The sequence below is a fragment of the Lytechinus pictus genome, chromosome 19 (genome assembly GCF_037042905.1).
Source record: "Lytechinus pictus isolate F3 Inbred chromosome 19, Lp3.0, whole genome shotgun sequence".
In the NCBI taxonomy this organism is placed as follows: domain Eukaryota; kingdom Metazoa; phylum Echinodermata; class Echinoidea; order Temnopleuroida; family Toxopneustidae; genus Lytechinus; species Lytechinus pictus.
This window is the reverse complement of record NC_087263.1, coordinates 14,095,763-14,201,547: the sequence shown is the minus strand read 5'-3', so window position 1 is coordinate 14,201,547 and position 105,785 is coordinate 14,095,763. Positions and strand designations below refer to the sequence as shown.

General features: G+C 37.6%; 2 protein-coding genes and 1 long non-coding RNA gene across 3 annotated transcripts; 2 read left to right on the top strand and 1 right to left on the bottom strand.

Moving 5' to 3' along the window:
* Window positions 1-11,938: 11,938 nt before the first annotated feature.
* Window positions 11,939-23,420, top strand: LOC129282383 (galactosylceramide sulfotransferase-like). Its single transcript, XM_064113657.1, has one exon. It carries the CDS (start codon window positions 12,003-12,005, stop codon window positions 13,386-13,388), a length of 1,386 nt encoding a protein of 461 aa, XP_063969727.1. The 5' UTR covers window positions 11,939-12,002; the 3' UTR covers window positions 13,389-23,420.
* Window positions 23,421-31,238: 7,818 nt separating this feature from the next.
* LOC129283208 (ubiquitin carboxyl-terminal hydrolase 47-like) lies at window positions 31,239-73,192 on the bottom strand. The gene is made up of 27 exons (XM_064113893.1): window positions 72,982-73,192; window positions 68,682-68,888; window positions 63,079-63,192; window positions 62,132-62,300; window positions 60,984-61,080; window positions 60,098-60,243; window positions 59,059-59,198; window positions 58,158-58,247; window positions 56,964-57,157; window positions 55,872-55,971; window positions 54,850-55,097; window positions 54,024-54,211; window positions 52,342-52,454; window positions 51,040-51,144; window positions 50,426-50,633; window positions 49,752-49,867; window positions 47,678-47,797; window positions 46,718-46,844; window positions 45,446-46,318; window positions 44,923-45,014; window positions 43,550-43,714; window positions 42,496-42,611; window positions 40,589-40,707; window positions 39,580-39,710; window positions 38,539-38,717; window positions 37,536-37,607; window positions 31,239-35,384 (listed from the first exon to the last, which is right to left on the bottom strand). The coding sequence occupies exons 1-27, from the start codon at window positions 73,018-73,020 to the stop codon at window positions 35,285-35,287; spliced, it is 4,368 nt and encodes a 1,455-aa protein (XP_063969963.1). The 5' UTR covers window positions 73,021-73,192; the 3' UTR covers window positions 31,239-35,284.
* A 4,910-nt stretch (window positions 73,193-78,102) lies between these two features.
* Window positions 78,103-86,136, top strand: LOC129283010 (uncharacterized). Its single transcript, XR_010296575.1, has 3 exons — window positions 78,103-78,620; window positions 80,217-80,289; window positions 83,195-86,136. It is a non-coding gene; the product is annotated as an uncharacterized LOC129283010 (long non-coding RNA).
* Window positions 86,137-105,785: the final 19,649 nt, after the last annotated feature.

Genomic DNA, 105,785 nt, shown 5'->3' with positions numbered 1-105,785 from the left:
TTTCTTTTTTCTGTCTTAAGCTGTATAATGTATTTAAAAACAATGTTTTCTGCATACTCTGTTTTATATGATACCTGTATGTTTTATCATGTACTTTGCTCATTGTTTCATACACACTTATATGTTTGTCATGTATTCAAACTCAAAGTTGGAAGACAAATAAAATGAACTAAATGAACGTATCTAACATTAACCATGACCATGCTGTTATTGTTAACAATTTATTTAAAAAAAAATTTTCTTGCCAATCATCATGGCCATGCCCATGGCCGTGCCCATATGATGGCAGGACTATTTTTGCTCTTGACTTCGACTAGTTCTAATGACTAATGTTATTCTTGTTTTTTCATTGTTTATAATTCTTATTTTGCACCTCATTTTGATTTCATCATTAAATCCAACTGCATTTGGTTTTGGAATTTGGTGGATTCAGCATGAATCCATAATTATAAAGGAAAATAAGGAAATATTCTCAGACTCAGACCTCAGTAGAACTTCCTAATTCAATCTATTTATTTATTAATTTTTTTGGGGGTGGTCTACTCTAATTTGTTTTTAGATTAGAGAGAATAGAGGGGCAAGGGGCATGACCCGTTGCTTTGTCTGATTCAGTTAATGAATTCCCCTGTTCAATAAACTTTGGAATCAAACATGTTTTGCTATTAACAACAATAAAAAAATACACAGTAAATTATATGTATGAGAACTTGTTATCAGCTCTTAAAATACCCAATATTTGTTTCCCACATTCACTCTTGCCTGTATACTGTAGACCAGAGAAAGTTCTTGGAATTAACAAGCCAGCAACAAGATGCTCACTCACACGAATGCGAGGTTAGCTATACTCAACTTCGTACACCCAACAGTGTTTGGGTGTTGCTTAAAAAAAAAATTGGCAAACATCACTTCATTACAGAAGTAAATATATTCCAAATCTCCTTTTCGCTACTCACCAGGGCTCTTTCTGGTGAGTAGCTATACAATTGTATATTTTTGAAAATTTTTATATATTGAAATCACAAAAAATAGCAAAATTGCTTACATGTACCTCTGCCAGGAAAGTGGTTTCACATAGTGTATGTATATTCTCTTCCATGGAAATAAAAGGAAGCTCGATGATGGCGCTAATAAATTTCACAACCTTAATTCAGCTCTTCAGTAGTTTTATAACTGTGTCTAAATTCTTTGTATGCGCAATTCTTATGATTATATAAATATGGGCACCAATATTAATGCAATACCTTGGAAAACATACTTTATAAGATTATTATTGGTGATGATAACACTTTTTTGGAAATCAATTAAAGTTGCGACAAATAAAAAAAAAATTCTATGTGCCTTGAATAAAACCAGCAGTACAATCCTTTGTTCGTTTGTCAACAAATAGTAAACCAAAGTCTATGCAATATAAACACTTTTGCATGTAAAATAGTTTGCCTAGTCTTTCCCATGTGTCTTTGATATGAATATAAATCGCGCGCCCTCTTTAGTAGAAGAAAAATTTCTATATCACTTCTTCAATACGGCCCTCGTGAACATCAAAAAATTTTTTCCTAGATTCAAACGGAAGGATAAAAAAGTGCTAAAAGTGGATTAATACGGTTCGGATAGTTTGTCGATAGAATAATAAAAAGTATACCGTTATGATGCGTTATCCCATGGAAGTGTTGCATGCGTGCGTTGTGTCTTTGATTTTTTGTGTGCGGCGTATGAAATGTTTCCATGGGTGCAAGAAGCTATCCTTAATATTAGGAGTGGGCTATAAATGGGTGATTTTTGGTTTTACTATGGCAACAGTTTTTTTGTGTTCCTTTTACCTTATCTCAGCATGAAATGACAATATTTTTTGTCTCGGGTCCGAGAAAAAAGTGTGCCGGGCCAAAATCCAAAATGGCCGCCAAAACCCCCCAAAATCACAGTTTTGGCCACAACTTTTTTATTTGGTGGTCAATTTCTCTGGTTTTGGTGTCTATTCATATGTTTTGGGGGGCAGGCAATTTGTTTTTCCTATAATTAGTACTTTTAAACCATTATTTGTAGAGTTAAAAGGTAATTATACCCATTTTTGTAGCCCTTTTTCAGCCAAAAAGTAGGTTTTATCATCCTGGGGTTCTGGGATATTAGATGGTACGAGGTCAACAATAGCAAGCAGCTTCATATAGCTATATTGCTTTTATTCCTCCACTTTGGGTTTGACGGATATTTGTGATGTCATTTATCCATAGGGGCTATACGGTGTACAATGCACTGTACATACTACACTGCATATATCCATGCATTGACCACCATGGCATAATTATGACAAGGCCTGTACATAAACTATAGTGTCATAGAAATGAGCTTCAAAGGTTTAGAATTAGATTGTGAATTTGATTCCTTGTCAGCTGATGTACATGGTGAAACCAGCAACGTAAATTACACATACATACATATATACGTACATCACATTTTAGCCATATCTTCTTCATTTGGAGGCTTTTTTTAAAACCTGGTTCTGGTGTCTAACTGGCCTATGTTTATGGGGTCAGGTAACTACTAGTATCATGGTAACGCTGATCAACAGCCAATCAGAATAAAGGATTGCATGCAAGTTACCATTAAGTTAAGTTAACATAATGGTAAATTTTTATGCAACGGGGCCCAGAATAGCTATAGTGTAAATTACCTCTCTCCGCCCCCTGAATTAGCATATTTGACAAAACATGTCCTCAATTTCTGAGACAAAACATATCTTCAATTTCTGAGGCATCTAATTCTAAACCTGAGAGCTCATTTCTATGACACTATAGTTTATACAAGCCTTGTTATCTGTCATGGTGGCCAATGCATTTATGCAGTGCAGTATGTATGTACAGTACATTGTACATATGTATACTGTATAGCCCCAATGGATAATTGACATTGTTTTATTTAATAAGATATATTTCACAAATATCCGTCAAACCCAAAGTGGAGGAATAAAAGCAATATAGCTATATGAAGCTGCTTGCTATTGTTGACCTCGTACCATCTAATATCCCAGAACCCCAGGATGATAAAACCTACTTTTTGGCTGAAAAAAGGCTACAAAAATGGGAAAATTTAGGTATAATTACCTTTTAACTCTACAAATAATGGTTTAAAAGTACTAATTATAGGAAAAACAAATTGCCTGCCCCCCAAAACATATGAATAGACACCAAAACCAGAGAAATTGACCACCAAATAAAAAAGTTGTGGCCAAAACTGTGATTTTGGGGGGTTTTGGCGGCCATTTTGGATTTTGGCCCGGCACACTTTTTTCTCGGACCCGAGACAAAAAATATTGTCATTTCATGTTGAGATACATTACAAGGAATGAAAAAAAACTGTTGTCATATTGAAATTACAAAAAAAGTATTTTTGACCCATGTATAGCCCACTCCTATTAATATGCCTGACATAAGTACATGTACATACCTGTAAACAGCTCCCATGTACATGTAGTCTGTTTTGCACTACAGATCGCTGTGTCCGTGCAAGAACGCCCTTAGAAAAACATTTTCACGCACCCCATCAGTGCAATGCCCTTATGTGTGCTAATATCTGGGCATTTTTGCACGCATGCGATGCGCGGAAGTGGTGTCAAGGGCGTTCTTTCAGCGACACAAAATATTCTTGCTACCACCTCGAAGAAAGCCCTGTGAATGATCTTGTAATTTTGTAAAAACCTGCTCTACAAAATACGTTTTGTGTGTGCGGTGTGCTTGTCTTTCAAGCTAAATGCGGAGCAAATTGCAATGCAATATCAGGAAAGTTATTCCTTGCAGACTTATTTTCTGAAATCTTGGGAATTGTATATTATAAGATCAAAATTTAAACTACATGTAGCATAACAGGGAATTATGCTGGGGTTTCTGATCTAGATTATCAGGGAAGGTTATCAGGGCTTACTTTAAGCCTTGGAGAGCCTTCTTTTAAAGGGTTTATTTCCAATTCGTCCAATTGCCAACTCGTCCACTACCATTTGGTCTATCATCAGTTCGTCTACTCACCACATGGTCTACTAATAGTCTAATGCCATTCCGTCTAATAACCAGTTGGTCCAATAGCCATTTAGTCCATATACCATTTGGTCTAATTAAACTGAAGTTTTAATTGTGCAAACTGAATGAAGAGAAAATGGGTATTTCTAGAACAACTGGTTAATAGACGAAATTGTAATAGACGAAATGGTGATTAGACAAAGTGATGATTAGACCAAATGGTTGTTAGACAAAATGTTGGTGGACGGAATGGCATTAGATTAAATGAAGGTAGACCATGTGGTGAGTGGACGAGTTGGCAGTGGACGAATTGGCAATTTACCTTTCTAAAGGAGGGTTCCTTGCAAAAGCAGGAAAAACATTGCTTTCCGTTTCCCTGATAATATTTTTTCTTCACAAAAGTCATATGTATGCCATTCTACATGTACATGTATGTCTCTTCAAAAGTGGAGGAATCAGCTATTGAGAGATTAGACCTGTATTAAAGTCTGTAACAGTTCCCAAAACTTCAGAAAAGTACTAATCCCGGGTATGAAACATTGAAGAAAAATCCCTCTAGCACTAGCAGTTCCAAAGCTTTCTTGGGATGAAAAACCTAAGTACGTATACATTGTACAAGGTATGTAGAGGGAGGTGCCACGGTGAAGTATAAAAATGAATTGTTATACTATGACATATTATTATGATTTGTGCAATTGAAAACTGTGTAGCACCTTGCAAGAGAGAGAGAGAGAGAAAAAAAATGAAGTTGAATATGTGGAAAAAAACATCATTTGTCTGATTTTGCTCAAACAGGAAGAAATGGTTAGAATGAAAAGGAAATGTACTTGCCATATCCCCCTTTTTTTGACATCGTATTGCTTTTAATGTCAATTTGTACAGTTTTTAAGAAGCAGTTGTGCCTGTTTTGAATTTACAATGTTTGTTAGAATGTGACAGGTGGTAGATGCATGAATAGAAAATAACATTTTATAAAGGTTGTCTCCCTCTTTTCCTTTTCCCTTGGCTATCTTTGATAGTGCGGTCATCTGGCTTTTTTTTTTTTTGGGGGGGGAGGGCTACTTTTTCTCAATTTACATGTACTGTACTGCTTTATCTGAGACATGCATGTATTTTGCACTAAACATAGAATGACATTCCTATTGACATATTTAATCTCTTTCTGTAGCCTTATATCCAATCCATATTTGTGCAGTATTAAAGGGATGGCCCGGGCTGAAAATATATCTATATGTAAAATAAATAGAGTAAAATTCACAGAGCAAAATGCTGAAAAAATCATCAAAATCGCATAAGAAATAATGAAGTTATTGAATTTTAAAGTTTATCAATATTTTGTGAAAAAAGTTATATGCACATCGTCATGAATATTCATTAGGTGTGCCGATGATGTCATATCCCCACTTTCCTTTTTTCTTATGTTATTACATGAAATCATAATCGTTTCATTTGTACATGTATGTATGTGTAAATGATGTGTCTCCATTATAATGAAATAAGTTGCGGCAATAAATAAATAATGCACTAAATCAGTTGTCAATCCAATTGTTTTTAATAGTTCTTGGTAGGAAAATTTGAATAAACTTCATTTAATACAAAAGAACAAGTGGGGACATGATATCATCAGCCCACCTAATGAATATTCATGAAGACATGCCTAGAACTGTTTCACCGAAATAATGCAAAATCCTTAAAAAATTCAATATTAAACCTTGTTATTTGTTTTCTGATTTTGATCAAATTTTCAGCATTTTGCTCTGTGAAATTTACTCTATTTGTTGAGATATACATGTAAATATCTCCAGCCTGGACCATCCCTTTAAAGTACTCAAAGGACTATTTACAAATAAAAATAAAAACACCCCAGGAAGACTGTGCTACTGTTACATGTACAGTACATGTATGTCAAGCGACTGAAGCCTATACAAATATTCCAAATTTAAATATTTTTAACAATTGGAAAAAATAAACAATTCAATCACCACTACACTCTTTAGAATGTTACATTCATATTTTTTACCCTTAAATATTTAATCAGGCTTTAAGGGAAAGGTCTATTTGTAAGAGAGAAATAGAAAAATCTCTGACCCTCTGACGGCAATGAATCACCGTAAATTCCTTCAAATTGCAGTGTTGTCAAGGAATACGAGAAGCCTTCCCTAATACCCAGTATCAAGTTTTGTGAAATATAAATTGTATGTTATATAGTTTTACATGTATACATGTATGTGTGTACATCATGTACATGTATAAAGTATATATACACAGTATAGTTTAAGACAAATTGTCTAGAATGGATTGATTAAGCCCAACGTTCTCGCCAGGTTCATTCTGACGCTTGGCGACGCGAAGCGACGCAAGCCGCGCAGCAGCCTCGGTGCGTGCAAAGCACGCACGGGGGGAGGGTTCGGGAGGGGGTGTCCCCCCTCCCTCGCGAAGCGCGGTAGCTATCGAAAATATAAATATCGACGAGCTTAGATTGCTGCTTAATGCACCACATTTTATGTCTATTTAATGCTTCTCCGGCCACACAGCCGTAACGGTTGCGCGAATTGCGATTGAAGCAGAAAGGCAAGTACTGATGAAAAAGGTCAAAGGAAATGATTTAAATTCAATGTCATTTTATACTTACAGACTTAATTTAAGCCTATGGTTTGTGTAGGTCTATAAAACTTTGTGCCCTGTAAGACTTTATCTTGCTGAGTGATATTGCTTTTAAATTTAATAAACCAACTCCCTGAATAAACCCTCTGCAAATATAATAGAAGACCATCATATAACACTGGTTCTTTAAAATAATTGAACAAAATCTTTTTATCACAAAAATCATTAATGTGTACAAGAATAAACTTATTTTCAAATAAACCTACTGCAAAACTTGTGAAGGCCCTAATGTGATCTCACAATTTTTTTTATAGGAAAGCAGCTCTTTTGGACAGATGGGTATTCAATGAAATAATGATTTGCAACATTTATATAGCGCTTAATACAAATGTTTCTATTAAAGCGCTGCATACGATAACCCAGGCTTGATCCACTTCTGTAAAAACTCAATCCCACATACTGTATATACTTGTGGGTCTCAGACTATGTAGTTGTAATACAAAAAGCTTTTGGTTACGGGGCTATACATACGTATGTAGGTGTGTACATCTGTGGACTGTTGAAGAGGAAAGGGTGAAGTTGACCTGAGATGACCAGATAATTATTAAACTCAAGGCTGGCCATATCATGGATTAGCCCAATTCTTTGAGAGCTCTCTTGACCTTCTACTACATGTACATGTACATCATATACTTCAATCCTAGAGTGGGTGTCATCTTCCCTCTTTCTAAGCAAGGAGGTTCCATTTAAGATTTGAAACTCATTCTACAATCTGAGGCCCCGAGGAAATACACATGTTTGTATTTATTTTTGAGTTGGTCAGGTCGGGTGTACATTTAAAATGTATGCTGCGTGTTATCCATATTCCTCGTTATCAAAATCATGTGTTCGTTTTATTATGCACAGCTTGGGGCAAATATTTTTGTAACCCCATTTTGAATACATATATGGGCTATTCCATGGTTACCCACGTTACATTTGGAGACACCTTAACTCATACTTGGAGCTGTAACTCCATTATTATTGATAGGAACTAAACATCTCTTTATCACAACATACATGTAGTACGCAGTCTGACTATCCTTTGTATAAAAACAAAACTTGGGAAAATTGATTATGCTCCTGGCAAATCTTTGAAATGTGTCGGTTACTCATGTTACATGATTTGGACATGCATAAAATGAAAAGTGGACATAAGTGAAAAGTGTCCTTTTACAAGGCTTTTATGAAAGTTGATTATATCCATTTCAAAGAAGTATATTAGGGAGACAAATTATTAAATAATAATAAAAAAAAAGAACACATGGTTTTTACGAGGGGTGCAGATAAAGTGGTTACTCATGTTACGGTTCAGATGGGCTATACAGTACAAAGACACATTGAGCTCATGTCCACCAACCTATGGAATTGCCCATATGGTATACATTCATATTAAAGGAAATAACATGAACATTCAGACAGATGATATCATGAGAAAGCCTGTTAAATGAAGGTTGATTGTCCTGGACCCCATTCTCACTACAGTCCTAAAACTAGGAGGCGCGATAGCTCAGTCGGTAGAGCGGGGGTTTCGGATTCCGGTGACCCGGGTTCGATTTCCAAATGGTGCGCTAGTGCCCTTTGGTAAGGCATTTATCCTCATTACCAGGTCCCTCGGAGAGGACCTTAAGCCGTTGGTCCCCTGGTTGCTTGCTCACAGGCATTCGTGCTTTCTTAGCAGTCAGGTAAAAAACCTCGGTAAACCTAGTTTATATTGGAAACCGGGTTAAGTGGAAACTAATGGGAACGCTCGAAGCAGTCTTGGAAGTGATCTCCAAACTACATGTAGTTTGGAAAACTACCTGGCAATGTGGTTTACAAGACCATTCACACAAACGAGAGCGTTTCCATGGCCACGAGACTGCTTTATGTGAAGTGGTTCTGAAAACCAGTTCAGGGATCCGTTAAACTTACAAATTTGCAATAACAGTTAAAAAGCTACATACATGTATGTGTACTGAAATTCTTCAATCTGATTGGCTGATAGTAATTTTTTTATAGACTTTATGCAAATTTTTCCAAAGTTTAATGAGGCCTAGGAGATGGTGATAAAAGCAATAAACTGGTTTCCTAAACTGGTTAATGAAGAAAGAATACGGTACTGAGAACATTGTCAGTGTCTATTCCAGCTCTGGTACAGTTGAAGTAAACTGAACTTTGTTATTCATCATGAAATCTATCATTAACAAAAAAACAACTCTGAAAATCACCAGCACAGATAAGCACTTGTGGGACAGTGCATTATTGCCCAGAAAAAAGACCCCAAACTTGCTGAAACACCATGCTTACAGTGTTTGATGGTAAAAAATTTCCAACTAAATTTCTGGTACAGTAGTTCCAGAATCCTTCGGCACATTTTTTTTTTACAGACACATTGGTGGCCATTTTTTTTCTGTGAGAACTCATTTTGACGTTGTTACCAAACTGGCATTTATCTTTAATCACAAAAAAAGTTCATTCCTTATTTAGAAATGTACATGTAGACTGCAAAATAAACATGTACAGTGTATGTACAAATTTACAAACAGAAACTTGATAAAATTTGATATTGATCATGAACGCCAGCCCACAGATCAATGAGTAAATATTTGCTTGGCTTACTTTGATTGTGACTTCAATATTAAAGTTAAATGTGATTAAATTTCATTGATTTCTACTTGATCAACACCATTTCCATAGAGCTTTCTGTTTATACAGATGCAATATAGAGCTGTAGTTTCGATCAAGTACATGCCAGATCTTGTACTGTGTCTGACATTACTTTCATGTAGGGAAGATCGGGGTTACATGTAGTTGGAGAATCAAAATATTTTGTGTGTAGGGGAGATCAGGGTTAGTTGGAACACGGGGTAAGTTGAAACATTGTAATTTTCCTTAAAGCCTGTAAAATAAATTTAATATGCAGTACTGCCCTCAATTTATTGCTATTAATAATACAACAGTGTTGTATTATTAATAGCAATAAATTTATGGCAGTATTGCATAAATTTATTTTACAGGCCTGCGTTAAAGAAAATTACAATGTTTCAACTTACCCCGCGTTCCAACTAACCCCGATCTCCCCTACACACAAAATATTTTGATTCTCAAACATAATGCCAGTTGTAATTTTTCAAAATGAGTTTGAATCCAATGAAATGATGTCACCATCAAGTGTCCATTATGAATTAATGTGCAAAATGAATCTGGAAGAAATTGCTGAGAAATAAGCATGCATTTCAACAGAATGTGTGGTCTTTTTTCCAAAACTCTCCAACATGTACATATTTATGTTGCAGATCCAATAGTGTGATCGTTTTTGTCTCACCTGCATAGCAGAGTGAGACTATAGGCGCCGCTTTTCCGACGGCGACGGCGGCGGCGGCGTCAACACCAAATCTTAACCTGAGGTTAAGTTTTTGAAATGACAGCATAACTTAGAAAGTATATGGACCTAGTTCATGAAACTTGGCCATAAGGTTAATCAAGTATTACTGAACATCCTGCCTGAGTTTCATGTCACATGACCAAGGTCAAAGGTCATTTAGGGTCAATGAACTTAGACCATGTTGGGGGAATCAACATCAAAATCTTAACCTAAGGTTAAGTTTTTGAAATGTCATCATAACTTAGAAAATATATGGACCTAGTTCATGAAACTTATACATAAGGTTAATCAAGTATCACTGAACATCCTGCCTGAGTTTCACATCACATGACCAAGGTCAAAGGTCATTTAGGGTCAATGAACTTTGGCCGAATTGGGGGTATCTGTTGAATTACCATCATAACTTTGAAAGTTTATGGATCTGATTCATGAAACTTGGACATAATAGTAATCAAGTATCACTGAACATCCTGTGCGAGTTTCAGGTCACATGATCAAGGTCAAAGGTCATGTAAGGTCAAAGAACTTTGGCCACGTTGGGGGTATTTGTTGAATTGCCATCATATCTCTATAAGTGTATTGGTCTAGTTCATAAAACGTGGAAATAAGAGTAACCAAGTATCACTGAACATCTTGTGCGAGTTATAGTAGTTTTCAAAATCAGCACTGCTGCTATATTGAATCGCGTGATGCAGGTGAGACGGCCAGAGGCATTCCACTTGTTCATCTTAGATTTCAGGAATTCTTAAAGTTCATTATCTGGGGCATGTTTCATATATAGGACTTGCAGCTGTTGTAACTTTGCCATTATGGCAACTACCATGGAAACCTTGATTCTGATTGGCTGCTGAGCCCTGTTACCATGGTAGTTGCCATTATGGCAAAGTTACAACAGTTGCAAGTCCTTTATTAAACAGGTCCCAGATCTAGTTCAAGAAGAAGATATGGTGGCAATTTTCCTTCATGGTCTAATCGACTTTCTCAGTCATGAAATCAATGCTTTACTGCATCTACTTTTATTTATCTTCAATATGGACTGTGGTGGAAAAGATTTCAACAAACCTGTGTACATATACAGTGCAATACAAAAGTTGCATTGGTACATTAATATTTCGTACATGAAAAACAAAAGATAATAATAATAATAATAATACAGGTATATTTACCCAGGGAAGCCGCTTCAGTTCCGAAAACTGTTCTCCCAGCGGGCCCTGCTATTATTATTATTATTAGATGCACAGCAAATTACAATCATGAGATTTTAGGGAAATTTTCCCAGGCAGGGAAGATTGAATTACATTGTGCTTAAATTACATGTATAGCTAGTAGCATATTCCAATAAAGGTTTAATTACATGTGCATGCCCAAGCAGGATTCATTTCTGCACCAATTGATTATAAATGACTTTTGCAATTATTTTGCAATCATCAAATTACAAGTCATAAATGTATATGTACAGTACGTGGAGGTCTCAAGTTTTCAGTTCAAATGGCCATATGGCACCAATCTCCCAGATATATTATCATTCATGTAGCTGTCCATCTGTGATTTTTTAATTCAATTTCAATATTGATTTGAATGTTTTCATTAATTCTTCCAGGTTGGAGTACCGCTTTGAATCAATTCAGCAATCGCGGTGTTGATATTGGGCAATTCTATAAAATATGTTCGTCCGACCCCCTATATGTGGGACCTTCATGAAATTTTCTGTCTCTGATTTCTTGTTCTTTTGACAGTCTTTAATGCTGTCAAATGGCCATGACTTGGTCAGTTAATGAAGTGGAGTAAAACTTGAGAAAAATGGGGATTGGATGTACAAAAAGGTTGATCATTTTATGGAATTGCCTTATTGTATCATTATTGTATGGTGAATGAAGTGATAGTTTGAACTTGTGTTCTTTTGTTTCTCTCTCCTGTCCAGGAAACCAGCCTATGTTAAGAATGGAAGACAGGACCACATCTACCACAGGAGACAAGAAAATGACCCGATGGACAACCAAGGTCTGGAGGTTGAATATGACCGAGACAACGCAGACAAAGAAGATGTAGGAGGTGACGAAGAAAGCAACCAACCCTCGGACGAAGGAGACGAGAAGGGTGAAGCTGCAGGGGATACACTACCAAGACCAGACACCGTTCTAGATGATGGTCCAAAGGAGGAGAAGGTGGAGGATCGCCGTAGGACAGAATCGAAGGGGAAGCTGACTTTCAAAGGAGTGGCTCCTGATGGTGATCCAATTGCACGATTCCATTGGAACCGCAAGAACCCTGGAGCTGAGCAGGTGGTGCCTCCGGTTGGTTTGGCTCCAGGGAAGTGCACACCGAAGACTAACATCACCTTCCTCAAGGTCCATAAGACGGGTAGCAGTACGGTGCAGAATATATTCCTTCGGTACGGTGACCAACACTCCTTGAGCTTTGTTCTCCCGGTGCAGGGCCATCACCTCGGGTATCCAAATTTCTTTGAGAAAAAGCACATGCTCAAGGTTAAGAATGATGTCTACAACATCTACTGTCATCATTCCCGCTTCAGCAACGATGTCCGTGAGGTCATGCCGCCAAATTCCGTCTTCATCAGCATCCTTCGCGACCCGGTCAAGGTTTTTGAGAGTGCTTTCACCTACTTCAAGCTCGACATGCGGATGAAGATGGCTGGCAACAAGGATGCGATGAAACTCTTCATGGACAACCCGAACAAGTTCTACAACGACTTTCCCAACAAGATACACTCACGGAACGGGATGCTCTATGACTTTGGTGTTCAGCTGTCGCAATTTGATGACCTAACGTTTATCAGTCGTGCAATATCCATGATAAACGATCAGTTCCATTTGATCATGATTGCGGAGTATTTTGACGAGTCTTTGATCCTCCTGAAAGAGCTTCTTTGTTGGAAGATGGAAGATGTGATAGTTTTCAGCCAAAACGCAAGAAACGTTGATTCGGTGCAGTCTGTCGACATTGACATGCGCACTAAAATCCAGTCATGGAACTCTGGCGATATGCTCCTTTATAACTACTTCAACAAAACGCTGTGGGAAAAAATTGAGAGGTATGGTCATGAGCGGATGAAGCGGGACAAAGCAGAGTTAGAAAGGAAAACCAAGTCTCTTTTTGATCATTGTATTTCAACAAGTACTGCCCCAAGAGAAAAGGGGGATTTTAAGGTTTGGCAGCCTCCGGGCGTCAACATCAATGCCTTTGTCTTGCGCCCCGAGGCCAAGGGAAATAAACTATGTGAGATTATGATTAAACCTGAAATACAATATACCATGGAGCTGAAAGTGAAACAGTTCCCGGAAATGAACTTTAATACTAGGGTTAAGAATAAACGAGTCCCGTCCAACATGATGGGGGGATTCAAAAGATCTTGATAGAATTGTACATTGTGCTCTCCTTTTGCGCATATTGTGTGAGACAACCAAAAACAAAAAAACACCAAGAACAATGTAAAGGCACTTTGTCAAAACTAAGAGCCACTTTTTTTCCTGCAGGAATTCAGCAAGCAGCTTCTCATTTTAATATCAATCATCGCATTTCATTATATAGACAATGAAATGGGGAATGGATGAAAGCTGCAGTGAAAAAAAAATGCATAGGGGGATTCCTGCTATTAATGACGTGGCACAGTCTTGACAATGTGTCTCATGGTACAAGCTACATGTACATGTATGTACACTGTATTTGTATGATGGGGTGACTGTAATTTGCACACATTAAAAAAATTATGAAGTTGATTTTCAATCAAAAATTTCTCACAGTTCACACAAAATTAATCAAAATCATTAATACCAGACAGAAGGTAAGATCCCAAAGTTAAATTCGCTTGACGGAATTATAAAGTAGGTCAGGGTTCTCGCTGGTATCACAATCTCAAAATTCCTTGGCAATCCACTATTGCGCTCGGCTAAAAAAGTGTCATTAAAAAGTGTGGCCTTATTTTGCGCACGATCGTTTTGCAAAGCTTTAGAAATGAAATCAAGCAGACAAAGGTACATGTAAGATAACTATATCAGATTGAGGTTAAAATGCCATAAATTCGGTTGGTATCACATTTTACTCATTTGGAGACCTCAGCTTGCACACTGGCGATTTCTTGATGCTTTCCGAGAAGATTGGATCTTCTCGGAGCGGACACAAAAAGGTAACAAAATTTGCTGATGTTTTGCCAATATTTTTACAAATTGAGTCCTTACCTTTTAGAAAATTACCATACTGAGTAAGTTTGGGTCGCTTTTTCTGTTGGTGATATCAGTTTTCAAGATATTAATTAGATAAAGAGATATTTGACCATGCGTAAAATTAGGTAATGCACAAATTAAGGTCACACCACCCATACATTAGATTGTTCATTCCGAATTCACTGTTAACCAAGCAAGAACTTTATACCCACATCATTATTCACATAACATTATTTTGCTCTCTTCTAGTACTTTGTGTCATACATGTACTTTGGTTTGTGTCCAAACAATATCAACTGGAATATATTGTGGGTGCGTCGTGGTCTAGTGGTTCTGGCTCTCGCTTTTCAAACAGAGGGTCTTGGGTTCGAATCCTAGCCATGACGTGTTTTCCTTCAGCAAGAAATTTATCCACACTGTGCTGCACTCGACCCACGTGAGGTGAATGGGTACCCGGCAGGATTAATTCCTTGAATGCATTAGATCTGAAATGCAGCTCAAGCGAAGGCCGAGGTGATGATAATAATAATGACAGTGCGCCTTGAAATAGATTTTTTTCTAGATAGATGGCACTATACAAATGCCTATTATAATTATTATTATTGTTATTAATATATTCACTTAATAATGGGAGCACTTTTAATATGTAAAAGTGCTCCCATTAATCATCCATCCTGCAATTTTACAAATCAATCAGGGAAAAAAAATCAGGATAAAAATGTCCTGTGTTGAATAATGAATGTTTCAATATTTTATATGAATTATTATTTCTTTATGTGCTTCACCCTAATAGCGCAGGGTTGCAGAGCGTGATCGGTTCATCACGGACGGACATTTGATAGATTTTGAAAACTTTGAAGGCTTGTAACAAATTAGGAATAAGATGAACATGGTTCCTTTGTGTTTTATAGTGAAGGGTAGGACAAAGTATGCAGAATGATGAAAAAAGTTTGTTGCCATGGTTACCTACAAACATAGGTAGCCACTAAATGTGCCATATCACGGACGGACATGATAGAAATGTGGTTTTCAGAATTTTTGAACATTTTTATTGTTTCTATCTAAATAGCTTAACTTTGACCAATAATTGTTAATGCAACTTACACTCAGGTATGTTAGCTTCTATGTTTAGCATATTGAATTCTTAACCAATATCAAACTTCTGAGAGAATTGCAAATATTTTCCATCACGGACGGACATCTCGGACGGACATCACGGACGGACACAATTAAAATACATTGGAAGTACCTTGTAAGAAGTTCGTATTACTTGTTTGGGGGAACAAATGCTATTGTATTGATGATTTGTACATTTTTTAATATGATTAAACAATATTAGTTGCACAATCAAGTTGCTACAACTTGATTTAAGTTGTAGCAACATGATTTCTATGCTAGACACACAAGATAATCTAGCCATATGATTGCTTTTAAACACAGTTCTTTTCAAAATCAAATATCCTAATGCACATTGTCTTCTTTTCAAGTTAGAGAATACTATAGTTGGTACCAAATCAACATCCAGTGGATTCAATGATCATGTTGATACTTTTTATGATATATCATTATCATGATGATACATGTTCATACATTTTTAGGCATAAATTTTCGAAGAGCACAGATTTTTTTTATGTCCATTAACTAAATCCAAAAGATTCACAGGTTGCTGATCATTATGCTTGTTTGGTGGATCAAGTATGACCACAACACTTGTCTAGGCTCTCTTCAAATTCATCTTTTGTCCATACTAAAGTGGAGACACCCCTTCACATCAACAGCCCTCATGTATTTAGGCCCTGACTGAATCCAAAATTGAAATCAGATACCAATTAAACTTCTAAACACTGCAGTGCAAGCTTTATATGAATTGTATGCAATTTCACAGATTACCAGATCAGCAATTTGCTCAAAATTAGCTCCAAAATGGACTTAAAAAAAAAAGGAATTCTTGTATTTTTCACAAGCCTTAAGGACGTGATGTCATGTTCTATTAGAAGCATTGTGAGTCCATAGGTTTGTACATGGAAAAAAATGATGATTTTTTTTTTTCTGCTTATCAGAATATGCATTCTACTTTCTTCTTTTCCATCACTTTCTGCAAGCTTCAATTGATGAAATATACAGCTTTTGACTTATTCTTGCTCTATTTCATTTCCTGCTTTTTGGCATACATGTAGCTTCCAACTCTATCTGCATTCCAATTGTTTAAAAAAAATTCCTGACAACAATTAAGCCCCAATAAGAGCCAAAGAAAGATTTCACAAAAAATTGTGAAGAGTTGTAGGTTTCCATCCATTTGAGTTCTGAATAATTCTCAGTACCATTTTTCACTGCAAATTGGAACTAAAATTAAATTCATAATCTGCTCAGTATTTGCTCATTGTCTGTCCGTGATGAAATTAATGTCCGTCTGCGATCATTTTGATTGATTTATGATATGGATAAAATGTATGGATTTTAGCTATATTCAAATGAAATGATGTGCAGTGTCTAGTGAGATACTTCTACACACTTTTATTTTTGTTTCTATTCTGATAAAGAATAAAAAGCTGAATCCATACATATTATCCATATCATAAACTCAATAAAAATGATCACGGACGGACATAAATTTCATCACGGACGGAAATTTCAAAATGGAATGTTTACATCTACCAGAAAAATTTACTTCCCATACTTTTTTTTTCTAATTTATGTTTGATGATAGATTAATGTTCAGAGTACAAGAAAATCCAAACCAAATTGGAGTAACTTTGAAAACAATAAAACTAGAGTGAATTGAATTTGAGTGAATTTACATTGTCCGTCCGTGATGAAATTAATGTCCGTCCGTGATCATTTTTGATTGAGATTATGATATGGATAAAATGTACGGATTTCAGCTATGTTCAAATAAAATGATGTACAGTGTTTAGTGAGATACCTCTACACCTTTTTATTTTATATTTCTATTTTGATAAAAAATAAAAAAACTTTTTATATTTTTTTTCATCACGGACGGAAATTTCAAAATGGAAATGTTCACACCTACCAAAAAAAATTACTTCCCAATATTTTTTTTATACTAATTTATGTTTGATAATAGATTAATGTTCAGAGTGCAAGAATATCCAAACCAAATTAGAATAACTTTAAAAACAATAAAACTAGAGAGAATTTAATTTGAGTAAAAATGTCCGTCCGTGATGAGAGGTAATAGCACCCCCACGAATAAAATGGACTATTCCAGTACTTTCGGATTTATCAATCTTAATGAAACTGAGTTCTTTGAAACCTGAGATATCAAAGATTATCTTAAAAGCAATTTTGATAGAAATATCTTTAAAAAAAAATTTCACCTCAATGCTAACCCTTAACCGATCATGCTCTGCAATGTATTTTCTATTTGATGAATTTCTCAGATGTTGGACATTGATTCATTATTATATTTGTCTATATGATGCATCATTCAAAAAGTATTTTTTGCTTTAATAGGAGTTGATTTGAGGATGGGATTTTTATAGGAAGACAGGCTGCATCTGGATACCTCCACGTACATGTAATACTGTACATGTACGTGAACTATGTATGAATGAGGGGGGGGGGATCGATGATTGTAAAGATCATACATGTACATGATATTTTCATGTTTTAGCAGCGTAGGCATTAAGACGATGGACGATTTTGCCCTCGTGACCGCCCTAATCGCCCCTATAATTTCACCAATATGTATACTTTGGGGCAACCGTTCTTTCTAGATTCGCCCAAAGATCGGTCACAATCAATATTCAAGATTGTTTAGAAAATCAATATTATAACTCTCGAGATATATGGCAGAATAATGATATTTTCTTTTATACTGCATAATAATGCAGTATAAAAAAGTAGCCTTTAAAATGAAAGAAATTGCCCCCAAAATTCTGCAATCACCCTAATGTGCAAAACAAGATAGCCCCTTAAAAAATAGAAATTACATGTATTTCCTACCCTGTGTTTAGAATCCTATTTATATATACGGTATGCACTGTCGCTACACTACATATATATGCTGATTTGCTTTTCAGTGAATTAATTTGGTGCTAGTCTCTACTACTCCGTAGCAAACAATCAAACGTTCTCTGATCATCCAGGCTTGAAGAATTTTTAAACAAATATTTCTTTTTAAATTACCCATGATAGAATTTTTTTGGGAAAAATCTACATTGATTTGTGCATTTCTACGTCATTATCAGAATGATAGGATATTTTGGTGTACCCTCAGAATTTCTCTAGTACTTCTCAGTACAACATTCTACATACATTTACATGACCTTGCTGTTTCATTATTTAGATTTTTTCCTGAAAGCTTGTTTGGGTATACAATGCATGTATGTATGCTACATGTATGATGCGTGTACACTGCACATCCTCACACAAGCTAGGTACAAGATATACAAAATTCATACAATTTTCTTCAGGAACTTGGTTGCTATGTAACTTACATGTACACAATGAAATAATTGAAGCTTCTTGGGTAGACCTCCATCAGACAAATCCTTGCAATTAATTACATTGTACAAATCTGAGACTGCAGTCTAGCTCATAAATTATTGAAGCTTCTTGGGTCTCCATCAGACAAAACTTTGCAATCAATTACATTGTACAAATCTGAAACTGCAATCTGGCACATAAAATAATTGAAGCTTCTTGGGTAGACCTCCATCAGACAAATCCTTGCAATTAATTACATTGTACAAATCTGAGACTGCAGTCTAGCTCATAAATGATTGAAGCTTCTTGGGTCTCCATCAGACAAAACTTTGCAATCAATTACATTGTACTAATCTGAAACTGCAATCTGGCACATAAAATAATTGAAGCTTCTTGGGTAGACCTCCATCAGACAAATCCTTGCAATTAATTACATTGTACAAATCTGAGACTGCAGTCTAGCTCATAAATTATTGAAGCTTCTTGGGTCTCCATCAGACAAAACTTTGCAATCAATTACATTGTACAAATCTGAAACTGCAATCTGGCACATAAAATAATTGAAGCTTCTTGGGTAGACCTCCATCAGACAAATCCTTGCAATTAATTACATTGTACAAATCTGAGACTGCAGTCTAGCTCATAAATTATTGAAGCTTCTTGGGTCTCCATCAGACAAAACTTTGCAATCAATTACATTTTACAAATCTGAGACAGCACTGGTACATGTATGCACTTTTTTTATAGCCAAATGCACTACATTTTATAGAGATGCCAGTCTTTAGGATTTTGCCTGAATTCGGGTCCTGACTGACAACTTCCCATGTACATGTAGGTCTTTTCAGACTTTGTATTGTACAGTACAGTACATACATGTATGGGGGCTTAAACATGCTCTGGCTTCTTTTTAAGCCCAGTGAGTCAAACTGCTATGTAAATTTCTACATTTTTGTAATAATCGTAATTGGTATTTTGTGATCAATTGCAAATATTTGTGTTTTATGTTGGCATGATCTACATGTATCCATGTGGTTCGATAGAATGAAGCTTGGACAGTACATTAGTACACCAAGGAATTTGCACTGCTTATAATTAGACAGGGGTGGATCCAGGATTTTCCATAGGGGGCTTTGGGCCCTCCTTTAAAAAAAAAAACTTGTCCAAGAAAAAGAAACAAAGGTTATCACTCACCACTCACTGAAATGATTTTCCCACTAAAAAAAAATCACAAGCCCTCCCCCCAATTAAAAACTCTTAAGGGAGGGTCTAGGCCTGTGACCCCCCCCCCCCATTCCTGCATTCATTTTGTAGTTGACTTTTATATGTGCATGTAATTCTGCAAATTGCAGAAGCTACTTGTACATGTATACCTTCCATTGGTATAATTGAGTAGGCAGTTCCTTTTTGATAGCTTGATGTATCTTTGCACTTGCTTTTATTAATCATTATAGAAAGCTTCGCTTGGCTCGTAAATGGCGGTGCCAGAAAATCTGGTAAGACAAGATAGGAAGGGCAACCCTTGGCCCTTATTCTGAAGTCGGTACAATCATGGTCGAGCTCTGTACTACAATTATGGAAAGCCGTGAATGTCAAAATTTTGTTTACATTTTTATGTTATGCTTACTCTGCTCCTTTCTAATACTTTAATGGTGAAAACGGTGACACAATATTTGCTCCGGCAATATTTTGTTTAAGATATAGGGTTAGGGTTGCAATAGGGTTTTATGTTAGGTTTAGGATATGGTATAGCATTAAACCCAGGGTTGAAGTTGGTCATTTCGTTAGTGTGCTTTTAGTGAGCTTTTCACAAAACAGATGGTCAGTGAAAATTGTTATAAGCTCCTGCGAATCCATGAATCTGATTGGCTTAGAGCAAAACAGTATGAGAAAATCACTGACAAATAAAACCCTCCCCTGTTTTATACCCTATAAAGGAGGGGATAGAGAAAATATCTCTGAGGACGTGTACGCATTAATCATGTAATTCCTCTCGAGTTCATTGTACTATCTAGGATTTTAAGGGTATTATTTTTTCTTGGGTATTGCATTACCATTAAATTCAAATTGCTGCACATTTGAATCAATGAAGTACTTTCCCCGACATGTAATGTAAGGTCAGTATTTAAAGCACTTTTCTTGTCAAAATATTGTATTGTCATGCACCAACAATTGCCAAATGTTAAGTCTTGCTGTTATGTTCACATTTATCTAGTAATACTTCTTATATTTTTGTGTATGTGATAAAAATGTTCTTAATTGTATTTGTACAGCTTTATGTATGAATTGTAAATCTTGATTGTACCGTTCAATTTTGGAAAGATAATAATCATGTGTTTGTGTTTATGGCAATATTTGCAATTTTGAAACTTTGATCATAATGCAGCCTTTATGGAGGATTTGGACTGGGATTTTTGAAGAATGATCACGTGTACAGTAAGGTGTGGCATTGACATGTAGCTAATATTGCCTTGGAAATATTTCTTTTATATACTATAATATGCTAATGCTTTTCTAACAAATTTTTATCTTTCCACAATCAATTTGGTTTTTACCTTGTGAGCTTCGCCCACACGTTCTGCAGGCTTCTTCAGACTAACGCTGACCCGACGTAGATGGGGTAGTATCGGCAGCGCGAAAGTCCGTGCTAATGCACCACATGTTTCCATGAAAAAATATTTGTCTTTGAATGTTTGCAAATTAATGTACACATGTATAGTCGACAGTACTGGCACTCAATTGTGATGATTAAATATTTCCTCATTTCAGAAGCATCATTTCAAAGTTTAGGTCCTTGACATTGTGATATACATGTATCTGTCAAACCTTAAATGCATAGGGCAATTATGACCACTCTTATGATCGGGGGGGGGGGGGGGTGACATCATGGCACCGCTCTTTCGTAAAGAGTAGGGAAGTTATCCCGGGGAAGTAGTTAACGTATTAATTTATTACTGATGATCACTTATTTATAATCCCGTTCCTTTGTAAAGTTGCATTAGGGTAACTTGTACTGTATTATAGTAACCTTTCCAGATTAACTGTCCGACACTTATATGACACGCATGTGTTGATAGTGTCGTTAATTTGTTATCAATCAATCAATCAATTTATCATTCATGTAGATACACTCTATATTTTCAATGTAAACCCTTTTCTACTTCATGGTAATGTATTATACACCTGTAGATTGTTTCAGAGATTTTGATTTTTTTTAATTTGTTTAGGATTTTTTTTTTGCATTTATTTTCTTGTTGTTTGGGGGGGGGGGATGAAGACATAAACGATTATTGAGATCTATGAGAAAATCAATCTATTTTAGATCTGGTAATGTATTTTACACAAAAGGTGATGTCAGAGATCTCAACTGAGTTAATAGATCTCTTTCCACTAACACGCAGAAGATAATATCAGAGATCATGACTTTTTTTTCTTCAGTATTTACTGTTTTTTTAAATATAAAAAATACCAATTTCATTTAATAATATGCAATGAGCGCGCTGGTTACATCATTTCCCGACTTATTCTTTTGTGTTTTACATTTGTTCTCTAGGAATATAACAATAAGATTGAATATTGAATTATGTGTATTATATCATTGCTGAAACTTATTTAGTTACAAAGGAGACATGTTTAACTCCAATGTATGAAAATATGAAATCATGATTCCATGTATTGCATATTCATGATGGCATGCATATAAATGTTTTCACAAAATATTGCTAACTTTTATGTTAACAAACGTTATTTGTTATCAGATTTTGATAAAATTTTCAGTATTTTACTCATAGAATTTCTATATATACAGTATTTAAATATTATTTTCAGCTGTATTAATTTCCCCTTTGATCTGTAATCATGTACTAATCATAGCTTTTTAGGTAGTTTTTAGTTATACATCAAATGATGCAATATTCATTGAACACTGACATTTATATAACTTGTTTTGGATGTGTTGGCCAATGTGTTGGCTCAGTTGGTAGAGCGTCCGTCTCACAACCGGGAGGTCGGGGGTTCAAACCCCGGCGGCGTCAGACCAAAAGACGTTAAAAGATGGGAGTTGCTGCTACCCTGTTTGGCGTTCAACGATTAAAGGGATAGAGCCTCGTCGATCTGGCACTGCACAGCGGCTGCCGGGCCCACGATCAATTGGGCAAATCAAATTTTCGGAGTATTTCATGTCTATATCGAACAATAAAATATGGATTTTCATGTGTGCTATCATTTTGCAGCTAGTCTTTAAAGGGGAAGTTTACCCTGATGAAAATTTCGTTGTAAAAATTCCAGGAAAAATTATTAAAAAAATATTGGTATTATATGGTTGAGAAAAATCCATGACATATTAAGAAAGTTATTAGAATTTCAAGTTTTTGATTTGTGACGTCACAAACAAGCAGCTGCCCTACATGTATATGTAATGCAGTATAAAATGCATAAATTTCATTTTTTTAATGGTACGTGATGACTTATTTTTCATTTTCTTTTTAGGAGCGGATGTGAAATGACTTATGTATTGATATACTGAAGGTACAATGAAAATCAATTTCAATTTTCTGAGAAAATGACATTTCATTGATTTTTTTTATCATTTGATATGTAGGAAAGCTGCTCGCATATGACGTCACAAATCAAATTAAAATTCTAATAATTATCTTCTTCTTTGATGGATTCTTCTCAACCCATCGCCAATATTTTATGTTTTTCTGCTATTTTTACAATAAAATTTTTGTCAGGGTGAACTTCCCTTTAATTTATGCATTCTAAACCCTTCATCCCCCCCCCCCAAAAAAAAATATCCAGTTACCTGTACCTTGTAAAAAAATTGTTCTGCCGCCTCTGAATTGCTTAATAACAACATGCAATATTTGGGTACCAAACTATTGTGCATTAGGAGTACGATTTGAATCAATACAGAATAAATTATGTTTACGGTAATCAAAATGGGGTAAAAGGATGAATTTGACTTGACCTTGGAATTCTGCATAACGTTCAGGAATTTGTTTAGAATTGATGAAATCCCTCAAACTGGGAACTCTTTGAAACTAGACAATTTTCTTTTTTTTTCAAAGGTGATTCATCGTCATGCATTTGATGGTTGACGGGGAATTCCACCGTGACATCAAGTTGGCTTTTAATACCTTTTCTTAAAGAGAGAGAGAATCTCAAGAATGTCATTAATAAGTGTTAGTGACAGCATCCATTAAAGAACATCCGATTTATGGGGGGGGGTTTCTTAGTTTTGATTTTGTGATAAAATCCAAGCAGCTTCAATGTACATTGTGTCACGTGATATAAATTCTATACATTCAAATTCTTTATAAATGTTTCTCGATTCTGAAAATATTTTTCTCAGAAAAGCTTCTTTGAAGTGACATCTCTAATGATATATTGTATGCACAAGAAAAATAATATACAATTTTCCAGAAAAAATGATATTTTATGTAATTCTTACATGTATCACATACACTTGGACATCAAAATTATTTTTTTTAATCTATTAACTCTTACATGTAATTCATTGATGGATTTTTACTTTGTCTTTTATTATTACTTCATCTTTTATTTATAACAGTTTCTTTAATTTTCCTGCTCTTATTAAAACAATACTATCGAAAGGATGAACTTCCCCTTTTTCTTTTTTTTTAACACCTGTGTGCTATCTTTAAATATGAAAGTTTATTAGATTAGCTTGCTTGTTCTGTGTTGTGCTATAGCTATATCAAATATATTTGTTTGTAATTGATATAAATAAAAAGTTATATTTGTGATTTTACTCAAGTCTCCTTAACTTGTTCGTCTGTTCTACTTTTCTGTCTTTACTTTTTAGCCCTAAAAGATGGTAAATTGCCACTTGGGATACACCCACTTTGTCTACTTTCCATTTGGTCTCTTCCCACATGGTCTAATCCTAGTTTTTTCTATTAGCCATTTGGTAAATTCAATTGCCACTTGGGCTAAACCCAATTTGAGATACATTGGTGCTAAAAAGCCCGGGGGAGGGGGGGGGGGGGGGCACTTACATTGACGAGTGGATAAACCAAAAAAACACGTAAAAAAGGATGTCTTTTTCAAGATAGGGCATGTTACATACCTAACGTAATAAGGGTGTCAAAAACACTAAAAATATGAAAAAAGGGCATCTATTTCGCTCGGAAAGCTATACGTGTTTAGGGTTAAATTTGCGAGGGTATAAAAAATCAAGACTAAAATGTCTTGTGAAGGATGTGTACCATTTGACCCAACAGTCAACAATACGCATGATTTGCGAAGGTGTGGGAGGTGGGGCGGTATGAAACCCAATGATGTAGGTAAAGGTAAAACCAACGTCCGTGACAATCAAAATTTCGCTGTAGTTGTTTAGGGGTTCAATTCAGAATATGGGGAATACTTGTTTAGGGTGCTTTTCGAGACCCCAAGGTCGAGTATCCACTCGTCAATGGCAGTGCCCCCCCCCCCCCCCCCCCGGGCTAAAAAGTTAGTGAACCCTCCCTGAAAAAGAAAAGAACATCTTTAAAAGTATTCAAGTTCTGCCATCTTTTAGATACTTATTCATGAAGTCAGGTAATAAAATATTACATTCAATAAAGTTTGTTCCACTGGGCTTGCCAAACATTGCAGTGTTGTTGCCTACATTCAACACTTAGCATGAAGGAGTGCATTTTCTGGTGGGGTTCACTATTAACTTTTTAGCACCACATAATGTACATGCTTCAAGTACATGAACATTGTATTTGAAGGTTAGAACATAGAGCTATAATAGCTTCATGGTTAGAATAATGGGCCCGTATTCTGAAGTCGGGTTTAACTTAAACTCAGGTTTAAAATTGTGGTTTAAGTATAGGAAGCCAAAAGTATCAATGTTTTATTAAGTTGTATGTTTTTTAAGTTTACTGTGCTCTTTCCTGATTCATCGATGGTGAAGACAATAATCTTTTTATACTTCAAAGTCAATTATGAATGATTTGAGAGCCAAATGAGCTGAAGTATGATATCTCTACGGTTCGTGATTTATGTAACAATTGGCTCTCCATACTTAAACCACAACTTTAAACCTGAGTTTAAGTTAAACCCGACTTCAGAATAGGGGACATGGAGTTTTATCCTTTGCCAACAGGAGGAAAGCTTTGAAATAAGACATGTGGGATACAAGGAACGAATTCAGTTTATCTACAGGACATGCACACATTAATCCGTCATTTATTTCAGTCAGCATTTCCCCTCTTACGGAGGGTTACGGACTCGAGCCATGACATCCCTCTTTCCACTTCCTTCGGTCTCGAGTATCCTAGTTCAGGCCAATTGACTGCTTTCCTTCCTCAACATACATGTACCTTTCTATGTACATGTAGTCTTTGGTTTTAGCTTTCCTCTTGCATATACACCAAAACAGAACACAAAAATTACAATTTCAAAATTTATGATTTTATTTCTTAGTTTATTCATCAAATGGCATCACATAACATATGCTTCAGATACAATACTAATCTTGATAATCTCTTAACGAAGAATGTACATATTTCATTCTTTACATAACTTTACATTTCTTTTATACTACTTTCATTATTCATATTTATCATGCACAAGAGCAGAAATTAATTAGTCCTTCAAGAATGAAATGCAGTCTTCAAAGAGTTAAATACAGTATTCAAAGGGTGAAAATACAATCTTCAAACAGTCTTCAAAGATCACATATTAGCCTACATGTACATGTACTTCTGAATGTAATTTAATTCACACGTTTAAATACATTTAGTTTAACTCAAATTCATCTACATAATATTGGAAATGAATTACAATGATTAGCATTTAATATTTAATTATACAAGGAACATGCATGAAGGCCGTATTCTAAAGTCGAGTTTAAGTTAAACTCAGGTTTAAAGTTGTGGTTTAAGTATGGGAAGCCAAAAGTATCAAATTTGTTATTAAGTTGTATGTTTCTTATGTTTACTGTGCTCTTTCCTGTTTCATCGATGGTGAAGCCAATAATCTTTTTATTCTTCCTAGACAATTATGAATGATTTGAGAGCCAAATGAGCTGGAGTACATGTATGATATCTCTACTGTTAGTGATTTATGTAACAATTGGCTCGCCATACTTAAACCACAACTTTAAACCTGAGTTTAAGTTAAACCCGACTTAAGAATACGGGCCGAAGAGATTAACTTGTATTTTTTTTTTAAAGAAATGCATTTACTTTAAAAAGAAATGTAAAATAAATGCTGCAGTGTTCATTTTGTTTTAGTGTATAGTTCTCTGCGTGTGTTTAAATGGAAAGATTGAATGTTGTGAAGCATTGTAACAACATCACCTCAAAGAACGAAGCTTGGAAAAGGTTCCAGTGTTACAGAACGGCGGTGTCATACAAGCCAATGATCACAGCTTGAAATCAATCGTATAATCAACGTTAAAATCAATCTTACATTAAAGGTATTTGCTAACATTGATTTGACTTTTAAAAAATCTGAGCTGCGAGGTCCCACTTGTCACCTGCACCTGTGATATGTTACAAAAATGAAGCCCAGAAAAAATCGCGTCCGAAAATCATTATTAAGTGCTTCAAAAAAGTGAAATATAAAGTGACCGGAAATACCATCTTAATTTCATCCATACACTTGTGCGTTCTATTATTATCGGCACGATAGAAATTACACAAAACCTTCAATTATAACGTATATCGAAAGGATTTCTTTCGATTTTTGTTGTTTTAGAGTTTTTAGGTTGACAGAAAGGCATTCATGTACATATTTCATCTCTCCTTTGATATTTTTTAAATTACATGTCTACAACGTTAGCATATGCCTTTAAATGTTAAAATCAAAAGTGTGCTTATACTCATGGTCAATTTTCCAATCTTCATGCATTATCTTCTGTCAATACTTTGCCATACTTGTATGTAGATTTCAAATCCATAATCAATCACAGTAGTTGTTTTATAAAAAATTACATTTTCTCACAAAAATGAAAAAAAAAACTGATTCTTCCAGTGCATTCGACATGTCATCATTGAGTTGTGTGGAAAAAATCCATATAAAATTCAGGGACCAAATTTGAGGAAAGGAGTACCTGCATTATATTGCCAATCTTTCTTTGCAATTTTAACAAGATACCAGCCTTTTTACTTTCCTTTAATAACAATATTAAGAACTGGATGGCTAGTGATTTGAAATACATGTACAACTCAACAGACTCAAGCTACATGTACATTTACACAAATATATTACTTTCTAAACATATACATGTAAGGGCATTCCTGTACCTATTTGTAGGGCATTCCTGTACCTATTTGTATTCAATAAACAATCATATCTCAAATGTTTATCTTGTCTTGCAGCTTTTTTTTTACCTTTACAAAATTTCATATTCTATGAAAAATAATTCTTTACTTCATGTACATGGTCAAATATTCACTAATAACATTGCATGAACTCGTCTCTTCATGTATCAAAAGTTGTCATTAATTTGAGGACAGCTTCGATAAACAATCACACACATCCAATATAGTAATCAGTCATATGAAACGTGCATGCGAAAACAGGAATTTATGGTATACACCTACAGTCTGAATGAACCTGTCAAACTGAGATAGACATGCAATGGAATAATGTTGACTTATGCACACCAGGAGTTTTTTTTCTTCTTCGTATTATGCAGCATGCACAATTGCATTGAGTTAAACATATCATGGAAAATTCTTATTTAGTATTAGACATGTACAACCTTAGGTGGTTCGATTCATAATAGTGTTCAGTTCATGCCTCCACACAACTGCAAAAAAGGTACAAAACTTTCATATCAGTATGGTCAAAATCATCCTTCCTTCATTCCTCAAATAGTAAACAGCAGTCAATTTTTCTATTTCATTTTCAGACTAGATTCTGCTAGGATCGAAAGCTTAGGCCCCTTTTTGACTTTCTAATTTACTCCATTGGCTCTCTTTTATTAGATAAGCAGTTTTCAGCAGCTTCTTTTTGCCAAAAATAAATATGGATAAAACATCAGTCAGAATGAATGATAGTAGCAATATGTTAATGAAAAGTTCCCCATTATCATTCTTACAGAGCGATTTTATTGGATTTAGTCGTTTTCATCACAAGTAATGATCAACTAAAACTAAACAGCTTTTCTTCAGGAGCATCATCACAATGCTCTGGAAATGGTGTGGCATTTCTTTACAGAGTCAAACATGCACTGATTGCACTACAAAAAGTACATGTGGATATAATTGATTAAATTGAAAGTGAATAAAAATAGAAAATGAGAGTCAAAATTAAAATTTCTTTTAAATTTGAATGAAATGCATGTTATAATCAATTAAATCACTTTTTTGTTAATATCAAGTACAGTGCATGTATACATTAGACTCCTAAATAGATGTAACTGCTGAAATGCGCTGAATGTCATAAAATAGGAAAATGCTTCCATTTGTTAATTACCATAGACTTTCTTCCATTTTTTAACACCTTAAATGTAATGTCTGTCATTTTTTCTTAAAAGTATACAAGAAAAGAAAATGAATTATTTTTAGTTTTTTTATGTCGTTGTTTCACATTTCATATAACCCGTCATACATGTTGATTTCAAATCCTATTTCAAGAAAACAGAAGAATTAAAAATAAAAAAAGTGTTGTTAAAAATACTTAAAATGCATAATGTATCAAATTCTGCTTAGTTTACTTTATATTTAAATTTAATTCTAAGAAAAGAGTAACATGATTGTTCAACCTTTACATATAGTTCACGAAAAGTGATAGAATTCCTAACACATTCATCATTATGGTCTAGCATAACCAGATATGCCTGGCAACAGCTGCTCCTGGTGGGTGTTTCATAAACCTGTTCGTAAGTTAAGAGCGACTGGTGATCCTTTCTTGTAGTAAATGGTATGTTCATTGGCGATTGTTTAACGCGTAAGAAAGGATCACCAGTCGTTCTTAAAGTCGCTCTTACATGTAACTTACGAACAGCTTTATGAAACGGCCCCCTGGTGGGTGTTTCATAAACCTGTTCGTAAGTTAAGAGCGACTGGTGATCCTTTCTTGTAGTAAATGGTATATTCATTGGCGTAAGAAAGGACCAGTCGTTCTTAAAGTCGCTCCTAACATACAAACAGCTTAATGAAACGGCCCCCTGGGATGTCCAGTTTCATGAAGCTCTACATACAGTTATGCATGACTTTAGGGATTACTGGACATGTTCTTATAAATGCTAAATGATAAAGCAAAACGGAAGCTAAAAAGTGAGAAAATTTAAATTTGCTTTGCTTGAAATGAAGGGGGAAAAAACAACGATTTCAGAAAGACTAGTGGCCAAGTAAACCACTGGGGAAGACTAAGAGTGAATTATACATTCTTCAAAGAATGAAATACAGTCTTTAAAGAGTCAATAGTCTTCACAGAGTGATGTAATTTTTTTAAAGATTAAAATCCAGTCTTTAAAGAGTGAATCAGTCTCCATAGAATGAAATGAAAACAGTCTCAAATATAATCTTTGAAGAATGAAATACAACCTTCAAAGAGTTAAATACAGTCATGAGTCTTCAAAGAGTGAAATAAATTCTTCAAAAATTGAAATCCAGCCTTTAAAGAGAGAATTAGTCTCCATAGAATGAAATGGAAACATTCTTAAACACAATCTTTGAAGAATGAAATACAACTGTCAAATAATAAAATACAGTCTTCATAGAACACGATACAAGTCTTTAAAGAACGTAATAAAATCTTCAAGGAATAAAATACAGTCTTCATAGAACACAATACAGTCTTTAAAAACCATAATAGTCTTCAAAGAATTACACACAGTCTCCAAAGAACACAATGCAGTTATTAAAGAACAAAATACAGTCTTCAAAGAGTGAAAATAATAAATCTATGAAGAGTGAAAATAACAATAATGAACATCAAATTACATTATCATTTACATACCAAGTTTATTCATACATATCTTTTTTTTTAGTAAAATACATGTAGCATTGCACCAACTGAACATATGATCACTTACTATTTATCTATTTCATAAGAACCTCTCATATACTACGGAACATATTGAACACATCAACTAAAAAGAAATACATACAGAAATAAGCGGATTGAAATCATTGGCATAATGACCAGGAAATGAAACCATTAGTATTTTAGGTTAGGTTACAATTCTTAAAAAAAAAAAAACTATTGGCACACAGGCATGTTTGTTAAATTTGTGAAAACACCAAGTGAAATATATTCATTTCTGAGACTTGAAAGAACACTATATCAATAACAATTTCATTTTATTTATACTGATTGATTAATAATTTATTCATTTATCTGCATGTATTTATATTCTTTGAGGGAGGTCAGGGTTCCCACAAATATTTGAAAACAGAATTCCATGACTTTTCCATGACTTTTCCATGACTAAATTGTTGCTTTTCATGTCTTCCCATGACATCCCAGGAGTTATGTAGAATTTGGGATGTCACAAAACTGGGAAAAATGGAAATCATGAACACCAATTAAAATAGCAGAGTATGATCAGAGTATGAGAGTTGCGAGACACGACAAACTGGAAAGCTGCCATAGCCAAGAGGTAAATGCAATTCCATGACTTTTCACAAATTTTTCTTATTCCCTGATCTTTTCCTGACTTTCCATGACCACAAATTTTTCCAGGATTTTCCATGACTTTGTGAACCCTGGAGGAGCAGTATCTAATTCAATCACTCACGATGAGAGAACTAATAGATTCATCCAGACTTTTGTTTGATTTTTCACATTCACGTCATGACGTGACCTTTGACCCTATGTTCATGTCCAACAGTCAAAGGTCAGGGGAAGATTTCATGGAGAGTTTTGTCAAAGATTTTCACCGAGTAAGTTCCTCTACACCAATCAGATGCATGGATTACAGTAGCTTATAACACCAGGGGAAATAAGATGCGCGTCTTGATTAAGCTGCTTTTGATTGTAAATGGAATGAAGTATAATGAATGATACACACATAATTGTAATGGTAATGGATCAAACAAAATATTGGAACATATTAGAACCAAAAGTGGTTTGTGAAGACTGAAATAGGAACCGAGACAGTGAAAAATATGAACTGAACATAGCAAATTTTAAAAATGAGATTAAAAAAAAAAAAAATCTTGGCAACACATTTTCAGCTGAATAATGGAATAAATCTAATGGAATAAATATGTAAAAAGCAAAATGACAAAGGGCAATAAGCATATGGAAAATAACACTATGCAAGCCAGACCTTTCAACATTTAACAAGGTGACATGATTTGCTCAACTACCTTAATTCTGGGGGGGGGGGGGGGTAGATAGTGGATTTGCTTCATGGAATACAAGACATATTCAATTTTGCACTCATCTTTGATTTGTGCAATATTGGCCTAACTATTGAAATATTTCTGATATCTCCTTCTGAGCCATGCAATATCATATCAATATCCTGAGGCAAAAAACACCTGCCTATATTAATTTTCATTGATTAGACTGAGTTTGCTTGGGGAAAATTAAAAGAAGGGTATACAAGCATGTATTGATCTGAACAATCAATATTTAGCAATTGAGTACTTGTTCAACAAGTATTTCTGTTTGCTTGATCGGAATGAGTTTGCCAAGTGAAAGTTAAAACAAGGGTATACAAACATGAATTGATCTGATGAACAATATTTAACAATTGAAGTCTGGCTCAACAGGTGACCAATAGTGCATGTATATATGTTTGACTGATTGAGATACAAAGTTTGATTTCAATAGCAGAATGGAAACAAAATGCATGTAAACATCTATCAGACCGAACAACCAATATTTACCAATTGAATTCTTGCTTACAAGTTACCAATTATGCCTCTACATGTATATATGTTTAATTTATCCGACTGAATCATTTGGTAAGAGAAAATTAAAACAAAGGGCAAAAAAAAATGTTATCAGATTGGACAAGCAATAGTTGGTAATTGAAGTCTTTGTTCAACAAGTTACTCATTTTGACTGTATACACAGAGCTGCCAACCCGAAGAAGGACATTTCAGTATTTTAAAATCTGAAAATCAGTATTAAAACATTGAAGGTAAAAGAAAACTTGATAAAGAGTTGCAGCGGCACTCGAAAGCTCGTGAACTTGTAAGCTAGTGAACACTTTTTGCGAGAGTGATCACAAATTTCCTTGTTGACCATAGTAGATTGCGAGACAAATGAATACCCTCTAGCGATTAAAAGAAAGTAGTTGCAGCAAATGATTACATCATTTTTACATGTATTTCATGACAAATTCTTTTAAATAAAGGTTAATGGTCACAATATTATCATTGATCTACATCTGGTATATGTATATGAATGTAAACTTAGCTGATTTCATGTGAAATCATGAAATCTTAGCCAAAAAAAAAACGATAATTCTGATGACCAATAACACAGAATGGCATATGTGGGACAGTGTATTAAAATCGCTTGGAAAAATACCTGACATTTGATGGAATTCTGTGCTTATGTTGCTCATTTCTCAGCAATTACACATTTCCTTCTAGAGCTATTTGGCACATACATGTACATGTATTTTTTGTATTTATCCATACAAACACTTTGGTGGTAATTTTAATGGATTCTATTTGAACTCATTTTGAGATTATTACTGCAACTGGTATTTATCTTTAAACCAAAAATTTAGGAATCAGTATTTTGCATGAAACCATCAGTATTCTAATTTTCCAGTACTAAATACTGAGAATCAGTACTAGTTAGCAGCTCAGTATATATGTTCGATTGATTAAGACAAGTTTGTTTTAGGAAAATGAAAACAAGCATTTACATGTAAACATGTATCAGACTAAACAACCAATAGTTGGTATTTGAAGTCTGGCACAACATGATACAAATCAAATTTCGCTGTAAGTGCAAGAAACTTATTTGTATCGATTACAAAGAATGGTTGCAACTTTTCTTCGCCATGGAAACCTTCAATAGCTACATGTACAGTAAAATTGGACTAAGCTATGGCAGGCCAGTGATGTCATTGTTTACTCTTACTGTTGGTTTCATAATAAGCCCCAAAGTCATTGGGGGCCGGGGTTGGTCTAATTTCCATCTTAGTTTGCAATGCTTTCAATCAAATATTTAATGGCTTGGTCCCATGGCACTTACAGATGCAGAGAGGATGTAAAACGGAAAAGAATCTCGCCATCTGTTGGAAAACGTTATGTATCCGTTTGTGTACTCTTTGCATACATTCATGTATTTCATACGCTCTATATCCATCGAGCATCCGTCCACAGTGATTTCATTGTTCGCCCATTTCGTCCATTGTCTGGAGCGGATGAAAACGGATGGAGCCGCCCCGAAATCTTGCTTGTGCGCTGTATCTGTTATGGGTACATTCTGTGTCCATAGCCAGTGGGACCAGGCCTTAATGTATTTCTACTGTATCTTGAAGATGTCACACTAGAAATTATCAGTCACTGTCCATGGCATATCATTTGCGGGTTCCATTGCTACCTGTAGCGAGCGGTATTCTGAAAACGCTTTTCTTTTTCTTTTTCCGATCTTTTGCTATCTTTCCGCCTTTACAACCTACACATATGGTGGGTGTGTAAATTTATAACTTGCGCATATAATACCAACACAAGCTCAAAGATAAGAACATGTGGTATTTAAAATTTTGTGCATGTAATCACCCCAGTAATTAGTATACACGCAGTGGGCACACTACTCTCTCGAAATCAGGAACACTTTTTTTATTAGTTAAACTGCCCAGATTAAGTGTATTTTGGTTGGTAATATCTAAAAAATGGGCGTGTTGAAGATGAGAAAAGGGCAGTCCTAATAGAGATAAAAATGTGTTAAGAAGATTTTCAGAATATCGATGTGCAATGTTTTTAGCGTCTTCCTATCTCAGTAAGATACATGTAAGAATGTTTTCAGAATACCAACCCTGGTTTTTATCTCGCTAACATGGTGTATAAATCAATGCACTCTTCTTTCGTAGTGTTTTGAACTTCAGGTTTGGGGAAAATTCAGAGATGTCATACTAGAAATTACCACAGTATCAGGTACTTTCTATGGCATAACATACATGTGTATACAGGTGTCAATGCTAAATGTACCTGGTACAATCTTAACTAGAGATGCTCAGCGGGTCGCGCGGCTGAGCACATGCATTCCCCGAACCCAACGTGTCATCCGTCATTGCGATATATAGAGCTCACACAGAAATTTGACAAATAAAATAAAATTATCATGACGACAATGACCCTGCCCACATTTTGCTTGTGGGTATTCTTCTTTTACAGTGTTTTGAACGAATTGTTTTAGGGTAATCAAAAAGAGATGTCGTTCTATAAATTATCACTTCATCAGGTACTCTCTGTGGCATAACATTTAAGGACTAAACCTGGTTTCATCACTCCCTGGTATAATCTTACTCCTTAATTCGTGTTAATTATGGCGCTAAAGTACAATATTATCATGCTTCATCACCATCTGGCATGATCTTGCAAATCAGTGTTAAAATATTAGGTGTTACATATGGTGTTTGTAAGACTGTGGTTTTAGTTGATTGCACTGTATGGGGAGGGCTATCGGTGTAGATCTTCAGCGCTCTCTCCTTGCTAATCAGTGTTAAAATACTGTGTTACCTATGGTGTAAGACTGTGGTGTTAGTTGATTGCACTGTATGGGGGAGGGCTATCCGTGTAGATCTTCAGCGCTCTCTCCTTCCGAGGCGAATAGGTCACCTTCTGACCAGTCTTGGATAACCTAAATGCAAAGAAAGAAGATTATTTAACAGAGGGCTGGTGAGATAAATGATATGGATACTAATAGAAAGTAACAAAGATGATTTGCAGATATTGAAAGATAATCTTGATGATGTTGTTGGTGGTGGTGGTGGGCAGTGTTCTTGTGGTGGTAGTGGTTATGGAGGTGTATTGGCGATGATGGTGATGATGTTGGTGATGATGGTGATGATGATGGTGATGATGATGATAATGATGATGATGGTAATGATGATGAAAATGATGACCATGATGATGATAATGGTGATGATGAGGATGAAGATGATGATGATGTTGGTGATGATGGTGATGATGTAGGGACAGTGATTTTCCGCGATCACGGAAAACGGACGGAATTCACGGAAAGGGCCTTTTGAAACGGAAAGTGGCATTTCAAACGGAAAATCATGGAAAATGTATTTTCCCTCAAAATACACAGAATAGCAACAGAAATTACTCCAAAATCACAACAAAATGAGAATATTAAATGGCCACAAAACACGATCTCACTTCGCTACTATCATGACAATTCACACATCGTGACTGCACTCGACATCAGCACACTCGATTGTACCCCGCGCCGCACCCGTACCCGGCCGGCCGGGTTGGGCTTCACATGCACACATATCGTTCAACTACACGGTCGTGTGTTGCTGCCCTCTATGTTTGAAGATGTAACAGAACGATATCGTGGTCTTAAAATCCAAGATGGCGGATTGGCTAAAGCCGTTGACTGATGATATCGATGTCCAAAAAAACCCCAAATTATCGATGAAATATCATTTCACCGTGAAATAATGCTAATAATGTGAAAGGTGAGGATGTATGCATGCTAAATGGGTTTGTAAAAATATTTCATGCACCCGCATAGATCCGATTAGAACGGATTCTATTGTGTTGTTGGTACAGTAGCAGATACAAATTTTGACCAGTGCGAGTGTACGTGTTGTGATTTTGCTATTCAATGTGTAAACGGAATTGTCACTTTTCCGTGTGTACAAAGTCTATGGGGAAACGGAATTTCCGTTTTCTGACATGCTGAAACGGAATTTGAGATTTTCTGAAACGGAAAAGGCAATTTTTGGAAACGGAAAATCACTGTCCCTAATGATGATGATGGCAGAAGTGATGATTATCATGACGATGATGATGATGGTAATGATGATGATGATGAAAATGATGATGACCATGATGATGATAATGATGATGGTGATGATGATGAAGATGATGAAGATGATGATGAAAATGATAAAGATGATGATATTGATGATGATGATGGTGGTGATGATGGTGATGATGAGAAGATAATGATGAAGATGATGGTGATGATGATGATGATGGTGGTGGTGGTGGTGATGATGATGACGATGATAATAATGATGATGAAGATGATGAAGATGATGAAGATGATGATCATGATGACAATGATAATGGTGATGATAATGACGATGATGATGATGGTGATGATAATGACGATGATGATGGTGATGATAATGATGCGGAGATGATGATGGTGATGATGGTGATAATGACGATGATGATTATGATGATTATGGTGATGATGATGGTGATGATGGTGATAATGAAGATGTGTTGCTGCTGCTGCCGATAATTGTGATGATGATGACATAAATTATCATTATTATTTATTTGGCGTCACATGTGCATGGGAGGCGACAAGCGAACTATGACCTGCAGGTCTTTCCTCCCAATATAACTGATGTGGAGTGCAGGTGGACCACTACACCAGGGTTTCCCCCCTACTCTGTTTATATGAAAAGTGCGGTGGGTTCTTAAAATGCAAAGGTGGTTGTTGACCCCATTTAATGTCTTATCCAAGGGACGGAGTATTTCCCACAGTAACCTAGCCTGCAGGGGAGAGATGTTTACACACAACGCAGGCTTCAGTCATCCACCCAGGGTGGACTCGAACCCATGACCTTTGGTTCTACAGGCAGACGCTTTACCAACTGAGTCAACTTCACTCTACAATGGTGAAGATGATTATGGAAGTGATGATGGTAGAGAAGAGGGGGAGGGGAAGGAGGAGGACGAGGGGGAGGGGGAGGGGAGGAGGACGAGGAGGATGACAAAATAATGAATCAACATGACATTAATCTACATGACTGCATACCTTGCATTTTCTTTCTTCTGTATCTCTCTTTTCTCATCTTCTTGTAGCTCTTTCAGCTCCTCCCGATTGTCTCTGATAAAAAAAAAACAAATCAATACACAATTCAATCTTGGAACTAAAGTCAAACTTGTCAAGTAACTAAATCAAGTCAGAACAAGAGTGTCGCTAAGGCGAGCACATAATACGCCCGCCTGTAACGCAGAAAATGGAGTTATTGGTCAAGCAAGAAAAGTAGAAGGTGGCGACTTCACCTTCGACTGTCTGACCTCAAAATCAATAGAATTTCTGGGATCTATGCTAGAATCATACACACCAAATTATATGAGTCTATAGGTTAAGTAAAACTAAAGTTATTGTGTTTACACGGACTTCAGAAGGGTAAGATGAAAACATGTCACTGTGACCTTGATCTTTTGACCTCAAAATCAATAGGCATCCTGGGATCCAGGCTAGTATCATACACACCAAATTATTTGAGCCTAGGTTAAGTTAAACTGAAGTTATCGCGTTTACAAGGAAAAGTTAACGGACGGACGGACAGACAGACGGACACCGAGCTTGATACCATAATACGTCCCCTCTAGACGGGCGTATAAAAAAATCCATTAATACCACATAACATTAAGTAAAGTGATAGAAATACATGTAATACTCCCAGTAGATTCATGAGGAGAGTTCAAATTGATCTTTATTTGAGATCATCTTCAGGAACTGAATATGTACAAGAAAACAGGCACTTCAGGGAACAAGTAAAAAATATGTGGAAAGGGGAGGGGCAGAGATTTTATTTTAGAAGAAATACCCAAACAACAACTAATACAAGTTTGGAGATGGGGTCATTAACATGAAGCTCAGAGACTGTTCTGGGCGATTGTTGTACTATTCAATACTTTGTAAACTGCTCTTTATCAGCTTCATGTTATGTACACTAAGGGTCAGAACAAGACCTTTGTAATTTTAACCACTGTATTTGAATATACATGATCAAATGAGGAATTTTCACCTGTAGTAAATGACGGTCCCATCATCTGTGATGTAGAGAGGCCACGTATTAAGTGCAGTGACCCTAGGCTCCCATTCCAAGTCTGTATTCATCTCTAGGAGGGAGATCTCGCAGGGGAACGTCCCCCGACCCTTGGCAAACTCGATGCTCTCCACGGGGATTCCACTAATGTCTGCCAGCTGGAGGAAGAGATTGTGATGGGAGAAGTAGATAAACCATCAAAAATAGCCATGCAATATGAAAAAAATTATGATCAGGGGGGTGTTTCACAAAGATTTAAGTATGACTTTAATGACTTAAATGCCTAGTCGCGTTGGTTATGAAAGGCATGGCCGCATTGGTCAGATCATCCAAAGAGGACGCACACTACTGCGTATTGATCTATAAGATTGCACGTTTCATATCGTGTACATGCCGGCATTTAAGTGCAAGTCACACTCAAATCTTTCTGAAACATCCCCCCTGGTGTGCAAGACAAGAAAAAGAAAATGAATTTTCTCTGTCAGAACGATTTAGCAGTATATATACAAATGTTATATATTTTTCTTTTTTCCTTTGATTTATGTCTAATTTTGTCTCTAATCGTTCTAATCACTCATAACTGCTTTTGTATGACATGACTTTCCTGATTCAATAAAAAAAAAGAATATGTCAAATCTGAAGGGGGACTGATGGGCCTCAGGGGGGGGGGGGTGGACTGAAATTCTTCGTAAAATTACTCAAATTCCAAGTTTTTAATACTATTTAGGATAGAGATCTCGCAAGGAGACATCCCACTACCGTTTGCAAACTGGACGCTTTCCATATCTGATCCCACTTTTATCTAAAAACTAGAGAAAGATCAAGAGATACATGTAGTGATGAGAAAGTAAGTATAAAAAACAGCCATGAAATATTGTGTCACTCTGTACTGCAAAAGTATCTGCAGTGCAACATGCTGGCCAAAAATATATTCATTATTGCATCAATTGACTGTTAACATTTTTTTTCTCTACTACCTCCTGTAGGGACATGTATGAAGATTATTTCTTTCAAACTTACTGCTGCCTTGAGGTCCGTGACATTGGTATCGTCAAGAATCACTTCCTCAAAGGGATCTAGCTTCATCTCTGAAGGGCGCCATCGCCTGACATACAATGCCAGTTGAGATGACGACTGCACCTGCTCCGGTCCTAAAAAAATGGATACAAATGACAGAACTCAAATACTACTCTTCCTTGAAAGTATTGTGAATATGTCCCACCCTCATGTTCAGTGAAAGAAAACTTTTAATTATGAGGATAATTAACCTAAAGCTATTTAAGAAAGTTTAGTTGATTACTGTATCAATAAAGCGGAAGTTCACTCTGAAGAAAAGTTTGTTGTAAAAATAGCAGAAAAAATAATAACAAATATTGGCGAAGATTTGAGGAAAATCTATTAAAGATTAAGAAAGTTCTTAGAATTTGAAGTTTTGGATATGTGACATCATAAACGAGTAGCCGCCCCATTTGTTGTGTAATATAAAATGCATTAAAAACAATTTTTATGGTTCGTGATGACTTATTTTTGTTTACTTTTTGGGAACAGCCCGTTGAAATAAATGGTCTATTGATATACTGAAGGTACAGTAAAAGGCTATTTTCGATTTTCTGAAAAAAATGATGTTTCATTGATTTTTTTTGGTCATACAATATGTACATTACGAAAGCTGCTCGCATATGACATCACAAATCAAATAATAAAATTTCTAAAAACTTTTTCATTCTTTGATGGATTCTTTCAAAGCTTCAGCAATATTTTAAAATATTTTTTCTGCTATTTTTACAATAAAATTTTGTCAGGGTGAACTTCCCCTTTAGTATAGCATCCTTCATATTAACTGGTAGGCAAATCCTACATGAAACTAATGCAACATAAAACAGATACTATACGCATATTCTTTATAACTCTTTCTTTTAACATATTTCATATCCTCTGAAGGGCTTTGCATCAAAAGTTATTAGAGTAAACCACAAAATGTGGTTACTCTGTCGAGTATGGTATCAAGAATACATGATGATTATCTTACTATCTAGGAGCTCCACAAAGACTTCCCAGTTGGTGAAGATTGGGATGTCTTCTTCGTAGATACGATCGTTGAGGAATATAGTGGCAGGGTTCTTCCAGGACTTCTTCCGTAAACGTAACCTGCACAGGTAAAGAAATACATGTATACAATATTATACAACTCACAAGAATGTTCTGTAATCTGATTGGTCCAAATCGGACATGATATTCGGCGTATTGCACTATTGCATCCAAAATGCACTATCCTGCACTCTGACGTCCTACCAAATGTACTATCCTGCACTCTGACGTCAGAGTGCAGGATAGTGCAAGGTCTGGAATTATCTAGAAATTAGATCAAATATAGCATTCAGGGCACTCAGTAACATGGGGGGGGGGGGGTGGTATAAAACAAACAATGCATGCATTCTTGTGCATAGAGGACCTAAATAATGAACTTGTGTGCTTGACTCACCAAATGGATATACTGCACTCGGTCCTGCTGACCTCGGTGCCGTTTATCCATTGGCTCTTCTCGCACATCGTTCATTATTTGGCCCTGCATGCACGTGCTTACGTGCATTATTTGTAAACAATCTATACTGGAAGACCTGTTTATGACTGAAGTTCGAACAGGCAACAAATTTATTCAAGCAGTTGTTCACTTCTACAGAAGCACAAAAGAAAGTATGGCAGTATGTTGCCTCTGAAATCCGCCATTCGAAGCCGCAAGTAATTTCATGGGGAAATCTGAGGAGTGATTTTTTGGAAATAATCATTTATATTAATATTCCATCTTTTATATCAATAAACTGGAATTTGAACACATGATAAATCATCAATACCCTAGTGATGTTGCTCCAAGAAATTTAGCCAGATTTGTATCAAGTAACCTTTAATTATTGAAAAGTAAGAATTTGACCTTTATTGAAACCAGATTTTGACACTTTTATGATCAATCCCGACAAGTGAAAATTGAACATGTGGTCGTTAGAGTATTGTTGTTCATTATTTCATTGTCAGATTAGAGTCCATACGTGAGTAAATTTGAGTCATATTTCAGAAAATATTTCATCATTTATTTTTGCATATACCCCCAAAAAGTAGGAACTATCTATTGCTCATAAGCAGATCAAGATGCAGCAATAGAAGTTACTGTATATGGATACTTGTTATTTGATAAACAATCCTCATCTCAAAAAGATGACCACATAATGAAACTAGTCATTAGTACATGTACCAAACATTAGCAAATTTTCCTGTTAGTTGAAATAAATGACATGTGACATGATAGATTTCAGCCAATAATTTGATTACGATCCACATAACCATTTCATATTATTTTATATTAACTGGCCTGTCTAGAGGTACATCTCTTCCACACTTTTTCTTTAGGTAAATATCATTTAATATCAACTGACCTGTCTAGAGGTACACCTCTTCCACACTTTTTCTTTAGGTAAATATCATTTGATATTAACTGACCTGTCTAGAGGTACATCTCTTCCACACCTTTTCTTTAGGTAAATATTATTTGATATTAACTGACCTGTCTAGAGGTACATCTCTTCCACACCTTTTCTTCAGGTAAATATTATTTGATATTAACTGACCTGTCTAGAGGTACATCTCTTCCACACCTTTTCTTTAGGTAAATATTATTTGATATTAACTGACCTGTCTAGAGGTACATCTCTTCCACACCTTTTCTATAGGTAAATATTATTTGATATTAACTGACCTGTCTTGGGGTACATCTCTTCCACACTTTTTCTTTCAGTAAATATTATTTTATATCAACTGACCTGTCTAGACTATCTCTTCCACACTTTTTCTTTCGGTAAATATTATTTGATATTACCTGACCTGTCTAGAGGTACATCTCTTCCACACTTTTTCTTAGGTAAATATCACTTAATATCAACTGACCTGTCTAGAGGGACGTCTATTCCACATTTCTTCTTGAGTTCTGGAAGGAGTTCTTTCTTTGACTGTAAGACAGTCATACCTTTGGCAAACACCCAATCAAAGAGATACCTGATTGGCTGTGGAAAGACAAAACAAAGTGGATACCAATAATAATATAGTACACAGTATCTACACGTATATAATGCCATTTATCTACCAGTAGTTGCCAATTTAATACTGATCTGATACTGTCCCTTTATTAGACTCCTGCTGAGTTTGAAGACTTCCCCCCCCAAAAAAAAAAAAAATAAAATAAAATAAAATGTGACCAGCCACCTCAAAACCAACAACAAATCACCAAAAGCCCAAAATGGATTTTGAGATCTTTTATATTGGGATTGAAAAGTGCATCCAAAGCTTGAAAATGATATATTACTTGTCCGAATTGATCAACAATAACCCACTCAAGTACTTGATTGAATGCAGAAGAAATGTATCAAGAGCTTCAGAAAAAAAATAGAGAGAAAACAAAAATTTGAAGTTTGGGGTTCACTGAAGCATGAAATGTGCTTACTGGGCAATCTTGGTAAATTTTCCAATCACTCCACAGAACATGGTGCCAAATTAACATTTGAATCTTGTATTCTATTCAACTTCACAACTTCAAATTACGACAGTATTAAAGCAAATCATTCTTTCAGATAAGCCATGCTCTTTGAAGACCAACCTATCTTGGCAATTTACAGAGAAACTTCCTGGCAACTCTTTTTTGCTTTGGTCACATATGTACTCTCACAATAACAGATCAAATAATTATGAGTTAACTGAAAGTTGATGCAATACCATCCCTTCCTCAATGCTCAGCCAACACATAATTTGACAACTATCCCAGAAGAAAACATGTACAGTTACAATAATTGATCAAATCTAAACTCACCTCATTTGAGTTAATCTTGTAATTGATGGATATTGACGCGATACTATCCCTTCCTCAGTGGTCAGGCAACACGTAATTTGACAACTATCCCAGAAGAAAACATGTACTGTTACAATAATTAATCAAATCCAAACTTACCTCATTTGAGTTAACTTGTAATTGATGGATATTGACCCGATACTCTCCCTTCCGCAGAGCTCTACCCAGTTTGATAACTATCCGACTATCGTCGCTGTACGATTGCAATGTCTCGTTCAATCGGATACTCTCAAACTCTTGATTGTTGGCATACACTCTGTAGACCTGTAACCAATCATATAATAATTGAAATAATACAATGAATTCATATAGCCCAGCAACTACATAGGAAGGATGTTCGTCCTTGCGAAGATGACCACAACTTCACAAATTCTTGCGGGTTTGAAGATGGCTGAAGAGACCAATCCTCACCCCAAAAAGTCTGGTGCAGTGGGGACAATCAACAGCCGGCAGTGGGGCAGGCAAAGTGCTCTGTCTTTTCGACATAGATAGGCCTATACTCTACTGCGCTTTGAGCCTCCTACTGCTAAAGGCCGTCACATCGTTCTGCGCAAGCCTTGCGTGTGACTTTTTTTGCTACCCGCAGGTTACCCGCATCGACAGTATCTTGCACGCATCTCACACGCAGTTGCCCGTGGGAGCATACGCAAGTCTGACTTTGTTGCGGGTGAGTTGCGGGAAATCACCCGCAAGGCTTGCACGGAATGATGTGACAGGGCCTTAAATACATATATTACAAAATTCTTCACCTTAAGAGTTGGGACTAGAACAAACAATTCAACAATATATGTAATACAAAATGACATCAACCTACTAAAAATGCTTAACCAAAAGAGATGGGACTTCCATGACGAATTAAAAACAGGGACAGGCGGCATCATTTTAATTTCATGGGGAGTTGTTTCCACAGTTTGCGAACTGCAAAGCTATAAATGCAATCTCAATGAGTTGCCTTTATTTTTTTAGTGGAAGGTAATTTCAAGAGGAGCCTATCAATGGAACTTTGCAGGTTATGTGTGGTTTGGTTGTATTTTCAGGGAGAACAATTTTGTAAGATAAAAGGTAAAAGAAAGAAGCTGCAGCAAATAATTATTTCATGAGAAAGTCTTTTAAATCAAGATTACTTGTCATCATGTTGTCATGTATGTAGATCTGGTACATTAATGTAAACTTATCTTTGTAAAATCATGAAATCTTAGCTCAAAACAGAATTCTGATGATCAATAAACACAGAAAAGCATACATGTACATGTATGTGTGGAGAATACCCGACATTTGATGGAATTCTGTGCTTATTCCGCTAATTTTTCAGCAATTACGCATTTTCTTCCTGAGCCATTTTGACACATACTATTTTTATTTAAACACTTGGGTGACCATTTTATTGGATCCTGTTTGAACTCATATTGAGATCGTTACCACTATTGGTATTTATCTTTATAGCCTTAAAAACTTTATTCCTTGAAACCTACCTTGAAATTGAGTGCTGTTGTTCCTACGTGTGTTTCAACGCACGTTTTGAAGAATCCTAAGGACATCCGCCTGTCAAGGTTTACCACTAACACTAAAAGATAAGCAATACATCACAAAGTTAAGAGACTGTCACATCAGGGCCCGTTGCATAAAAGTTTTTATTAAGGTAACTTTGATATCCAATGGTAACTACCATGGTAACGATGATCAACAGCCAATCAAAATCAAGGATTCCATGGTAGTTACCATTGCATGGCAAAGTTAGCATAATAGTAACTTTTATGCAATGGGGCTCTGATGGGTGCTTCAAAGAGCTATTTGTAGGTTACTTGAACAATTTAATTTATCTCTTCAATGGGAAACATGGCAGATGTAATACTGCTTGAATTACTAAATGATGGAGTCATCCATGCTGAACATAACAATAATTGTGCAGTGATTGTGAACAGTTCAATTTTGCAGTCCACCACATGGTTTATCACATGAACGAAAGGGTTGGGTAAAAATGAAAATTCCTCCTACCTCTGCCTTCCTCCGTATCTGAGAGTTCTAAAGGCTTGAAGTACCAATTCTTCTTCTTCCTTTGCGTTCTAACCGCATCACTGAGTTCCTGATCTGAGTCTACATTAGGGGGTTCAGCATACCCTAGAGGGGGTCCACTAGGACCAATAAAGCCCGGCTCCATCCCGTCTGCACCCCTATCACACGACTGATCCACCGCGTCCCTCCGCCTATGAATAGCGTCCATGATTTGAGGGTTGAGAGGTCCCGGAAGCGGGCTCATGGCCCGGGGACGAAGGCTGCCCGCGTCGGGCACCTGCAGCTTCCCGCATTCTGTGCAGGAAGCCGCAGCCTGCGATTGCGACGCCACCGGCAACGTCAAGTGGCTCTTGGCGATTTGTCTCTGGCTAGATAAAGAAGGGACTCTGGGGGCGCTTTCCCCTTTGTCTCTGTGACTTGCATCCTTGGGCGGATGTGTAGGCATTAAATCGCTCGCAACTGGCCTTGCTGCATTTAACGCATCAGTTAATTCTTGAGCATTCAAAGGGTCCACAATGCTTTGCTTCTCTTTTAGACTATCACACCCGCCATCGGGTTCCCCACGGAGTTCATCTCCTAATACATTATCATCCTCTCCTGGTTGTTCATCTGTAAGACGAGCTTCGTTCAGTGACACAACTCCACTGTCCGTTTCACTACCCACTAAATTCACACCGTTCTTCTCCAGCGGGTGATCGTCGCTCAGCGTTGAGGAACTTCCTGTTGGGCTCGGCGTTGGGATTTTGTTGGGAGAGAGGCCTCCAGTCTCCACTTGAAGGTCGGAGAATTTCTCCGCCACCGAGTCTATTGATGAACTCGTCTCTGACACTTCATCTTTGGAACTGTCTTCCTCTTCTAAATCAAAGAAGAAAAAAATATTTGATTATCTGGATAAAGCTCAATTCGTTGATGACAATAATTAATTTCATCATTACAACTATAATCATCATCATCATCATCATTATCATCATCATCATCACCATTACCATCATCATCATCACCATTACTTTCGTCATCATCATCATTATTAACATCATTATCATCACCATCATCATCATCTTCATCATCATCATCATCATCATCATCATCACCATCACCATCACCATCACCATCATCATCATCATCATCACCATCGTCATCATCATATAGTCATCATCATCATCACCATCATCACCACCACCATCACCATCATCATCACCAACATCATAATCATCATCATCATAACCATCATATCCACCATCATCCGTTTCTCACCTCCTAGCGGTGGTGGTAGTGATACAAGAAGACGGATTGTGTTGGCATATCTATCGAGTAGGGTGTAGAGCTGGGAACTTGGAAATTCAATATCCACATCTTCCAGACCACTTGCTTCAACAAACACCTGGGATAGCATAAATGTATTATTATATTAATAAGTGTACATATAATAATAGCCAATTTTTATCAAGCGCTTTTCCCAGAATGGCTCAAAGCGTGTTACAGCATATTATTACCCCGGTCATTGGATTCATTTTAATCCCGCACGAAAACTGCACAATTTCCACTCCCTGGGGAGCATTCCTTGCATTCATCGCAGCCTCATGGCGCTGGCAAAATCAAACATACAATATCTTTTGCATCCTACCGGGTACCCATTTAGCACCTGGGTCGAGAGTGGCAAAGTGTGGATTAACGCCTTGCCAAAGGACGCTAGACCGCGGTGGGATTCGAACACACGACCCTCTGTTGACAAGGCAAGAGTCAGAACCACTACACCACGGCTCTTCCACATATACCAAGACATTCTACACATGTTCTATTGACAAATCATTAAGTCACTAGAAACTCATGACAGATGTCAGTGCTAGCTTACACGGCATTCACCGCAAACTTTTGGCCACCTCTAGTCCAATTAAGCTTTCATGCAAAAGCCCCTTTCAAAGATAACTGCGAGTATGAGAACTTGCACTCCTTATCCCTTAATACTTTTGAAAGAATATTAAGTATTTGTGGAGAAAATTTACCCTATTGACATAAGAAACCAAAGTGCAGCATTAAATAGAAAATCCATTTTGTCTTATGTTAAAATTGAATGCAAAAAAGACAAGCTCGAGCCTGATGTATCCCTGAATCAAAAGTCTAATGCAACTATAGTTTGTACCCCTACTATCGTTAAATATGTTTTTAATGCCCTGGAAGAACGTACAAATACACAAAAAAAATTGGTGATACTACCTTATTGCATTTACTGAATCCCTCTGATTTCAGATTCTTGCTAGGGACGGTGAGAAGACGAAGCTCGTTGTAGTATTTCTCTAATACCAGGCGCATCTTACTGGATGATAGACCGGTTAACTGTGGAGAAAATAGATGGGTGCTCAGGACTAATTTAATTATCCCCTAAACAAATTGAAATAGCCTCCATAAAATACTTTTTTTGCTTCTCATTCCAAATGCTTGCATGAAAATACAAATTGGAATTTTGAACAAATAGAAGCTGGAAAATACAACACTTTGGCAGAAAAAAAGGGTCAAATAATTGGTCTTAGAACACCATTTAGCCTAAGTGATGACAGGAACTGTTTATAAATCAATTTTTTTATTTGACAGAGTAAAAAAATTAAGAAGTGAAAATTAGCCTGGGCAGTAGACCAAATGACAATTAGACCAAGTAGGTATAGTACTAAAGGTAGTGCAGACCAAATGGCAATTAGACCACAATAATAGTAGACCAAATGGGTTTAGGTCACGTGGTGATAGATTATCCGAGAAGTTAACCCACTGCTGATAAACCAATTGAGTACACCTTAGACCAAAGTGATAACAGACCAAACAGGTTTAGCTCATGTGGTGTTAGATTATCATAGAAGACCAACTGTTGGTAGACCAAGTCAGTATCCCTTGGAAAAAATTGGTAATAGACCAAATGGGTTTAGACTATGTGGTACATGTATTAGACCAGCTGAGAGGTAGACCAACTGATTGTGGCCAGAAAGATGTAACCAGAAAGACGCATCCTTCCGGAGTCAGGTGTACCTCAAACTTTCTCAAAGATACACTCTTTCATGTCTTTCAGCAATATACAGTGCGTCCCACAAAAAACGAAACCGAGATTTAGCGATGATTTATCATAACTTAATCATAAATACAACAGACAAATGACCTACCAATGTAAAGCTTAGAATCCCTTCTTTCATCTGATATTATTTCGATTATTCCTCATTCACGCATGAGTGAGCAAAAACAATTTGAAGAAAGGATACCAAAAACTCATTTGGCGGGGGGTATCTGAATTTCAAAAAGAAAATCACATGCCTAAAAAGTTCAATATCTGCTCTTTTATTTGATACCTTAATCACAGAAAATGGCCAAGAAGTAAAAAAGTTATGTTCCCTCGAAACAATGCTTGTATTTCCATAATTTCATGAAATAAACGTGTTGTCACCCGTTTCCCACAGAAGCTATCGCACGGTTAACAAAAGACTTAATGCATGGCTGATCGTCAACAAAACGGAGTGTCGAGTGAGCCTGGACGCTAGCCTGTAAAACCTCTTCATTTTATGAAATTGTTGAAATTCAAGCCTTATTTCAAATAACCAGAACTTTGTTATTTATTGACCATTTTCTGTAATTGAGGTATCAAATCAAAGAGCAGGTATTAAACTTTTCAAAAATGTGGTTTTCTCTTTGAAACCCAGATACAGCCCGCCAAATGACTTTTTGGTATCACCTCTTCAAATTGTTTTTGCTCACTCATGCGTGAATGAGATATAATCTAAGTAATTTCAGAGGAAAGAGGAGAGTCTAAGCTTTACAATGGTAGGTCATTTGTCTATTGTATTTGTGATTAAGTTATGATAATTCATCGATAAATCTCGGTTTCGTTTTTTGTGGGACGCACTGTATATCAGTCAGGGAAGCAGTTCACAATAAGATTTTTTTAATAATTCCGACAAGTCACGTTTCATTAAATAGTTGCCATAGTAAGAATGCTTCTCAGCCAATCAAATTCAAGGAAAGTTGCCAGATCAGGGGAGCGTTTCATGAAAGGACTTGTCGGACGTTTTATTCGACAAGTCCCATTTTATCTGACAATTACCATAGTAAGTGTCAGACCAGGAAAGCGTTTCATGAAAGGACTTGTCAGACGTTTTTATCCGACAGTTGCCATAGTAACAGTGCCTCACAGCCAATCAAAATCAAGGAAAGATGTCAGATCTGGCAACTTGTTGGACAAAAATGTTGATGAAATGCTCCCCCGATTACTTGTCAGATGACAGTAGTGATGAAATGCTCCCCATTCACTTACCCCTTCAATCTGTTGTTTAAGATCTGCGATTGTCGTTTGATGGTACGCTCTCGTCGTGATGGGATTGCGGATTTCATCTTGCCTCAGGTCGACAACAAATAATTTGATCGTCACACCTACAAAAGGTAATCAATAAGATAACAGAAGTTGAAAAATCTAAGTTTAGTTTTCATTTCATTCTCCATATAGTGAATATAAATGCAATCATTGTATTGGGTATCAGTGATGTAGTCGAGGTCAATACTTCTGAGTCCTGAAGCTGCTGAAGAAAACCTTGTCCCATAGATTTTTGTACGAGTGACGCGGCCCAAGGCGTAGGCCGGCAAAATGTGGCCACAAGGCCGGCCTTGACTGCATCCCCTTTGGGTATACATAACCAATAATAAAAATCTGATTTACAAAATCACCTGAGAACATTATATGGGAATTGGGGTCAGCACAAAAAGCAATATGTCTTATAAATGTTGACCCTTACAAAAATATTAGGTAGCAAATTATTAGATATAGACATGATAAAAAAAGGGAGAAAAAAGATAAATAATCTATAACAGGCCTGCATTGTATGATGGTAATACAGTCATACACGTACATAAATACCACTCAAGGGAGATAAGAAAATGAATGTAAGAAGTGGGACAAAAAAAAAAGAGAAAATATGAAATAAACCTCCTTACCTCCTGGTTTATAGCTCTGGAATTGGTGCTCCGCTGTCCTTGTCTCCATCAGAAGGTCAAACATGTACGACCCCTTGACCCCTCCGAGGAGTTGACCCATGGGCGTGTCCTCTTCCCCCTCGTATGACCTCTCCAGCGACTCGTGAAACTCGTCATACTTGACCATACGGCACTGCTCAACGGGTATCACACCATCATATCCAAGTAACTGAAGAAATAAGAAATAAGAAAAAAATCTTAAAAGCATGTCTAAAGCTTTGGTCTAGCAACTAGTGAAACTCAGCAGACTTGACCATACAGCACTGCTCAACAAGCAAAATAACAGAACATTTCTTTACAGCCTGTCTAAAGTTTTGGTCAAGGTTCTGAAGCTTTAAACAAATTTAGCGACTCACAAAACTTATCATAGTTGTTGAGTTTGCACTGCTTATTCATGTATAATACCATTATAACTACGTAACTGAAGATACAATAGAACATATCTCTAATCCATCAACATCACAAAATTAACAAGCACACAATTCAGGCTATTTACAGAATCGATTGCAATATTTTTGTAACTTCAATCTAATACTTTTCAAAACCTTACAATCGGATCACTCTAACAACATTACCTCATGGCCACTTTGTGTAGCCTCCGTTAAAGTCCTATCCTTATGCACCTCTAGTCTTGTCTCAATGCTTTTCCCCGTCACTGGATGAACTCCAAATAGCTTGATCTGGGGATATCGTCATTAACAAGAAGAAAATGCCGGTCAGATTTTGAAGATTTTCAGCACAACCTTTCATGATACCCAGGATGGTTTTAACCTATTAGCAAGGGAGCACCTCATAAAAACAAATAGCGACTTTCATTATTTGTTATGAATTACTTAACCCTTTGAACCCGATAAGCCGGAATACCGGCTTCACCATGAACGCATATATATCCGAAAAGCAGGAATATTAGCTTCAAGTCATGTGATTCGAAAAGCAAGGGTTTTAGATATCAGGTAACCTTTAAAAATAACGTCATTTTAGAGATATTTAGTCCATAACTTCAGTTTATAATTTCATTGACGATTGGCCTTCATTTATAAGGTTTTAGCATATAAAATGAACAAAATAAACTACCCTACCAAAGAGGCTTGTGCAATAATACAAGGCCATCGCATAGTGACTATGCGTAAGCTATTGTTGAAATTTACATCCGTCAAAACAGTAGCTTTAAGAAAAAATTTGAGATTATCGTTTGTACGGGAAGCTAAACAACATCAGCCAGGGCCAGGCCGGGTACCAGCGGAGTAAGGTGCCAATGACATGGCTGGGCTCGAATCATGAGAATATGAGATCACTCATTTCAAATGTCATACATGTATTCCTTCACTTTGTTGATAATCTTGATATCTGCAAATAATTCAAAGTGAGGGTCACGACCGCCCAATTAATTAAGGGTTCAAATCACTGCACCTGATTGGCTCGGCACAATAATGCCAATCACTGACTATTCATTTCATGAAAGTTGAATGCACCCTAAGTGTTCTTGATCAAATTATGTTATCAAGTTTTTACATCCAATTAAACATACTTTGCCCACGCACAATGTATGCACTTTCTTCACTTCCAAGGGAGCATCGTCACAGAATCTGGCTTGCCAACACACAAAGTTTGCACATTCTCCTCTCCCTCAGAAGCATTGTCATGGGATTCTAGCTTAGACACACAGTGCATCACTTTCTCCACTCCCTGGGAACATTGTCAATGGATTCTGGCTTGCCCACACACAATACATGCATGTTCTCCACTCCCAAGAGAGCATTGTCATGAAAATTTGGTGCGTACACCCTGTATGCAATTTCTTCACTCCATGGGGAGCATTTCAACAAGGTATACATAAAGATAAACTTAATACAAATTTTGCATAAGGGGTAACTGACCTTGCATGTGTTTCTCTCTATCTCTCTCTGTCTCTTCTCCTCTTCTTCTTCCTGGTAGAGTCCCGTGGAGAGGTGTGATATGTGACTCGGGAAGTTCTCCGCATTCAGGAAACCTGTGCAGAGTAGAACAATAAGATGGTGATGACAGTGATACATAAAATACAGTCTGCAGTGTTCCCACAGAAATTTGAAAACAGATTTCCATGACTTTTCCATGACTTCCTTTCTGGCACAGTTTCCCAAATCAGACACGTTATGATGGCCTCCACCTCCCCTCACAGCCATCCGTTCCACCCACTATCTTACTCATGACATGTACATCTATTATCATTAGTATATATATGGGCTGTTTCAGACCAGGGTACCGTTTTCATTTCACCAACACCCAAGATTCAAAATTATCTTGAACACAATTCCATGACTTTTCCCTGACTTTCCATGACCACAAATTTTTCCAGGTTTTTCCATGACTGTGAGAACCCTGAGTCTGGAACTCCTGTTTCAATCAATCTCTTAGGATCAAAGAAACCTGGAAGCATTCCATCAACATTTTCGCAGATAGAGTTGCAAATCATACACTACTATTAAAATCATACAAAACTTAATTTTCAACCAATTAGAAATGGTAAATTGCAAATTCGTCTACTGCCAACTCGTCCACTCACCACATGGTCTACCTTCATTTAGTCTAATGCCATTCCATCCATCAACATTACGTCTATCAAAAATTTGGTCCAACAACCATTTGGTCCAATCATCACTTCACCTAATCACCAGTACATCTATTACCATTTTGTCCTATAACCATTTGGTCTAATATCCATTATATTTCCATTCATTTTGCCCAATTACATGTAACACTAAGTCCAATTAGACCAAATGGTATATGGACTATATGGGTACTGGACCAACTGGTTATTAGACAAATGGCAGTTAGACCATGTGGATAATGGATGAACTGATGGTAGACCAAATGATTGTACAAGACTTGGCAATTGGATGAATAGGCATTAGACCAAATGGAAATAAACCTTGTACCTCGGTCACATTTGCTCTACAGCGGCCGCACGGTGAGTCGAAAAAAGCGGTTTTAACATTTTTTTGTACCAGCTACATGTACATATATGTGGTTTGAATAAAAATGAATAAAAAGGCTGTTTTCGACTCGCTGTACGGCCGCCGTAGAGCAAATGTGACCGAGGTATTAGAAATTATTATACAACTCCCAAGAATGTTCTATAATCTGATTGGTCCAAATCAAATTACATGATATTCAGCGAATTGCACTATTGCATCCAAAATGCACTATCTTGCACTCTGACGTCATACTAAAAGTACTATCCTGCACTCTGATGTCAGAGTGCAGGATAGTGCGAGGTCTGGAATTATCTAGAATTTAGATCAAATATAGCATTTGGGGGAAGTCAGTAACATGGGGAGGGGGGGGGGTGTATAAAACAAACAATGCACGCATTCTTGTGCATAGAGGACCTAACTAATGAACTCTGTGCTCGACTTGCCAAATGGATATACCGCACTCAGTCCTGCGGACCTCGGTGCGGTATATCCATTGGCTCTTCTCGCACATCGTTCATTATTTGGTCCTGCATGCACGCGCTTACGTGCATTATTTGTGTACTAATGCCCTCAAAGATGCGTATTATCTGTATACTATCACTCACTAGCATTGCGAAGGGGGTCAATCTGCCTGTACATCAACATGTACGCGTTGGTTGAGCTGGTGTAAGAACTGGAGTAGTAGCCCCGGTAGTGCGTCGGCTCTCCGCCGTAGGTCTTACGGATATCGTCGTAGGTGATCCGTGTTACGTGCTGGTCGTTGAAACAGTACCACTGACCATCAGTAAAGGATCTAGGGGTAGATAAGATGAAAGGTAAGAGGGGATGTTACATACCATGCGGATTGTGTGACATGTTTACTTCCATCTCTTTTCTTTCAATTCAATTCAATTCTTTATTTCATTTCCAATACAAATGAAAGGATTGACTTTTTTTTTTAAAAGCAGTATATACTGGAGCATATGGAAAGATTTTCTTAGAATATCTCTGGCCCCCTAACAGCTCAGCAATCAATCATGTGGTTGATTTTTTTCTTTTTAACAATTGGTCATATTTATCAATGCAATCAATTTATATATCAGCCAAAAATCAATCGCTAAGCTCAGTTGCCGGGCCTTGAATAGACCTCTTTCGTCTGAAAAAATGGTAGGACTTCATCCCCCTTTGAAAACAGGAGACGGTCTCGAGAAAGTTGTCATTCTCTAGTAAAGGCAAGACACCTGTGTGCTTCTGTGCCAATCAAAACCAAGGACAGTTGTCAAGATCTGAGTACCTGAAATTGGTAAAAACTGACAAAATCCTCATTGGACATCCACAAAAATCATTTTCGTTTTCTTGATTTAATCAAAATGAACTTTCATGGTCAGTTTTAAAGATATGAATCTGGGTATAGCTTTTGCAGCTGCCAATAGAAATAATAACCATTCTCACTTGATATAGGCGTAATAATGTCCCCCAGATGCCGTCCCAGAATGCACCATGATGGAGAAGAGCTCGTACATGAAGGGCCCCCTCGTCTGTCTCTCTTGTTCGTTCCTGTGATTGGTCATTGCCGTCGACGTCTGTTCCATGACGATCCCCTCGTCGAGGGCGTCCTCTAGGGAATTCTCTTGGCTCTGACTGCTGGGGCTCCCGTCCTCGTTCTCCGCTCCGCTGTCGGATTGTGTCTCCCCTTCCACCTATACAGTTAGAACAAGACAAGGAGAATTGTTTTCAAATGCAGTCAAAAACCAGCATCCAAATACATTGGTGATATGGATTCAAATAAAACAATTCGGTCGATTCACAATTTGGTGCGCCACCTAGTGTTTGCAGCGGACAGGATGAAATTTGCAGTGCCTTATGGGAAAAATGCTGCACTGGCCGACGCGGATCGGACAGCTTGCACAAAATTACTCTGTTTACCAGGGTCGAGGAGATGGGAGAGAAATTTGCCGCATATTTAATTGCGAAATTAAGACCGTTTACGGTGAATTCTTCCTCCGCTTTTGCCAGGTTTTCAGTTTTGAAGCATCCCAGTCCCATTACAATACACTAGCACTGTGCCTGCGTGTGATGTTGACCCAGATTAGAAATTAGCCTGTCCGCTGCAACCAATAGATGGCATACCGTATTGTGAATCCACCAAATTGGCTGATATCTATCATATGTCAAGTCATTCAATTAAGCCGAACAGGCAAATTTGCTAGCCTATGGACATAGGGGGTCATAGGTACACACTTAATTGAAGAATGCCCCATCAATCAAGACCTTCCGGCAGAGACTGATGGTGATGAAGGCAGCCTAAAGAGCCCACCACTTCTTTTTACTCGCACAGGAGATTATTTTTGTTCAACTTCACCATTGAGCAAAAGCACCAAACGTGCAAATTGCCTGTATTAATCTTCAAGTCTGAAGGATACAGGACGGCCCTATGGAAGAATGTAATGTATCTTGGAGTGATCCCAACTTACGTATGCTTGAACCGTCGTCGTCTGTGTAGGGGGTTCCCCTTGTGAGTCGGCCTCATTTACCACAAATGCATTCAAGTCAAGGATCTCAGGAAACGTCATTCTGTATCAAAAGCGAAGCAAAACAGACCAATCACCATCAATCCACTACTTATGAATTTCAGTATAACATGAAAGAAAATAAAATTCAGAGGGCCATTCACCAATTCTAATGCAGTAGAGTTGTAATTAAAGATAAATACCAGTTGTGGTAACATCTCAAAATGAGTTCAAACAGAATCTAATGAAATTACCACCAAAGTGTTTGTATGTATTAATAAAAAAATGTGCCACATGTTTCTGGAAGAAATGTGTAATTGCTGAAAAATTAGCAAAATAAGCATGAAATTCCATCAAATGTGGCATATTTTTCGAAGCAATATCAATACACTGTCCCACATACACCTTTCTGTGTTTTTGATCATCAGAATTATCAATTTTGAGCTAAGATTTCATGATTCAATAAAGATAAGTTTACATTAATGTACAAGATCTAGATATATAATATTTTGACAATTGACCTTGATATAATAGACTTTCACATGAAATAATTGTTTGCTGCAACTACTGGTTTGTTTTACCTTTAAGTATACCATAATCATTATAAAAGAAAAACAAAGAAACATTTTATGGGATATTCCATGATTATTCACATTCTATTTGAAGGAACAATGACCTCTTCCAAGAAAAAGAATGTGCTATAAATTTTGTTGATAAAGGCCACCTGACTCCAGTGGCCACTTTTTCTGTTTTCCTTGGAAGGGGGCATGATTTTCTGTTTACCGTTAAATCAAACAAGAAAATTAGTTTTGGTTCTTCGCTTTTCATGTGAAAATTCATTGAATTTACCTTTTGCAAAAAGAAATTCATGTATTTGCTGTGTACATTTTCTATGACAAAACAGAATTTCCATTTCAGATCAAGTTTCTAACAGATTGCAAGTTTTCATAAATGGGGAAAAAAAATTTGAACGGTTAGTCACTGTCCCTACCTTGGGTAGCCTTAATAGATATAGGTTTGACTGTACTTTATAGAAGCAAAGGTATACAAACTCACTTGTCGTTGAGTTTGATGCGATGCATTGTGCTATAATCAAAGTCGAATCGTTTGAGTTGTAGGGTGAGGAGGTAAGGAAAGCGTTGAAACTTGAGTCCCTTGTGAGCGTCGCATTTCATGTTGCACTTTTCACAGAAATACTGGTTGCTCTCGTCCAAAGTCTCGGGCTCCACAAAGGCTTGCAATGCTTCATCCTACCGGAGAGAAAAATATTTGAAAAAGATTATCAAAGTAAAATTATAAGTAAGATGATAAGCTTAAAGCTAATAATAATAATGCAGTTCTTGTATAGCGCATATCACATTATGTCATAACGTTCCTATGCGCTTCCAAAGGACTTGGATATTATTACCCGGGCTTTAGCCCCGCAGCCTTTTACAGCGCGGTGGCATTTCAAGGAATACATTCCTGCCAGGTACCCATTCACCTCACCTGGGTTGAGTGCAGCACAGTGTGGATTAATTTCTTGCTGAAGGAAATTACGCCATGGCCGGGATTCGAACCCACGACCCTCTGTTTCAAATTCAGAAGACTAATCCACTGGGCCACAACGCTCCACAAGCTAAGTTCAAGTTCTGGTATAAAAATCCAATTTTGAATGGAAATAGTTGGAAATAATCCTACAGTGTTCACCATAATCCAGATTAGGATAGCAACATTTAATTGAAATAATTCAGGCTTGCTTGAAATGATTTTCATTTTATTACATGTTTTTCCTGGAGCAGCTAACACAGGAAACAACACGTGGGACCATACTATAAATGTACAGGGATTTTTCAGTAATTTTTATGATCTTATTTTCTCATTACTCTGTAGTAACTGTAGTTGTACATTTTCCTGAAAAACTGTTTAGCAGATATAATTTTTCATGGTTTTTATAATTCTTTGTAAGTTATAATTCTTTGTAAGTTTTGTTTTTTAATTCTTTGAACATTTTATTTTTGGTTGCTACCAGTACCAGAGAATTTAAAGGCATCAAGTGATCAAGCCACTTATCTAAAGAAAGTCAACTGATTTTGGCATCATACTCAGGACCCATTTAAACATAAACAGTCCCTTTTCAGGTACTGTAGAATTTATTATGATACCAGGGGGTACTCATGAACTTAGAATTAGAACGGATTTGTGAAACCCACCCCCTGGTTGCATCACTCCATCGCCAACAGGTGTAATAGGAAACAAATGGGTACTCACAACACTGCTGTAGACCTTGTTTGCACCAAACGGTCTGATCACCAGCGGGATGTCCAGGAATGCATCGGATCTTGCACTTTCATACCCGCACTGTATGTAAAAGAATAGAATTGGTTCCAGGGTTAAGTTCATAATGTGAAAGGGGAATGGAATAATTTTCATAATATATTATTAGATGCCATGTGTGTAAAAAAAAGAATAAGACTGATTATGGGTTAAGTTTTGTAATACCGAGTGAATGGGAATGGTTAAAGTTGATTATAATATGTCAAAGAAAATATTAATTCTTGCACTTTCATGTCAACAATGTGTGTAAAAAATAAAAAAGAATGGAATTTCTCCAACAATTCAGTTTATGATATGAAAGGAAAATAAGGGTTGATAATCATATTCAGAACATTAATTCAATCTTACTTCACACACTTCCAATAACCTTCATTTTGATTAAGTACATTCACAGTGTGTATCCTCGATTAGATCCTGTGCAAAAAGCAGTGGGGATGATCCCGTTGTTTATGTTAACTTTTAAACTCTTGACAATCGTTCACCTGACACTGGGGAGCTAATTCATTCGTACGTTATTTAATATTCAGTGTGAATGGGTCAATAAATCTTATTTGTGTAGGAATTGCGGAAGAGGCCCCTATTCACATTTGCCTTTACACATGTGACATAGTCTTTCATCTGACCCTGGTACAACTGGTTAATATGAACGTCATTCAATATTCACAATGTGAATAGGGCAATATATCTACAGAGGCACCTGTTCACATTTACCTTTAAACACCTGGCATAATCTTTCATCTTACTGACTGTCGTAGAGCTGGTTTATAAGTATGTCATTCAATATTCACAATGTACATAGGGCAATATATCTACAGAGGCACCTGTTCACATTTACCTTTAAACACTTGACATAATCCTTCATCTGTCCCTGGTATAGCTGGTTTATTAGATCACTCTGATCCGTGTTCTTCCATTTCTTTTCCAGAGCATCAAACATGACCCTACACAGCTCCTGCACATCATGCTGCTGCCAAGCTATTAAAAAAAAAAAAAAAAAAAAAAAGAGAAACTAAAATCTTTTGAGAGGAAAAGTACTACTGTAATTTTACAACTTTGGAATCTAATTATTGCGGTGTGAATGTAATGAGTAGTGAATTAAACCCTGTTACACCATATTTCCTAAGTAGTCTCGGGGCGCCCCGAGACCAGTTTTGGGAAGGTTTCTAATCCGGTGTAATTGCACAAACCTACCCGAGACCCCTTCTGAGCAAACCTACCTATCTCCAACCACCTCGCGATATGTTCTGAGACTGGTCTCGGGGCGCCCGAGACTGCTTTAGATTCGGTGTAAACGCAAACCTGCCCGAGACTGGTCTGAGACAGGTTCGCTTGATGCGCTACACGTGGGACAATTATCCAAACAACAAACACAGTGCGTGCTTGGCGCCCTGCCAAACCTATCTCGGATAGCTTTGGTACATGTAAGTCGGTGTAAACGCACAGAAAGCTGTCTCGGGGCGCACCGAGACTCCTTAAGATTCCGGTGTAATAGGGGGTCCAAAATTTAGGTCAACTTTTTGGAAACCAGTCTCTGGGAACCCAGAGACTGGTCTCAGGTAGGAAATCTGGTGTAACAGGGGTCTTAGAGTGTCATCATTCAAATTGGCCTATAATATAAGACTAGACTTCTAAGAATATTGCATAAGGTGTTGGAACCTGGCCAAATTTTGAGTAGTTGAGGACTTGAGGCGGTGCTATAAAAGGCTGATTTGTATTTGCTTTCATATCAATATTTCACCCATAGAGCTTCTTCAGAATAATGATATCACATTTCACAGAAATAGGAATTCACAGTCTAAAATGTTCTTTTCTCCAAACTCCAAAATCAAAATATTGCTATAAAATAGAAACACTTGGCAGGTATGGTACCATACCTTCACTGCTGTCCCACCCAAAGCTGCGTGTGACGTCTGTCGTCTCTATCGACCTTTTCTTGCTCGTCTGAAGCTGGATGAAGAGGCGCTGGAGCTGATACGGGATGCTCTTAGACCGTTCCTCTTGTGTGTCGGTGTACTCCCATCTTAAAGAAACAAGTATACATATATTTCGAATATATATGTTGCAATGACAGACTTATCTTAGACAAAGTCTTGGAGGGAGAATGGTTTTTGATGGCTTGTCTTTTGTGTAATGCTGCAGTCATATGTCTGCTGCGGAGCCCACACAGCGAGTCGAAAAGCAGCCCTTTTATTTATTTTCATTCACACCACCTATATGTAGCTGGTACAAAAATGTTCAAACGGCTATTTTCAACTCACCGTATGGACACTGCAAGGGAAAATATGACTGCACCATTGGTGTACTCCCAAAAAAGAAACAGAGATATATAATGATAATAATATGCAACATTTATATAGCGCTTAAACCAAATGTTTTCAAGCACTGCATACTATTACCCCAGCTTTAACACGGCTATCTTGATCGGATGCTCCAGCATTCAAGGAATTCCTTCCTACCGGGTACCCATTTACATCATCTGGGTGGAGAGTGGCAAATGCAGATAAACGCCTAACCAAAGACGCGAGTACTGTGGTGGGGTTTGGAATTTGGACCTTGTGGTTCAAAGTCCGGAGACTGATCCACTGAGCCACATCACTTCACCTCATGTGGAATGCATTTGCTTGAATGTCAGACTGATCTCTCAAGTCTATTGACTCAGCCCCTCCCCCAAATAATAAAAGGACCACCTGCTCATGAGAACTGTCTTTCTTGTCTCCCTATCATGTACAGAACTAACAATGATCTTGCCAGAGTACTTACTTGTAGACGGCGTTCCGGAACTCTGGGGTCATGTAGAGAGTCTGCATCAGACTGTTCAGATAGCACGTCATAGCCTGGTTGACAAGACCAACAAAACCTAGAAGAGGAGAGATGATAGGATAGCTTAAAGGACAAGTCCATCCCAACAAATAATTGAAAAATCCAAAAAGCATAACACTGAAAATTTCATCAAAATCCAATGTAAAATAAGCAAGTTATGACATTTCAAAGCTTCGCTTTCACAAAATAGTTATACACACATCCTGGGGCCCGTTTCACAAAGCTGTTCGTAAGTTACAAATGACTTTACGCACGACTGGTGACCATTTCTTGTGCTAAATGCTATATCCCTATGTAACTGATTTAGCGCCTAAGAACAGATTTCAGTCGTGCGTAACTTTACGAACAGCTTTTAATATGAAACACCACCCAGGTCGGTATGCAAATGAGGAGACTTATGACAAAACCTACAATAGGACAGATGAAAGGATAGATCAAACTCCCCAGTTTTCCATGATAGAGAATAAAAAATTCCAAATATTTCGCAAAACACAGGATTCACAGAATTTCATAAAAAAGAATATTCCAGGCCAAAAACGTAAAACAGATACAATTAAAAGTTAAATTTAAAAAAGTCCCTCGTTTTCCACTATAGAGAATATAAAAATCCCAAAGATTTCGCAAGGTACACAGAACTCGCATAATTTTACGCAAAACACAAAATTCCAGGCCGAAAATGTTAATTGCATGTACATGTATGAAAAATATTGTGAAAAGCAAATTCATACATGGTATACACATTCCGACCTCCACAAACTGACATTCATACCCCTAAACCAGGCATTTTCCAAATTCATGACCATCTACATGTATGACCTTCATCAATTGTGTGACCTTTGACCTTGCTACCCCAAAACCAATGAGATCATCTACATGTAATACCATAAAATTATGTCTCCTACAAGTACATGACTGAAGGGGGGCAGGCAGATACTAGAAAATGTAAAGCCTCTGATAGTGACACCTAGAGTGCAAAGGCATATAATTACGATAACTGTTAAAAGCTATTGAAATTGTAGCATCTGATTGGCTGATAACAAAGGAGCCATCCAGTCGTTACTGATAATTCCATCACACAGGACCCTTACCGGTTTCCGATCGTCCAATGACCGCAGAGGAGTAAGGGACATACGAGGAGTAATCTGATGAGAGCGAGCTCGTATCAGAAGTCGCTGTGATGATCGGACTTGTATCATCTGTCGCTAGGTTCAAGGCATCGATGTCGCTAGGAGATGTCGTGGTTCCACTTGCCCCAGCCTGTTTTAAAAAACAAAACAAAAAAACATAAGATTGGCATCAATCCTACCAACTTGGGATTTGGTACTTGGTAAGGTAGCCTCAAAATCATTCCTAAAGGAAATTATAAAACTGAAGGTACTGTTCTGTAGCAGAGGTGGGTTCAAGGTGCTATAAACTTTGAAGAAAGATTAAACTAAAAGTTCTCTAGATTCATTTATTGGTGAAAGCTATTTCATTGTCACTCCCATATGTACAGTATACATGATCCGAATGGTTCCTGAGTTATCCCAAGAACAGAAACGAAATGGACGGATGGAAAAATGGACGATTGGACAACCAGGAAACAGAATCAGGGATGCAAGTCAGTTTTGCCGACGGGGCCTGAGAAGAAACCCTTAATGTGTTATTGTGAATAACCCTGAGATGGGAAGTCGTCAGGGACTGAAATCAGGCAAAAGCCTGAAATATTGCATCTTTGTATGATGCCTCCCGCAAGACCTACATGTATGGTGGGCAGAGGCATAAAAATCTATATATTATCACCCCTCTTCAGTGATTAAAATTACCATCAATTTTTTTATCTATTCAGGGCTAAATAAAAAGTGATTTACATGTAGCACCCTCTCTTGGTGATGCTACATGCTAATTATGATTTTGTTTATCACTGTTATATCTATCCAAGGCTTTTTTTACAACAGAAGTTATAACCCAGATGCTGACCACAAAATGTGGTCTCTTTTGTCATGCAACTTTGTTTCGTGATGGTAGATTATTAAATATGAACAATGAAAGAGACCTGTATAGGGACTGGCTGGGTGCCATCTTTGTCTTGCAGGTTGAATAGATTCCTTCCCGTTGTCGGCAGGCCGAGCTCGCCCAGCGAACTTTGACCCTTGTCGCTCATTAGAACCTATAAAAAGAAGTAACATTACAAGAAAAAAATGTTATTAATTTCATACATATTAAAAGGGAAATTCCTATTGAAGGAAAGGTGAAAGCAATTACGCATTTTCAATTAATTTCCATGTTAAATGATAGGAAGAGCATTACATGGAGAGAGTATAAAAGAAGATAGTTTTACAATTGCCCTATAAACAGTAAAAATCACATCACAACTTGAACTACATACATAGAAACATCACTCATGCTAAACTAAACATGTTCCCCTCACTACGGCAGCCTGAGCACAAAGTGTTGGTAATGTTCCCGGGGCTAATGTACCCCCAGCCTACATGTATGTGATGAACAGCAAATTCACTCTAAGACCAATCTACCGGTAATTTGTATCATGTATCCTGAACATCAGATGATACCGTGGAAACAATGTATTCGAATAAAAAACAGCACGCACCTCAGAGATCATTATGGGGGGGGGGGGGGTGGAGGAAAAACCTATTCCTACATGTACAATGTGAATTGTTTCAAAAGCTATCAAACGTTGTCCAATGGGAATACTTTATTAATTCTGCACTGTAAAACATTTCTTTTCAGAAAAATAAAGATTATTTCTTTTAAAATAAAAGACTTAATAGTTTGAATAACATCTCAAGAAAAAAAAATAAGAAAAAAAATGCTTCTACATGTACATGTATCTACCAGTACTGTTTTCACCTTTCCCCGGCCACTCCCCCCCCCCCCCCAAAAAAAAAAGTCCTTTTCCTTTGTGTAGAAGATTCAGTGTAGACAGTGTGAATGTAATATACGTGTATCTACTGTAAGCACTAACAGTGCACACTGTACATGTACACGGATAGATACCTGACATGTACATGTACAGTATGATTCATGTACATGTACGTATGACATCAGAAATATTCAATACGGTACACTGCACATACATGTACATGTATGGAAATATGCTGGTGCTTACACGTATGATGGAAAAATAACAAAGTCTAAGGAAAGATTTTTTTCCCCTAATCCTCTATTATTGACTTCCTGCTTTTAACTGGCTTGGATCAACCTGTGAGTACCAATACAGATCATAATAAAGATATGCAGGGCCCAGCCTGTAATGCACACATACACGTAGCTGAACAATTGATAACATTGATTTTATGATTGGTTGCATTGATAAACATGTAGAGGGCCATCTCACACCTTACGATTGGTCTGTGACCCGATTTCGGAATAAAACGTAGTAGAAGTTGATGCTAATATTGATACATGGACTACATGTATCTACTGTGTAACATTTCTTCTAAATCATTATATGAATACAACATGTACATATACATGTACCTAGATCTGTGACTACATGTACTTTTATGTACACACATATACTTCTTTGTGTATGTATCATAATGATTTTAAAAGATTATAAGTGAATTTAATATCTAGTCATAATGATGTCAATAGACTTCATAACAATCGTACGATTGGCTCCGATTTAAAACTAAATTTGGACTTTACTCCAAAATACAGGCTTGCAATCATATAAAATTTTTATATTAGTATTCTTTCAGTTAATTTAAACCTCAAATAAAAAGATACTTTTCATTCACATTTTCAGAAAATGAGCAAATGCGATCTGTTAAAAAATCGGATCGTAGACCAGTCGTAACGTGTGCGGTGGCCTTTTTTAAATAATTAATCATACAAATTAATTGCACATCAATTCCTGCATGTCATATGAACAGTGTAAAGTTTTGAATACAAAATTGCTCCGAGGTACGATCTTAATCTATAAATAATAAGTTGTATACGGTCACATACAGGTACATACATGTACAGGTGAAGGGGTAATTAGTAAGGTTTATTTCCAATTCGTCTTATGCCAATTTGTCCAATTGCCAACTCGTCTACATACATGTACTATTATTTGGTCTAACATCAGTTCGTCCACTCATCATATGGTCTACTATCATTAAGTCTAATGCCATTCCGTCTAATAACCATTTGGTCCAATAGCCATTTAGTCCAGATCATTTGGTCTAATTAAACTTAAGAGTTAATTGTGCAAAATGAAGGAAAAGAAAATGGGTATTTGACCAACTGGGTATTAGACGAAATGGTAAATTAGAAGAAATGGTGATTAGACGAAGTGATTATTTTACCTAAGGTTATTGGACCAAATGGTCGTTAGACGAAATGTTGATGGACGGAATGGCATTAGACTATGAAGGTAGACCATGAGGTAAGTGGACGAGTTGGCAGTAGACGAATTGGCAATTTACCATTAGTAAACGGTGCTCAGAGTCAGAGACATCATTCTGATGTAGTGCTATATAAATAGCGAAATACTATATATGAATGCTTTATGAAATATTACGGTAATTTCCATAATAAATGTACAACATGAACTCTGTGTGGGTTTGTCATAAACAACCTTTCCCTATTGATACCGTTTCTTTCATAAATACTCCACGCCTGAAATTCAATCCATTTTAGTTCACTAATCAATTGGAGATTATCTTGCCTTTTTTTAGAGCTTTTTCCATTTTCCTCATTTGTGCTAATGTGCCCTATAGATACATACATGTACAGTGACCTTGTCCTTCAAATATTGAAATTCATATCCGTGGCCTGTCTCCCTAGGTGGTTTCAGACCGCCTCGAAATTCATCAGTTCTAGGTATTTTCTGATCGGGAAATTTACCCGATCAGAAGATACCAGGTAATATTGGCAATGTGAAAGCAAATTACGTGTAATATCCCCGAGAGAAAATACCCACTATTAAATAGTACATGTAGGTACTTGGCAAAATTACGAGAACTTTCGCGGGGATTTTTCCAAGGTCGCAGGTATTTTGGCAATGTGAAAGCAATTTACGGGAACTTTTAGCCCAGCGTGTAGTTGGGCGCGGGCGCCGTGGGTGGCTGCTGAGCTAGTGGTTTTGAATCTCGCGCCTTGCCTGCTTATCAGACCATACTGCGCATGCTCCTAACTTCAGGAATTTATCCCGAAGAGTATGTTTCGGGGCGGTGTGAATGCAGTAATAATTAATGGGTATTTTTTAGCCTAAAAAAGTTCTCTTAATTTAACTGGGATTCTTATGGTCGAGGCGGTTTGAAACCATCTCCTGAGTACTTATTCCTCTTCACGTTATCATAGGCTCTATGCCTATTAGTAAATTGTTTCCTGCCTGAATTAAAGGAGAATGAAACCCTTGAAACTAGCTGAATCCATATCAAAGAGAAAAATCAAAGAAACATATTGTTGAAAGTTTGAGGAAGATTGAATGAATAATAAGAAAGTTATGAGCATTTGAATATTGAGATCACTAGTGCCATGTAGATCCTCCCATCGGCAATGCGACCAAGATCTGTGATATCACACACGTACATGTACAACTCCCTCATTACTTTAGTACTTATTTCACTTATATTCTCACTTTTATAGAGTCTATCACAAGGTTAGGTGTTTTCTTTATGAGATGACAAGTACAGAGGTTTCACAACATTATATCATTGATGAATCGTTTTTCATATGATTAGAATGAGCAAAAAGAGATGTTTTGGGGTATATTTTCAGTGTCCGAATGGGAGAGTTGTACGTGTGTGACATCACAGATCTTGGTCGCATTGCCAATGGGAGGATCTCCATAGCATTAGTGATCTCGACATTCAAATGCTCATAACTCTTTTATTGCTAGTCCTATTTTACTCAAGTTTTGTTGATCTTATTCTTTGATTTTTCTGCTTTCACAAAAGCTAACTTGCTCCAAGAGTTTCATTCTCCTTTAATGGTGATTTAGAAAATAATGTGTTGCAAAATCAACAGAGTGACTGAAAGAGCCAAAGTTCGATTTCATCACAAATGTTGCTCTACAAAGTACAATTCCTGCCAAAAACTATTTCTGAAGGAAAGCCTTTCTAATGTTAATGTGTTGTAAACAGTGCATATTACAGGTACTGACGTTCGGATTATTAACACATGGCTTGAAAATCATAATCATCATGAAAAAAAAAAATACCTCAAGGTCTCGACTACATGTAGATTGATGCCAAGTATTAACACTTTCTGTACATTTTAAAAAATTAAAGTGTACAGTATGTACAGTACATGTACATGAAAAAAATTATACAGCCAATTCCCTCAGAGAACAGGGAAAATGCTTATTTCATCAAAACTGTCTTTTAAAAGTTGTGTAATGCGCAAAATTTAGAAATGTAACCAAAAAAAAAATAACAGGTCTCGGTACTATACTGAAATTTCTACTTGATTCTGAATCACAATAAAATGTACATTTTGCACATTTCTCAATCTATACAAGTGGGATTCACATGAATAAAATGTGGTATATAATGTACATGTACTGTACATATTTTGTGGCATTTGTGCCCTGATCAAGACTTTGTAAAAAAAATAAACTTAGTACACTACCTACATGTACATGTATATGTACAGATTGAAACCATTTTTAAGGGACACTCTAGCCTACCATCCATATGCACATGTAAGCAATACACAAATATAAAAATGTTGAGGAATTTTGTAGTTTTGCATTTATACATAGGCATTTTCACGGTAACCGACGTTACATGGCACAATTTTACTTGAAAGCAAACTCCCATCATTTGTTGTTTTAGAGATAATCATACACACAATGAAAAGTGTGTAAAATTGTGCCATGTTACGTCAGTTACCGTGAAAATGCCCACTTACAACAAAACAATTGTACGCATGCTGTTACGATTATCCAGTGTATGAGCTAATGATGTACTGAAAACAGTCTAGACAACACCCCCACTTTTTCTTTTGTATTTGTTATTTAGCATTATTCCAATTTTCTGCTCCATGAATATAAAGACAGGATGAGGAAAAAAAAGGAGAGATAAGACATATCTCGCTCACACTTCACATATAAAAAAATTTCTTGAACTTATTATTCAATCCAATTTTGATGGCATTTTGAGTACAAAATTGTGCTTGTTTAACTTTAAATTTACTTAAGCCCCGATTCCACTATCACGATCTGAAACCCTGATTCATCCCGATCATTAGATTGGCGGAAAACGGGAAAAGAAATGGTTGAAATCAGGGACAGCATAATAAAAACGTTGTGACAACGGGGTAACAGCGGGCCCCATATTCAGATCGGCGAGATCGGCTAGAAATTTTGAACATGTTCAAAATTTCATGCCGATCTTCCCGATCAGAAAACATCCATTTTGAATCGTGGGGGAAGCGGGAAAAGCATAGACGACACGGGGCGCAGTCGTGGGATGAGCGTAATCAGGTCTTTCCTGGCGTACTAACAGCAGCACTTGGACGGAATTAATCCCCCGATCCTTTGAACAATTTATATTACCGGTACTGCAAATTATTTTTCGCTGACTCCCTGTAAAGTGACTCATTTTCCCCCCATCCTACCCGATCTGAAGGTTTGTCAAATAGAACATCGTAATAGTGGAACAGAGGCTTTAGATATCTACATTCATATAAATTTATCCTCACATCATCATTGCCATCTTTTCCTCCTCTCTGCCAGTACAGCTCAAACGTGTCTGGTTCATAGTTGGCCTGACGGGCCACCTCCTCGCAGAGCTCCGCGGCGGTCGTCGACGTTGGTAGCGTGACGGTGAACTTGCACGTCTGCCATTGAGGGTTGGTGATGTCATAGATGATGCATAGGATCTTCGGGAGATCAGCGGTACAAGTATCCTGGAAATGGGGAAAGAACATGAGATGTACATTTATAAGTACCAGGGAAAAATTATACTGGGGCTGTCACATGAAATGCCAGAAATTAAATATTTTTTCAATGAACAAAGATCTGTTTATGTTTTGCAGACACATGTATCTTCTTTCACTAGAATTGCACAGATACATGTACGCGTGTGCGCTGACAAGGGGGACTGAGCTGCGCAGACTGGGGGGACCTTACCATACACTGTATTTATACCTGATAAAGTACAAATTAAAATTCATATATTTGGCCTTCCCCAGCAGTATTGTAGACACAGTCCAGTGTCTTGACAGTAAACTGTAAGACACTGTTCTCATTATACTTTCTAAGACTAGTTTACTGGAAATCGGTTCAGGAAACCAGTTTGGAAGATCGCTTTGCTAACATTCCCATTTGATCAGCTAAAAGTGGTTACAAAACCACTTCACGTATAAAAGTGGCCTTGTTGCAATGGGAACGCTCTCAGTGGGGATGACATGTTTCGCGCAAAATTTGAAACTGCACTGTAGACATTCTACACACAGTGTGTGAAGTAGCACGCTCAAAATGTGCAAAGATCGCTTCCTGAAGTACGGTTGTGTCCTCATGCTAAAACCAGTTTAACGAGGGAAAAACTACATTGCACGGTGGTTTTCCGAAATGTTTTGGAAGATCACTTCCAAGACCGCCCTGACCGTTCTCATAACACGTTAAACTAGTTTCCAGTAAACTAGTTTTAGGGCAGTATTAACAGGGTCTAATTTGCATATTTTTTGTATACTGTACTGTATGTACATGTAGGTCATGAGCAGGGGCGTCGATCCATTTTTCAGATTGGGGGGGGCAAAATCATGAATCAACTTTCCAAAGGCGCTCGATCAAACAAAACAAACAGACTCAAACACACACACACACACATACGCCTATATGTATATATATATATAGATTATATATATACACACACACACACACACACACACACACACACATCTCACCAACAAATTAAATTTAAAAAAAATTAAAAAATAATAGATGCGAGCGCGAAGCGCGAGCTGAAAATTTTGATATTTTGATCTTTAAAAAAAAGAGTTTAATTGACGTTTTTAATAAAGAACAAGAAATATATCCAACAAAAGATTATTGCAAATCGAAGTGGGAGTTCTTTTGAGGTATAGAACTGAAAACGGGACATTCTATTCACCTATTCAATCATGAAAAGTATGGGTTTTGCTACAGAAATGATGCGAGCGCGAAGCGCGAGCTGAAATTATTTTATATTCTAATCTGAAAACCGGACATTTTGAGCACGATTTTAGATGAAGAACGAGTTGTGTATCTCAATCTCGCTTGCTGATTTCTGTGTAACATTACAATCTTATTTTATTTTTTGCACATGCGGAATTATTGGGGGGGCAAAATGATATGTTTGCCCCCCCCAATATTTTCATTGGTGGGGCGGTTGCCCCCCCTGCCCCCCCATGATCGACGCCTCTGGTCATGAGTTTTAATGATGTTCAGTTGTCATTCCTTCTTCCCCACTCTGAATATCCTATACCTCTCCCCTGGTTCTCTTTCTTACCTTACCTTACCGCAAATACTGGAAGAATGCTGAATTAGCAGTCGATCTTCCAGGTCTATCTTCTAATTTTGTCTGCTTCCTTCATGCTTCAATAAGTTTAAGGAGGCAGTGGGGCAAATTGGTGAAAATTGACTTCTCATATCTAATTAAGAGTAGTGGGAATCATAATGCTTATCTTTCCAGTGTCGGTCTAGCCTGATTTTAAAGGTGTCTACTGTGGGAGCTTCAACTACCTCAGCTGGGAGAGAGTTCCACTTTCATTACCTTATCCCTTCTCATTTCAAGTGTGTTCACTCACTCCATTCCTCATCTTCCGAAAAAAAAAAAAAAGAATTGCCCGCCCAGTGGTTTAAGTCATGACGTCGCCTACACTGATATCCGTGTTTCCGAGGAGTCTCTCCGATTTCATTTTTGTCATCGAGACTTCTCGCTTGAAGTTGAGATGATTTAGCAGCGCAGATGCATGATGTCATGTCTTGTGCTAGACCAAAAGCTTCGGTCTCTGTTATGTTGGCTGTTCCACTGAACTCCGTTGGCTCCACTCACCAAATATAGAGACCGAAGTTCTAGCTCGATCTGTACAGGGACTCAGAGGCCATATGTTTATGTATTAAGTTCGGATAAAACAGGGAAGTGAAGTTACTCGACAGCCGAAGTAAGTCACTGTTTTTTCCCCTTTTAAGTTTTTTTTCCCCCGTGTTGGTGCATTTCAGGCCAAAACGGAATAATAATCTTTATTTTGGTACAGTTCTTTTCATATATTTTTATGAAATAAAGACAAAAATCAATGAGCATTGTTAACCCTCTAATGGTGGCTGCTCGATAGCGAGCCGTCAGTGTACGAGGAGAAATTTTAAAAATGTTAAACTTGAAACTCGAAACAGACGGCTGCCAGCTGTCTAGTCTTGTGCTAGACCAAATGCTTCGGTCTCTGTTATGTTGGTTGTTGTTCCGCTGAACACCGCTGACTCCACTCACCAAATACAGAGACCGAAGTTCTCACTCGATCTGTGCAGGGACTCAAATTGAGTCACTCAATGGCCATATGTTATGTATTAAGTTCGGATAAACCAGGAAGTGGGACTTGCGCGACAGCCGAAGTAAGTCACTTTTTAAAGTTTATTTTTTCCTGTTTTGGTGCATTTCAGGATAAAAACGTAATAATATTTTGGACAAGTTCTGTTAATATATATAAACAGATAAAGATAAAAATCGATGAGCCCTGACGGGGGGATTTTGCATTGTTATCCCCCTAATGGCGGCAGCACGATAGCAAGCCATATGTGTACGAGAAATAAAAAAAATAATAGGCCTAACGTCCATGCGCAGTGAGTCGCCATTTGCAATTTTTTTACTGTTGGGCCACTCACCTGTCACTGCCTGACTACATTGGTTCTAGAAATCTTTTGCAATGTTGAAAAGTGTCTTGTGGCATCTGATATTAATCCTCAGTAATTCCCTGAAATGCTGCAACGTTTGGTTAAAAGATCAAGCAAAAGACAAAGGAGTTTAGCGCAGTCAAAGTCAGTTTGCAAATTTGAATCCGTACGGTGTGAATTTAAGCTGCCATTTTTCTCGGGCGACAATTAGAGACGCCCACACTAAGCAATCGATGTTTCCAAAACTGCCCGCTCAAGTTACCAATATTTGGTATCAAAATATAGATTATAAAAAAATGCTCACGATCATTTCATTTTGAAGGTGGGGGTGACAATTGTTATCAAAATAAGAGGGGGTGGCGTCTCAACGTATATCTCAACCCACGGAGAGGTTTCAACAACGCAGCTGAGTCAATGCACGTTTGTGTACGATCGGTGCGTGTGTGTGCGCATGCGCGATATGTCTGTGTAGTAAATGTATTGGATTTTTCGAATCGGCGACTCAAACTATACCCATCATTGTGTCGCCGTTCCGGAAGTGTGTAATTCATGATGTTCTTACCAAAAACTGTAGCAATTTCAGGAGAAAAGTTTATCATATATATTTGAGAGGATTTGTGGATACTTTCATCTCATAGTCATACAAAGATTTGGGAAAGAATTTTTTTTTTTTTTGCAAAATTGAAGGTTGAAGACTGCCGATGGCGACTCACTGCGCATGGACGTTAGCCCTGCCTAGACCTAATCTAATGACTGTCTTGACGTTTTTATCATGTTATTGTTAATGTTTATTAATGTTAAAAAACTCCTCAAAACAGACGGCTGCCAGCTGTCTAGTCTTCATGGTCTTGTGCTATCTATCTACACAATCAATAATCCAATATGATTCCTCTGAACCCAGCTCGATGTTGGAGCTCGATTCAGCACCCTTTTTACGCTCTCAACACCAACACCGAAATTGAAATCACCCATTGGCATTGATTGGCATTGCATTGCACAACAGGAACACATGAACACCTCTGTCTCAAACCAACACACACAAATCATGCATGATTCACCAAAATTTCGCGATCCTCCCTTTCTAATATTCTCAGTTTCATGGAATAAATAATCCGGAAAAGTACAACTTACGTTTAATGGAACCAGCTGGCTACTATCTATCGGTACCATTATTCAACAAGCTCCTCTGAAAGTAGTTTTTGTTGTCGTATAATCTCTTCAAACCGTGAAATTTGGAATCCTTTTTCTTCACAACATCCGAACATTGATACACTTCGTGTAAATATGACGAGTTTTGACCTCTGCAGCGCAGTTGCGTGAGCGTAATTCCGCTTCCGGGGTGAAGATGGACAAGTTATCATTTTGCCTCAGAAGGGGGCGGGGGCCCGGGGGGGGGGGGGCCACTTCCATTCACGAGTGGATACCATGCGCGACCATGGGGTCTCGAAAAGCACCCTAAACACGTAATTTCCATATTCTGAAAATGCACCCCTTAACAAGTATTGGCGTGTGAAACCCTACCCTTAACAAGTATTGGAAACAAAACGATACTCTTGGCAAATATTCCCTGAAATGAACCCCTAAACAAGTACAGGAATGTTTTATTGTTACGGGTCCTTCGGTCGTCGGCTTTACCTTATTTGGTTAAGTACGACCCCACCTTCTACACCTCGCGCAAATTGGAATCTAAACACGAAGTGTTGGGGCAAAAAGGACATCCTTTATAAAACATTTTAATTTTGTTTTATCATCCCCGCAAATTCGACCCTAAACACGTAATTGTCCTAGCGAAATAGATACCCTTTTTTCATTATTTTTGTGTTTTTTACTCGTCAATGTAAGTGGCCCCCCCGGGGGCGGGGGCGGGGGCGGGGTGTGGCATGGAAGGCAAGACATCTTTGTTATGTTATGTTATGTTATACCGAGGTTGTTTTACCTGACTGCTAAGAAAGCACGAATGCCTGTGAGCAAGCAACCAGGGGACCAACGGCTTAAGGTCCTCTCCGAGGGACCTGGTAATGAGGATAAATGCCTTACCAAAGGGCACTAGCGCACCACTTGGGAATCGAACCCGGGTCACCGGAATCCGAAACCCCCGCTCTACCGACTGAGCTATCGCGAAACCGAGGTTTTTTACCTGACTGCTAAGAAAGCACGAATTCCTGTGAGCAAGCAACCAGGGGACCAACGGCTTAAGGTCCTCTCTGAGGGACCTGGTAATGAGGATAAATGCCTTACCAAAGGGCACTAGCGCACCACTTGGGAATCGAACCCGGGTCACCGGAATCCGAAACCCCCGCTCTACCGACTGAGCTATCGCGCCATTGTTATCACTTTTATTAAGAAAGACAACCCGACCAGCCCGCTCCGTTTTGATGCTGAATTGGCCTAGGGATACTTATAATGAGTTATTGAGGAGCAAAAGTAATCAATAAAGTGATATGATACAAATATTTAGTACAAACGTTGGCAAAGAGAATATAACAGGGGCCGCGGAACGGTTTGCAAAGTGGGGGGGGGGGGGCTGACCATGCAAAAATCACAATTGTATGGGTCATTTTACGTTTTTGAATATGGTTTTGGAAAAAAGTGGACCGGGCAGAAGCCCCCCGCTTCCGCGGCCCCTGTATAACATGAAAGGTTTAGGACCCCATAGAAGCAGAGCTTGATGAAAAAAAATGGGTAAACATTGTTTTTAAATAGCTTCAAACCCGCTTTGCTCAATAAGACCATCAATCTACCTGATTAACCCATTAACCTGGTCTCCCACCTGAAGTGAATAATCATGATAATAGTCTGCTCCTTAAATCTCTCTTTTTTCTACATAAAAGTCATGACTATACCGCTCCAACTTGATGCTAAATTACCGGATTTGCATTTGTTCTATTGGATTCTGGGAATCTCCAAAACAGTGGAGGGATCACCCAAGAGAGAGAGAGATCGTTTGATACGAAATGCACATTAAATTGGTACTCCAGGCTGAAAATAATATGATTTGAATAGATGGAGAAAAATCAGACAAACAAAACACTGAAAATCAAAATCGGACAAGGAATAACAAAGTTATGGCATTTTTAAGATTTGCATTGAGTCTGGCCAATTCTAGACATGTCTCCATGAATATTCAATGAGCAAACTGATGTCATGCCACTTGTTCTTTTGTATTTTATTATATGAAATGAAGTTTATTCAAATTGTTTCCTTCAAGAACCCAAAATATTGGAATAACAACTAAGTACATTCGATATTCATTGCTGATACTTATTTCCTTGTAAGGGAGACATAAACATTCACACGTACTTGGAACAAGATTTCATCGACATGTATATAATAACAAAGAAAAAGGAAAGTAGGGATGTGACATCATCAGCTCATCTAATGAATATTCATGACGACGTGCATAACCGTTTATACAATAAACTTTAAGATTCAATAACTTCGCTATTTGCTCTTGGATTTTGATGAAATTCGAACTACATTACTGTCCTTTTTAGGATGGCAATCCGTCGCAGAGAGTGCAGTACCTTCTTCTTCTTCTTCTTCCTCCGCTGATCCCGGAGATCTACAGCTGGTTGCTGTATTGTTGTATAAATAATTATAAGAGCACAAAGCACTTTCTCAGAGTAGAATAGGTATCGGTGATACAATACGATTACACATTCAAGAGAGCGAAGAGAGAAAGGAGGTACGAAAGATGTGGATTTTGTGCAGGAAGAGTAAGAGTTTAGTGGTCAGCTTGTCTTGCATGCTGGAAGAAGATAGTTTGGGATGATTCAAAATATGGATGTACAAAGTGATGAACAATAACCCCCATAAATATATTCAGGATATTACGCCCCATCAAACAATACATTTCCAAACTAGATATTCAACTAGCTGTTCCCTTTATTTTGAAAAACTTCGAACCGAATCATTTTGCTATCAAGGCCCTGTCATTTGGAATGCATTGCCCCCTTCTCTCCGATTAGTAAACTCACTTGATTCATTAAAAAACACTGCAAATTGATCTCTCTCACACAGACATATGTTTTTAAGATTTCCACGAATACTTTATGTTGTTACAAGTCTATTAATGATTTTGATTTATTATTTTTATTCTTTCTCATTGATTATTCATTGTTCATTAATTTGTTGACAATTTTATGTATTATTGTTTTGTTATGTTTTTAAATCTCTGATGCAAGGCTCCTTAGTCGAGCAGTTTTTATAAATGAAAGGGCTGCCCTGTTAAAATAAAACGACAAATAAAAATGAATAAAATCATCAAGCAAAATCGTGATAAGATTGCATGATTTCAATCAATTTTAAAAGGTCCAATTAACATACTCATAGGAGGCGCGATAGCTCAGTCGGTATCAGAGCGGGGGTTTCGGATTCCGGTGACCCGGGTTCGATTCCCAGGCCAAGTGGTGCGCTAGTACCCTTTGGTAAGCATTATCCTCATTACCAGGTCCCTCAGAGAGGACCTTAAGCCATTGGTTCCCTGGTTGCTTGCTCACAGGCATTCGTGCTTTCTGAGCAGATGAATAATGAATATCCCATTACTTCATGAGAAGAGTTTATGTATGTGTTCTTGAAATACCGAACTGCAAATATGCCTATATAGGGCAATTCAAGCAGAGCAGCATATCGGATATAAACATTTCAGTTCTTATACAAGAAAAGAAAGAAAAATATATTAATGATGAAATAAACACGAGAAAGGTTGTTTAGAACTACAACAATGGTTTATAAAGAAATTCATGCTGTGGACATGCCAATGAAGCAATAGATGATATAAAAATGTAGAAAACTTGTTTATCTGTTAATCATTATTACATTTAATGGCTGTAGTTTAAATTATACAAGTCATTAGTTTCTTCTTTTTTTTTACACATTGGTATCACCATAACCTAACCTCACACCTTATGACTGTTCGCGATCCGATTTTGAAACAAATTGCAATTTTCTAAATTTCTGATAATGTGAATGGAACATATCATTTTATTTTAGGTTACAATTATTTGAAAAAATACTAATATAACCATTTTGCAAGATTGTAAGCCTTTATTTTGGAGTAAAGGCCAAATTAGTTTCAAATCGTAGCCAAACGTACAGTCAACTGCTATGATGTCATTACGACTAGATTTCGCTTTTATTCTAAGAAGGATGATAGCAGTCACAGATTTGAACATAGGTATTCGTACGATGATTTAGAACATTGCACAGTAAGATATAATGGTGTGTGGTCGCCTTAATGCATAAAGCATTTTCTTTCTTTTTTATGCAAGACGAAAGAGCAATGTAAATTAGATAAAAAATGCCCCAGTCAATTCAGGGCCGTGGCGGGAATCGAACCCTGGACTTTCAAGGTGTAGCCTCGTGCCTTAAACCACTTAGCCACGGTACCTCGCTCGCTCTATTAATAATTGTAATTCGTATTAATTTATAATCGATAACAAGTTTTTATGGAAACTGGGTTCCGTGTTTGTGTAATTTTCTTTACAACATTGTTTCCTTATGCAAACATCTGCCAAAGCGAAGCATGCAATTAATACACACCAGGCATGCGATTCTTTTATTGAGGATTTTTTTGTAAACAGAGAGAATTCTTGTGTAAATGTTGGGAGTGAGGCGCAATGCGGGTTTGATTGGGGGCAGATTTAGATAATAAAGTTTACACTCCCTTCAAGTAAAATAAATTTCAAATAAACGCAATGCGCGAAAGCCTGATCAAAGTGGTTATATACCTTTGGGTTATACTCCCTTGTCCATGGCGCGCGTTGGCTAAAATAATTAAGAGGCGGGAGGGGGGGGGGTGGGATGCACCGGCGCAATGTTTTGTTTTCTATTTTTTTAATGAATGGGTTCATTGTTTATATAATTAGCCGTTTCTGAGCTTAGAAACATCCATAAAATCGCCCTCTCCCCCCTCTCTCTACCACATTTTCTCTCAAGTCTCTGTCTTTTCCTTCAGTTTCCCCCTTCCCTCTTTCTTTTTCTTTCTTTCCTTCTTTCCTTCTTCCTTTCTCTTTTTCTTTCTTTCTACGTACCATCACTATTTTTGTAGAGACATGTAGTGGTGAGAGCGTACTTATGCCTATCACCTCCCCCATTCTATATTATATACTCGTTCTTTCTTAGTAAGAAAGAAAGAGTATATAGAATGAGGGGGGGGGGGTTCTCAACTCTCTCTCCCCTCCACCTCTCTCTCCCGTATCTCTCTTTAACTCCTTACTTTTCCATACAAAATCTGTGTGTACCCAGATCGATGACCCAGTTTTGAACAAACATGTAACCTTATACCTTCGTCTGTTCCATACCATTTCCAGTTCAGCCCGATTATGCATGGCGCTCATCTGCACACATACGCATAGACAAACAAGGCTGGGATGGAGAGGGAGAGAGAGAGAGAGAGAGAGAGAAAACGCCAACCTGTTTCCATTGTATCACAAACAATGCCCCAACTTTACTCACCCTCAGTTTCAAAGAACAAAAATCTTCCTAACAATAATCACCCTTATTCATTGGACTACGCCCCGCAAAAGTTACCGAACTGTGGCGAAAGCTTTTCAAAGTTTACAGCGCAGTACACAGAATGCGTTTACGTCGCAGTTAGCTAGCTGGTGCACTGAAATTGTGTTAACGTTTCGCCATTTTGTTTCTGGAGGATTTTATTTGGTAGAGGCGTTGCCAATATTTTCACCTTTCCTAAATCTTCTCAGAGGAAACGACTTGTCTTCATTTCTGCCAATTTTTATTCCTGTGTTGGAAAATTAACAACAGAAAAGGTATGTGTTTTATAACTTTAGATATTCCTTTTCATAACTGACATGTGAATACACTTTCTCGAAGTATGTGTACATAAATTTCGTGATTCTTTCGATGGTACATGTATTTATTATAGTTTTTGATACGCAACTTCTCGTGACATCGTTCTTTATCATAATTGATTTATACAATGGAAAGCAAAATCGAATATGCTGTTGAGAAACCAGTGGAATAATTCAATTTTTAAGTAGAAAGAGATGTTTGGAAATCTTTGTTATAAACTTGTGACACGTTCCGCAAGAAGTTTTGCAAGTTGGAACTTTGAAATTCTACAACTATGAGCAAATCGAAGAACAGTTGACATCAGAGGGGAATGGGGAAGTGAGGAGAGGATGACGAAAAGATGAATGAGGAAGAAGAACAGTAGGAAGTGAAAAAAAAACGATGGGAGAGGACAGGAGAAAGAGGAAAAGTAAGGAGATGAAAATGAAAAGAAAATTAGAATAAAGGGGAAGAAAAATAAGATGAAGATGAAAGAAGAAAGTTAAACAAAGGAGAAGAATGAGAAGAAGCGAAAGAATAAGATGGAGAAATGGAAATGAGAAAGGAGATAAAAGGGAGTTAAAGCAAGAATTGAAACGTGTATGCAGGTTCCTTGGGATTTTATTTCTTTGAGTTAATAAAAATCTAACTCCAATTTTAAATATCTCCTTTCTCTCTCTATATATAATATACACTGTAAAACTTTTTTCTGATAAATACACTTTCATTTTCGTTATTATTGTTACGATGATTATTATTAGTTATATATATGGAGATAGGAAGCCAATCATCAACATCGATATATTTTTTTTAATCATTTATCATCATATGCATCACTATTATCGGAACCATCATCTTGACCATGGCATCATCTCCATTATTATCTTCATCATCCTCACAAATCATCATCACCACCACCATCATCACCATCATCATCCATCATCTTCATCGCCATCACTAGCATCGTTCTCGTCACCTTCATAAGCATCATCATCCTCAGAATCATCAACACTATCCTCGTCATCACCATCCTCACCACCATCATCATCATCATCATCATCATCAGCATCACCACCCTCCCCATCATCACCATCATCATCATCACCATCATCATCCATCATCCATCATCTTCATCGCCATCACTAGCATCGTTCTCGTCACCTTCATAAGCATCATCATCCTCAGAATCATCAACACTATCCTCCTCGTCATCACCACCACCACCACCACCATCATCATCATCACCCTCATCATCACCACCACCACCATCATCACCATCATCACCATCATCATCACCATCATCCATCATCATCATCTTCATCGCCATCACTAGCATCGTTCTCGTCACCTTCATAAGCATCATCATCCTCAAAATCATCAACACTATCCTCGTCATCACCATCCTCACCACCCTCACCACCACCATTTATCATCATCACCACCATCATCATCACCATCATTGTCATCAGCATCGTCGTCATCAACTCGTCATTATCTTGTTTGTATTTTGAATGATTTTTTGTTTGTTTATTGTTGATGACTATTTTAATATTCCGATGTTCTTCTCTCAAAAGATGGGTTTCAACATCGTCGCAGCTCTTATTGTATTTCTTGGGATGTGTGGAGCAGCCAACGCTGACCTCACGAGTAAGAATTTCACCCTTTTCCCCATTAATTTAGGACAAGACAATGGGCAGTTCGGGCCCTATGCCCCCTATCCCTATATTACGATACATTTAGCGTAGAAATGTTTTATTCAAATCATTAAATTCATGGTTTTACTATTTCAAAATTGTGAAGAGGTGAACTGAACCATAAATCAATGCAGTGTCGGAAAATATTTAAGGGGTAAAGTTAGGGATAGAGGATTATCATTAACGCCCAGCGCACACTTTGCGATCCGATGCTTTTCTAATTAATCGCATTTTGCATTAAATGTGAAGGCTCCAAGAAGTAGACTTATTTCATTTGAAGTTCGGCATTGTGTTAGAAATAATTTAGAAATAATAATTATAACATCATTTTCTTTGCGGCAAGACCTATGGTCGGATTAAACTTGAAGTCCAAATAATCGGCTTCAAGTCTCAACCGATGATGATGTCATTGCGATTTGAAGTTGTATTTGCTTTTATATATACAGGCAAGCTCGAACTAGATTGAATGTTTTTACAATTTCTTTGAAATTCGGATCGCAACGAATCGCACAAGCCAAAAACCAAGCTGAAATGCTGAGTGACTCACTGAACTTGCGCGGAGAATGCTCGCGATGATTTTCCCCCAAAACTATATTCATATTCTGTGAAATTATAGGCTAGTTAGTACCCGTGACTAGAGGAAAATGTTTGTCTTAGTGGTAACTTAGAACAATCATTTGTATGATCATTTTCAACCGAGTCCCAGTATCATACATGTATCTTTGTCCAAAATTTAATACAAGGCCTGCATGTCATAAACAATCTCTGCTTCGATGACTACTTATACACTAACCAGTCGAAAACGAATTCCATCTAAACAATGCATTCATAAAGCATGCGCATAACTTCACAGTTCAATGCATCACAATGAGCGATCTCATCTCAATCTATTTTCGATTGATTCATGATCTCAAACCACAGTGCTGTCGAGTTTATGATATATTTTACTGGCGCACCAAGAAGATGGAAAAAAAATGAGAAAAGAAATAAAAAGAAAAATAGATAATTTTCAACCCATTTTTTTTTTCAAACTCTATCACAAAAATTAAAGGGACAATCCATGCTGAAAATATGATTTGAATGGATAACGTACACGTAAAAAAATTATACAACGATGTTTACTATATGAACCTTAAAGTAATTGTTTAAACAGTTTAAACAAGTGTTTAAATCTTAAGCAACAAAGTTTAATTTTCAATATCTAATCTTCAATAAATTAAACATGATTGTTTAAACGGTTAAACAAATACTGTAAGGTTCATATAGTAAACAGCGTTGTATAAAATCTTAAACAGCTTGTTTACTGTGTTGTATAATCATACAAATAAAACACTGCCAAGAATTCGAAAATCGGTCAAGGAATAACATTTAAAATGTTTGCATTTTTCCGATGAAACAGTTATATGCATATCTCCGTGAATTTTCAATGAGCGAGCGAACGAGCTGATTATGACATATCCCAAGTTATTATTTTATATTTTATAGGAAATTATGAATATTCAAATTTTGTCCTCCAGGAATAAAAAAAACCGATTGACTACTGATTTAATGTGAAAAAAAAATCATTGTTGAAACTTATTTTGTTGTAAAGGAGAAATATCTTACACAATACACACATTACAGTACACTGTAAAAACTGTGGTGTTAAAACTGACACCAGTGGGTGTTACATGTAATAGAGGACCACACCCTCTGGTGTTAAAATTACACCCTAGACATTGAATATAACACCAAAGATTGTACATGTAACAACCAAAGGTGTTGCAATAACACCGATATGTGCTAAACTAACACTGTCAATTTAACACCGGTGTATGTAAACCGGTTAACACCGCAGTTTTTGCTGTGTAGGATAATTAGAAATATGACTTCATGCATAACATAAAAATCATAGGCGGAAATCCCAGGGGGGGGGGGGGGGGGCAGGGGGGACGCGTCCCCCTACCCAAAATAGTAGAGGGGACCCAATATCAAATGCCCCCTACTATATTTGGTATTTTATGATGGAAAGAAATACGTCATTCAAAATCGAAATAAAACATGTATTTTGGACGAGATACCTTACTTTTTGGGTTAATAACTTTTTTTCCTTGCCAAATCTATTTTGGTGGAAATGACCTTTTTGGGTGATTACCCTTTTTTGGCCTGTCAAATTGATTTTCGTGAATGACCTTAGATTTGGGATGATAATTTTTTTTTTAGGGGGGAGGTTGTCAAATTTTCCAGCCCCTGGTCCCCCTACCTTTGGGAAGTGATTTCCGCCCTTGTAAGAAATACGATAGCCGTAACATGACACCATTAGCCAACTTATTGCAAATTCATGATGCTGTGCATATGATATAACTGTTGGCACAAAGTATTGCTGAACTTTGACATTCAATTAGTTACCACATTTCAAAGACGTTTTGCTTTTTAAATTTTACTTATTATTTTCATCCCAGAATACTCGTTTAAGTTTCGTATTAAGAAGCCAATATTGTTCCTCCTCCTCGATGGGGGGGGGGGGGGGGTGGGGCTCATTCCGCAAATGTCGTGTACGGGACTTTTGCAAAATCGGGATAAAATTCAAATAAAAAATGCGCACAAGACTTTTGAAAAGTATACCCCCTTCTTCACATTTTAATATGAAAGCCTAAATTTTCACTGTACGCTCGGGTATTGTCCGACGGTAACCCCCCTCCCCTTTGTGGACGAGCATGGTGTCCAACTTGCAATGACAGTGGTCCCAAAAGGAACTATGAAATATCTTCCGGTTTCTTTTTTCTTCATCAAGTTTCAGATTTGCACCTTTCATGTATCTTTCCTTATTCTGCCCAACACCAACCTTCGGTTCATTTTATTTTTGTCTACAATTTTAGCACAAATCTACACATGGGGTGAGGTGTCCGCCGGCGTCGCCGGCGTCGTTGCCATCCTGGTCGCGATCCTCGGCATCTCGAGATGCGTCCACGAGTTCACCTGCCGCAACTACCAGAACGAACCCGAGGCCCTCCGATCCATCGCCATCGGACGGGGAGAGAACACCAAGCTGTAGAGAGATGGTGGGGGGTAATACCCACCAGGGCGTGGTCACTTCAGGGGTGTGAGGGAGGGTCGAACAGGTGTAAGGGGGTGCAAGATCGGAGGTCACTATGCGCAGATTGATATACGCTGTGCAACGAATAAGTACGAGATCAGGGCGCGGGGGGGGGGGGGGTGGCTTCTATGCTCATGATATCTGACAATGGGAAATCGGGGGGGGGGGCGGTCAATAGGAGAGTGTGGCTGAAGGGGAAGAGACAATGAAAGGGAGATTCTAAAACTCGAAGGGTAAAAATATGTGATTTACAAAGGGATGGGTTAAAGGATGTGGCGGACAGGGGGGGGGGGGGGGGGTTAAAGGCAAAGAATGGGACAGTGGGCCGGGGGCTCTATAAATTAAATTTGGAAGGGGTTCGTCAATCATCATGATGACATGGGCCCATGACGTCATCATAGCCGCTATCGGGCATTACCGGCTACATGTACAAAAAGTACCATGTCCGCCGAGAGATTTACATGTAATTCAAGAATTCAATGGCGAACTGTCAAAAAGAAGGGGAAAAGGCGGTGCATTAATGTGATGCAAAACACAAACAGATAAACATGACAAGTTTCTGCCTCACCCATTGATTTCATGTGCTGAAACAGTATCTCATGAGGATTAAAAAAAGTGTATGATTATTTTGTAATTTTCTTTCATCCAATCGTATTCAACCGATTGTTCATGTACCGTGTGTGGGGTTAAGATATCCGTCATTGTGCCTCAGTCACACGAACGAAACCGATTCCAAACCGATCGATGCTAATGTCATTGGTAAGAATGTAATAGCTTTGATCGGTCTGGAATCGGTTTCAGGAGTGTGACTGCAGCACGATGCTGGGTCACACCAACATAACCGACTCCAAACCGATCGATGGTATGTCATTGGTAATAACGTGATAGTTTTGATCGGTCTGGAGTCGGTTTCTGAAGTGTGACTGGGTCATTCTATTGTATATACTGCATGTCTTGTATGTCATCTTTCAAATATCCAGTACTAGTAGAAAAATGAGAGAAAAATGTAGATTTTAAAATAGATATATCTGTTGTATTTGCACATGTAGAAATCTTTTTTATTCACTTCTAGTCATACAGAACACTATGTCTTTTTAAGGTGTTTATTATGATTATTCAGAACGAAATGTTTCGAACAAAGTTTTATATAATTATGTATAGAGCTATTTGAAAGTAAGTTCATTTATTTGAATTTCAGGGATCCAAAATGCGTCTTTATTTTGATATTTAACTCTGTCATTGAAATCATGCTCTATTTCGCATTGCCTCCCGTCATAAAGGTATGCAATAATGAATAAAAACAATGTTCAAAGTCCCCTCAACTTGGAGGTTATTACAATTTTAACTTTGATCATAAATCACGTCCAATGTCACACCTAAAACTATATTTCCCCGTACGAAAGCAAGCTTGAGGCTTTTTATATCATTGCCCCTAAAATATTATGGTTTTATTATGAAGTATAAAGATTGAAAATTTGATATTCAGCTCAAGTCATGTAGATTTGTGTTAAACATGTTAAACGACCTGTGTTATTGTTTAATTTGTGTAGAAACTCCATTTCGTTTTTTTATTCAGTCTTTATATAGTGTTTTATTCTTTCACTTACATGTATTATAAGGAGATTTAGGAGTGAGCTTTTTGGCTGAAAATGAATGGAAAGTATAATGAACAAAAATTAGTTTGTATCCTAACATTTCTTCCATCTACATCGCGATAAATAAACTTGCACACATCTTTCTTTAGATATTTAAATGTTTAACAAATTAAAGGAGTTCATAAAAACATGGTTGCCCATACTTCAATCATTGTTATTTCCCCATTTCAATGTAAAGTGATATTCGGAGTCTTTACTTTACAAGAACTGATTTTTTAGAGTATCGCCTTTCCTGATTTTTCTTTTTTTCCCCTTGTAATGTTGAAATTTGTTACGTCAATCGGTAGATTATACTTGCTGGAAAGAACGCGTTGTCATGCTGTGTGTTCGTAATGCGACACAGTGTCATACAATGTGTATTCAGTGTGTTCACAGTGTGTACACACCGTTTGCAGCGCAACACAGTGTGTTCACAGTGTGTACACATTTTTCGCAGTTTGTGTGTGTGTTTTGGCAGTGTGTTCACAATTCCAGTGTTTTCAAAGTCTTACACAGTGAGTTTACAGTGTGTTCACTCTGTTCAGAGTCACACAGTGTTTGCAGTACGACACAGTGTGTCAGCATGTTTGCTGTGTGTTCAGTGTCATACAGTGCACGTGTACACAATTTGTTCAAAGTATGACACAGCGAGTGTATACCGTGTTCACAGTGTCACGTAGTGATTTTTTTTCAGAGTCACGCATTGAGTTTACAGTATGTTCACAGTGTGGGCTTTGTGAAGATGTCTTTTACCCAGTTAAAATGCACAAATTCAAATCATCATGCAGATAATCTCACACTTTGGTCACACCAACAGCGTGATTGTTCACAGTGTGAACTACTTGAAGATGTGAGTCACAGTGCTCAAGTGTTCATATGTAATCACAGTGCATGTGAAGATAATGTCACACTGCATCTCACGCACTGTTAACACACTGCGTGACATTGCGTTCTTCCCAGCACAGGGATGAAGGTGGTTTTTTTTAGATTTCATTGTCCTTTTGTGCCATTAAGTGTCTTTTATAGAATTTTTAAAAAGTAATTAAACATAATTGTTGATTAAAATCTTTGATGAATTTTTAATATGAAATCAATGGTGCCGCTGTCTTATTTTGTTTAGACTTGTAAAAGAGAAAGCTTGTTTAACATTTGCATATCAAATGCAACCGAAGCTTGTACAAGTACACAGTCAAAACAAAATCTAGCAACATGTATAGATTTTATACAAAATTATAGAGCCTGTTTAATATAATATGAACGTTCGGTGGTTATTTATAGTTCAGAGAGAGAGAGCAGAGAAAGTGGGGGGGGGGGGAAGAGTGTTAAACATCAATGCTCAATTTTCAAGCAATAGGTAAACAGGCGCGTAGCCAGGGGGCGGTCGCCCCCCCCAAAAAAAAAAAACGCCCCCAAAAAGAAAAAAAGAAGAGGAAAAGGAGAAAAAGAAAAAGCGAAAGGAGAAAAAGGGAAGAAAGGTATATCTTTGTTGTTTTTTCCTTTTGTGTTGTCAAAAGAATAAAAACCTAAACGAAACGTTGATCATCTCTCTTCATACAAAATTTTGCTACCGCGCTCCGCGCGGGAAAAAATATAAAAATCGCCTTTCCCTTTTGTTTCCCACACCTTTTTTCTACGCTGTTTTTCCCCTTCCTGGCTGTGGGAATCGTATATTCTTGCCAGAAATTATACATGGGTGTATAGAGTATGAAAAGTAATTTTAAATTGCATTGACACAAATTGTCGGCTCTTCTGTTCGGAGCGGGTAAACGGTACCGTCACTTCCCAACTCCCCAAATGGTATTTCTTTCGCTTTGTCAGCAAGTACTTTTTGGCAAAGTATATCTGCTCAAAGGGGGAGGCATTAAATTCGTTCCGTGTTATATGCTAAAGTATATACGATATGAAACTTTATTCTATATCGCTGCACATCCATCTCCTGTCTTGGAGAAAAGGAAGCGCTTAATATGAGTGAAATTACATATTTTTTTCTTCCAAATAAATCACAAAGGTTTCCGTGCTTCGCGAGCATGGGAAAGGAAAATTAAGTCCCTCTTCTAGCTTGCATCATCCCTTTCATAATTGAGCTCATTTTCCTTCTTAATCGAGTTATATTCTAAGAGATGTCAAAATTATAACATGTTAAAGTTTCGGAAAAATTTCTAAGATTCAGAGCTTGAACGCCATTCGCGGGAAGAAATAGGGCCTTTCTGCATATATCCGTCTTCTACTCTGTTTTGCGACTTGAGTTAACGAAACTTAAATCAAATCTGATGTGACCAAGGTAGGCATTTTATACCACTTCTGTTCTCAATTTTTATAAAACGCTTTAACTTCCGCGCTTCGCGCGATATGAGGAATTATTTCAAATTCTCCAATCTTATATTGAACCTTCAAGCTCATAAATTTTTGTTGAAAGCAAGTTTTTTTTAATCACAGCAATTCTTGAATTCGAGTTGATAAGGGTACTAGAGACGCAAGAGACGCCTTCTTTTGATTTGAATTTGATGAGATTCCCTGCACCCTCCCCCCAAGGGAGCGCGCTTCGCGTGCTCTGTAAGTGTTGGTACGTTTCGCGTGCACTTACCCCCCCCCCTCCAAAATTAAATCCTGACTACGCAGTTGTAGGTAAATAGAACACCGCTGTTTAAATTTTAAACATTTTGCTTGAAATCAATACCTTATTAGTTTATATGGCAAAACTATAGGTTGCATAAATTTGAGGCTCGTTTCGTAAAACTTATGCCAACAAATCTATTGAAATCCTTCTCACTGAATGACTGATAGTAGAATTGTTACAATGTGCATTCGTTATTATAACAAGACTTAATGAAACGCGAAACAGGTCTTCGAATTTAAATGCAGCAAATTTTCCAAGTACTCCAAGAAGTATACGCTACATCATACAAATTTTGGAAGAGAGTGACATTCATGTTCACCATCAGAATCTTATCAAGTTAACCCTAAGTGAAAATGAAGTGCGTGATATGAGTGAAGTGAGCGATAATGATGAAATTCTTCATTAATTTGAAGTCAACAAATGGTTTACAAAACAGGTGTCGAGTTTAAAATTGATCAAAGTATATATAAGTTAATGATCCTGACCGATGTTTCTCATACATGAACATACCAAATTTAGTTTCAAAACTGTAGAATTTAAGAAGATGATGGATTGCAGAGGCGTTGGGCTGGTCTGGCGTTGGTCTGGTCTTGTGTGCCCCTTCTATCATGAATATCTGGATCCGCCCTTTAGGACATGAGGAATGGAAACAAGATTCTTTGCAACGTATGTGAACTATTTTTCCGTCAAAGGTATTAGACTGGGTTAAAGTGCGTGTGATTAATGTTCTGTATCATGCAAAATACAAGGGCGCCCTCTTTTGGCAAAACTGGATATAATGAGATGTGTGTCTCCTCATTTGCATTTTCGCCCCTTTTCCTCCTCATTGACTATCATTATGATCACCATACCTCCTCCTCATCATTCTTTTTTTTTTCTTTCTTTCTTTCTATCTTCTTTCTTTCTTTCTTTCTTTTCTTTCTTTCTTTCTTTCAATTCTTTTTTTTCTTTCTTTCTTTTCTATCTCTCACACTCCCACATCTCCCCCATCTATTCCTGATTTATGTTGTCATTCTCTTTCCTGGAGGAAAATAACATGGGGATGTGATGAACCAAGCATATTGATCACCTAATCTTGTAGTGATGGTGAATTATTAAATGAGCGAAAGAGAGAGAGAGAGAGAGAGGGGGGGGGGTTATTTCAAGCCAGAATCTCGGTCAGAAATCCAGATTAATATTGCCGCTAAGCCGGGCAGCAAGTTTGATTAATATATTGCTCGCATGACCTGACGCTCGATTATGATGATGTTTCCCCGTCTCAGAAGTCAACCCATCTCGGAAGGCTCATCTCTCGGGGCAGACTGAGCCAGAGAATCTTTAGGAGGGGAAGGGGGTTGTCGAAAGGAGAATTTATGTTAAGGTGTATTGTGGAAAAATGGCTGAGTCCTCTATTGTCCCATCCTTTGTTCTTCTAATCATATTAAATCTCTGTATCTTATTTCCTTCTATCTTATATCATGAATCTATGTTTTCAAAATTTCTTCCATGTCTTGTAAAAAAAAATAAAGTGAAAGAAACCACATTGTAGACGACTCAGCGAGACAGTATCAATATCTATTTTCCAATGGTGCAGACTTAAAACACAGCATTCGAACATTGTGTTTGTCATTAGGCGGCACCCAAGGTTCTTTTACTAATTAGGGGAGCACTAATCATGCTAATGAGCTAAGGCGTATCATTCAAAGACAGATGGGCTTCCCGTTTATGGAAGCAAGTGACTCCTTGACATTATCATTGCAGATCTTTGCCAGATGAGAGTTATGTTCTTTCTAGGTAATATCATAATCATATGCCTTAGCTTCGTGGTGGAGCAAGATGCATATATAACGCAGGATGGGAGGGGGGGGGGGGCACCGGGGATTCCATAAACGGGGCATGCTAAACAAAAAATGGGTCTCTTTTTTAAAAGATTTTTTGACACATTTTTACTATCACAGAGAGTGAAATACAAATAGCTTTAAAATGTATTTCAAACTCCTCTTCACCCCAGGGCCCTGGGAACGATTTTTTTTTATTGAGGGTGCTGAAAATGAAATTTGAAAAGCAAAAAAAAAAAAAAGAAAGAAAGGGTTTTCACCTACAAAATGGAGGTTTAATTGGTCATTTTGGTTATTTTTTTCCAAATTTTTACACATTTTTCAGAATACCTGGGGGTTCTACCTTTGGAGAATAATACATACAGCACCCCTAGGAAATTTGTGGGGTGCTTCAGCACCCCACCACCCCCGACTCCTAAGCTCATGTTCCACCCCCCCCAAAAAAGAGTATAAAGTGAATGAGTGAGTAAATGGATGGATGAACAGGAATGAATGAATAAGAGTGAAATTAGAGAGAGAGAAATGTTGTGTGGATTGAAGGACGGATTGGTGAATTGATCAGCGGACGAATGAAGAGATGGATGGGTGAATGATTGGAGCAATGAACTAATAATTGAACCGAACAAAAGAACGAATAAAACGACGAATGAGTATATTTAAAGAATTATGAAAGAAGTATAAAATGAAATAGGAAAACGTAATGAACGAATGATAGATAATGGCATTAATTTGTTTGAAATTTGGGGATGCCCTCACCCCTTGGCCAGACTTACTGGCCACTCTCTCTCATCTTCCCTCCGCGCGGTGAAAATAAAATGAGAGCATATCCATGCTTTTGTAATGTGTGTACGCTGAAATGCACTTTACACGCGCCTCTCGCTTGTTTGCCTTTCGTACCTAGGTGTCGTCTTGTAAAATACCTGGAATATCATTAAAGGAATATGTAGAATATCTTCAATATGTGCTGAATTGGAGGGTGTTTGGCAGAATTAATTTTCGTTTTGAATTGCCCTATGGATGTTGTCTGCGATTCAGATTTGGAAGCTCAAAGGATGCTACCGGGGAGGACAGGCCTGTAGTTTGGCGGGAATGGAGCGTGACAAAATTACAGGTGAGATTCCCAATGCTGATTTCATGCGCATTGTCGTAGACGCGTGACGAGTCGGTTCAGTGTTATGTTGATAAATATTGTTTTTTCGAATTGGACTACGGAAGCTTTGAAGTGCCAACTATTTGACGCGATTTGACGAGATTTTTATCTTTCCATGTCGACTTATAAATAGTTGTATGTCTCCACGGCTAGTTAAGTTATCGTTTTCTACCATGTATATCGCAATGACAACATTATAAGCCCTACATTTTATAAGTCGACTTGGCTAGACAATATAACCCACCTTGTCGATCCATATTCTTGGCGAGATAACCTATTTGGCCATGTCGACATAATGAGGTTATTGGTCGACTTGGAAAAATAAAATATCACGTCATGTCAACATAATAAGGCCATTAATGCGATTTGGCAAGATGACTTATATCGCATTGTCGACATTATAATGCTATCGATCCACATTGGAAGATAGCGTATCTCACCATGTCGACACACTATAGCTGTCTTTAAGCCGACCTGACAAGCTAATGTATTTCGAAATGTCGACACAATAAAGCAATTGAGTTGACGTGGCAAGTATATATCTCGTCATGTCGACATGATAACGCTATAAGTCGAATTGGCAAGAGAACCTATCTCGTCATGTCGACAAAAAAGTAAAGTTGTCAAGTATAACGCGTTATTTTAAAGCTTCCGTGTGTTCTAGCGAAGTCTCGTTCTAGAAGATGTTTTCATTCGCCGACGTACCATACTATCCCGTGCGTACGGCAAGCCCAGTGAACGCGCAGCATCGAAATTTTCTCTGGCAAGACTGGCACAAAAAAGCTGGCGCATGCGCGGGATAGCACGGTACGTCGGTGAATAAGGAATTTCATTTGAAATCGTCAGGAACTTGACGAGTTCCAGCTACGTTGATAACTGTTGTTTATTAACTAAGTCTGCAGGTATTGAACCTCATGACATATCTCGGCATTCGATTGTCCATCATGGAGTACATTGTGTGTACACAGACCAGGCTGTGCAAATAACCATGTCTTTCTTATAGCCATTCGATCGAAATCCTTGCAAGAAAGTTCGAGAAACACTTGAAAGTTGGACAGACAAAATACACTTGATAAAGTAAAGTGTTTGTATGTGTTTTTTTTTCAGTAGGGAGAAATCTTACCTGCTATCTCCCTGAATTCGTATAGTCTTCATGTGGGCCGATAGTTATTTCGTTTATTTTTTTTGTAATTTGTTTTAAGGCAATATATCTCATCATTCAACGAAATGGCGCAATCAAACAATAATTAATAATCATTTTTCTCCTAGTCACCTTCATCATCATCATCATCATCATCATCATCATCACCTTCATCATCATTATCATCATCATCATCATCATCACCTTCATCATCATTATCATCATCATCATCATCATCATCATCCGTACGCACGGGATAGTATGGTACGTCGGCGAATGAAAACATCTTCTAGAACGAGACTTCGCTAGAACACACGGAAGCTTTAAAATAACGCGTTATACTTGACAACTTTACGCTTTACATGTATTTAGGATTTTAGCGATGGATTGATTCGCCGGGATGAATCGCAGTGAATACGTAAGTTTAGCAGGGATTATAAATTTAAATTACATAAAGGCGGACCTCCAAATTACAGGGTGATGAAAGATTTGGGAAGTTTGTGAAGTTTTCTGGAGTTTCTTTAAAGATGGAATGGTGTTGAATGAAGCTAAGAGATTTTTGGTTCTGGGGGAAATAAAATGGGCGTGTTTCTTGTTTTTAGATAGTGGGTGTGGCCATATAAGGTTCATGATGTCATTACTTACAATATTACCTATAATAATAATAACGACAGTTCTGTCACACTTTTGACAGGATAAGAACTGGGAATCCCGACGTTTAATTCTGTGAGCATGAATCGTGAGAGAACAAAGTGATCGTACAAGGTAATTTATCCACTCTTTCCATGAAACTATATAGCTCTATGGTCTTTCCATATTTTCATATTGGCAATGCTGGACGTTAATAATAATGATAATAATAATATACAGTTCTTGTATAGCGCAAATCACATTATGAATAATGTCTCTAAGTGCTTCCAAAGGACTTGGATATTATTACCCCAGCTATAGCTTGGCAGCCGTAATTACTTAGAATCAAGGAGATATCACCTCTAGAGGTGATATCTCCTTGTTAGAATACAGCGCACACGCATTTCAAGGAATAAATTCCTGCCAGGTACCCATTCACCTCACCTGGGTTGAGTGCAGCACAATGTGGATGAATTACTTGCTGAAGGAAACTACGCCATGGCTGGGATTTGAACCAACGACCCTCTGTTTCAAAGTCCAGAGATTAATCCACTGGGCCACAACGCTCCACATGGGTGACAAATGGGAAACTTCTAGCGACAACAAATGGAGGAGGAAGAGGAGGAGGAGGGGAGGAGGAGGGGGGGGGGGGAGCTGTTGATGATGACTATGATGATGATGATAGTAATGATGATGATGATGATGATGATGATAATGATGATAATATTGATGAAGGTGATGATGATGATGAAGGTGATCATCATCATCATCACCTTCATCATCATCATCACCTTCATCATCATTATCATCATCATCATCATCACCTTCATCATCATTATCATCATCATCATCATCATCATCATCACCTTCATCATCATCATCACCTTCATCATCATTATCATCATCATCATCATCACCTTCATCATCATCATCATCATCATCATCACCTTCATCATCATCATCACCTTCATCATCATTATTATCATCATCATCATTTTCATCATCATCACCTTCATCATCATCATCACCTTCATCAATATTATCATCATTATCATCAACATCATCATCATCATCATCCCTTCATCATCATCATCACCTTCATCATCATTATCATCATCATCATCATCATCATCATCATCACCTTCATCATCATCATCACCTTCATCATCATCATCACCTTCATCATCATTATTATCATCATCATCATTTTCATCATCATCACCTTCATCATCATCATCACCTTCATCAATATTATCATCATTATCATCAACATCATCATCATCATCATCCCTTCATCATCATCATCACCTTCATCATCATTATCATCATCATCATCATCATCATCATCATCACCTTCATCATCATCATCACCTTCATCATCATTATCATCATCATCATCATCATCATCACCTTCATCATCATCATCATCATCACCTTCATCATCATCATCACCTTCATCATCATTATCATCATCATCACCTTCATCATCATCATCACCTTCATCAATATTATCATCATTATCATCATCATCATCATCATCATCATTACTATCATCATCATCATAGTCATCATCAACAGCTCCCCCCCCCCCTCCTCCTCCCCTCCTCCTCCTCTTCCTCCTCCATTTGTTGTCGCTATAAGTTTCCCATTTGTCACCCATGTGGAGCGTTGTGGCCCAGTGGATTAATCTCTGGACTTTGAAACAGAGGGTCGTTGGTTCAAATCCCAGCCATGGCGTAGTTTCCTTCAGCAAGTAATTCATCCACATTGTGCTGCACTCAACCCAGGTGAGGTGAATGGGTACCTGGCAGGAATTTATTCCTTGAAATGCGTGTGCGCTGTATTCTAACAAGGAGATATCACCTCTAGAGGTGATATCTCCTTGATTCTAAGTAATTACGGCTGCCAAGCTATAGCTGGGGTAATAATATCCAAGTCCTTTGGAAGCACTTAGAGACATTATTCATAATGTGATTTGCGCTATACAAGAACTGTATATTATTATTATCATTATTATTAACGTCCAGCATTGCCAATATGAAAATATGGAAAGACCATAGAGCTATATAGTTTCATGGAAAGAGTGGATAAATTACCTTGTACGATCACTTTGTTCTCTCACGATTCATGCTCACAGAATTAAACGTCGGGATTCCCAGTTCTTATCCTGTCAAAAGTGTGACAGAACTGTCGTTATTATTATTATAGGTAATATTGTAAGTAATGACATCATGAACCTTATATGGCCACACCCACTATCTAAAAACAAGAAACACGCCCATTTTATTTCCCCCAGAACCAAAAATCTCTTAGCTTCATTCAACACCATTCCATCTTTAAAGAAACTCCAGAAAACTTCACAAACTTCCCAAATCTTTCATCACCCTGTAATTTGGAGGTCCGCCTTTATGTAATTTAAATTTATAATCCCTGCTAAACTTACGTATTCACTGCGATTCATCCCGGCGAATCAATCCATCGCTAAAATCCTAAATACATGTAAAGCGTCCACAATTTAACTTCGTTTATGGTACTTCTTCGTTTTTTGCCATTTTACATTTTGTGGATTTTCTCACGTTTCTCTGCAATTTTTTTTTCAATCCCTGGTAAATCTGAGGGCCTTTTCACACGTGAATCTTAAATCCTCATTGTAATGATGATTGCAATTCGTCTTTAGAATCATCGGACCTTTCACACGGAAAATTCAGTCACCTCCGGAGTAGAATTTGAATTCGTGATATTGTGATTACCGTTCGTGATTCTAGTTTGGTTTCACACGTGCTAAAAATTCGTCATCAGCCTTATTTTTCAGTGGAATCATCATTCAAATTACGATTTTTTTTAAAGTGTGAAAGGGCGGTTAGATATTTCTCCAAATTCTCGGCATTTTCAGCCTCGCCACAATAGTGGTACAACTCTAGGATTTTCCGTGTTCCATAACGGGGTAAACCATATAGTTATAGCTCTATGAGTAAACTATACAAGCGGGGTGGTTATACGAGTAGAAAACTGTCCATATAATCCTCCCTATGGGAAAGTCACCTGTATGAGTGATTTACGCATTATGAGATTTTGCAAAGGATTTTAGGGGAACTTGAGAGCTTAGATGACACGTTCTCACTCACAATATGAATGGGTAGTGATTGGGCTTGTCTAGCAGTGTAAGTGAGTGTAAACGCAGTTAATTTCGAATGTTCTCGTTCACTGCTCCTAAAACTCCCTATTTTTATAATAACTGGCACTTGAATCAGCAAATAGGTCTTGATATAGACCTGCATGGTCTATTTTGTACGGAGCCTTTAAAGTGCCATCGACTTGACGACTTGGCGAGATACTTTATCTTGCCATGTCGACATAATAACCTTCTTATGTCGACATGGCGAGATACGTTATCTCGCCAAGTCGACTTATAAAAAGTTATATGTCAACATGGCGAGATACGGTAGCCATGTTGACTTATAAAACTTTATATGTTAGCGAGATATTTTCTTGCCAAGTCGACTTATAAAACATACGTCGACATGGCAAGATATGAAGTGTCCAAGGCCCGGCGAGACTCAAAATATCTCGCCAAGTTGACGTTTAACTTTTTATAAGTCGACTTGGCAAGATAACGTATCTCGCCATGTCGACATAATAAGGTTATTATATCGACATGGCAAGATAAAGTATCTCGCCAACTCGTCAAGTCGATGGCACTTTAAAGGCTCCGTAATTTTGCTTGGTGAATTTCACTCTAATTATGTAGATATAATTTTTTTTCAGCTCGGAGAATCCCTTTACAGTTTCTCTTATTCACTCAATTTTCTTTTAGTGGATAAGTCAGGAATGTGTTTCTTGGAAGTGTGAACAGTCCCGTCCCATCCATCAGCGTGAGCGGCCGAGAGACTGGAGATCGAACTTGATGGATGGTCGTAAGGTCGTGGGTTCAAATCTCGGCTGAGTGCTCTAGGGTGTTAATGTACAATCCATCGAGGGGAACAGGGAAGTTTAATTCGTGTGAAAAGCTAGCGAAGCAGAGGGTCAATTAAGCAGGAATGACAGGGGCGGGGGTGAGACGGGCTCTTGAAGAGGGTGGTGGTGATAGAAGCGGAGGGTTGAGTACTTATGGGGGGAAATTTGAGAAAGCACCCAACATCATTTTAAAGGAGGATATGAAATAGATGGATAGATATAGGCCTGATCAATTTGGGATATTTTGAATACAACACTAGAGAGAATTTATGTAAAAAGAAGAAGTTGCGAGCAAGCGAGCAAAATTCGACATTTATATTATAAGATTTCGTTAAAGATTTTGACATAATTATCAACATTCAGAAAATAATATAATATTTTCCCCTTTTCTCTTTTTTTGTCTTGGTCGTGAAAAATGGGGGTGGGGGGGGGGTGGGCAAGCACCCCAAGCTCACATGCTATATGGTATCCTTTAGGCGAAAAGAGAAGGGGGCTTTTAATATCCATTCTTCTTGGAGAAATTCGCAATCGCATGATGGGCGATTTTCTGCGCATTGAATAATCCAAATATAAGAATCAACGAGCAAGGATCGATGGATAATTGCTTGCTGATTTATATTTTATCCCACCTTGGGGCGGATGGTGACATTTCGAAAGGAAAAAAGAAAAAAGAAAAGGCAAAGGAAATGAGAAATTCGTCGAACACGCGAGGCAGATATTGCGCGAAGGGTTTGAAAAGGGGAAAAACGAAAAGAAACGCGAAGGAGGGCATTCGCATCCCTGACGTGTTTGCTTGAATAGGCATAATATGCATGGGTTTCAAAACAAGTATGAAAATTCTCTTCGCTTTATTTTTCTACAAGACATTTCTCTTGTTTAACATCATTTGTTTAACATCTTTTCTGCCAATATATATACTTCTCCTTCTTTTTGTATCCCTTCCTGTGATTTTTACACACGAAATTGAAACTCAATAGCAATGCAAAATTAACTGAATTAAAAATAAAATTTGCAACAGAAACTCAATTGACTACATTAAAACGAAATTTTACCTAAAAGGACATTGTTGTGCATTACGTTGTGAAATTATGGGCAGAAGCCAAAATTCTGACCACTTTTTTATGCTCTCATTTTTTTAATCAATGTATAATTGTTCTAAGTAGGGGAATACTGGATATGAATACTCGTCAAAAATGGATAAGAATACACGTCAAAAATAGAATCGAGGGCTTTCTAAACTAATAAAGAATGAAGATAACGCGCAACATCGGGCGGAGTCAGCGATATTCGAATCAACGTTAAGCCAATCTGGAGCCCACACAGCCGGAGAGCGAGGTTCACTGCGGTGATGCGCGGCATTCGGTAATACAGCAACCGAAGTTGGAGGACATGCTATAATTGTCGAAGTTCTGACGTCAACACAACCTTTCGCCAATCAAAAAGGTACAAACAAACACAGAACCCCTTTATCCTAACATCGTCCCCACAACGAAAAAAGTCAGCCCAGCGTAAATGCCCCCCCCCCCCCCCAGCATTTGTTGGCTCTGGTGACGTCACAATAATCATCATCATATGTCTTTATGAAACGTCGGGCCCCATTATTGCATCAAGAACAACGGCTGCCAAAGTGTAGCCGCATTTGTTGGACCGGGCCTGCACAGCATGTCTAAGGAGTCACGGCTAGGTATAGTAGAAGAAGACAAATAGAGAGTGATTCCAAATCAAAGAGTAAACATGGGTAGTACAATAAATTTCGTTCACTGGACACGTACCAAAGGACCTTACCTGAAGAATCGAAAATAGACTTTCGCTCTCAAAAGAGCGACTTGAAAAGCTTTTACCTTTTCGAACTGTACTTGATTCGGTTAATATGTTTACGCGTTACTCCGTTTAGCTCATTACCCGATTTCGCTCATTCTATCAATGCTCTGCATTTCAATTACTCGTACTATCTCTCTCCCTGTCTCTCTCTCTCTTGTCCTCTATTCGTTCACCCCCCTGCGTGTGTTTCGAATCCGGCATTGTGTAGTGAAAATACGGGGGGGGGGGGTTGAAAGAGAATTGAACAGGATCATTATGGTGATTTGACATTAAAACTGGCGAAATATTCGGTTAGGACGGGGAGCGTGGGAGCTGAATACTCCCAAAATTTTCACAAAAATGGTGTGCATGGTAAAATATATAGGGTAGAGGGAGAGAAAGAGGAGTGTTAATGTTTAAGTGGGTTGGTTTTTTTTTTTTTGGGGGGGGGGCTGAGTCGCAAAATACAACATCATTGTCATTTTTAACATTGTCTATCTATATGCCCAAAGTTATAACATAATTAATTCATCGAAACGTAATTTTTTTTTCTTTTGATGTATTGGTGTTGTGGAAAATTAGTAAAATATGGTAAAATCTACCGTATCCAAAACCCCGACCCCTCCCATTCATAACTGTATGTTTGCACCATTGTCTGTAATTACGCCACCAGGAAGCATTCAATTTTGCACCTTACATTTTGCAACCGAATTGTCTCATTGGGCATGATTTGAGCAGCTGTGAAAGTGTAACTTTGCACCTCCTTTCTTGGATGTCCTCAATCACGTTAACGTTTGTGCCTTGCACACCCGGGTAGGGTTTCATAAAAGGTTTTGCCAGTGATTTTCACCGACAAGTATTATAAGCTATTGCAAATCCTTGCATCTGATTGGCTGAGAGCAAATTCATTAGTAAAAATTCACTGACAAAGCTTTTCATGAAACGTCGACCCATGAAACTCTGAAAGGTGCAAAATTGCAGCATGACGCTCCAAGTGTGGTCTTTAGAGTATTTTGTACAGAAAAAATGGGGGTGGGGGTGGGGGGGGGGAGACGTCACCCGTTCCACGGCGACAGCCTCCCCTGGTTACCCAACGCATAACGTTTCATGAAGAGTGATTTTCACTGACAGATTCGAGCTGAACCAATCAGATGCAATGATTTCAGTAGCTTATAACACATAATCCATGAATACCACTGCCAATTTTTGTTTGATGCAAAGCTCCCCTGATTAATGCCTCCATGTACCAGACATGGCAGCATGTACTTTTCCGCAAGTTCACCACCACCGATTCGACCAACATCACTCTTATACCGCAGTCATATCAACAACGACGACTCCAAACGGACAGATTATATCAGCGCTTCTTAACCCTTTTTTTTACTCGAGGACCACTTTGACTTTCAGATTTTTTTTAGGCCCACCAACCAAAATTTCCAGAAAACGTCAATTTTTGATGAAAAAATATTTCGTGAAATTTTAACACAAAGCCCTGAAGCACATTCGAAACAAACAGTTTGAGGTGGGCCACAATTAACTACATACACAATATGCATGCACATGAGGTTCACATCAAAGTTAGATCGAAGCCATCATAGTGTGTATGCTTTGCAACATGCATGATACCTATAAGCAGGAGTATGCTTTAGTTTTGTTTGACCCACGTAGACCGATCGGATAGAACATGTTCGGACAGGGGCCCGTTGCAAAAAGAGTTGCAATCAATCGCAACTCTAAAAATCATGCGTAACTTGATTTTCTACCAATCAACAGCGCGCATTTCAGACTTGCGATTGATTTTTTGACTTGCGTTTTTAAAACGCAATTCTTTCTGCAACGGTCCCCATGGCCCCGTCTTACAAAGAGTTGCGATTGATCCGATCAAACACAACTATGGACGGCCAGCAGCGTCGACATCTATTATGCATGTTTGTTCAAAATATTTTCTATGGTGTATATTCATGCATTCATTGTTTTCCTGAAAATTCACTGTGCCTCTTTTTGTTTACAAAGGACATTGTGCAAATTTCCTGTACAAAAAATTATGACACGGATGGATTTCCATAGAGTTACGATTGATTGGAACACTCGTAACTCTTTGTAAGACGGGGCCCAGGTCTGTGAAATATACTCCCCCTATTTGTTTCTCCCTCTGGGGCTTCTCGCGGCCCTCCTGAGAGAGCTTCGCGGCCCATCGATTGAGAAGCACTGGATTATAATAGTAATAGCTGCTAAATACCAATGACCAATCAAGATCGTCGTCACACGCGCAATCTGTTTAACATACTGACCGGGAACCAATCAGTGTTGTTCTTTCATACTTGCATTATTTTCATCGCAGACCTTTGTGTTACGGAGCCCTGGGTCCCGTAACACAAAGGTTATAGCGATTGATCGTACGCTTGATTTTTACGATTGATTGTACATTGTAGTCAATGGAATCAATCGTAGAAAATTGTTCTACGATCATTGCTAAGTTTTGTGTTACGGGCCCCTGGATTTGGTTTCTATGGTGTGACTGAACATGATCGGGAGTTTTCGCAAACGCGACGGGAACAGATTCTACAACATAGAGAATCTGCTGTCAAAAGCCCTTCATGACAAAGCAGTCTTTGTCGAAAGTTTGTGAATTTAATATACACTGTACCAGTTTCGTCCTGGATTCTGGACATTATTTCCAATTTTTCGTCAACTCAGATCTTACGACGATCTGCTGTCATGGTTCGCCATTTTCCAACAAGACCTCTTTAGCTGTTCATTGTGATTTCACGGGCATTTTCAATAGATTTTCTACGTTGTAGGCACCGTCCTCGTCGTGTTTGGTCAACTCGCTATATTCATGGACACAATAGTGAAGTTCGAATTTGTCTTATGCCACAGTGAGGCAAACGGGTGAAACCGTCTCCAGATTAAAAGCTATTAGTTATTCTCAATGTCCCGTTTTCTGAAGTCGGGTTTAACTTAAACTCAGGTTTAAAGTTGTTATAGTTTAAGTATGGGAAGCCAAAAGTATCAACATTTTTATTAAGTTGTATGTTTCCTATGTTTACTGTGCTCTTTCCTGATTCATCGATGGTGAAGACAATAATTTATTTATACTTCCTAGGCAATTATGAGTGTTTTGAGAGCCAAATGAGCTCAAGTGTGATATCTCTACTGTTAGTGATTTATGTAACAATTGGCTATCCATACTTAAACCACAAATTTAAACGGGAGTTTGAGTTAAACCTGAAATCTTATTCTGAAAACAAAATAAGATTCGTTATTCCGAGGATTCCTCAATCCAACGGGAAACAAAGTTCGTATAATTATTTTATTAGTTATGGGACGTAATTAATAAATTTATTTTTCTTTTCGAAGCGCGTATAGAATGATGATGTCTGATGATAATTATATCCACCCCTTAAATAAAACAATTTTTATTTATAATTTTTTTTTTTTGAATTCCTATAACACGATATGACACGTCTGTAACGTCACAAAAGCAAAAGTTCAAACATTCATAATTTCGTTATTCTTTGATTGATAGAATTTCATCAAACCTTCACCAATATATATATATATATATATATATATATATATATATTAAAATCAAGTTATGGTCAGGGTGGAATTTCCCGTTAAATGTAAATCGATGCTCAGCCTTGCCTTCTGATTTTACCTTAGGTGATGTCAGTATCAATATCATCTTCAAGATACTCGTTGAAATGTCGAGGAAATTTGACACATCAGTTCATATCATTGACACTGCTTTACGTTGCCAATTTAGCTGACGACAGACCGTGGCGGATGCTTTTTTTTTTAATAATTCGAAGGGAAAAAAGTGCACGATAGGAATGTATTCATCACAAGAATTCTAGTGAAAGAAATCAATGTAATATTTGTGATTACTTGTTTGTTTTTTTGTTTTTTAGCCCAAACGTTTTTGGATTGTTTTGAAGCGTAAAATGTTACACGAATTTTTGTTAGTTTTTTTTCGGGGGGCAATTTGGAAAAATATATACAATTTTTAATGATGTCAAATGGACAAATTGTGAGTTTCTTTGCGGCCAATTCGAGATTTTCAAAGTCCCTAAAACTGCAAGCACGCCGATGTTAATTTGATACGGTTCCATGACAATTGCTCCGCCGACATTTGCTCCGCCGACAATTGCTACGCAAAATACGAAAACTGCTCCGCCGACAATTGCTCCGGACAGTTGCTCCGCCGACAGTTGCTCCGTCGACACTTGCTCCGCCGATATTTGCTCCGTCGACACTTGCTCCGCCGATATTTGCTCCGCTGATATTTGCTCCGCCGATATTTGCTCCGTCGACATCTGCTCCGCCGAAAATTGCTCCGCCGACAATTGCTCCGCCGATAATTGCTCCGCCGACATCTGCTCCGATTATACGACAATTGCTCCGCCGATATTTGCTCCGCCGAAAATTGCTCCGATTTTACGACAATTGCTCCGCGACAATTGCTCCGCGACAATTGCTCCGCCGATGTTTTCTCCGCCGAAAATTGCTCCGATTATACGACAATTGATCCGCGACAATTGCTCCGCCGATATTTTCTCCTCCGAAAATTGCTCCGATTATACGACAATTGCATGAAAATCTTATTTCTCCAATGATACAAATTGCTTGTTGTTGTTTTGTTCTTGTTATTCGTTAATGTTTTATTCATTTCATTCTCCCCCTATCATCACAGCTCCCTGCTGCTGCCACTTGACAAATTGTAACGGAGAAGGGGAATGACACACTCCTCATTGAAATTGTGAATCTGGATTTTTGTTCATATATCATTATCATTGGTTTCACTCCGGTCTTGAGCGGGGAGAGAATTTGGGGGGGGGGGGGGGTTGCTGGACACAATATCTCTTCTATTTTCAAGCAACTTATACACCATACATTCGCGCGGGCTCTCTCTCTCTTTTTCTCGTTTTGTTCTTTCACGTTGTTTATTTTCATTGGTGACTGCTTGATTTATTGTATATTTATCAGCATTATAATTATTAATATTTTTATCAATAATTTTTATTTACGTCTTGGGCCAATTACCCTTGCATCATTTTCCTTTCAATTTGTTTCAAACGAAAGTATGATCATCACTGGCGTACAGATGGGGGAGGGGCGTGCTAGGGGCCACGGATCCCCCCCCCATTCTCCCTACCAATGAAAAAAAAAAGAATAAAGGAAAGGAAAATAAATGTCATCCTTGTCTGGCCCCCTCCATTTCTTTTTGTTGGCTCATTACGAAACTGGTGAGTTACTAGCGTTGTGGAGCGTTGTGGCCCAGTGGATTAGTATTCTGACTTTGAAACAGAGGGTCGTGGGTTCGAATCCCAGCCGTGGCGTAATTTCTTTCAGCAAGAAATTAATCCACATTGTGCTGTACTCAACCCAGGTGAGATGAATGGGTACCTGGCAGGACTTGATTCCTTGAAATGCGTGTGCGCTGTAATCTTAGTAATTACGGTTGCAAAGCTACAGCTGGGGTAATAATATCCAAGTCCTTTGGAAGCACATAGAGACATTATTCATGTGATATGCGCTATACAAGAACTGTTTATTATCATTATTATTATTATTACTATAAAACTAGACTTCGGTTGTATTTTTGTTCTATTCTGTGCAATAGCGACAATATAAATATATTTTAATAACTGAATATGTATCTCCCTCATTACGTCTAAACAAATAATGTTATTTCTAAAAGACAATAATGTATATACCAGTAATAATATAGTTACAAATTCATGAAACCCAATACGCATCTAACTGAATTTATAATGCGAGCACGAAGCGCGAGCTGTTATTGACCTGGAAAGGGGACATTTATACGTTTTTTTTTTCAATTGTAAACATGAAGCATATATCTCGGGGGGGGGGGGGATATCTCGTAAAAGAAATGAGAGCGCGATGCGCTAATTTAATATTTTTGAGTTTATTTACCAGAAAAGGGACATTTTGAGATCGTGAACTTGAGACATATTCAAGAGTGGACCAAGCTTTCGCCACTAGGGTTGGGGGGGGGGGGTGGAAAAAACATTTTCATCCTTATTTTCGCCGATCAGCCGCTAAAAGCGGAGTTTTTTTTTTTTTTTTTTAAGGGTTAGTCCTAACTAAAGACTAAAGTTTAAAGTGGAACCGTCGTTGTGTGGTGTAGCAGTTCTGACTCTTGGCTTGTACTTAAACGGTCGTGTTTTCGAATCCCACCTTGGTGTAGCATCCTTTGGCAAGTCGTTAATCAACACTTTGCCATTCTCAAACCTGGTGCTAAATTGTAAGATGTGAAAGTTACTGTAGCTTGTCCTGCATGTCCTGCATTGTGTGCGCCTCATCGCCGGTGACAGGCTGGGATACCCCCCACTCCCCCATGGAGTGGAGGATGTGCATACGTTGTGTGCGGGAATAGCTGATTAAAATGATGACCGGGGTGATAAATATGTAAGCGCTTAGATACATACAATGTCTTATGCGCATTATAGATAACCAGATGATTGTTATTGTCATTATTATTTTTATTATTATTATTATTACTATTTTCATCATAATTACTATGATCATTATTGTTATAAGTAGAAGTAGTATTATTTGTATTATATTTCATTCTCCTTCGTTTCATCTTTTAAAAATATTTCAAAATATTTTGATATCCGTTCCAGAAATTAATCAAAAGGATACGTATCTCGCCAATTAAATTATGGGGGAGCTAAGCTGAAACTTTTTTTCATAGGTTATGAAAACGGAATATTAAAAAAAAACATGATGATGTTCCGTATCTTACTAAATAGCGCAATATGCGAGCTGGGATCATTTATAGGCCTACTGGTATGACGATCACAGTGGCATAATGCGCCAAAAATGGCTGATGGAACAATAGTTCTAAAAAGGATGCGAGCGAGCAAAGCGAGCGAGCAAGATTTGTGACATTTTTAATATAGAAATCTATTTTTTTTTTAAAGAAATTGACATACTATTCAGAAAATAATATACCATTTTTCCCTTTCCATTTCATTTTTTTTCTTGGTCGTGAAAAATTTGGGGGCACATGGCCCCCCAAGCCGCCCCCATCTCGCCAGTGGACGCCCATGATATTCCCTGGAACTTGGGGCGCCCCACTGCGATTTTTTCTCTAGGAGCGTCGAGGAACGTATGATGGGATGTAGGCATGCGTGTTAGACCGCGTTGCCGGGGAGGGGGGTCATTTTCATTACACAGCGTGTACGTCTTACGTGAAGACAAGGCGTTGGTACAGTGCATACACCATGGAAATAATCGAAAACATCGGGGGGGGGGTCAAACTCGGACATGAAGGGTTTCTTTATGTAAAAAAAAAAAGAAGCCGACAAACAGGACAAATTCGCTAGCAGTGCGAATTTCAGCGGAGTTCCCATTGTAGTGGGGCAATAACAACAGATGGACCACCAGCTTATGGCAACCCTCAGGGGCGTGTTGTCCATAAAGGCAGGGGCTGAAAAGGGCGGCGCAAGATATAAACTCTGGCCCTACCACGCAGCTGATCGGAAACCATTTACTCGGTGCAACGGATGATGTAAGGGCAAACATTTGGTCCTTGGCAATGGCAACCCGAGATGTGCAACGGCAGAGGTAATGTATGATGTTTAAAGAAAACAACAAC

Coding starts and splice junctions, on each gene's coding strand:
- LOC129282383 (XM_064113657.1), top strand. CDS start 12,003: ATGGACAACCAAGGTCTGGAGGTTGAATATGACCGAGACAACGCAGAC.
- LOC129283208 (XM_064113893.1), bottom strand. CDS start 73,020: ATGGTACCGATAGATAGTAGCCAGCTGGTTCCATTAAAC. Junction 63,193..68,681: donor GAAAAGATGGCAATGATGAT/GTGAGGATAAAT, acceptor TTCTTTTTATAG/GTTCTAATGAGCGACAAGGG. Junction 49,868..50,425: donor CCAGAGCTATAAACCAGGAG/GTAAGGAGGTTT, acceptor TACCTTTTGTAG/GTGTGACGATCAAATTATTT.